Source organism: Archocentrus centrarchus, chromosome 16 (assembly GCF_007364275.1).
Source record: "Archocentrus centrarchus isolate MPI-CPG fArcCen1 chromosome 16, fArcCen1, whole genome shotgun sequence".
Classification (NCBI taxonomy): Eukaryota; Metazoa; Chordata; class Actinopteri; order Cichliformes; family Cichlidae; genus Archocentrus; species Archocentrus centrarchus.
Genome location: NC_044361.1, coordinates 7,228,507 through 7,372,685, shown reverse-complemented (window position 1 = coordinate 7,372,685; position 144,179 = coordinate 7,228,507). Strand labels below are relative to the sequence as shown.

The window sequence follows — 144,179 nt, the reverse complement described above, 5'->3', positions numbered from 1 at the left end:
AAAAAAGAAGACTGAGTCTTAAAAAGTATCCAGTGTGTCTACAGAGCCTTTAAAACATAAAGTGTAGGTTTAATAACTCACCAAAGGAATGCAAAGTAGATTATAAAGATCACATTCACAAGGATCGATACAACAGCAATGGGTAAGAGAACTGCTCCGTTTACACTAAAATTACCTGCAAATCAAAATTACTGATGTTTAGGAAGAAAGAAGAGGAAAATTTCATGTACTATAATATAGTTATTAAATATTATATTACCGTAATAGAGTATTCTATCGACTGTTCCATTGACTAATCAAGTAATTGGCTGAGAAATACTTTATTGTGTTTACATGCCATATTAACATATTTTGAAGAAAACAGTTTCTTAAATGCAAAAATAAATAATTGCAAATAAAGTAATGTAAAATAAAATACGGTGTACAAAGAACCTAAACTAAGGCATATAATAAAATAACTTTTACTCTGTTTTTATAAAAGGCTTTTTTGAATGTTTTTTTAATTTTTGAATGATGAATGTGCATGTTGCTTTTATTATATACAGTATTGCAAAACTGAACTACTATCTAATTACAGAAGTTGCATTAAAAAATGCAGTAGTCAAAAATGAAAAGCAGTGATGAAAACTGTTTAGTTGGAGAACACATACCAGACAGGTTTTTCTGGATCAGGTTTTCTCTTTCTTCTCCATTTCCATTGTTGCTGACACATTCAACAGTGCTGTTGCCATGGTTTTTTACACTCAGACTGACAGTGCTGCTGACTGTGTGGTTTGTCACAGTGGTAATGACAGAGTACTCAGTGTGGTTCTTCAGGAGCGGCCAGTTAATGGTAGGTAAAGGAAACCCTTCGCTGATACACACACAGGTCAAAACCTCTGACTGACGCACACATCCAGAGCCATCGAGGATCTTTGAAAACCCTGTAAACACAGATTCATATGTAATCATGCATATTTGTAGTGTAAATATGAATTTCAGTTTCAAGATCAGTGCTGTCTACTTACAAGTCACAATCACTTCAACATATGAAGTCACAGTTGTGTCCAGATGTTTTGCTGTACAGACGTACAGTCCAGAGTGCTCTGCTGTCACATTACTGATGACAAGTGTAGATGATCCAGTGTCACTGTGGTCTGTGTTGGAACTATGATGTTTCCACATAATCAGAGATGGAGGGAAACTTTCAACACTGCAGGTCAGATTCAGAGCCTCGCCCTCCCTCACACGTGTAACACCAGTGATTTTAACTTCCTTCACATCTATGAGACAAAAATATATAAATTACACAACAGTGTAGTTTTCTTGACTTTCTAACTTTCTTGCAAGACTAAAGTTGATGCTTTAAAATTAAATAGATTTCTGAAACAAAATTTAAGACTTTACTCACAGTTCACTCTCAAATCTGAAGTCTCTTCTGTAGTTGTTTCACCTGTGAAGCCGATTTTACAGGTGATTTCAGAGTTGTGATGTTCAGCTGACGCATTAAAGGTCAAAGTTGAGGTGTGTCTCTGTGTGAAAGCTGTCACACTCTCAGTCTTGAAAGCAGTGATGTTCTCTGTAATGTGAGTCCCTCCTGCTCCTCTCCATGTCCAGGTGATTTCAGGAACAGATCCAGAGCAGAGACCAGGAGCAGTGCAGGTCAGTGTGGCCTGCTGTCCCTCTGTCAGTGTGGGAATCATTACTGTGGGCTTCTGTTTAAGACCTAATGGAAATGCTGGGCATTAGTGGAATTAAATCCAAGCTCAAATAATAGGATATTTTCTGGGCTGTTAGTAAGAACTGCTGCAGTTCCTACCAGCTGACCACAGAGGTCAACAAATTCCCCAAGTTTATTAATACTTCATTAAGATCATTGTACATCCTGTATAATGACAATAAAAGGCATTCTATAAATAAAGTATGTTGTTGTACAAGAGTGAATATCTATTTTTCTACATATTTGTTCTTTAAAAAGCTTTCCATACCTGTAACAGAGACAGCTGCTTTTGTAATGAATGTGAATCCATCTTCTTTCCCGTTCCATTCACCAATAACTCTGAGCTGATATGATCCAGAATCAGACTGTTTGAGATCATTAATGATGATGCTGCAGTTGTTCTGACTCACATCAGGCTCCAAAAGTGACACTCGTCCTTCAAATCCAGCCTGAGGCTTTTTCTTTGTGTTTTTGTTGCTGTGAAATATTATGTCAGCATCACCACATCTTTCAGTAGATGCTTCACATTTGAACCAAACTATATGTTTGGGGGTAAAAGCAGCAGCAGTCCTGAAAGAGCACGAGATCACAACACAGAGTCCAGCCTCTGCTCTTAGTTCTTGCTCACTGAGAGTAACACAGTATTCTCTGTCACAGTGTTCTGAGGCTGAGGAACCTGTTAGTGCAAAAGAAGATAAAGACAGTAACAAAGAATATTTAGTATACAGCAGTAAACATGATATCTAATTAAAGATACAGGACTAATGGTGTTTTACATAAACTGCTTTTAAATGCTGTAGTCGACACAACAAGCAGAATTTCACACATTTCTTAGTCTAACATATGTGTGGTTAACAAAAGATCTTTTTAAAATGACACACAAATCAACAGATGACAGTAAGAAGACTAAATTAGGATAAATTCTGGGTGAGAATAAATGTTTATCATGTTTCATATATTAATGTATAAAAGAAAAAAAATCATATTGGCAGAATTACTGAATTACAAAGGAGGAGATCCAAACCTGTGCCAGCATTACTGCCTCTCACAGAGAAAAGCAGAGCTGCCCAGATGAGAACAAACATCCTCGATGTTCGGTGCTCAACACTTTCAGGCTCTTACTCCACAGAATAACTAATCCAGGAGACACAGTAAACATGCAGAAATTAAAACTAAAATGAAAACAAAGAAATCACACAAGTTAAAGATGTCGCATGTTCACTTTTTTAGTCATTGTGATGTGACAACAACTGTGAGTACACGACTACCCCGAAGCTTTTTGTGGTAAAAATCTTTGTTCCTGAAACAATAATTAATGAACAAAAATAATCCTTACAGTGTAACCATAGCACAACAAATAAAGAGGACAGCATTAAGTCATCTATAATATCTGATGAATTCAATTCAATTCAATTTTATTTATATAGCGCCAAATCAGAACAAACTGTCGCCTCAAGGCGCTTTGTATTTCGGGTAAAGACCCTACAATAATACAGAGAAAACCCAACAGTCAAAAACGACCCCCTATGAGCAAGCACTTGGCGACAGTGGGAATGAAAAACTCCCTTTTAACAGGAAGAAACCTCCAGCAGAACCAGGCTCAGGGAGGGGCAGTCATCTGCCGCGACCGGTTGGGCCAGAGATTAATAAGAATTAATGATTAAATGCAGAGTGGAGTATAAACAAAGTAAATAAGGTGAATGAAAAGAAACAGTCTATTGTGGGAACCCCCCAGCAGCCTAGGCCTATAGCAGCATAACTAAGGGAGGGTTCAGTGTCACCTGATCCAGCCCTAACTATAAGTTTGATCAAAAAGGAAAGTTTTAAGCCTAATCTTAAAAATAGAGAGGGTGTCTGTCTCCCGAATCCAAGCTGGAAGCTGGTTCCACAGAAGAGGCACCTGAAAGCTGAAGGCTCTGCCTCCCATTCTACTCTTAAGTATCCTGGGAACCACAAGTAAGCCAGAAGTCTGAGAGCAAAATGCTCTGTTGGGGTGATATGGTACTATGAGGTCTTTGAGATAAGATGGTGCCTGATTATTCAAGACCTTGTATGTGAGGAGAAGGATTTTAAATTCTATTCTAGATTTAACAGGGAGCCAATGAAGAGAAGCCAATATGGGAGAAATATGCTCTCTCTTTCTAGTCCCTGTCAGTACTCTAGCTGCAGCATTTTGGATCAGCTGAAGACTTTTCAGGGAGCTTTTAGGACAGCCTGATAATAACGAATTACAATAGTCCACCCTAGAAGTAATAAATGCATGAATTAGCTTTTCAGCATCACTCTGAGAAAGGATGTTTCTAATTTTAAAAACATTGTGCAAATGCAAAAAAGCGGTCCTACATATTTGTTTATTTTGTGCATTGAAGGACAAATCCTGGTCAAAAATGACTCCAAGATTTCTCACAGTGTTACTGGAGGCCAAAGTAATGCCATCCAGAGTAAGTATCTGGTTAGACACCATGTTTCTAAGATTTGTGGGGCCGAGAACAAGAATTTCAGTTTTATCTGAATTTAGAAGCAGGAAATTAGAGGTCATCCAGGCCTTAATGTCTTTAAGACATTCCTGCAGTTTAACTAATTGATGTGCATCATCTGGCTTCATTGATAGGTAAAGCTGAGTATCATCTGCATAACAATGAAAACTGATGCAATGCTTTCTAATAATACTGCCTAAGGGAAGCATGTATAATGTAAATAAAATTGGTCCTAGCACAGAACCTGTGGAACTCCATAATTAACCTTAGTGTGTGAAGAAGACTCCCCATTTACATGAACAAATTTGAGTCTATGAGATAAATATGATTCAAACCACTGCAGTGCAGTACCTTTAATACCTATAGCAAGCTCTAATCTCTGTAATAAAATGTTATGGTCAACAGTATCAAAGCTGCACTGAGGTCCAACAGGACAAGAACAGAGATGAGTCCACTGTCAGAGGCTGTAAGAAGATCATTTGTAACCTTCACTAATGCTGTTTCTGTACTGTGATGAATTCTGAAACCTGACTGAAACTCTTCAAATAAACCGTTCCTCTGCAGATGATCAGTTAGCTGTTTTACAACTACTCTTTCAAGAATCTTTGAGAGAAAAGGAAGGTTGGAGATTGGCCTATAATTGGCTAAGACAGCTGGGTCAGTGATGGCTTTTTAAGCAGAGGTTTAATTACAGCCACCTTGAAGGCCTGTGGTACATAGCCAACTAATAAAGACAGATTGATAATTTTTAAGATAGAAGCATCAATAATTGGAAAGACTTCTTTGAACAGTCTAGTAGGAATGGGATCTAATAAACATGTTGCTGGTTTGGAGGAAGTAACTATTGAAGTTAACTCTGAAAGATCAACTGGAGCCAAAGAGTCTAAACAAATACCAGCAGTGCTGAAAGCAGCCGAACATGAAGATAAATCTTTGAGATGGTTATGAATAATTTTTTTCTCTAATGTCTAAAATTTTATTTGTAAAGAAATCCATGAAGTCACTACTAGTTAACGTGAAAGGAATACTCGGCTCTACAGAGCTCTGACTCTTTGTCAGCCTGGCTACAATGCTGAAAAGAAACCTGGGGTTGTTCTTATTTTCTTCAATTAATGATGAATAGTAAGATGTCCTAGCTTTACGAGGGCATTTTTATAGAGCAACACACTCTTTTTCCAGGCTAAATGAGCATCTTCTAATTTAGTGAGATGCCATTCCCTCTCCAGCCTTCGGGTTATCTGCTTTAAGCTGTGCATTTGTGAATTATACCACGGAGTCAGGCACTTCTGATTTGAGGCTTTACTTTTCAGAGGAGCCACAGTATCCAAAGTCGTACGCAGTGAGGACGTAAAACTATTGACAAGATAATCGACCTCACTGGGAGCAGAGTTTAGGTAGCTGCTCTGCACTGTGTTGGCACATGGCACTGAAGAGCATAACAATGAAGGAATTAGATCCTTAAACTTAGTTACAGCACTTTCAGAAAGACTTCTACTGTAATGAAACGTATTCCCTACTGCTGTGTAATTCATTAAAGTAAATGTAAATGTTACTAAGAAAGGATCAGACAGGAGGGGGCTTTCAGAGAATACTGTTAAGTCTTCAGTTTCTATGCCATATGTCAGGACAAGATCCAGAGTATGATTAAAGTGGTGGGTGGGCTCCTTTACATTTTGAGAGAAGCCAATTGAATCTAACAATAGATTAAATGCAGTGTTCAGGCTGTCATTTTCAGCATCTACATGGATGTTAAAAATCACCCACTATAATGATTTTATCTGAACTGAGCACTAAATTAGATAAAAAGTCTTAGAAATCAGACAGAAACTCTGAGTAAGGACCAGGTGGACGATAGATAATAACAAATAAAACAGGTTTTTGAGTTTCCCAATTAGGATGGACAAGACTAAGAGTCAGGCTTTCAAAAGAATGAAAACTTTGTCTGGGTCTTTGATTAATTAATAAGCTGGAATTGAAGATTGCAGCTAATCCTCCTCCTCGACCGGTGCTTCGAGCATTCTGACAGTTACTGTGACTCGGGGGTGTTGATTCATTTAAACTAACATATTCATCCTGCTGTAACCAAGTTTCTGTAAGGCAGAATAAATCAATATGTTGATCAATTATTAAGTCATTTACTAATAGGGACTTGGAAGAGAGAGACCTAATGTTTAATAATCCACATTTAATTGTTTTCTTTGGTGCAGTTGATGAAGCTGTATTATTTATTGTTTTTGAATTTTTATGCTTAAATAGTTTTTTGCTGATTTCAGCTTTGTTTTTTGGTGGTCTGGGAGCAGGCACCGACTCTGTGAGGATGGGGTTTTGGGGGGATGGCAGGAGGAGAGAAGCTGCAGAGAGGCGTGTAAGACTGCAACTCTGCTTCCTGGTCTCAACCCTGGGTAGTCAGGTTTTAGGGTTAATAAATTTGGCCAGATTTCTAGAAATGAGAGCTGCTCCATCCAAAGTGGGATGGATGCCATCTCTCCTAACAAGACCAGGTTTTCCCCAGAAACTTTGCCAATTATCTATGAAGCCCACGTCGTTTTTTTGGACACTACTCAGACAGCCAGCGATTCAAGGAGAACATGCGGCTAAACATGTCGCTCCTGGTCTGATTGGAGAGGGGCCCAGAGAAAACTACAGAGTCCGACATTGTTTTTGCAAAGTTACACACCGAGTCAATATTAATTTTAATGACCTCCGATTGGCGTAACCGGGTGTCATTACTGCCGACGTGAATAACGATCTTTCCAAATCTACGATTAGCCTTAGCCAGCAGTTTCAAATTTCCATGAATGTCGCCTGCTCTGGCCCCTGGAAGACATTTGACTATGGTCGCTGGTGTCTCTAGCTTCACGTTTCTCAAAACAGAGTCGCCAATAACCAGAGTTTGTTCCTCGGCGGGTGTGTCGCCGAGTGGAGAAAAATGGTTAGAGACATGAACAGGTTGGTGGTGTACCCGGGGCTTCTGCTTAGGACTACCAGGGTTTATACAGGAATCCTAGAGTTAAATTTACTACCTATTTTTACTACCTCTAAAATATTTTTACTACGAGCACGAAATCGAGCAGCAGCCTTTTTTGGGGTAGTGGTGGATTCACAGCACTAAGCCATGTATGATGATCGCCCATCTCTCACCAAAGGCAAAACTGTATCCCACTTACTTGAAGGTGTAACTGTGACTTTGTCTTGACAAAGACCTCATACACATTAATATTCCAAACACATTTCAAAAAGTGGCGCAGTAGGTAGGCGCCTGTCTTGCAGCCAGTGGGTTGCCGGTTTGAGTCCCTGTCCTTGTGCTGCGTTGTGTCCTTGGGCAAGACACTTAAACCACATTGCCTAACAGTAGTGCCGGTCTCTGGCTGCATGACCACAGATGCTCGTCTCTGGATGAGTGATCTGGAACGATCATTTCGTTGTGTCCCTTGTGCGCACAATGACAATGAGTTGAATCTATCCATGTAAATTTGTTTTTTTTTAAGAATATAAACAAAGTACAATGAAATTCAAGTTTCACAAGCCAATTATTTTTTTTCCAATAAAATCTTGGAATACTGGTTTGCTGCTGAGGTGTGACGGCAATACTTGTGCTCGTAGCTGACCTTGAGGTTGTAGTTGCAGTGCTTTGTGTAGCACCAAAAAACAAAATAGGGATCTGCTCCTCGTGCACATGAATCCACTGCTGGTGAACGGTGGATGCTCGGTGTGATTTGATCGCCGTCACACCGTTTCAGGTCAAATTTATATTTTTTCTGCACACTTTACAAAACGCCTCTCAATCATTCCCCATGACCGGCTTAACCCTCTGGCGTCCGGGGTATATTTGGCCATTTTTGACTACTTTTGTTTTTAGCTTCATAGTTGACCTTAGAAACTGTTTACCTTGCCTTGTTTGGTATAATTTTTTTTTCAGCACGACCTCGTGTGTGTGACTGTATAGTTACTCTTTCATTTTGACATACTGTATTAAGACATTGGACTTACAATCATATAAAAACATAAAATTAGAGTAGAAAAAATGATTTTTTTTACTGTAAAAATCAGAAACATGCTTAATGAATTCTTTTTACAATTAAAATGCAAATATAAGTTGTAAATTTGCAAAACTTGTGTAAAAATATAGTAAATAATAAAGTTAAATACAACTATTCACATTAAAATGCAGGAAAGGCCTCAGGTGTTTTTGTGTACAACTATTGGCAATCAGGACTCACATTAAGATGCTAGACAAATTATTTATGCCACCTCAAAAAACAGTTTCTGTCCTCCACAAGACTGAGGGGCCCATCACAGGTAAAACTTGCCAGTAATGTCTCTTTTACCACTTTTTCACCTGCTCCGCAGCAGTCAAATGCACCCAAATGCATCGTGTTACCGCATATTTTTCTGATTGGTTGATTTTTCCACCAATAGGAAAGGGGTTGTCAGGAATTATTTTGTTTTGTTTTGTTTTTATTAGTAAGCACTTCCTGTTAGCGAAACTCACATTTTCACCGTTTATTTCTGCGCAAAACGCGCATCGAAGTTGAGGACAATATACAGGAAAAAGCATGGCGTAAATTATTGGGCATAACTCTGGTTTCACTTGGCCTATCAACGTCATTTAAAAACTGGTACATAGTTTGAAGTCTGCACTTTCGATTCATGGCAGCAGCGTCCAGATGCTACGTCATCTAAAATCGGCAATGTCATTTTGATGCGCCAAAGTTGTGAAAACTACATTTTCCCATGACGAGGCGCAAAATGACTCCGCGCATGCGCACAGCAGATCCGCTCGTGGAACCGCTCGCCAACAACGTCAGCTCAGGTCCTGCTGAGTAGTTATATTTCTATACAGATCTTATAGTTAAACGAACTTAAAACAAAAAGTCTGCATCAATGGAAAAGTCAAAATATATTTAAGGGGTGATGAAAAATTTACTACCAAGTCAAATTCTGTTTACTACCTTTTACTAGCCTTAATTTGACCTCATTTAATTTACTACCTTTTACTACCCCGTGGCAACCCTGACTACGCTTCCTCCTCACAGTCACCCAGCCAGCCCGTTTTCCCTGCTGCTCGGGATCTGCTGGGGGGGGGGAGCTAACGGTTGCTAAGCTACCATGGTCCGCACCCGCTACAGGGACCTGGCTAGATACAGGATTTTCCAGGGTGCGGAGCCGAGTCTCCAATTCAGAAAGCCTGGCCTCCAGAGCTACAAACAGACTACATTTATTACAAGTACCGTTACTGCTAAAGGAGGCCGAGGAGTAACTACACATGTGACACTCAGAGCAGGAAAGTGCAGGAGGGACAGGAGAAGAAGCCATGCTGGTAGTGAGTTGGCTAAGAGCTAAGATACTAGCTGCGCTAAGCTAGCGAATTTCTAAAAACAAATAAAGTCAATAATGTGAATACAGGTGATTCAGCAAAGAGTATGCTATTTAAAGTAGGTGAAGATTACACTAAAATATGTTGTTATCCAGATAGATCGAGCTATACAGATTTAACAGCTAACAGACAGCAGAACAGGACGTGACACAATACCGCAGTGAGAGCCAACACCAAGTGACAGCGCCACCAATAATCTGACAATTCCCCACGTGAGCATGATGACTGTATCCACGGGTTTCTGGAAGAGCACACGTAGGCTGCCATGACAGACTGCTACTTCCGCTGTTTGGTTTTATACTTCCGGTTACCCAAAGTTAGAGCCACAGTTAATGACAAAATTTGGTTACTTTGTGCTGTAACAGGCGGCTTTATTAGTTGGAACATGAGCTCGGATTCAACTTGTGCTGTTGTCGGTTGTCGCTACATCAGTCTGTACATTTTTTCAAATTATTTTATTCTGTAAATTTGTTCTTTTCCCCCAAATTATACTACCCAGTTGCACATCCTATTACTGTATTTTTTCCTTATGTTTTAAGTTTTCCTTTAATGTACAGCCTCTTATTTTTTTACGTTATTTTATTTATAGTGTGACACTACAGCATACAGCAGGGCTATTCAGTTAGCAGCCCGGGGGCCACATCCGGCCCGCGGACCCCCTTTGACTGACCCACCCCCCGACTGACCCAACGTAAGCTGCAAAAACGCAATTAAATCATATTTGCTGTGAGAATTTTAAAAATTCCCGCCCTTCCTCTTGTACTTGAAGGGTTACTGCTTCCGGTATCGTAGCAACGCCAGCCCAGAATACTCTCTCCAAGTACGACAACCTCAAAAATATGTCACTGACAGGTCAAAAACGTAAAATTGACAATGAAAATCGCCATTTTAACTCTGCTTGGACTGATAAATGTGTTTATTTTACCCCAAAGACTGAACTCTAAGACTGAACGCATTAAGTCAACATTACTTTGAATATGCAGAAGAAGCTTTAATTTTACAGTTATTAAATGTTCACTTGGTGCAGTTTCTTTTCAAGAATCAAGAATGCCTTTATTAGTCCCACAAATGGGGAAATTGCAGTTAACAGAACATCCATCCAAAAGAAGAAGAAGAAGAAGAAACAGCCTTTATTGTCCCACAGAGGGGAAATTTGGGTGTAACAGCAGCCGCAGTTATTATAAATATAAATAAAGATATAATAATTCACACTATTAAGAAAAGAATATATATAAAATCAACAAACAATATTAACCTTAATACTACTACTAATAATAATAACACTATATACAATGTACATGATGTGCCTGTGTGTTGAGCCGGACTATTTACAGTATATTATATATTATCCTACATTGTGTAGGCTATTGTGGTTTTTGTTGGGAGCAGTGATGGTTATAAAGTCTTACAGCTGCTGGGAGGAAGGATCTGCGGTAACGCTCCTTTGTGCATTTAGGATGCAGCAGTCTGTCACTGAAGGAGCTCTCCAGCTCAGCAACAGTTTCATGCATGGGATGGGAGACCTTGTCCATCAGTGATGTTATTTTGGTCAGAGTCCTTCTGTCTCCCACCACTTGCACTGAGTCGAGAGGACATCCTAGGACAGAGCTGGCTTTCCTGATGAGCTTGTCTATCCTCTTCCTCTCAGCTGTAGACAAGCTGCTGCTCCAACATACTGCTGCATAGAAGATGGCTGATGCCACCACAGAGTCATAGAAGGTCTTCAGGAGTGTCCCCTGCACTCCAAAAGACCTCAGCCTTCTCAGCAGGTAGAGTCTGCTCTGACCCTTCCTGTAGAGCGCATCAGTGTTATGAGTCCAGTCCAGTTTATTGTTTAGGTGAACACCCAGGTACTTATAAGAGTCCACTATCTCAATGTCCACTCCCTGGATGTTCACCGGTGTCCGTGTGGTGGGTCTGCGCCTGCGGAAATCCACCACCAGCTCCTTGGTTTTAGCGGCGTTGATCAGGAGGTGGTTCCGCTGGCACCAGTCCACAAAGTCCTGAGTCCACTGTCTGTACTCTGAGTCATCCTCACCTGTGATGAGGCCAACTATGGCAGAGTCGTCAGAGAACTTCTGCAGATGGCAGCGTGGGGAGTTGATGGAGAAGTCTGCAGTGTAGAGGGTGAAGAGGAACGGTGCCAGCACAGTTCCCTGTGGGGCCCCCGTACTGCAGACCAGCCTGTCAGAGACACAGCCCTGTGTCCTCACGTACTGTGGGCGGTCAGTGAGGTAGTCCAGTATCCACTCGGAGATGTGGTGGTCCACTCCTGACAGTTCCAGCTTGTCTCTCAGAAGTCCTGGCTGGATGGTGTTAAAAGCACTGGAGAAATCAAAGAACATGATCCTCACAGTGCTTCCAGGCTTCTCCAGGTGGGTCAGAGCTCGGTGCAGGAGGTAGATGATGGCGTCATCCACCCCGATGCCAGGCCGGTAGGCGAACTGCAGCGGGTCCAACGAAGACGACACCATGAGGCGTAGATGGTTGAGGACCAGCCTCTCGAGGGTCTTCATTAGATGCGATGTCAGGGCTACCGGCCTGTAGCTGCTAAGATCCTTTGGATGTTTGGTCTTTGGTACCGGTACCACACAGGAGGTCTTCCACAGTTGTGGTACTTTCCCCAGCTTCAAGCTCAGGTTGAACATGTATCCCATGATGCCACACAGCTGATCTGCGCAGCACCTCAGGAGCCTGGAGCTGATGCCGTCTGGACCAGCAGCCTTTCGCACCTTGATCTTACGTAGCTCCTTCCTCACATGATGAGTTGAGAGGGACAAGATGGAGGTGGGGGATGGGGGTTGTGAGATGGAGTCCTCAGAAGTGAAGGGGGTGGGTGATGGCTGAGAGCTGAGAGGTGTGAGGTCCCAAGAAGAAGAAAGGTTGGCAGTCATTAAAGATGGTGGGGCTGACAGCAGGGGGGACTGGGCTGGGGGAGGGGTGGGTGGCTGGTCAAACCTGTTAAAGAACTGGTTCAGGTTGTTAACCCACTCTAAGTCTCCCACAACCCTAGGGCTTGGTTTGTGGCCTGAAATTGAGTTCAAACTCCTCCAAACCCCACTGATGTTGCTCTGCTGTAGCTGGTCCTCCATCTTCTTCCTGTAGATGTTTTTTCCATCCCTGATTTTCCTTCTCAGATCCTTCTGCACGGCTCTCAGCTCCTCCTTATTTCCTGATCTAAAGGCTCTCTTCTTCTCCTTCAGGAGAGCCTTTATTTCAGAGTTGATCCAGGGTTTGTTGTTTGAAAAACACCGTACCCTCCTGGTGGGCACAGTGTTTTCCACGCAGAAATTGATGTAATCAGTGATGCAGTCCGTGATGCTGTCGATGTCCTCCCCATGAGGGGCACAAAGCTCTTCCCACACAGTGGAGCTAAAGCAGTCTCTCAGAGCTTCTTCAGTCTCCTCAGACCATTTCTTCACTGTGTGTGTCACAACTGGTTCTCTGTGTACCAAGGGTTTGTACACAGGCTGGAGATGAACCAGGTTGTGATCTGAGCCCCCCAGGGGAGGCAGAGGTGATGAGCTGTATGCCTCCTTGATGTTGGCATACAGTAGATCCAGTGTGTTGGTATTCCTGGTGTGGCAGGTGACATACTGGGTGAAGGTGGGGAGAGTGGAGGACAGGGAGACGTGGTTAAAGTCCCCTGAGATCAGAAAGAGGGCCTGTGGGTGCTGTGTTTGGAGTCTGCTGGTAGTAGCATGGAGGACATCGCAGGCTGCAGCAGCGTTAGCAGAGGGCGGCACATACACAGTTATCACAATAACATGTGAAAACTCCCGAGGAAGATAGTGCGGTCTCATACCAACAGCGAGCAGTTCAATGTCCTTACTGCAGAGCGTCTCTTTGATGGTTAGATGTCTGGAGTTGCACCATCTATCGTTTACAAACACAGCCAGACCCCCGCCCCTCTTCTTACCACTCTCCTTGGTTCTGTCGGCACGGATCAAATGAAAGCCGTCCATGTTTATGTGTGAGTCTGGGGTTAGCTCGGTTAGCCACGTCTCCGTCAGGCACATGAGGCTGCTCTCCCGGTAGCTCCTTTGATGTCGCGTTAGCGCCGCCAGCTCGTCCACTTTGTTGGGAAGAGATCTCACGTTTCCCATGATGATGGACGGGATGACGGGCCTGTACCTTCTCCCCTGGCAACGACGACCTATGCCCGCACGTCTCCCGCGTCTCTTCCTTCTCAGTTCGCGGGGAATATCGAGTCGTTCAGCAGGAGTAGGCACAGCGGAGCGCCCGATGGAGATCAGCTGGTCCCGAGAGTAAACAATAGGAGCGTGGCCACTCTCGCAGTCTCCAAACATAAACACCATAAAAAGGGTAAATAAAAACAAAGTTTTCCAGAAAAAAGTCTGCTCCATCATGAGGAAAAAGAGCAGAAGATACAGAAACACAAAAACACATCTAATACTAAACAAAATGAGAAAAAACACGGAATTAGTGCGGAGCTGCTGAAACTGGCTGCCTGCTCGCGCGGCGCCGGAAGTAAAAAAAAAAAAAAAAAAAAAAAAAACAAAAAAAAAAAAACAAAAAACAAAGCATAAACATAACACAGACAGGGGGGGACAGATGTCTGAGGTCATGCAACTGTTTCTCAACGGCGCTACCTTTAGCAGAAAGACAGAAAGAGATACACTGGGATGGTTAGGTTCAAAAAATCATCTCATACTGTGTTCATAAAGAACACCTTACGAGGTTCCAAAAAACACCTCAGCAAAAGCATATTGCACATATAAAGCCGGGATAGCAGTATGGTGGGTAGGGTCAGGGTCAGGAGGGGATGCAGACGGAGACGAGAGGGTGGGGGGGGGGGGCATTGTGGAGCCCAGATGCCAGCTCCTAGCCAAAACAATTCGCTGATAGTGATGGAAGTTCATCAGCGGCCGTGGTACACCAGATCCAGCTTCACAAATCACAGAGAGGGCTGAGGGGGAGAGCAGCCGTCACGCATAGCTCTGGAGAGATATGATTGCCAGCCAAGGCCGAATTCTGATAATACAGATGTTGTTTTGGAACAGGCTGCTTGTTTTTTCCAACAGCCTTCAGTCTCACTGGGAAACCATTTAATAAATCCAATAATCCAAATTCATTAGTTACCGTCCTCACTGTGCAGAACCGTACCTTATCTCCAGATCGAACCCCTCTCACCTGCTACTCCCCAAGTCTACAGCTCAGGTTCATCAGGCTTTGAGTCTGAGTCTGTACGGTTCTGGTCAGCCCGTCCACCTGGGTCGGCAACCTCTGCAGATGTCGAACTGCCGTCCAGGTTTTCTTGATTTCTCGGTAAATCAGGTATCCTCCGAGCCCAAACAGAAAAGATACTGCTACCAGATAGCCAAATATGTAAGCGTCTTCCACGTCTTCCACCTCGAGGGCCGAGAAGCACACAGGTCTCCACGAGCTCCAAGAATCGATGACGTATCCAACCGGGTCTGTTCCACTCGGACACGCAGGCTCCCCTTTCCCAGATCTCATAGTGGAAAAAATTCGATCAATGGTCGTGAAGGCCCAGTTTGCCAAATCCATATTGCTCTCAATCTTATTCTTATTCGAACAGTGTGCAAGAGACGCTCTCACAGCAAGCAGCAAGCAGGAAAGATAGGGAGGGCAGGGAGAGAGATAGAATGCGACCGTCCCCGTCAGAGGCTGGAGCAAGACTTTTGTTGAAATATTTAATGCACTGCCTCAATTGGCCGTTCTAGTTCAACAAATGCACTTTTGCAAATACATATAAAATGTTATACAAGACTTTACTGTTGCAAGAGGTTGTTATTATTACATTGTTTTGTTTTTTTAATTAAACATATGTGTGGTGAAATTTGCCTTGTTAAAAATATTCTAGTCAAGGTTTGGGCCAAATGTTAAAATTTGCAATGCACTTGAATTATTTTGCTCATCAATAAATGATGCAGTATTGTTGTGTATTATTGTGAATTCTTTTATTTATTTTTATGATTTAGTTAAATTGGTAGCATATTTAGAGTTAAGTCTCAAGAAATAATGTAAGTAGGGGTCTTCGGCCCTGTGGCATCTCAAAATTTTCAAATCTGGCCCAGAAGAAAAAGTAATTGAATAGGCCTGGCATACAGCCTACACAAAGCTTAAACAATGCCTGCCTTCATGTAAACACGTAGCAGTTTGCAAGATGACAGCTGCGTGTCTCCCCGATCACAGCTTTCGGCCAGTCCAGTGTTTCTGTTTCAGTGATCTGGACACACTGATATCCAGATAATTGATATACCTTCCACAGAATAGCTGCAGCATCACTACATGATTTCCCTAATCAGCGATACAGGAACAGCTGACTGTCTCCACCACTCCACTTTCCCTTAGCATGACCCATGCTAAGCGCTTAGCTTGGCCAATGCGCTGGCGCAAGGCAACGTTGTTTTCCTTAATTAAGGAAAACAACGTTGCCTTGTTTGTTCAGCATTACTTTATTGATTTTATGCTTTGAAGGTAATCTGATGTTCTTAAAATTACGTGATTCCCCGCCATCAACACCTTCGGAAAAAACAAGGTAACTGATAATGTCGATGTAGCTGACTTCAGGCCATAATTTCATGTAATTTACACAAGTGATGGGTGAGGCACTGTTACCTCGCTGCTTTTTAAAACATCCTTGCAATGTATCCACCTCCGAGGTGGTACCATTTAGGCCAGTAAAAGAAACTGCAGTGTCAAAATGTTTAAATGAACGGCAAGTGTTTAAGCCCACAACCGTAAACAACAGCGCAAACGGAAGTAAACTACCGGTTTCCGCTATGAATTATGAGTAATGGCGCGAAGTCAGGAATACTGTGGATAATGGTCTCTTAATTTCCTCAGCACTTCTATAACAGTGAAAAAGCCTTTAAATTTAGATTTTTGTTTTTAAAAAGATACTTTGAGACATAATAAACGTTTGCTGCACCTGTTTTGTCTTGCTTGTCTTCACTCTTCTCTCCGTACTGATCTCTGCTGACTTTTTAAACTGAAGTTTCTCTTCCTCGTCTCTCTCTCTTCTGGTTTTCCTTCTTGCTGCAAAATTTCAGGAAGTTTCTCGTTACACCACTGAACATCGCAGATTTGCTTTCATACAGTTCTTATATCACAGTATTTATATATTTTATCACAAAATGTTTATCGTTGGATGAGTTTGTTTTTTGTTCCCCTGAAATATTGTATCTTGGGAAATTGAGATTCCAGTAAAGGCACCTCATAAAGTTTCATACACTCAGTTCACTTTTTTTATACTGTTCTTTATACATAAGTTAAAGATTCTACAATATTAGAGAGAAAACATGAGACATACATGACATTTAGCTTTTTTTTTACATCACTTCAACATCATAAAAGCTGTACAGCATCTTTAATTGCTATTAAAAGGCTATCCTCTGGTCTCATGTCTGCACGTATTAAGATAATAAACAGTAATGTATTAAAAAGTTCCTTGAGAACGATTACATGCATTAAAGAATTCAAAAGAAACTCTTTCTCTCACCATTTCCCCATTTCAGCTGTACACAGCCTCTCTGCAAACACTTCTGCATATTTAAGCTTTTTTTTAAAGTCCTATTTATATTGCATCCGTAACAGTATCTGTACTGTCATTAACATTTGTTGTGAAATCTTATTTTAATACTGTACAAGGCACTGCTGTGCTCTCTGCATTTGTGCATGCATCTTGTTTGAACTGAAGGGGCAAGACTTTAATCAAAGAACCATGCAGTTTGGTGTGTGTGTGTGAGACACAGTAAACATAACATATATAGCTTTCAGTAAAGAGACATATTTAAAGATACTGGACCTGTCTGGGTCTGAGTTTCAAATTTCAGATAATATTTATTTAGGGATCATTCACAATTATCAACATTTTCCAGAGCATACAAACCGTATGACAGCGGGGGGGGGGGGGTTAACAGCCAGCTTACGCTTTTCAGATAGTTCAAATAGTCGGTCATAACTATGTAATTCAAGCACTGCTGCCTGACCGCCAATACTCCAGGCATCCACTCTCGTTCACTTTTACACAACTGCACCATTGCGTGGTCAGCAGCGATATGGCCTCTGGTCTGGTGGATCAGTTAAAGGGGGGGGGGGGGGGGGGCATGGGTGTCCACCTCAGTGCTGAAGTGAGGGCGATGGGCGATGCCACAGCGTACAAAGGGACGCAGTACGAGCGCTGTTTCTACACAAAACACAGCAGCAGCAGCAGAGTTTTCAGGTTTCTGGTGTTGTGCCAAAAAGTGATTTCTGACTTTTAAAAAATGTATTATCTTTTCTTATATCAGTAAACAGACTGTGGTGCACAGGATTTATATATAAAAAGAAAAATTTCTCGTTTTGCAAATATATTTATGACTCTGCATTATTGTATCTATGTGGTGGGGTGTGATGCCAACAAGCAGTGATAAGATGGTGGCGAGGTGTTTGGAAATGTTGTAGGTGACCGAGTTTATACTGCTGATAATGGGTCGAAGTGGGACTCCTTCTTTGTGGATCTTTGGGAGTCCATAAATGCATGGAGTGGCTTCTCCAGGGTACAGGCGGTAGTAAGTGGGGCGGTCAATGGCTTTTTCCTTTTCAAGTTGTTGCAGGCAGCAAACAACTTTTTTCTTGTAGTTGCTTGTGGGATCACGTCTCAAGACCTCATAAGTATTGTTGTCACTGAGGAGTGTAGTAATTTTGTTGTGGTAATCCGATGAATTCAGCACAACAAAGAAGGAAAGAAGGAGTCCCACTTCGACCCATTATCAGCAGTATAAACTCGGTCACCTACAACATTTCCAAACACCTCGCCACCATCTTATCACCGCTTGTTGGCATCACACCCCACCACATTGAAAACTCTACAGATTTTACTAACAAGGTCCAGAGTCTTGTACTGGATCCAGATGAAACCATGGTGTCCTTTGATGTGGTTTCACTTTTCACTTGCATACCCACAGTTGAGGCAGTGGAGACCGTCAGAAGACGACTACAGGAAGACGATTCCTTACTGAACAGAACCAGCTTCACCCCAGATCAGATTTGTGCACTTTTAGATCTCTGCCTTACCACAACATATTTTAAATACAATGATGGATTCTACAGACAGAAGCATGGATGTGCCATGGGCTCCCCAGTGTCTCCCATTGTAGCCAACCTTTACATGGAGGAAGTGGAAAGTAAAGCTCTTGGTTCTTTCAAAGGGATGGCACCTAGCCACTGGTACAGATATGTAGATGACACCTGGGTCAAAATCAAAACCCAAGAAGTAGAAGCCTTCACTCGTCACATTAACTCAGTGGATAAATACATACGTTTTACCAGGGAGGACACCAGAGATAACAAGTTACCATTCCTGGACTGTACGGTGCTTATCGAGGAAGATGGAAGCCTCAACATTGAAGTTTACCGGAAGCCCACACACACAGACCAGTATCTCCTCTTTGACTCCCACCACCCTCTGGAACACAAACTTGGGGTGATCAGGACCCTACAACACTGTGCGGAAAGTGTTCCCTCTAAGGCAGAAGGGAAGCATAAGGAACACACACACATTGAGAAAGCCCTCAAAACATGCGGTTACCCCAACTGGGCCTTCATCAAATCAGCTAAGATGCACAGGAATGAAGGCCAAACACAAACTACAGAGAATAGGAAGGACAAGAGGAACAACATTGTCATCCCATATGTGTCAGGCTTGTCAGAGAAACTCAGAAGAATTTTCTCCAAGCATGACATCTCAGTATACTTCAAACCAAGTCACACCCTAAGACAAAAACTGGTTCATCCCAAGGACAAACCCACCAAACACAAGATCAGCGATGTAGTGTATGCTGTTCAGTGCAGTGAAGAGTGCTCGGACCTCTACATTGGTGAAACCAAACAGCCTCTTCACAAACGAATGGCACAACATAGAAGAGCCACCTCGACAGGACAAGATTCAGCAGTACATCTGCATCTGAAGGAAAAAGGGCACTCTTTTGAGGATGCCAATGTTCACATTTTGGACAGGGAAAACAGATGGTTTGAAAGAGGAGTGAAAGAAGCCATCTATGTCCACTGTGAACAACCATCATTGAACAGAGGAGGTGGATTACGTCACCAACTTTCCCCCGCTTACAGTGCTGTCCTGAGCTCCCTTCCCAGACGTCTCAAGCCCCATTCACACCTTTGTTCCAGTGACCTCAATAGGCCACAGGAAACAATGGAGCGGAGTCCTAAATTGGTTTCAACTGAAACCACTGATTAAATATGACCCACGCCCCCTTCACACCTGGGCACATGTGTTCACGCACATGATCAATAGAGGGTCATAACCACCTCCAGGGGACTACGCCCACAGGGGTTTAAATACCTGGGTCTCTCCACCATTTGGTTGAGAACTGAAGAAGCCTTTCGGATGAGAGGTGAAACGTCTTCAAGAAACAAAAAGAAGTCCAGTCGCTTTTTTCAAGCTCCAGAGACTACTATGACCTGGATGACTGAGAATCTACACAGATGTAAAAAGAGTACTTCAAAAGGCATACGTCTGCTGAATGGCCTCTACAACCCAATGGTTGTAGAGGCCTTTCAGCCTGGGCTTTGGGAATGGGCTGCTGGAGACCCCAGGGTTAAAGCAGACAAAAAGCTGGTTTGTCTTCCCTAAAGTCTGAGTGTGCTTGATTTACTCTGTCAGGACCCAGTCAGGGCACAAAAAAGCCTGGCGCTAAGCTACCTCTTGGTCTAAGCCACCAGTCTGTCAACCTAGCTCGACAGACAGTTTGAGCTCTGATAGCACCTTCGGCAGAAATGCAGACTGAAAGATAACCTGCGAACATTCCAGAAAAAAACCTGCAGCAATCCCTGTGAACTGACAAGATCATGGAGCATGATTTCTTAAAAAGCTCAAAAGATGTGATGTGATTACTGCTACAGAGGACAAAGGTCAATGGACCGGGTCTCAGAACAGTGGCGGCTCCAGAAATATTTTTCTGCAGGTGCTGGGGGGAGTGTTAGATTTTTTTAAATCTAAAAAGAAGGAAATTTTTAAGCAAAAATAAAGCTAGTGTCTGTTACAGTACTATACTATTGAAGTGTTATTGTTAAAGATAATTTAGCATGACACTGAATCAAAGATTGTCTTTAACCAGCTGTTATCAGAGAACTTTCCATGTGGAGCGAGTCAATTTTAAATCCTACATGTGGCAGCTTTTACAAGCTTAACATTTTTCTACATTTGTTGCATTCATCTCACAAACAGTGAACTTTGTATCTTATTAGTTTAACTCTAAATTCAGCCCTCCACAGAAAAGAGGGAAACAGTGAAAGCAGGTTGGTGTTTTTGCTTTAGCATGGATTTCAATACTAATCTGTGACACTGCTCAACATGTTCAGCACAGAAATGCACTCATCACACTTCTTTTTATGTTGTTGCTCACGTGGTGCTTTCAGCTGAAAATGGATACATGTTTGGGAAACTGAAACCCATGTCAGTGGCACTCCTGGCTGTCACTGACAGCCAACTTCTAAACAATCCAACGCTGAAGATGTATTAAGTACTTTGTGCTCCTGCAAACACACACCTTTAATGGAAACTGTGGCCTGCAGGAATTTATGATTAGCAGACCGTTGAAGTTAAAAAGCAAAAAAAGCCCAAAACACAAAACGCTGGGCTAAAAAGGATCATGACAGTCAGTACATAACATATTGCAGTACTTTTAGGAAAAGTAATGAGTAATGTGTAATACATTACTTTTTTTTAAAGAACAACCCCAAAACTGATTAAAATAGTAAACAGTCACATTAAAAAATCCTCGAGACAGATTAAATACATTAATTCTCAGCATCTCCCCATTTCAGTTGCAAACGCTTCTACATATTTGGACTTCTCTTTTTTGAATCTATTTATATTCTGCAGTACCAACACTGTTGTTGTGTGATCTTATTTTAACACCCTACAACTCAACGCTTTACTCTCTGTATATGTGGAAACATATTTGTAGGCTACTTGAGGTGCAAAATGATAGTTTCATATATGTATGTTTGTGAGAGAGAAAGCAAATGAAAGGAAAGGATATTGTATAGCTAATGGTTCCATACAGGAACACACAAATGCACACACAGAACAGCAAAGTGCTGTAATGGATATAATATTCAATTTTGATTCTATTCAATTAACCTTTTGTTTTTCTGTTTTTGCATGAATGCCACTATTTCGATACTTTGCTGATTCAAGCATCATGCTGCAGACTGAAAACATGAAATCTGAATATCCAGTAAATTACAACACTACCAACAGTTAGCAAATTATGCTAAAGATGAGCTGTATTTTTATACAGGCCCCTTTTAAAAAGCCAAACTGAGAGTTTGCTTGCAGTCTTCACATATGCACAAAAATACTGACTAATCCCCGACTATAACTGCTCTCTGCTGAAAGGCACAAAGTGTGAAAACACTGAAAACATTATGCAAACATTTCCTGTGTTTTACTGTTTGTTTGACTTACCAGTGTATGAAGAAAAACTGCCTCTCACAATGGCAGCACGATTATCAGCATGACTGTCAGCTGCCATCATGAAGGACTGTCATTGTCATGGTCCTGGGCCGGTGGCCCAGTGTTTTGTGTTGTCTTGGTTCTTTTTCAGTTATGTCTAAAACAAACAACTTTGACTTTGACACAATGTTTAGTCAGTAGGTCACCATTTATTATTATATCAGTGTTTTATGAAGATATTAAGAGACAGATATTAAGCATTTATTTGACTTCAATCACATAAATAAGGTTAATGCAAATGTAGCAAAAAAAAAAAACAACTTCTTGTATGATGCAAAATATAAATCAGTAGAAAAAACATTTTAAAGCAATTCCAGAGATGTCACTAGGAATAAATTATTCACACGCTAAACAATAAAAAGGGCAAGACCACAAACACTTTGTGGAATGAGGAAAGGGAATTTCTCAAGAGTCAAACATCATACTTCAAAAAAAATAGTGAAAAACATCAGTGAATGAAAAAGCTGATTTAATTTTATTTGATTCAACTCTTTTTCAATTCTCCAAGCTGGCATAAAAATCTGTTCCAGCTCCAACAACTGATGATTATGATTATACTGCAAAATCTGTCAGGTGTGAAGGTGGAGGAGGAGATGGTGCAGATGGGGTTTACAGTGTTGTATGTAAAGCAAAATAATATCATTTAAATGTCGTACACATGCATACGTTGTCTTTTTATGGATGAGATAATGGGATCTGAGGTGTTGTGGAGTATCCTTTACTGACATTTTCTTTATCAATAAGGGTGGAAGAAAATTAAGCTTTAAACCATATTGTATAATAGAGAAATATAACATTTAAATTCAAAATAAAAATAAAATCTTATACATATTGAAATAAGATGAAGCAGATCACTGTGTCCTCAAAAAACAGCATGTTTAAGTATTATCTTCACTCTGTTACACTTGCTAGTTCAGTGGCGGCAAATAACATATTCTGGCAATCTGTGGGTTTTCTGCAGGGACATGTATGTACTGTCTTTGTCCTCTGGTTGAAGCTTTTTTCTTGAGTTCCTGTGTGAGGAAGAAAGAAGACTGAGTCTTGAAAAGTATCCAGTGTGTCTACAGAGCCTTTAAAACATAAAGTGTAGGTTTAATAACTCACCAAAGGAATGCAAAGTAGATTATAAAGATCACATTCACAAGGATCGATACAACAGCAATGGGTAAGAGAACTGCTCCTTTTACACTAAAATTACCTGCAATTCAAATTGACAGTGTAAATATTCTCGTCATGCTCTGCTGTTCTGATTACTGACGTTTAGGAAGAAAGAAGAGGAAAGTTTCATGTACTATAACATAGTTATTGATTATTTTAGCAATCAAATATTTTATCAACTGTTCCATCGACTAGTCGAGTCATTGGATGAGAAATATTTTGTTTATTGTGTTTACATATTTATTACATGTTTATTGTGTTCCCTCTGTTATGGTAGTGACTGGGTCAGTACAGATTTGTTGTAGCACCCTCTTGTGGATGAGGGGGGGTAACTGTTGGAACATTGAATAAAGAGAAGTCACCACATTTAACAGAGTCGGTTCTGAATACGTGCAGTAGAGAATAAGAACTAACAAAACACCCTCTACAAAAGAACTAATCCAGGAACTGCAGTAAACATGCAATAATTAAAGCAAAAATTAAAAGAAAACGCGAACAGTTCACATCACACCAGCTAAGGATGTTGCATGCTCAGTTTTTTAGTCATTGCGGTGCATAAATATACTTTACCTGCTATTCTGAATGCACTCCTAAAGTTTTCTATGGTCAGCACATTTGTGACTTCTGTTCCTGAAACACTGAGTAATGAACAACTTACACTGCAATAACAGCACTCATGCAGTAAATATGTGTACATTACCTGTGATATAACAGGACAGCATTAGGTCATCCATAATATTTAATGAATTCATAATGATCTCTTAATTTCCCCATTACTTCTATAAAAGTGAGCCTTTACATTGCAATTTTAATTTTTAAAAAAGATATTTTGAAAGATATTATTAAACTTTTTTTTTTTTAACCAGTCATGGCTTGTTTTTCTTCACTCTTCTCTCCTTGCTGATCTCTGATGACTTCCTCTTCCTCGCCTCTTTTCTGTTTCTTCTTTCTTCTTACAGCAAGATTTCAGGAAGTTTCTGATCACTGAACGTTACAGGCCGACTCTCATAAAGTTCTTCTATCCCACTACATATGTCATATATTTTATCACAAAATGTTCATCATTGATTAAATAATATCTACATGTATTAGTAAACAGTGTTTGTTTTATGAACAATATTACAGCAAAACTGCCAGTCTGATTCATGCTAAATTCACACAAAAGATGGTCACATTTTTGCTGTAATTGGGTCAAGGTCAGGGTAAATTAAAAAAAAAAAAACCTAAAAAAAACTACTGGATTAATCTGATATTCAGTGCATAGTTGTGGGGGGCCAAGAACTAGTGCCAAACCGAATGCCATCTGGATCCAATCTGGATTCTTGATTTGCAGGCTACATGAATTTAGCATAAGAAAGTCCAATTAATGCATACATGGACATATCTCAGCTAAAAAAAGACACATCCTCATTTGTTGCAGTAAGCATATCAATATCTGCAAATATTTGACACATCCTTTAATTATCAGTCCGAACACTCAATTCCTCTATTACAGCACATCCGACAAATTGCATATTTTCTCATTATAAGCGATAAAGCTTTTAAAAAAAATAAAATCAGCATAAATTGAAAATTATTTTCTTTCAGCTTTTTAAATCTTGGAAAAATATGGGCATGGACAACAGGACCTATGTGTTATCTTGGTGATTCAGTGTTTGTAGAGCCACATGTTTGTGACCTGAACAATGTTCAAATCAGCTAAAATGTCTGCAGGGGGCGGGGTTTGTTGTGCCTGACGTCACTTTGTTCCTTTTTATATGGTGCAGTATCTGTACTGTTCTTAGCACCTGCTGGGCTCTCTGTATTTGTCAAAACTTCTTGTTTGCACTTGAGTTGTAAAACTGTAACCATTTAAACTAAGAACCATGCAGCAGTTTGTTGATGTTACTGCTGACACAGTTCCTGTGTAAAATTAATGATGTACAATAATTTACATGTTGCTGACTTTTATTCATCCTCCACCCCAAATATTACCAAATGAGTTCATGAATTTGCTCAATAATTCTGACACTTAATGAGATCTTCTGATAGAACACGATATGATGATAGGACATCCTAACCATGTTAGATTATTGTCTGGTTGAAATGTAATAAAACAGTCTCCTTCAGTTGAACACCGGAGATATGACTGAATATGCCAACAGACATATTCATGACATGAAATATGTCCATATAAACCTGTTTGTGTTACACCATTCACACAAACAGCATCAGATGTGTATAAAATGTTCACTTTTATTATTTCATCATATGAGACCAGACAAAATACAAAAAGCTGCAGTGAGGCGGCGGTGATAGCCCACACCATCTATATGACTTTTGGCACAAGTGGCTCACTCTGCCCCCCCTCAGGTGAACACAATGATTGGCCAGAAGAAGCCAAAGAAGAACATAAAAGTAAAATAAACAAAGAATGATATAAATAAAACTGAGAACAGCATTAAAAATGACCATAAATCATCAAGAGCTAGCTTAGATTTGTTTCCCATAACCATACTTTAGAGAATAAGCTTAAATATAATGTCTTTGTCTCGCTACTTTATTGTCATTAGCCTAAATGTCAAGATTTATGAATGTAAAATAGACACCTAAACTTATATTTAATCCAGACCTCTATCCCAGCCGTCATAATGTGCGATGAGGAAATTCTGTCTTCATTCCTCACTTTGAATGGATTAATGAATTTGCAGTCTCTGAACAATTTCCAGCACGCTGTGAACTTCATGCCTTCACATGCTTCACCAAAGCTTTATCATTCATACAAGCAATGACATAAATTGTCACTTCATCACATCAATCCATCACAACTGATGAGATCAAAGAATCATCACTAACAACTCCACAATCAAACGTTCCTCAAATTTCATCAGTTATATCATTCACAGTGGCGTACACTGCCTCATCTCCTCCTTCCTTGTTTTCAGGTTCACATTGTTTCATCTCCAACTCCACCATCAGCTTCTCCTCTTTAGCACAGGAAATTTCTTCTTCCTCCACAGCATCATTTTCCTGTTCTTCTTTAAGTGCTTTCTTAATTTCAGCATACTCTGTCTTCGTGCTCTCTTGCCTCCTTGTTGCCTCCCTGCCAGGGTTTCTTTTCAACAGGGATAAATTAATGTTGGCATACACCACTGCTGTTGGCCCACTGTTTGAGTTCAGGGTCAGATGGTCGCGTAATGCTTGACCATAATACACCTGTTGGGTACAATGGAAATGACTGAGTCATTCATGTCTTTCAGTGAGATTGTGCTAAACTACCTCTCTGAATGTCATTAAACTCAGTAAAATAATGATGTGCTCATAAAAGGAACCAATTAATTGTGGTACAAATCTGACCCAATTTCATAACAATGCAGAACCTTGGAGCAGGATGTGCTCCTTTATGTGTGAACATAAAACACCAAATAGTTAAATATGAACACTTCAGTATTCTAAAAAATTGTGCAAAAAATCACATTTTAATAAATATATCAAAAAAGCCAAATGAGCATAAATACCAGTTGATCATCTCGACGTGTCTCCATCTCAGAAGTCTGATCTGAATTTTGAGAGCTCGTCCGTTTATTTCTGCTGAAAGAATATTTTTACAGAAAAAAATATGCTTAATTTTATCTACACAGACCAACTATTAATAACAACAAAAGCAAATGGTTTACCTGCAGTAATTTTTGGCCAAACAAATGATTGCTGAAAGAAGTACCCCAGTCAAAAATGCAATGATGATTTTCAGGTATCCCAGACTAAAACCAGACGACTGCTCTGCACTCAAAGGACAAAAAGTTAATGTGCATGTTGCTTTTATTATATACAGTATGTGCAAAACTGAACTACTATCTAATCACAAAGGTTGCATTAAAAATGTAGTAGTGAAAAACGAAAATCAGTGATAAAAACTGTTTAGTTGGAGAACACATACCAGACAGGTTTTTCTGGATCAGGTTTTCTCTTTCTTCTCCATTTCCATTGTTGCTGACACATTCAACAGTGCTGTTGCCATGGTTTTTTAAACTCAGACTGACAGTGCTGCTGACTGTGTGGTTTGTCACAGTGGTAATGACAGAGTACTCAGTGTGGTTCTTCAGGAGCGGCCAGTTAATGGTAGGTAAAGGAAACCCTTCACTGATACACACACAGGACAAAACCTCTGACTGACGCACACATCCGGAGCCATCGAGGATCTTTGAAAACCCTGTAAACACAGAATCATATGTAATCATGCATATTTGTAGTGTAAATATGAATTTCAGTTTCAAGATCAGTGCTGTCTACTTACAAGTCACAATCACTTCAACATATGACGTCACAGTTGTGTCCAGATGTTTTGCTGTACAGATGTACTGTCCAGAGTGTTCTGCTGTCACATTACGGATTACAAGTATAGATGATCCAGTGTCATTGTGGTCTGTGTTGGAACTATGATTTTTCCACACAATCAGAGCTGGAGGGAAACTTTCAACACTGCAGGTCAGATTCAGAACATCTCCCTCCTTAACAGTTGTATTTCCAATAATCTGAGGTTTCCTTTTATCTGCAGAGCATATTTAAGGAGGGAGAAGTTAACACTGGCATGAATCCCACTGACCAGAAAAATGTTAAGTCACATACTTTACAGTCATGAAGACACTGGCCTGCAGGAAAAGGCTGCTGATGTTAGCACTGCTATTGTTAACCACAAAGTAATCTAATGTGTTCTCATATATTCATTGTGCAAAGTGACACAAATTTCTGCTGCATTTGTAGAATGAGAAAAGAAGTTTCACATGCCTTTTAGATACACTCCCAACATCTGTAATGCTTCATTTCAATAAATATTCTGTCTAAAGGCACAAAGTTGTGTACTTACATATCACTGTTATGTTGACGTCATCCTTGAGGGTGTTGTTCATATATTTAGCTGTGCAGACGTACAGTCCAGAATGTTCTGCTGTCACATTCTGGATGAGAAGTGAGGCTGATCCAGTGTCACTGTGCAGGTCTGTGTTGAAGCTCAGTTGTTTCCACACAATCAGAGCTGGAGGGAAACTTTCAACACTGCAGGTCAGATTCAGAACATCTCCCTCCTTAATGGTTGTATCCCCAATAATCTGAGGTTTCCTTGAATCTGTTGATCACATTTCAGTAGTTTATTTAAAGATAAGCAGGGAGAAAACAATTCAAAGAACTCTTAAATATTCAACAAACTTTTTTCTTTTTTTAAATACAGGCTGATGATGAATTAAAGGAAACCTAAACCTAATCCACTGACCGATGCAGTACAGAACTATGCTGTGGGGACATTTTGCTGATTATGCTCCACGTAAATTGTCAAAACACCACAAAAGGGAAACTCATTTGGAAGAATTGTTTTATCCCACCAATAGATGTCCAGAAACTATAAGAATCAATATTAAACTTGATTATAGCTGTTATGGCATCATGTGGTGACCCAGTGTTGTAATAAGAAACTTCATGTTGAAGTTTCCTTTAATTAAAGTATCTGTATCTACATATTTTTATTTAATGAACATTGAAAGCCAAGATCGTAAACTTTGTGACAGATCACAAAACTCTTAGGTAAGAAGATGACCTATCAAATACGTGCAACTTTGAATATAAATTTAAGATTCATGAAGATTAATACTGTCTACTTACAAGTTACAGTCACATTAGTACATAAAGTCACAGTTGTGTCCAGATGTTTTGCTGTACAGATGTACAGTCCAGAATGTTCTGCTGTCACATTCTGGATGAAAAGTGTAGATGATCCAGTGTTACTGTGCAGGTCAGGATCAGTTTCATTGTGAAGATTTGTGTTGGAAATTATTTTTTTCCAAACAATCAGAGATGGAGGGAAACTTTCAACACTGCATGTCAGATTCAGAACATCTCCCTCCTTAACAGTTTTATTCCCGATGATCTGAGGTTTCCTTTTATCTGTGGAGCACATTTCAGTAGTTTATTTAAAATAACGGAGAAAACAACTCAAAGAATTATTAAGAACAACCATCGATGACAGTTAGTACTATCTACTTACAGTTTACAGTCACATTAGTATATGAAGTCACAGTTGTGTCCAGATGTTTTGCTGTACAGATGTACTGTCCAGAGTGCTCTGCTGTCACATTACGGATTACAAGTGTAGATGATCCAGTGTCACTGTGGTCTGTGTTGGAACTATGATTTTTCCACACAATCAGAGCTGGAGGGAAACTTTTAACACTGCAGGTCAGATTCAGAACATCTCCCTCCTTAACAGTTGTATTTCCAATAATCTGAGGTTTCCTTTTATCTGCAGAGCATATTTAAGGAGGGAGAAGTTAACACTGGCATGAATCCCACTGATCAGAAAAATGTTAAGTCATATACTTTACAATCATAAAGACATTGACTTGCAGGAAAAGGCTGCTGATGTTAGCACTGCTATTGTTAACCACAAAGTAATCTAATGTGTTCTCATATATTCATTGTGCAAAGTGACACAAATTTCTGCTGCATTTGTAGAATGAGAAAAGAAGTTTCACATGCCTTTTAGATACTCTCCCAACATCTGTAATGCTTCATTTCAATAAATATTCTGTCTAAAAGCACAAAGTTGTGTACTTACATATCACTGTTATGTTGACTTCATCCTTGAGGGTGTTGTTCATATATTTAGCTGTGCAGACGTACAGTCCAGAATGTTCTGCTGTCACATTGTGGATGAGAAGTGAGGCTGATCCAGTGTCACTGTGCAGGTTTGTGTTGAAGCTCAGTTGTTTCCAAACAATCAGAGATGGAGGGAAACTTTCAACACTGCAGGTCAGATTCAGAACATCTCCCTCCTTAACAGTTTTATTCCCGATGATCTGAGGTTTCCTTAAATCTGTGGAGCACATTTCAGTAGTTTATTTAAAATAACAAGGAGAAAACAACTCAAAGAATTATTAAGAACAACCACAGATAACAGTTAGTACTATCTACTTACAGTTTACAGTCACATTAGTATATAAAGTCACAGTTGTGTCCAGATGTTTTGCTGTACAGATGTACTGTCCAGAGTGCTCTGCTGTCACATTACTGATGACAAGTGTAGATGATCCAGTGTCACTGTGGTCTGTGTTGGAACTATGATTTTTCCACATAATCAGAGATGGAGGGAAACTTTCAACACTGCAGGTCAGATTCAGAGCCTCGCCCTCCCTCACACGTGTAACACCAGTGATTTTAACTTCCTTCATATCTATGAGACAAAAATATATAAATTACACAACAGTGTAGTTTTCTTGACTTTCTGACTTTCTTGCAAGACTAAAGTTGATGCTTTAAAATTAAATAGATTTCTGAAACAAAAGACAATTTGAGATCGTACTCACAGTTCACACTCAGAGCTGAAGTCTGTTCTGTAGCCAGTTTGTTTGGAAAGTTGATTTTGCAGGTGACATTGGTGTTGTGATATTCAGCTGAAGGGTCAAAGGTCAAAGTTGAGGTGTGTCTCTGTGTGAAAGCTGTCAGATTCTCAGTCTTGAAAGCAGTGATGTTCTCTGTAATGTGAGATTCAGTCCCTCCTGCTCCTCTCCATGTCCAGGTGATTTCAGGAACAGATCCAGAGCAGAGACCAGGAGCAGTGCAGGTCAGTGTGGCCTGCTGTCCCTCTGTCAGTGTGGGAATCATTACTGTGGGCTTCTGAATGAGACCTAATGGAAATGCTGGGCATTAGTGGAATTAAATCCAAGCTCAAATAAGAGGATATTTTCTGGGCTGTTAGTAAGAACTGCTGCAGTTCCTACCAGCTGACCACAGAGGTCAACAAATTCACAAAATTAATTAATACTTAATTAAGATCATAAATAAAGTATGTTGTTGTACAAGACTGAATATCTATTTTTCTACATATTTGTTCTTGAAGAAGTTTTTCATACCTTTAACAGAGACATTTACTCTTGTAATGAATGTGAATCCACTTTCTTTCCCGTTCAGGTCACCATTAACTCTGAGCTGATATGATCCAGAATCTTTCTGTTTGAGATCATTAATGATGATGCTGCAGTTGTTCTGACTCACATCAGGCTCCAAAAGTGACACTCGTCCTTTAAATCCAATCTGAGGCTTTTTGTCTGTGTTTTTGTCGCTGTGAAATATTATGTCAGCATCACCACATCTTTCAGTAGATGCTTCACATTTGAACCAAACTATATGTTTGGGTGTAAAGTCAGCAGCAGTCCTGAAAGAGCACGAGATCACAACACAGAGTCCAGCCTCTGCTCTTAGTTCTTGCTCACTGAGAGTAACACAGTATTCTCTGTCACAGTGTTCTGAGGCTGAGACACCTGTTAGTGCAAAAGAAGATAAAGACAGTAACAAAGAATATTTAGTATACAGCAGTAAACATGATATCTAATTAAAGATACTGGATTAATGTTGTTTTACATAAGCTGCTTTTAAATGCTGTAGTCGACACAACAACCAGAATTTCACACATTTCTTAGCCTAACATATAGTTGGGGGCGCGGTTATGTTCTGCTGCTGACCCCATGTTCACCACAGTGTGATTGTGATTAGGTTTTTATGTAATTTTAAATTCTGCTACGTGTATATGTGCTGGTTTACAGTTTGATCATTGGAAGATTATTCAGTAGGTTTTTTTTTGGCGACATGATGAATCCTGGTATCCTTGGAGTTTTTGTGATCCTCTTCGTATGGACACTGGGAGGAAACGCCAAGGAATGTGTTACACACGGTGACCAGGTTAATTGGTCTCAGAGGCAAATTATCACTTACTCTCGAGAGACACTGCTTGCCCTTAGGGTTAATGCTGCAAGCCTAGAAGCGAATATTGTTTTGCCTATGGAAGATGTTATACGGCGGAAGAAGATGATTAAAGTAAAAAGGCGAGGATCCCGGGGAGGTATCAGAAACCGGTTAAGGAGACGATGAAGGAGGCACCCTCTTCCAGTGATCACTCTATCAAATGTGAGATCTCTTAACAATAAAATGGATGAGGTGATACTACGTATGAAATTCGAAGAGGATTTTCGTCACAGCAGCGTGATCTGCTTCACTGAAACCTGGCTGAATTGTAATCACACTGTGGAGCTGTATGGATACACCGTGATCCGAGCTGACAGAGACAAGGTAAAATCTGGAAAATCAGTCGGCGGTGGGCTGTGTATGTTTATTGATAAGAACTGGGCTACGCAGTTTACTATAATTGAACAGTCCTGCACTAAGAACTATGAGACCTTGACTGTCTCCTTTAGGCCTTTTTACATGCCCCATGAATTTGGACAACTAGTGATGCTGGTGTACGTTCCAGGTCCGGACAATAAGGAGGCCGCAAATCATATACTGAACACCTACAATTCTATGCAGGAACAATCGGCTGAGCAGCCAGTATTTATTCTGGGAGGTTTTAATACGCTGTCTCTCACAGCGCATCTCCCAAATCTACAGCAATACATTGACTGTCCGACTCGTTCCCAGCCATTCTTGACTTATGTTATGGCAATATTAATGGGGCCTATAAGGTGGTGTGTAGGCCTCCTATCAGGAAATCAGACCATAATGTTATCCATTTGCTTCCTAAATATAGACAGTTAGTAAAGGTAAAACCTGCAGTGAAAACTATAAATGTTTGGAATGAGGAAAGTGAACAGACTGGAGTGTTTTCTTTGATACAATTAATGATCCACACGAGTTGACTGATTGTATTACATCATACATACAGTTTTGTGAGCAATCTGTGATTTGCACTAGGAAATTTACTGTGCTCTCAAATAACAAGCCGTGGCTGTCAAAAGAGCTTAAGGGATGTCTTAATGAGAAGAAAATTGCATTTCTTAGTGGGGACACTGCAGCCTTTTATGGTAAAAGGAGAGAACTTAGGTCTAAGATTAAAAGAGCAAAAATTGAATTTAAAAACAAGGTTGAAAGTCAGTTCTGCACAGGGAACCCTCGACAGGCATGGGAGGGTCTTAATAAGATGATGGGAAGGGCTCCTAAGAGCCGGGTTCAAAGTTGTTCAGTGGACAGCCTCTCCTTTGCAAACAATTTAAATCAATTTTATGCTCGTTTGGATACTGAAGACCTTAAGGAAAGTACCGGTACCATAATGGCTGATGTAGCTCAAAGCCCGACAATTCAGCTATCTAAGAAGTGGTGGGTAATTGTTTGGAAAGGATTAAGCCATATAAAGCATCCGGGCCGGATTCTTTGCAGGGACGCATTTTAAAGGTGTGCTCAGTACAGCTGAAGGGTGTCCTGACTAGACTGTTTCAATTTTTATTGAATACATGTACAGTTCCAAATATATGGAAGACATCTATAAGTAAACCACTTCCCAAAAAGCCCGGTTCCAAAGCTCTTAATGATTTTCGCCCAGTGGCTTTGACCTCTGTACTGGCTAAATGTATGGAGCGAGTGGTTAGTAGATATCTTACCTTAGATATTGTGGATCATTTGGATCCTATGCAGTTTGCATATAAGCCGCAAAGGGGCACAGAAGATGCAACATTGTGTTTGGTTAACGTCGTTGCACGTCATTTACAGCAAACAGATGCTCAGGCAAGAATTTTATTTGTTGATTTGACTTCGGCTACAATGAGGATACATATTCTATCGCTACAACTAATCAACATGGGGGTAACTCCAGGACTGATTCACTGGATTAGAGATTTTTTAACTGATCGTCCACAGAGGGTCTGCATTAATCATGTTTTATCTGATGAAATTATTGTTAATGTGGGGGCTCCACAAGGGTGTGTTTTATCATCATTGCTTTTTTCTGTTTATATAAATGACATGCAGCTCCAGGATGGGAATGTGAAGATGTTTAAATATGCTGATGATATGGCTGTTGTTGGTCTCTTTTTTAAGAATTTAAATCCTGATTATTTTGCTCAGGTGCACAGGTTGGAGGAGTGGTGTAAGTCTCGCTATGTGTTGATTAATGTTGACAAGACAAAAGAGCTTGTCTTGAATTACACAGCCCCTGTTACAGGGCTTTCACTTTCTGGTCAGTCTGTGGAAGTTGTTAACTGTTTTAGGTACCTGGGAACATACATTGATGATAAGATGAGCTTTATGGAGAATGTTGATTACATCTGTAAGAAAGCCAGTCAGAGATTATTTCTTATTAGGATGTTAAATGGCTTTGGTGTTAGCCAAAACATTCTGGAAAGAGTGTACATAGACTTGATTGAAAGCATCCTGACATTCAATATCTCAGTTTGGTATGGTAACCTGACTGTGGCAAATAGGAAGAAGTTAGACAGGATTGTTAGTACTGGAGGAAAAATTGGCTAACAACAAAGGTCTTTGGATATGCTGTATCTGTGTGCTGTTTTAAGGAAAGCCCAGTCTATTGTTGCTAACAGAGAGCACCCTCTTCATTCTGACTTTGAATTGATGCCCTCTGGACGACGTTATAGGATGCCCCTAGCCAGTAAAAAGGTGGATAAAAGATCATTTGTGCCAAATGCAATTACAGTAGTATAGTGAATAATAATATGATGTAATCTCTTTTAATCATTTTATTGGAGTTTTTATGTATTTATATGATTGTATTATGTATGAATGTGTGTTGATGATTATCATCAGTTGGTAAACTGAAGACAATTTTCCACTAATGTGGACAATAAAGCTATTCTTGATCTTGATCTTGAATATTTATTTACAATGACACCGGTCAACAGATGACAGTAAGAAGACTAAATTATGATCAATTCTGGGTGAGAATAAATGTTTATCATGTTTTACATATTAATATATAAAAGTAAAAAAACCATATCGGCAGAATTACTGAATTACAAAGGAGGAGATCCAAACCTGTGCCAGCACTACTGCCTCTCACAGAGAAAAGCAGAGCTGCCCAGATGAGAACAAACATCCTCGATGTTCGGTGCTCAACACTTTCAGGCTCTTACTCCACAGAATAACTAATCCAGGAGACACAGTAAACATGCAGAAATTAAAACTAAAATGAAAACAAAGAAATCACACAAGTTAAAGTTGTCGCATGTTCACTTTTTTAGTCATTGTGATGTGACAACAACTGTGAGTACACCACTACCCCAAAGCTTTGTGTGGTAAAAATATTTGTTCTTTAAACAATAATTAATGAACAAAAATAATCCTTATAGTGTAACCATAGCACTCATACAATAAAGAGGACAGCATTAAGTCATCTATAATATCTGATGACTGTATAATGGTCTCTTAATTTCCTCAGCACTTCTATAACAGTGAAAAAGCCTTTAAATTTAGATTTTTGTTTTTAAAAAGATACTTTGAGACATAATAAACGTTTGCTGCACCTGTTTTGTCTTGCTTGTCTTCACTCTTCTCTCCGTACTGATCTCTGCTGACTTTTTAAACTGAAGTTTCTCTTCCTCGTCTCTCTCTCTTCTGGTTTTCCTTCTTGCAGCAAAATTTCAGGAAGTTTCTTGTTACTGAACATCGCAGACTTGCTTTCATACAGTTCTTATATCACAGTATTTATATATTTTACCACAAAATGTTTATCGCTGGCTAAATTTGGTTGTTTTTTGTTCCCCTGAAAAATCGAATCTTGGGAAATTGACATTCCAGTAAAGGTACCTCAGAAAGTTTCATAGATTCAGTTCAGTTTTTTTAGATACTGTTCTTTAAATTATAAGTTAAAAATTCTACAATATTAGAGAGAAAACATGAGACATACAAGACATTTAGCTTGTTTTTTTACATCAATTCAGCATCATAAAAGACCTACAGCATCTTTAATTGCTATTAAAAGGCTTTCCTCTGCGCTCATGTCTGCATGTATTAAGATAATAAACAGTAATGTTAAGAAAAGTTCCTTGAGAACGATTACATGTATTATAGAATTCAAAAGAAACTCTTTCTCTCACCATTTCCCCATTTCAGCTGTACACGGCCTCTCTGCAAACACTTCTGCATATTTAAGCTTTTTTTTTTAAAGTCCTATTTATATTGTATCTGTAACAGTATCTGTACTGTCATTAATATTTGCTGTGAAATCTTATTTTAACACTGTATAAGGCACTGCTGTGCTCTCTGCATTTGTGCATGCATCTTTAACCCAAGAACAAAAGAACCATGCAGTTTGGTGCGTGTGTGTGTGTATGTATATGTGTTTGTGTGTGAGTGTGTGTGTGTGTATGTGTGTTTGTGTGTGTGTGAGACAGAGAGAGAGAGAGAGAGAGAGTACAGTTAGAAAATGTTGGTCATGTAATTCGAGCACTGCTGCCTGACCGCCAACGCCAGAGGCATCCACTCTCGTTCACTGCACCCTTCCGTGATCAGCAGCAATGTGCCCTCCGGTCTGACGGATCAGTTCAAAGGCCTCTTTGAATTCTCTAAAATAGGCCATCACCGAGTCACAAACTGACTTTACTGATGATATTAGACAGGAACAAGCTGTGAGTGCAGCACAGCAGGTGTGGAAAGCAGCCAAAGCTGCTGGAAATAAATTCAACAAGAAGTGGAATCATTGTTCCAGAAATGGAAACTGTACTCAGTAAACTGCAGAAAACAATGATGGATTTTATTCATGAGGTATCTACATTAATTCTACATATTTCTGGCATATTTTCGTCTATGCTGGCCCGAATATTTGTGTGTAATCTGGTGATTGTCGTCCAGGACTGTTGCCAACTTTTGTGTAAAAAAAACTTGGTGTCGGCTGTCTCAAAAATCACTCTAATTCGCTAAAGGTCTGGGGAGCGGGGGGTGATATGGTTCTATCAGGTCTTTAAGGTAAGATGGGGCCTGATTATTCAAGACCTTGTATCAGAGAAGAAGAATTTTAAATTAAACAAGACAATATTCATACAAAACAAGCAGCTGAACTGAATGATTTAACTAATTATGGCCATTAACCAATGATACAAAATGAAATCAAAATAGGGCAACACAATGTGTGATATTTTATTCTGGATGGATTTTGGATCCCTTAATTGTCAGGACATGTGGATACTTCTTTAAGACACTCTGGCTTGCACAGCCAAGCCCCACAGCTCATCTGTAATACAGCTGTGCTGGTGTGAAGACACTCATAGTTTGATCATGACTTGTACTCTGGATGGGAGGAGAGTACCTGAAAATGCAACCGCCTGCTGAATGACCTCTCCAAGCCAACGGTTGTAGAGGCCATTTGACAAGGGGCTGCTGGAGACCCCAGGGTTAAAGCAGACAAAAAGCTGGTTTGTCTTCCTAAAAGTCTGAGTGTGCTTGATCTACTCTGTCAAGACCCAGTCAGTTCACAGAGAAGCCTGGTGCTGAGCTACCTTATGGTCTAAGCCACTAGTGGCAAGTGACCGTAGCTCTACAGACTGGGAAGCAGAAAGGCTGAACGATAACCTGCAAATATTCTGGGAAAAACCTGAAGCAATCCCTGTGAACTGACAAGATCATGGAGCATGATTTCTTGAGAAGCTCAAAATGTGCATGAAAATGTGTTGTCTGCTACACAGGACAAAGGTCAATGGGCCGGGTCTCAGAAGTTTGATCTACTCTGTCAAGACCCAGTCAGTTCACAGAGAAGCCTGGTGCTGAGCTACCTCTTGGTCTACATTTGTTGCATTCATCTCACAAAACTTTGAACTTTGTATCTTGTTAGTTTAACTCTAAATTCAGCCCTCCACAGAAAAGAGGGAAACAGTGAAAGCAGGTTGGTGTTTTTGCTTTAGCATGGATTTCAATACTAATCTGTGACACTGCTCAACATGTTCAGCACAGAAATGCACTCATCACACTTCTTTCTATGTTGTTGCTCTCGTGGTGCTTTCAGTTGAAAATGGTTACATGTCTGGGAAACAGCCACCCATGTCAGTGGCACTCCTGGCTGTCACTGACAACCAACTTCTAAACAATCTAACACTGAAGATGTATTAAGTACTTTGTGCTCCTGCAAACACACACCTTTAATGGAAACTGTGGCCTGCAGGAGGCCTGGGGCAGCACGTGTTAGCAGTGGTTAGCACTGCTGCCTCACAGTTAGAATACCATCTGGAAGGCCTGGGTTCGATTCCACCTTGGCCCAGGCCTCTCCCTCTCTCTGTGTGGAGTTTGCATGTTCTCCCCGTGCTTGCGTGGGTTTCCTCCGGGTACTCCGGTTTCCTCCCACATTCCAAAGACATGCACTTACTGGGGTTAGGTTAATTGGCTACACTAAATTGCCCATAGGTGTGACTGAGTGCGTGAATGTGAGTGTGAAAGGTTGTCTGTCACTCTGTGTTGGCCCTGCAACAGGCTGGCAACCTGTTCAGGGTGTACCCTTCCTGTCGCCCTATGACAGCTGGGATAGGCTCCAGCCCCCCCGCGACCCTTAACAGGATGTGCGGAAGCGAATGGATGGATGGATGGATGGAAGTTGAAAGAGTTCAAAAGCCCAAAACACAAAATGCAGGGCCAAACAGGATCATGACAGTCAGTACGTAACATATTGCAGTACTTTTAGGAAAAGTAATGAGTAATGTGTAATACATTACTTTTTTTGAGAAACAACCCCAAAACTGATTAAAATAGTAAACAGTTACGTATTAAAAACTTCTTGAGACAGATTAAATACATTAATTCTCAGCATCTCCCCAAGACAATCCTTTATTCTCTGTATATGTGGAAACATGTTGTTTGTAGGCTACTTGATGTGCAAAATTATAGCTTCATATATGTATTTGTGAGAGAGAGAGAAGGAGAGAGAGGGCAAATAAAAGCTAATGGTTCCATGCAGGAACACACAAATGCGCACAGAGAACAGCAAAGTGGTGTAATGGATATAATATTCAGTTTTGATTCTTTTCAATCAACCTTTTTTTTTGTTTTTTTTTTTTTTGCATGAATGCCACTATTTTGATACTTTGCTGATTCAAGCATCATATTGCAGATTGAAAACATTACTGTAACACAAAGTTCACATTAGATACACAAAAAATATATATTTTTAGGTAGGCTATAGTTAGTTCTCTAGTCAATAGATAGTTCTCTGTTCAAGTGTCACTTGAATAGAGAACTGAACATGTTCACAGTAGTGTTTTATTTAAGAATCTGAATATCCAATAAACTACAAAACTATCAACAGAGAGAAAATCAGCAAATTATGCTAAAGATGAGCTGTATTTTTATACAGTACAACCCCTTTCTAAAAAGCCAAACAGAGTTTGCTTGCAGTCTTCACATATGCACAAAAATGCTGACTAATCCCCAACTGTTCTTCTCATTTGACTAAAACTAAAAACTGACTTTGACACAATATTTAGTCAGCAAGTCACCATTTATTATTATATCACTGCTTTATGAAGATATTAAGAGACAGATATTAAGCATTTATTTGACTTTTGATCACTGTGTGTCATTAAAAGACAATGTAAGTAATTTCTTCACTCTGTGACACTTGCTAGTTCAGCGGCTGCAAATAACATCATATTCTGATGATCTGTCGGTTTTCTGCAGGGAAATGTATGTACTGTCTTTGTCCTCTGGTTGAAGCTTTTTTCTTGAGTTCCTGTGTGAGAAAGAAGAAAGACTGGGTCTTAAAAAGTATCCAGTGTGTCTACAGAGCCTTTAAAACAAAGTGTAGGTTTAATAACTCACCAAAGGAATGCAAAGTAGATTATAAAGATCACATTCACAAGGATCGATACAACAGCAATGGGTAAGAGAACTGCTCCGTTTACACTAAAATTACCTGCAATTCAAAATTACTGATGTTTAGGAAGGAAGAAGAGGAAAATTTCATGTACTATACTAGTTACTGAATATTTTAGTAATCAAGTATTCTATCGACTGTTCCACTGACTAATCGAGCAATTGGCTGAGAAATACTTTATTGTGTGTACATACCATATTAACATATTTTGAAGAAAACAGTTTCTTAAATGCAAAAATAAATGACTGCAAATAAAGTAATGTTAAATAAAATAAGGTGTATAAAGAAAGTAAGCTAAGGTATGTAATAGAACAACCTTTACTCTGTCTTTGTGAAAGGCTTTTTTACATTAAGGGGAGTCAAAAAGAGTTCTGATAGTATTTTATTCGCTTTGGTGTGTGTTTATGTGTGTGTCTGTATGCTTCAGTGCGCTAATAAATAAACGAGGATGTGTGGCTGTAAGCCTTTAAAGGAGCATGTGGTGGCTGCAATGAAGAAACATGAGCATATCAACAGTCTCAGAACTGAGGCGGCCCTGTGTGTGGATGCAACGTTTCCTGCTGCAGAAAAAGGACATTCTATTGGTGTGGATGTTAATAAGTAATGTTAGGTCAGTGACTCCGAGTTATACTGGCCACAATGATCCCAACCAGAAACGCCGTTAATGCTGCAATGGAGACTTTATTATTCATTAACAATTGACTTGTACAGAGTGATCGTCTAAAACATCTATGAACAGGTGAAATGTTAAATCTTTGATTGCTCTGGTATAACAGAAATATTTTAGTTCTAATACTTACCTGTTGTATTGCTGAGATTTGCTGCTCCATTACTGTTATCGCTGACACACTTAGTGGTGTTGTGAAAGGGTTTCAGAGACACAGTGATGGTGCTGGTGACTGTGCAGGAGGACACATTGGTTGTTACAGAGTACTCAGTGTGGTTCTCCACGTGTGGCCATTTGATGGTGGGTAAACAACACCCCTCACTGATACATGTACAGGTCAGGTTCTCTGACTGATGCTCACATTTAAAGGTATTCAAGATTCTTGGAACAACTCCAGATGCTGAAGAAGAATCTTAGCATCAGGTCAAAAGCACAGAAACCTCATATGAGCATATAGATCTTATTCAGGCACCGCATGTAAGAGACTCTAGAGATTTCAAACGGATCTCTTTAGATTAAATTTCAGTGAGAACTGCACAAAATAACCAGAGACAGAACTCCCATCCTAAACTAGTTCATGCTTCTGACCTCCATCCATAAACAGTTACAATTAAATTTGCTTTGCATGTTTTAGTACAAACTGTTCACCTTGTGTTAAGTTAAAATATTTTAATTGTAGATAATTGTTACAAAGAAGATGCAAAAGCATGTCAGTGTTATGAAATAAAGTTGAGCTTTACATAGTTATTATTATTATTATTATAACTACTTTAGCCAAGAGTAATACTCACAGGTTTTTGTCTTCTGTGTAGTTGCGCTAACATTGGTGCTGGTAGCGTTGGTGGCCACAGTTGAGCTTTTTTTCTGTGTCTCTGAGAATATGAAGAAAAAACATGAGCATCAGCATAGAGACATTACTTACTTTGATGTAGACATACTATCACTGTTAAATATTTTAAATTGAAAAAAGTACAACTTGAGGCTGAAAAAAGAAATCAATGTGCAGCCATTTGCCGTCTTCTCAACGGTGACAACAACTTGAGGTTATTGATGATGATGCTGCAGTTCCTCTTTTTCAGGTCAGACTCCCGCAGCGACACCCGCCCTTTACTCTCAGAGTCAGAAGTTTTGTGTTTGCTGGAGTCAAATATTGTTTTATTAGACTTTCATTGTGCTTGTACCAAATTACACTTTGGACATCAAACCATCTTCTGTAGTAAAGTAACGGTGCAAAACACATACTCCAGCCTCTGAGGTTACATTGTTTTCACTTAGCGTGATATTGTATTTTTCCTTTGCACAGCTTGACTCACCTGTTCTAGAACCTGCAACTGTAAAATGAAAAGAGACAAAAAAGAAGAGAGGATGCTGAGATTGTGGAAAATCAAAAGTGATGTCAACAAAGACTATTTATGTTAAATGATGCCTCTTTTGTTTCCGTGCTGTTGCTTTTTGATATATTTGGCCTGATGTATGCCTGACATTAATTATAGTGATGCAGTACACAGATGTGTTTTCTAAATTCATTTTTCTTTACATTCAAATGTTGATGATTTAAATGGTTTCTTTCTCTACCTCTGTCAGCAAACAGCAGAATCACCCAGATGAGAGCAAACATTCTGATTTAACAATTTAGGCAGCAAGTCTTCTCTCCACAGGATAAACTCTTCCTTTTAAACGCACAAACACAAAAAAGGTGCCATAAGAATACAGAACATTCGGTGGATGATGGAATCAAATACAGGAAGTTATAGTTACATCTCATTAATACTGCAGTGTAACCAATAAACTTGGGTAGGATCTCATTTAAAGCAGGCAAAGAAACGATGAATGAAAATCTCCCGTCTCCAGACTTCTTCATTTAAGTACACACAGCTCATTTTAAAAAGCATTTTATAACTTACTGAAGAGCGAGCACTGCGGTGAAAGTTATTCAAAAATGGATAAAGGAGTTTTACCTTTTTTCTGTCTGAATCTCCTGCTCTGGTTTCCACACACTGATCTCTGCTCTGAACGGACTCTTCTTCTCTTCCTCTTCCTCCTCGGTTACTTCTCTTTGCACTTCAACAAGTTTCCAGGAAGTATGCTGGCCATTATTTCCTCTTAGACTGCCACCACACTTAGATCTAAAAACCTCCTGTCACATTATGATGTTTATGTGAAGCTTTAACGCCAGTGAAATCAAAGATCATCTTGTGTGTGAATTGTGACACTTTGAGATATTTTGGGGGATTCAGGTATTACTGCAGTTGCATTTAAAAACAAATTTCAAGCAATCTATCATACATTATTAACATTAACGTTGCCCAATATAGAATCACTTTATTCTCTGTTATTCTTTTTATCTTCCTGTTCATACTTTGGTATGATATAGTCACAATCATTTCTAGCTTAATACAGTAACATTTTTTAAATCTTACCCTCTTAAAATAATGGCATAAGACATTTTTTTTAATGAAAGTTTTATTTTGGTTAAATCATCATATTTTTGATGTTTCAGTTTTTTGTCTGAAAAAAAAGACTTAGGCCATTAATTTAAGAGGGTGATGATACATAAAAGGAAATACAGTGACTTTGAAAAAATACAGTTTGAAAACTAATTCAATGAGAATGTTTTTTATTGTGAAATTTGCGCATCATCTCATCTCTTTACTGTGATAAAGAAAAAAGAGTCCCACAGAAATGGAAATATAATATAATAGAGAAACTATAATTTTGAAAGATATTGCCTCAACTTCTCAATTTGCTCAAGTATTTCCTTTGGCTGGTTTGTACAAGACTGGCCTGCACCAAAAAAATAAATAAATAAATGAAAAATAACCCCATGGATGTTTTGTGCAAACAGCTTCCTTTCATTTACACTGTGGTTGTCATGGTCCTGGGCCATGTGCCCAGCATGTTAGTTCTGTTTTCACTGAGTTATATGTCCTCCTTTGTTTTGGTTTTCATTATTTATCTTTGTTTCTGGCTTTATTAGTTATGGTTTACATTTTGATTTCCTAGTTCCCTTTGGTCCTGTCTCCCCTGCGTCTGTGTTCTTGTGTCTGTTTTGTCCTCTTGTCATGTCTCCGGCCTCCTGTGTTTTTGTATTGATTTTTGTTCCCAGTGTTTTATCTAGTCTGATTCTGGGTCCCGTGTCTGTGTTTCCTGTTTTATTTTGGCAGTCTCGTGTTCCCTGTGCTTTGTGTTTAGTTTTGCTTCCCTTGTGTCATTAGTTTAATTTGTTCCACCTGTTGTGCCCTGCTGTTTCCTCTTGCCCTAATTACCTGATGTATATTTAAGCCCTCAGTTTTCTTCTGTTCACTGTTGTGTTGTTGTCAGTATTTGCCACGCTGTGTTTCACCAGCCTACTTAGTTTCTTTTAGTCTTGGCACCCATCTGGTCCCAGTTAGCATATGTTTGTCTCGAGCCTTAAATAAACTATGTTCACTCAATGCCTGTTGAGTCCTGCATTATGAGTCCAATCCCACCTGCCACACAGCACCTCATGACAGCGGTAAAGTTTTAAAATTAGGCAACTTCTAGCGACTGTGTGAAAAACTTCATGTAAAATATGGGCTGATGTTATCACATTTAATTGGCTGAAATTTGTCACCCTTTTGACCTTGAAAATTGAGATAATATATTATCAAAGTTAAACCCTGTACTTTAACACAAACTACTACAGACTGTAACTAAACAACTCAAGTCTACTAATTAAAACTCATACATGTGTCTACTTCTTGCTTTTGTAGTACTTAAATACATTGGTGTTTGTTGTGTGGCTGATTTAATGCACATTCGATTGTTATTATAATATAAGTAGTAGTTGTAGTCTAGCATTGTAGCATATTTCCTTCTAATTAAAACAACAAACTTTAGTTTTATTATTATTAAAATGGAAATGCTTACTGGCTACTTTAGGACTGTACTTCCAGATTTGTGTTTAATTCTTGTCTTTTGGTGTGTGAAAGTTAAAATAAAATAACATTGTGTAACCAGTTAATCTTATATTGTGAACTGGATCGAGTTTTCCACCCCTGGTTTTTAGTATGTTGCATTAAAGACACCAAGAAGAGTTCTTTTCTTTTACCACTTTTACACAAAAAACTTGCATCACTGGCACCACCTTTTGGCAGAAGCTGTGCAGTCCACATCGACCTGTAGCTTAGGTCCTCAGCCCTGGCTGTTAAGTTTTTAAGGTTTAAAAGAAAATTTGATTTTTGGGACCAAAACAGCAAAGGTGTTCTCGCCCCTCCTCCACTGTGGCACAGTCTGTAAGGCTACTGAATGAAATAATTTGAAATAATTATCAGATTCACTCTGAGTTTAGTTAAATATAATTTTAGCTGTATTTCCCCTGTGATTCAATTTCATTAAAATGATTAAAAAAAAAGAAGAAAAAGACCTTGATGGTTACATGAAGCCACTAATTCTCTGTGATACACTATACAGAGGTGTGTGATATGCACAGAATAATGTTAGCATACAAAAAATTCATAAAGATTGAGACTGATATGAGAGATTTAAGTTTCATCTTGGCTATGCTTTTGTCTTCTGAAGCTGGAGTTATTATGTAGATTCATTACATTATGTACGTAGTATATTTGACACCTGAGAGTTTCCTTGTATGAAATAAGTGGAGCAGTATAGTCACCAACATGACATCTTTAGTTAAGCTCAGGGTAGGTGGCACTAGGCTGTAGTATATCATATTAAAAGAATAAACACTAATAATTTCAAACCAAAATGAGAAATTTGTAATATGTACATGAGAATTCTTATGAATACAGTAAAGGCAGTGGCTGTGATAAGAAATATGAATCTGTAACATACAGTATAAGCAGTTCAAATTATTGCACCTCTGAGTTACTGCACTAATAAATTGCCCAGATGAACCATATTGCCACTCATTTATGGAGGAGTTACAGACAATATATGTGATAATATATCAATGAAGTGTATAGACAGTGTGTGGTGTGTGTTTTGTTGATAAACAGTTACAGGAAATGCTTGGGTGGGCAGTGCTTCAATTTTTAGCCTAAGCAGAGAAGCCAGACCTCCCTCTCCCCAGCCATCTACTCCAGCTCGTCCGACATCAGAATATTTAGTATCCAGCAGTAAACATGATATCTAATTAAAGATACTGGATTAATGTTGTTTTACATAAGCTGCTTTTATATGCTGTAGTGCTACACAACCCACAACAAGGGACATATTTTAGATCTTGTTTTTACTCTGGGCCTGAATATTGACTCTCTTTACTCTCAGGACATTTTTATTTCTGATCACATGTGTATTCTTTTTATTTATTTTCTGGTACTAGTCATCACAGAATTTCTTCTCATATTTTCAGTCATCTCTCTGCAGATAAATTTTCTGCTCTTTTCAACATTGATGATGCTCTTTTTCCTAACAAAGATGTGAATTTTATGGTGCATTATTTTAATGATAGCTGTGTTTCTGTTTTAGACAAAGTGGCTCCTTTTAAAACCAGAAATGCTTCCTCTGCTAAATCCTTCCCTTGATGAATGACAGTATTCACTGTTTCAAGCCTAGCTTTCAGAAAATGGAACATTTGTGGAAATCCACAAAGCTCCAGGTTCATCTTTGTTTTTTAAGCTAGCTCTTGCAGTCTTTTAATAATATGGTGAAAGATGCTACATAGTTTTCAAATTTAATAACAGCCAAGGGAATCCTAAAGTTTTATTTGACACAATCAGAAATATTGTCACACCTGTTTCTTCCTCTTCAACTGTTCAATCAAACGAAGAGTGTGAAAACATTCTTTCTTTCTTTGTTAATAAGATCCGTCATATCAGAGCAAACATCATCCCACTCCTTTCACCCCCAATCTCATCTCTAATCCAGCCGTCAGTCTTAGAGAGCTTTGAACTGATATCTCTTAACGCTCTCATCAGTTTGGTTGTTAAAATGAAACTATCCTCCTGCCCATTTGACATTTACCAGCCTTAATGTCCAAAGAGGTGTTTCGTACCATTGGACCATGTGTTCTTAAGATGATTAATAATTTTTTAAATTCTGGCTGTGTCCCGTCATATTTTAAACAGGCTGTTCACCCCCTGTTAAAAAAGCCCGATGCCGACCCTTCCCTCCTTCATAATTTTAGGCCAATTTCAAAACTGCCTTTTATCTCCAAGATTTTAGAAAAAGTGGTGGCCAACCAGCTAACAGAAGTTTTAACTGCTCATAACATCTTAGATACATTTCAGTCTGGGTTTCGCCAGATGCACTCTACTGACTTCTCTCCTTAAAGTATCAAATGATATTTTCATGCGTAGAGATGCAGGTAAATATTCAGTTTTTGTACTTCTGGATATCTCAGCTGCCTTTGATACTATTGATCATGGTATCCTGATTGAGAGACTTAGAACTTGTGTGGGTATCTCTGGGTTAGCGCTTGATTGGTTTTCTTCTTACCTCTCTCAGATGAGCTTTTTAGTTGCTTCTACTAATTTTATCTCCTCCACTGCTACCCTATCTTGTCGTGTGCCCCACAATCCTGTTTGCTCTATATATGCTCCCACTTGGGCACATCCTGAATAACTTTGAAGGCATCTCATACATTGCTATGCAGATGATATTCAGTTGTACATGTCTTTTAAACCACAGAATGTAGCCAAATTATCTGTTCTTCAAGACTGCATTCATGTAATAAAGAACTGGATGGCAGCAAATTATCTATCTCTTAATACACAAAAAACTGAAGTCCTGATCTGTGCCCCTGACAAACTTGTTCCTACAGTACTCCAAAATCTTGGATCCCTTTCATCTTCTGTTTGCCCCACTGCGAGAAATCTAGGTGTTTTGATCAGGCATTCACCTTGGAGAAGCATGTTAGCTGTCTTGTACAAACTTGTTTTTATTATCTGCGCAGCATTGCTCGTCTTAAATATATTGTGTCTCAATGTGAAATGGAAATGGTTATACATGCATTTATTTCATCTCACCTTGACTGTTGTAACTCATTTTTCCTCTGTTCAAACAAATCATCTCAGGATTGCTTACAAATAGTCCAGAATGCTGCTGCGAGGCTTCTCACCAGGTCCCCTACAAGGTCCCATGTGACACTAATTCTGGCTACTTTACACTGGCTCCCCATAAAATTTAGGATTCATTTTAAAGTTTTGGTGATCACTTTCAGAGCCTTCCACGGTCAGATGCCTCCATATATCAGTGAGCTGCTACAACCTTATCAACCATCTAGATCTCTGAGGTCTGGTGATCAGTGCTTGTTGGCTGTACCTAGATCCAGGTTAAAGACAAAAGGTGACTGTGCTTTTGAGGTTGTGGCCCCCAAGTTGTGGAACTCACTTCCACTGGATTTAAGATGATGCCTTTAAAAAGAAACTGAAGACCTACATGTGCAGGCTAGCTTTTATTTAATTTTAACTCTTTATACCATTTTTAATGTTACATTTTATTCTGTATTATAAAGCACTTTGTGAACTTTGTTCTTGTAAAGCGCTACATAAATAAACTTACTTACTTACAACAAGCAGAATTTCACACATTTCTTAGTCTAACATATGTGTGGTTAACAGAAGATCTTTTTAAAATGACACACAAATCAACAGATGATAGTAAAACGACAAAATTATGATAAATTCTGGGTGAGAAGAAATGTTTATCATGTTTCACATATTCATATATAAAATAAAAAAATCATATCGGCAGAATTAAAGAATTACAAAGGAGGAGATCCAAACCTGTGCCAGCATTACTGCCTCTCACAACGAAAAGCAGAGCTGCCCAGATGAGAACAAACATCCTCAATGTTCAGTGCTCAGCACTTTCAGGCTCTTACTTCACAGAATAACTAATCTAGGAGACACAGTAAACATGCAGAAATTAAAATAAAAAATAAAAACTAAAACAAAGAAATCACACAAGTTAAAGATGTCACATATTCACTTTTTTTTTTTTAAGCCTGTCACGTCTGGCAGTTTTTGCGATCAGAACGATGATCCGAATGCTCTGGTGTACCAAACATGTTTGCTTTTACAAGAACAGCTCTGTAAGTTTTCTATAGGCTACTCTAGTTAATGTTTGTATTTTAATTTTTATTTTATTTATTTATGCCAGGCCTGACAGGTAGAAAGGAAGGGGTAAGAAAAAGAGTGAGAACGAGAAAACAAACCAAATACAAAATAACAAAAAAAAAGGCGAGTGTAACAGTATTTACATTTAATTTCCTTGAGCTGTTTGTTAGAACTTGCTCTTTTGCACCGCCTGGTGGTGGCCTATGGAAAGTACAATTGTTTGTAGTTTGTGCTTCCACCCGAGCCCATTGTACCAATGCGCATTAGTGATGGGAATTCCGGCTCTTTTCAGGGAGCTGACTCTTTAGGCTCGGCTCCCAAATGGCTCCTCAGATTTTAATTTTTAAAAAAAGTGTAAAATGAATTGCGAATGTAAAAACATATATCAAATGTTTCTTTATATACTCAACATATAATAGAGTGCTCCAAATACAAATTATAAAGCAAAAGATTGGAACTCAGAAAAACTAAGGGCCTTTGAGGGGTTGATCCTGTTTCTCCAGCCTGATATGACCTGCCCTGTTTTGTTCTTCTAATTGCACTGAGGGATGAACAATTTGTATATGCCTGTCCAGGTGATATGTGGAGCCTGCTTGATATAAAATTTAAAATTTGCAGTCTACACTATGTCTTTGTATCTTATTAATCCATTGACGCCAGGCGATCACCGCTGAAGTGCCGGTTTCCACAGAGTCGGCTGATCAAAGGAACTTTTTAAAGGAGCTTTTTACCATAACTCCCTGACTGTTTGTCCTATCGAAAAAATTCAAACGGTTCCTGAAAGCTCAGAATTTGCACTTCACAGCCATGTAGGGGAATTGCAATATTTGTTGCCAGAAGTCCAGAAACGGCAGCACTTTTGAAGTACGATGTGTCTCGTTAGACATGTTTGGCGATATAAGGTTAAAATGTGTCCAATCTTTACTACGTTTTCCGTCACTGATTTTCCTCACCATTCCTGCGTGTAGCCTCTATGTAAAACCCAAGAAAAATAAGTGTCATCAAATGTATTTTTCTTTCTAATTTCCTACATCCTTTGAGTGTCAAAGAAAATTCTCACAATCTAGACTTTTTAAAATGTATTGTTAATTAAATTTTTCAGCATGTCCACTGTAGTGGACAACGGGACAATATTCGTATAAAACAAGGAGCTGAACTGAATGATTTAACTAATTATGTCTCCAAACACAAACTGTGGCCTGCAGGAATTTACGAATAGCAGACCATTGAAGTTAAAAAGCAAAAGAAATGGGTTGAAAGTTGAAAGAGTTCAAAAGCCCAAAACTCAAAACGCTGGGTCAAAAAGGATCAAGACAGTCAGTACGTAACATACTACTTTTTTGAGAAACAACCCCAAAACTGATTAAAATAGTAAAGTCACATTTTTTTAAAAAATCATTGAGACAGATTAAATACATTAATTCTCAGCATCTCCCCATTTCAGCTACAAACATTTATACATATTTGGACTTCTCTTTTTTTAATCTATTTACATTCTGCAGTAGCAACACTGTCGTTGTGTGATCTTATTTTAACACCCTATACGGCAACGCTTTACTCTCTGTATATGTGGAAACATGTTTGTAGGCAAAATTATAGCTACATATATGTATGTGTGAGAGGGAGAGAAGGCGAGAGAGAGCAAATAAACTGTAGTGAAAAAGCCGGGCTCCAAAACAGCTAATGGTTCCATGCAGGAACACACACAATTGCACACACAGAACAGCAAAGTGGTGTAATGGATAAAATATTCAATTGATTGATCCTATTCAATCAACTTTTTGTTTTGCTTTTTTGTTTGTTTGTTTTGTAATAACGCCACTATTTTGATACTTTGCTGATTCAAGCATCATATTGCAGATTGAAAACATGATTGTAACACAAAGTTCACATTAGATACACACACAAAACAATTAGGTAGGATATAGTTAGTTCTCTATTCAATAGATAGTTCTCTGTTCAAGTGTCACTTGAATAGGGAACTGAACATGTTCACAGTGGTGTTTATTTAAGAATCTGAATATTTAATAAACTACAAAACTATCAACAATTACGTAGCAAATCAGCAAATTATGCTAAAGATAAACTGTGTTTTTATACAGCCCCCTTATAAAAGCCAAACTGAGAGTTTGCTTGCAGTTTTCACATATAAACAAAAATTCTGACTAATGCCCGACTATAACTGCTCTCTGCCGAAAGGCACAAAGTGTGAAAACACTGAAAACATTATGCAAACATTTACTGTTTGTTTGACTTACCAGTGTATGAAGAAAAACTGTCTCTTACAATGGCAGCACGATTATCAGCACGATTATCAGCTGCCATCATGAAGGACTGTTATATGATCAAATTTGGTCAATATTGTGACTCCATTATAATATTATTTAACCTGCTTAATCAACTAACTCCATGTATTGCATTTTTTTTTTTTTTTAAGTATAGTGTTTTTATCCATCCATCCATCCATTCGCTTCCGCTCATCCTGTTCAGGGTCGCGGAGGGGCTGGACCCTATCCCAGCTGTCAGGACAAGAGGCAGGGTACACCCAGGTCACCAGCCTGTCGCAGGGCCAACACAGAGAGACAAACAACCTTTCACATTCACACCTATGGACAATTTAGTGTAGCCAGTTAACCTAACCCTAGTAAGTGCATGTCTTTGGAATGTGGGAGGAAACCGGAGTACCCGAAGGAAACCCACGCAAGCACGGGGAGAACATGCAAACTGAACACAGAGAGAGGGAGCGGCCTGGGCCAAGGTGGAATCGAACCCAGACATTCCAGATGTTACTCTAACTGTGCTAACCACTGCGCCACTGTGCTGCTGTAGTGTTTTTATTTCCGTCAAAATAAAACTCAATATATCTGGAGCTGATTCTGAGGGGTAAGATCTTGGAGATGTGTGTATCTGTTTCTGCACGGCGAAGGAACGAACCAAGAAGATTTGGATGAATTGGATTTTTTCTCCACAGAGAAGTGCCAGAAAGACTGAAGGCTGTCAACAAATTAATCAGTACAGTCTGAACCAAAACAAGTCGTAGAATCAGGAATTTGGCTCCGTGGCGTTCTTGGATTGCTGCTTATCAAATTGTCTCTGGGATGGTTGTAAACAGATGCTCTACACCTCCACCGTCCTGTCATCTTCTGACCTGTGTTGAACTGATCTCCCTGAACTAGCCGCTGATGAACTCTACATCTTATCAGAACTGTTAGCTGAGGAGGGAGTTTGAGTCAGCCCGTCAGAAGCACCCCCCCCCCCCCCCCCCCCGCTCTGTCGCAGAGGTTTTTGTAACCTTATACTGTGTATGTGTATACAAAGTATGAGATGATTTTTTTTTATATGTTTTCACTATTGTTTCTGTCTTTTTAATGGCAGCGCCTCCAGAAGGGGGGCAGCATGGCCACAGTTCACCTATCTCCCCATGTTTGTTTGTTTGTTTTCTTGGATGGGTGTTCTGTTAACTGTAATTTCCCCATTGTGGGATCAATAAAGTATCATCATCATCAAGAGGAAAATTTCACATACTATAATATAGTTATTGATTATTTTAGCAATCGAATATTTTATCAACTGTTCCATCGACTAATCAAGTAATTGAATGAGAAATACTTTGTTTATTGTGTTTACATATTTATTACGGTAGTGAATGGGTCAGTACAGACTTGTTGTAGCGCCCTCTTTTGGACAAGGGGGGTAACTGTTTGAACATAAAATAAAGAGAAGTCATATACAGTATGGCAGGTAAAGTATATATATATACACTGCAATAACAGCACTCATACAGTAAATATGTATACATTTCCTGTAACATAACGGGACAGCATTAGGTCATCCATAATATTTAATGAATAGAGTATTTCTTTTGGGATGTTTGTCTGTTTGTTTTATTGACAATATTACAGCAAAACTACCAGTCTGATTCATGCTAATTTTACACAAAAGATGGTCACATTTTTGCCATAATTGGGTCAAGGTCAAGGTAAAATTAAAAAAAAATTAAAAAATCCAGAAAAATTGAAAAATCCTTACCTTTAACATTGTTCAAAATAACATTAACAAAAAATCAAATCTCACTCAAAACCAATTGGATTAATCTGATATTCAGTGCATAGTTGTGGGGGGCCAAGAACTAGTGCCAAACCGAATGCCATCTGGATCCAATCTGGATTCTTGATTTGCAGGCTACATGAATTTAACATAAGAAAGTCCAAATAATGCATAAATGGACATATCTCAGCTGAAAAAAGACACATCCTCATTTGTTGCAGTAAGAAGCATATCACTATCTGCAAATATTTGACACATCTTTTAACTATCAGTCCGATCACTCAATTCCTCTATTATCACCCACCCGACAAATCGCATATTTTCTCATTATAGGCGATAAAGCTTTTACAAAAAATGAAAATCACCATAAATTGAAAATTATTTTCTTTCACCGTTTTAAATCTTGGAAAAATATGGACATGGACAACAGGACCTATGTGTTATCTTGGTGATTCAGTGTTTGGAGAGCCACATGTTTGTGAGCTGAACAATGTTTAAATTAGCTAAAATGTCTGCAGGGGGCGGGGTTTGTTGTGCCTGACGCCACTTTGTTTGTTCCTCTTTATATGGTGCAGTATCTGTACTGTTCTTAGCACCTGCTGGGCTCTCTGTATTTGTGAAAACTTCTTGTTTGCACTTGAGTTGTAAAACTGTAGCCATTGCTGTATCTTTGATGGGTGTGTTCTTGAAGAAAAAATCTCACTGACAAAGTCTTGATCCATATACAGAGTTTACTGCAGAACAGACAGTATCAAACAGACACTACTGGAGTCGTCTGGGAGAGACAAAAGTCAGTCATCCTAACTCGTTTCAAAAGAGGGTTAACAAAGGTTATATACTGTTCCTTTCTGGCCAACTCCCACATTCCTGACTTTTACCATATAAAGGTATGGAAAGCAACTCCAACCGACCATAAAGTTGTTTACCATATGGATGTATGGTCAGTTCCTTATATTTAAAGACATAACCTAAATGGGGTCCCATGTGCATACCTTTGTGGTGGCGTCAATTGGAGACCTAAACTCAAGGCTTTCATCCTAAAGGAAGAAACCAAACATACATGCAGTTTAACATAGCAGTTTAAGTCATAGTAGATCAGACACCACACCATTTAACCTAAGAATTTACATGTCATGAATATGCCAACAGACATATTCATGACATGAAATATGTCCATATAAACCTGTTTGTGTTACACCATTCACACAAACAGCATCATAGGTGTATAAAATGCTCACTTTTATTATTTCATCATATGAGATCAGACAAAATACAAAAAGCTGCAGTGAGGCGGCGGTGATAGCCCACACCATCTATATGACTTTTGGCACAAGTGGCTCACTCTGCGCCCCCTCACGTGAACACAATGATTAGCCATAAGAAGCCAAAGAAGAACATATAAGTAAAATAAACAAAGAATGATATAAATAAAACTGAGAACAGCATTAAAAATGACCATAAATCATCAAGAGCTAGCTTAGATTTGTTTCCCATAACCATACTTTAGATAATAAGCTTAAATATAATGTCTTTGTCTCGCTACTTTATTGTCATTAGCCTAAATGTCAAGATTTATGAATGTAAAATGGACACCTAAACTTATATTTAATCCAGACCTCTATCCCAGCCGTCATAATGTGCGATGAGGAAATTCATTCCTCACTTTGAATGGATTAATAATTTTGCAGTCTCTGAACAATTTCCAGCACGCTGTGAACTTCATGCCTTCACATGCTTCACCAAAGCTTTATCATTCATACAAGCAATGACATAAATTGTCACTTCATCACATCAATCCATCACAACTGATGAGATCAAAGAATCTTCATCACAAACAACTCCACAATCAAACGTTCCTCAAATTTCATCAGTTATATCATTCACAGTGGCGTACACTGCCTCATCTCCTCCTTCCTTGTTTTCAGGTTCACATTGTTTCATCTCCAACTCCACCATCAGCTTCTCCTCTTTAGCACAGGAAATTTCTTCTTCCTCCACAGCATCATTTTCCTGTTCTTCTTTAAGTGCTTTCTTAATTTCAGCATACTCTGTCTTTGTGCTCTCTTGCCTCCTTGTTGCCTCCCTGCCAGGGTTTCTTTTCAACAGGGATAAATTAATGTTGGCATACACCACTCCTGTTGGCCCACTGTTTGAGTTCAGGGTCAGATGGTCGCGTAATGCTTGACCATAATACACCTGTTGGGTACAATGGAAATGACTGAGTCATTCATGTCTTTCAGTGAGATTGTGCTAAACTACCTCTCTGAATGTCATTAAACTCAGTAAAATAATGATGTGCTCATAAAAGGAACCAATTAACTGTGGTTAATTCATAACAATGCAGAACCTTGGAGCAGGATGTGCTCCTTTATGTGTGAACATAAAACACCAAATAGTTAAATATGAACACTTCAGTATTCTAAAAAATTGTGCAAAAAATCACATTTTAATAAATATATCAAAAAAGCCAAATGAGCATAAATACCAGTTGATCATCTCGACGTGTCTCCATCTCAGAAGTCTGATCTGAATTTTGAGAGCTCGTCCGTTTTTTTCTGCTGAAAGAATATTTTTACAGAAAAAAATATGCTTAATTTTATCTACACAGACCAACTATTAATAACAACAAAAGCAAATGGTTTACCTGCAGTAATTTTTGGCCAAACAAATGATTGCTGAAAGAAGTACCCCAGTCAAAAATGCAATGATGATTTTCAGGTATCCCAGACTAAAACCAGACGACTGCTCTGCACTCAAAGGACAAAAAGTTAATGTGCATGTTGCTTTTATTATATACAGTATGTGCAAAACTGAACTACTATCTAATCACAAAGGTTGCATTAAAAATGTAGTAGTGAAAAACGAAAATCAGTGATGAAAACTGTTTAGTTGGAGAACACATACCAGACAGGTTTTTCTGGATCAGGTTTTCTCTTTCTTCTCCATTTCCATTGTTGCTGACACATTCAACAGTGCTGTTGCCATGGTTTCTTACACTCAGACTGACAGTGCTGTTGACTGTGTGGTTTGTCACAGTGGTAATGACAGAGTACTCAGTGTGGTTCTTCAGGAGCGGCCAGTTAATGGTAGGTAAAGGAAACCCTTCACTGATACACACACAGGTCAAAACCTCTGACTGACGCACACATCCAGAGCCATCGAGGATCTTTGAAAACCCTGTAAACACAGAATCATATGTAATCATGTATATTTGTAGTGTAAATATGAATTTCAGTTTCAAGATCAGTGCTGTCTACTTACAAGTCACAATCACTTCAACATATGACGTCACAGTTGTGTCCAGATGTTTTGCTGTACAGACGTACAGTCCAGAGTGCTCTGCTGTCACATTATGGATTACAAGTGTAGATGATCCAGTGTCACTGTGGTCTGTGTTGGAACTATGATTTTTCCACACAATCAGAGCTGGAGGGAAACTTTTAACACTGCAGGTCAGATTCAGAACATCTCCCTCCTTAACAGTTGTATTTCCAATAATCTGAGGTTTCCTTTTATCTGCAGAGCATATTTAAGGAGGGAGAAGTTAACACTGGCATGAATCCCACTGACCAGAAAAATGTTAAGTCACATACTTTACAGTCATGAAGACACTGGCCTGCAGGAAAAGGCTGCTGATGTTAGCACTGCTATTGTTAACCACAAAGTAATCTAATGTGTTCTCATATATTCATTGTGCAAAGTGACACAAATTTCTGCTGCATTTGTAGAATGAGAAAAGAAGTTTCACATGCCTTTTAGATACACTACCAACATCTGTAATGCTTCATTTCAATAAATATTCTGTTTAAAAGCACAAAGTTGTGTACTTACATATCACTGTTATGTTGACTTCATCCTTGAGGGTGTTGTTCATATATTTAGCTGTGCAGACGTACAGTCCAGAATGTTCTGCTGTCACATTGTGGATGAGAAGTGAGGCTGATCCAGTGTTACTGTGCAGGTCAGTATCAGTTTCATTGTGAAGATTTGTGTTGGAAATTATTTTTTTCCACACAATCAGAGATGGAGGGAAACTTTCAACACTGCAGGTCAGATTCAGAACATCTCCCTCCTTAACAGTTTTATTCCCGATGATCTGAGGTTTCCTTAAATCTGTGGAGCACATTTCAGTAGTTTATTTAAAATAAGCAACAAGAAAACAACTCAAAGAATTATTAAGAACAACCACAGATGACAGTTAGTACTATCTACTTACAGTTTACAGTCACATTAGTATATGATGTCACAGTTGTGTGCAGATGTTTTACTGTACAGATGTACTGTCCAGAGTGTTCTGCTGTCACATTACTGATGACAAGTGTAGATGATCCAGTGTCACTGTGGTCTGTGTTGGAACTATGATTTTTCCACATAATCAGAGATGGAGGGAAACTTTCAACACTGCAGGTCAGATTCAGAGCCTCGCCCTCCCTCACACGTGTAACACCAGTGATTTTAACTTCCTTCACATCTATGAGACAAAAACATATAAATTACACAACAGTGTAGTTTTCTTGACTTTCTAACTTTCTTGCAAGACTAAAGTTGATGCTTTAAAATTAAATAGATTTCTGAAACAAAATTTAAGACTTTACTCACAGTTCACTCTCAAAGCTGAAGTCTCTTCTGTAGTTGTTTCACCTGTGAAGCCGATTTTACAGGTGATTTCAGAGTTGTGATGTTCAGCTGACGCATTAAAGGTCAAAGTTGAGGTGTGTCTCTGTGTGAAAGCTGTCAGATTCTCAGTCTTGAAAGCAGTGATGTTCTCTGTAATGTGAGATTCAGTCCCTCCTGCTCCTCTCCATGTCCAGGTGATTTCAGGAACAGATCCAGAGCAGAGACCAGGAGCAGTGCAGGTCAGTGTGGCCTGCTGTCCCTCTGTCAGTGTGGGAATCGTTACTGTGGGCTTCTGAATGAGACCTAATGGAAATGCTGGGCATTAGTGGAATTAAATCCAAGCTCAAATAAGAGGATATTTTCTGGGCTGTTAGTAAGAACTGCTGCAGTTCCTACCAGCTGACCACAGAGGTCAACAAATTCCCCAAGTTTATTAATACTTCATTAAGATCATAAATAAAGTATGTTGTTGTACACGACTGAATATCTATTTTTCTACATATTTGTTCTTGAAGTAGCTTTCCATACCTGTAACAGAGACAGCTGCTTTTGTAAGGAATGTAAATCTATCTTGTTGCCCATTCCATTCACCATTAACTCTGAGCTGATATGATCCAGAATCAGACTGTTTGAGATCATTAATGATGATGCTGCAGTTGTTCTGACTCACATCAGGCTCCAAAAGTGACACTCGTCCTTCAAATCCAGCCTGAGGCTTTTTCTTTGTGTTTTTGTTGCTGTGAAATATTATGTCAGCATCACCACATCTTTCAGTAGATGCTTCACATTTGAACCAAACTATATGTTTGGGGGTAAAGTCAGCAGCAGTCCTGAAAAAGCACGGGATCACAACACAGAGTCCAGCCTCTGCTCTTAGTTCTTGCTCACTGAGAGTAACACAGTATTCTCTGTCACAGTGTTCTGAGGCTGAGGAACCTGTTAGTGCAACAGAAGATAAAGACAGTAACAAAGAATATTTAGTATACAGCAGTAAACATGATATCTAATTAAAGATACTGGACTAATGTTGTTTTACATAAGCTGCTTTTAAATGCTGTAGTCGACACAACAAGCAGAATTTCACACATTTCTTGGTCTAACATATGTGTGGTTAACAGAAGATCTTTTTAAAAAGACACACAAACCAACAGATGACAGTAAGAAGACTAAATCATGTTAAATTCTGGGTGAGAATAAATGTTTATCATGTTTCACATATTAATATATAAAAGAAAAAAATTTGTATTGGCAGAATTACTGAATTACAAAGTAGGAGATCCAAACCTGTGCCAGCATTACTGCCTCTCACAGAGAAAAGCAGAGCTGCCCAGATGAGAACAAACATCCTCGATGTTCGGTGCTCAACACTTTCAGGCTCTTACTCCACAGAATAACTAATCCAGGAGACACAGTAAACATGCAGAAATTAAAACTAAAATGAAAACAAAGAAATCACACAAGTTAAAGATGTCGCATGTTCACTTTTTTTAGTCATTGTGATGTGACAACAACTGTGAGTACACGACTACCCCAAAGCTTTTTGTGGTAAAAATCTTTGTTCCTGAAACAATAATTAATGAACAAAAATAATCCTTACAGTGTAACCATAGCACAACAAATAAAGAGGACAGCATTAAGTCATCTATAATATCTGATGTCTGTATAATGGTCTCTTAATTTCCTCAGCACTTCTATAACATTGAAAAAGCCTTTAAATTTAGATTTTTGTTTTTAAAAAGATACTTTGAGACATAATAAACGTTTGCTGCACCTGTTTTGTCTTGCTTGTCTTCACTCTTCTCTCCGTACTGATCTCTGCTGACTTTTTAAACTGAAGTTTCTCTTCCTCGTCTCTCTCTCTTCTGGTTTTCCTTCTTGCTGCAAAATTTCAGGAAGTTTCTTGTTACACCACTGAACATCGCAGATTTGCTTTCATACGGTTGTTAAATCACAGTATTTATATATTTTATCACAAAATGTTTGTCGTTGGCTAAGTTTGGTTGTTTTTTGTTCCCCTGAAAAATCGAATCTTGGGAAATTGACATTCCAGTAAAGGTACCTCAGAAAGTTTCATACACAGTTCAGTTTTTTAGATACTGTTCTTTAAATTATAAGTTAACGATTCTACAATATTAGTGAGAAAACATGAGACATACATGACATTTAGCTTTTTTATTTTTTTTTTTTACATCACTTCAGCATCATAAAAGACCTACAGCATCTTTAATTGCTATTAAAAGGCTTTCCGCTGCGCTCATGTCTGCATGTATTAAGATAATAAACAGTAATGTTAAAAAAAGTTCCTTGACAACAATTATATGTATTATAGAATTCAAAAGAAACTCTTTCTCTCACCATTTCCCCATTTCAGCTGTACACGGCCTCTCTGCAAACACTTCTGCATATTTAAGCTTTTTTTAAGTCCTATTTATATTGCATCTATAACAGTATCTGTACTGTCATTAACATTTGTTGAGCAATCTTATTTTAACACTGTATAAGGCACTGCTGTGCTCTCTGTATTTGTGCATGCCTCTTGTTTGAACTGATACAGTTCCTAGCTGCTTTTTGAATTGTGATGGTCACAGAGTCTCACAGAGACAGAGATTTAACAAACTAAATTATTGGTTACAGGAGGTTCAAGCTTGGAGTCTGTGAAACCTTTTATATACTGTTCAGAGAAACTTCCACATTACAATGGTTAAAATCTCAAGTATAAAAACTTTGAGACATATTTATAACCTGAAGCTGGTTATAAATGTGTGAATTTACTATTTGACTGAACGTGATGCAGAACCTGAGGACATGATGCATAAGCTGTGCTGAACAATGTCTGCACTGATGCCTTTAACTAAAAAGCATTTAGTCATCATTAGGCAATAAGCTGATTTTTTAGTCATTATTATTATTATTTCTGCCCTGACACCTGTAGGGCTCCAATTTTTGAAATGCTCTCAACAGACAGCTTATTAAAGAATCACTTTTATACCATTTCTTTTTGCATTTTGTTAGTAGGAGCCTGTCACAAAATTACAGTAGAGCTCCTACACATTGAACAGAGCCAGTTGAGCCCTTACGAAAATGCACTGTGGTTTCCTATGGTTTTTATGCAGTAATCATGGTATTAACATGGTAAAACCATGGTTACTGCATAAAACCATAGAAAACCACAGTGCATTTTCGTAAGGGAGGTGGTTCGAACATGTCTAGGATGCTTCCTGGACACCTCCTAGATGAGGTGTTTTGGGTCCATCCTAACAGGAGGAGGCCCCAGGGCGGATCCAGGAAACACTGGAGTGATTATATCTCTAGGTGGCTTGGGTGCCCCCCAGTAAGCTCCAAGGGGGTGGCCAAGGAGAGGGAAGTCTGTGTGTCTGTGCTCTACTGCTGCCCTGTGACCCAAATCGGGATACGCAGAAGAAAATTGATGATGTTAATTTTGTGTTGTAAGGCAATCTTGAGTGCTTTGACAGGTGCCAACAAATATAAAAATGGATTATTGTTATTATTATTATTATCAGAGAAAACAAAAGCACAGACAACTTTTTCAAGATCAAAATTTGGAACGCCTTGGTGTGGCAATAAATTTTATTAAGAGTGTATGCTTTTCTCAAGTCTGTATTTTGTGCCTCCATTTCTCTCTCTCTACATCTTCCTGCCTGTGATCTGGAAATTTACCTCAGGGTGCCATGATGAGGGATGTCTCACTTCCTAAAATTCAAATGTAGGAGATGAAATGAGAACCTTTGCAGAAGGAGCTCTTAACCAGAATTAAGCAACAACTTCAGAACTGAAACCAACATGAAAGAGCCAAAAACTTCAGTTCCTTAATGGGCAACTTGAGGCTGGTTCCAAAAGTGAATCAATCCGAACAGACCAACCACATGTCCAGCTACAGCTATGAAACTAGCATGTTAACGTTCCAGTATTATTTAAAAAAACAAAAAAACTTCACATTCACTGAGTAATAATCTAGTAAATTTTAAAGCATTTTAAACGGATTATCTAACAGATAATAAGGCTTGCTGTTTGGTACATCCTACCAAACAGGTTTGTGCTCCAGTTTATACCCAGTGTAAAGCCAAATAGTGATAAGTGCAAATATAATGAGATAAATAAGGTTAAAAGAATATGGTTTAAAGTCATATATTATTGTTAATGTAAAGTTCATATGCTGAGAATATTGAGACGCACATGTGTATTTGTGATGATTTGCTGTACAGGTGTCAGCAGTACCTTCTGGAAATTTCCATCACCTGTTAGATTTGCTGACATTTAATTGGCTGAGGTATGGACACGCACAGAGGAGGAGGGAGAACGAGGCAGATCAGAGTTAAGTGAAAGTTTACTTTCCTGGTCTTACTTAGCCTCTGTGTCACATTATCGCCAAGATAACCAGTAGGAAGACAAGTCTTCAGGAGTAGCAGTGCTACTTCACGAAATTGACTGAACGTAATTGTCACGGTCTGCTCGCTGATTAAAGGAGCAGTAATTAGCATTGCTAACGGACTGTAAGCTAATAGTTTATCCAGCTCATGAGTGGCTTTGTCGGAGTCCTTCAGACCTGGAAACGAGAGCCAGATAGCGCTTTGAGCTACCAGGAGTGCTCAGAGTTCCTCTGGGTAAGCTGGAAAACGACGCAGCTCGACGGGTGTGGCCTCATGCTAAACTCCGGCTCTTGGTGGACACGTGACCGAATGGCCATACCTGGGAAAAGGTACTTCCTATTTTGTTTTTTGTTCCAAGTGAGTGAAATGACCTTTAAGTTATTTGTCTCAACAAACCTAAGCCCTGAATTTATTACATTTTATTTTTATATTATATTATATTAAATATTTTATAAAGCGCCAAATCACAACAAACAGTCGCCTCAAAGTGAATCAGACCTGCAATGTGTTTTTCTTATTTTGCCGGCATACTATGGACTTTTAAAATGTGATTGGTTAAAGGATAAGCACACTTTTTACAGGCATTTGGCTTTTTAGATTATGTATCATTTCTATATAGACGATCTACATTCATTTCAGTCATCTTTGTATAATTTTAATTTTTTTACAAGCAGTTTTGTTCGTCTTAATTGAGTCATCTGCTACAAAAAACAAAACGCTCATGTTCATGACGTATTGCCATGTATTCGACAGTGGATCGTGGTATATACCATCATCAAGTTTCTTGTGGTTTTGCGACATCAGTTCGATTTCACCTATTCAAAAATGGCTTGCAATCAAGGAAAGACAGGGGCACAAGTTGTGCTGCTTGGAACTGCAACAAATCAAAGCTAAAGGACAATATTGGAGAATTTTGAGTTCCCAAATTCTGCAAGGTCACAAGAGCAGCATCGATTTTGGTGCACTGGACATTAAGGGTATTTTGAACTTAGCATCTCAAGCCTAACATTAGCTGGCATAGTGTTAACTTACAACCAGCTGTTGTTGTTGTTGTTGTTGTTTAGCTGTTTCTTATCAGCTCTCCAGAGAAGTAATGGTCATATATCCAGTTACACCAGACCAAAAGTCATTTTTCAGGAAAGTACATGTCTGATTAATTCTTTGGGTAGGGCTCATTCCAAGGATGAAAAGGCTCTTTGAAGTTTTGAAATGTGGTGAAAAATACAGATTTTTATCACATTATTTTGGTCTGGAGATTTGCATCACTGGTTTCATCAGGATTTTGCATGCCAAACAGTGAATGATCCTACTAGAAAACTGTAGCCACCGGTTTGTTCATTCAACCTACGGCTCCTGACGGAAGGTCTCTTCTGAGTGGTTTGCCAAGTTTCATGGAATTGTGACAAAGTATGCTGGAACTGCACTAAATTTAGTTAGGGGTTCACCTAAACATATTTTCGCTAGCACAGCATAATGTATCGCTGTTAGTGCACCAGTGCGTTGTGTGGTATAGATAGAATATCTAATCTGCTGATAATAGATAACTGCGACAATATCAGGAATAAACATGTTTATGCACATTTTTGTGTGTTAGAGCTCTGACTTCAGTTCAGGAGATGAAGCTTAAGGTGAGCAGGAAGAGAATGAGGTGGAGATGAGGGAGGAGAGGGCAGTGGTGGAGGAGGCAGATAAAGCCCCAGGTGTAACTTCACGATTTTTCCAGTTCATCATTGACTAAATGAAGGGACTCATGAGCCGCTTTCACTTTGACTCTGAGAATTTTCCTGAGAAAGGTCCAACACATCGCTGATCTGCACACTGTCCATGCTGTTTTGTTTCATCGTATCCACAGTAATACGTCATCAATGGGAAATGGTGCTTACGAGAACTTTTTAGCAAAGGGCATAAAAAACAGCTTCTGCTCATCAAAAATATTGATGTTCCAAGGGGTGACTTACAATACCTCTATGCAAAGTAGTACATTGGTGCTTATCCTTTAACATACCTGAAAGGACAAAATACAGATATTCACTGCACTTTTGTTAACATTTAAGAGTGAATAAGAAAGGATGTTTACATTTGTTCTTTTTCAATCAAAGTGGGGACATATTTAGCCATTACAGATTGAGTGTATTTGTGAATATTGACTTTAACACTAATAGTATGTTTGTGTACTGTGTGAAACAGCATGGTTTCAGTTACTCAAGTGTAAGTAATCTGCTTACTGAGTTATAGTACAGTTCATAGAAGGACTCAGTGCCCATTTTTACACATAGGTAGTATATGGGCTACAAATACTTCTTACTGCAGGATGCATCAGTGCATTGGACTTCTTCATTTTTCAGTGTATGAAGCTGGGTTATCAACTGACACCAGCTTTCTAGTGTTAGTTGTTAAAGAATAGAATAGAATAGAATGCCTTTATTGTCATTATACAGGATGTACAATGAGATTGAGGGCCACTCCTGTTCAGTGCCATGTAACAGAAAATCAAACTCTCTCAAATAAAAATATTATAAAAATATTATAATCTAGTATAAAGTGGCACATAATCATCCAGTATGAAAAGTCACCATGGTCACTTATGGCCTCACAAAACCAAAATGATGGCAGTCAGTGGCTAATTTTGAAGTTTCCAAACACAGTATCCAAGACCAATGGAAACGTGATCACTCTGTCACACACGATCACCATTTATTACCTTTTATGGTTAGATCTATATTTCCGTATCATCATGCCACATACGTGATTGTATGTGGCATTACTGTAAAGTCTCTCTGATAACTTCCCGTTCTCACTTAAAGGTGTTAAGAACTGGCTGAAATTCTCTCACAGTCATTTACTAAAAGAACTTTATGTTCACTGTTACTGGAAACATGACAGAGAGCAAAACTGTGCTGTAACTGATAACTGAGTGCTCATCTAATTTACAACCATTTTGTTTCCTATCAGACACAGCCATCCTGTCAGGGTGCTGGGTCTTTGTCCCAGTGTTTTGAGTTTATACTTTGTCCTTAGTTAAGAGGTTTTCTTACTTATGGTTTCCTGTGTTCTTGTAATTATGTTTTGGGTTATGTGCAAGAGTTTCTAGGTTCTTGGTTATGTAATATTTGGTTATCTTTTGTGATCTCTTTCTGTTTTCCCATGTGTGTGAGGGTTCTTTATGTCCTGTCTGTTTTGTAGATTTGTTTCATTTCAAGAACAGACATGTTTTTAAACTTACATCTAAAAAACACGGTAAACAGAGTAAGATTTTTTTTTTTCCAACAGTATGAAGACTATCATAACTGTGCTGAAAACCTGACTTTCTGAGTATGTTGTATAAATGGGGAAATCCCCAAGCTAAAGATTAGTATAATAGTAATGACTTTATTTGTATAGTACTTTTCACAACACAGTTATAAAGTGCTTCACAGTTTGAATAAAAGCCACACATTAAATATAAGTGTGCATGTGTGAACATACGGACAATAAGACAGACAGTCATGTAATTGACCATACAGTCAGACATTGGTTTTCAACATACACATTTCCATACATGCATATACTTGCAACCTATGGGACAAAATAAAAGGGAAAGCTAACACATATAAATGTTGGGGCATCATAATCTCAAAAGCACACTCGCATCTGGTTTTAAAATTAGAGTGTGGGACAGTTATGAAACCCTGGTTTAGAGTATTGGAGAGGCCGGCTACAGTGATTAGGTCTTAGAAGCTCTGCTATATAAGCAGGTAGTTGTCCATGTACAGCTTTATATGTCGTTAACAGGATTTTAAAGTAGATTCTGAATTTCTCTGGAAGCCAATGAAGGGATGCAAGAATAGGTGTGATATGTGAACGCTGGCCAGTTTTTGTTAGCAGCCTCACTGCTGTGTTCTACACTAATTGCGATAGGCCATGGAGGACTAAGATATGCACAGGAAAAGTGAGTTACAATAATCAAGAAAGGAGAAAAAAGTGTGTACTAAAAGTTTCAGGTCCTGATGATTTAATGACAATAAAGGTTTGATTTTTTTTCTGAGGTGAAGGAAACCAGACTGGATGAGCTTTGAGATGTGAGATTCAAAATTCAGATGTTGGTCAAAGATGATACCAAGGTTCCTAGCAGATGACTTGATGTTACTGGCGAGGGGGCTGATGTACTGAATAACCTCCTTCGAGAAACTGTTAGGGCTGAACACGAGATCTTCAGTTTCACTGGAATTGAGATGGAGGAAATTTTAATATATCAAATTTGTAATGCCAGAGAAGCATTCATTGAGGCAGGAAAGGTTGTTGAGGTTGTTGGGCTTAACAGAAAAGTACAGCCATGAACCATAAGCATAGCACTGATACCATTAAGTTGATGGCCCAGGGGTAACCTATATAATGAAAACACAATTGGTCTAAGGATCGAGCCCTGGGGAACTCAACATACGAAGGGTGTGGATGAGGACATACAGTAGTTAATATGAATTCTGAAGTATGGTTTGGATAAGTATGATGAAAACCATTTGTGAGCAGTACCAGTGATGCCAGCCCAGTTTTTATCTGTTGATAAGAGTAGCATGATCAGCTGTATCAGAGGCTGCAGAAAAGTCTAGAAGGACTAAAACGGACCTCTGTCCGGGGTGCTTAGTAATTTGTAATAAAGCTATTTCAGTGTTGTGGTTTCAACAGTAACCAGATTGAGCATAATTAGTACCACCAAGTAGTGAACATAGAGATTTGTATTTTTCTACCAGCATTCACTTTTTCTGCGTTCTCTTCTGTGATGATGGATGTGATTGCTGATCCAAGGGGAAGACTTGATAACTGAGGATAGCTACGCTATTCAGAATTGATGAACATACACTATTAAAGCAATTAACTAAGTCTCTGATATCAGAAAAATCAGTTGTTGATACAGTCACATTAGAAAGGAGAGCTGAAAAACTAGCTGCTGAGTGCTCATTAAAGATGCAAGTCTGAACAGAGTTCTTCTGGGAAGACAACACTGGCTGTAAAACTGTGTAAAAAATAAATAAATTAAAAAATTATACATTTGTGACCAGACAGTAGGTCAGATACATGCAAGTAGTTTAGAGATAAAAGGAGAGTAAAAACTAGATCCAGTGTGTGGTCACCGTTATGTGTGATAGTAATATGTTGCACTAAATTAAATGACTTTGCAATGTTAAGAAATTCTGTGGCAGTGCAGTTAAAGGGATCATCACCACCTAGCACCCACCTACCAAAATGATGCTGTCATTTGTTGTTTAATAATAGCAGATGAGATAAGATTAGAGAATTTGAGAAATCATTGCAGAATTTGGGAGATTGCAATACAGCAGACTGGATAGTCAAAGTTCCACCAAGGGGCAACAGTAAAGACAAAGTGGGCAACCTTCAGACTGGTAAACCAGGTGTAGTAGTGATATAACAGTGGTTGTGCAGTTTGGATGCTGAAATTCTGTCTAGTAGTGATCATAAGAAAACAGCTATACCTATAATAGAGCAGGAGTTAACAAGATTTTACAGGTGTCATGCTGTTGAAGCCAAACCACACTGTGATGCAGCTAGTCAGGACACTCTCGATGGCACCTCTGTAGAAGGTGCGCATGATGGGGGTTGGAGCTCCAGCTCTGCTCAGCTTACGGAGAAAGTAGAGGCGCTGGTGAGCCTTTTTGGCCAGTGATGATGTGTTCTTGCTCCAGGACAGGTCCTCTGAGACGTGCACTCCCAGGAATTTGGTGCTGCTCACTCTCTCCACAGTATTAATGGTCAGAGGAGCATGCTGGGTGTGCATCTTCCTGAAGTCCACAACAATCTCTTTTGTCTTCTCGACATTCAGAGAGAGACTGTTGAATCCACACCACAGGGCCAGGCGGCTTACCTCATTCCTGTATTCTGTCTCATTGTTGTTGTTAATGAGGCCCAGCACAGTCGTATCGTCAGCAAACTTGAAGAAGTAGTTGGAGCTGTATGATGGTGTGCAGTCATGTGTCAGCAGGGTGAATAGAAGGGGGCTCAGCACGTATCCTTGGGGGGCCCCCGTATTCAGTGTGATGGTGTTGGATATATTACTGCCGACCCGTACTGCCTGTGGCCTCCCGGTCAGGAAGTCTAACAGCCAGTTACACAGTGAGGTGTTCAGCCCTAGACTGTCCAGTTTAAGAGTTAGCTGTTGGGGGATGATGGTGTTGAATGCCGAGCTGAAGTCAATGAACAGCATTCTGACATAAGAGTCCTTGGTGTCTAGATGAGTGAGGGCTGTGTGGAGGGCGGCGGAGATCGCATCGTCGGTCGAACGATTAGGCCGATATGCAAACTGGAAAGGGTCCAGGGAGGCAGGGAGGATGGATTTGATGTGTTTCATGGCTAGCCGTTCAAAGCACTTCATCGGGATGGGGGTGAGTGCCACCGGACGGTAGTCATTTAGGCAGGAGGGTGATACCTTCTTTGGGACAGGGATGATGGTAGTACTTTTGAAGCAGGTGGGGACGATGGCCTGACTCAGCGAGATGTTAAAGATATCCATGAAGACAGCTGCAAGTTCCCTTGCACACTCTCTCAGCACACGGCCAGGTATGTTATCGGGACCAGTGGCTTTCCGGGCGTTGATCTTGCTGAATAATCGCCTTACACTGTCTGGAGTCAGTGTCAGCACATGTTCACTGGGAGAGGTGGAGGATTTCTGTGCAGGTGTGCTATTGTATGCCTCGAACCGAGCAAAGAAGTTGTTCAGCTCGTTCAGTATAGAGGTTGTGCTGTCACAGGTTTTTGGAGCTGGCTTGTAGTCTGTGATGGTCTGTATTCCCTGCCACAGACTCTGTGCATCCTTGCTGTCACTAAAGTGATGAGCTATTTTCCTGGAATACTGCTTCCTGGCCTTCCTAATGCCCCAGGATAGGTTGTTTCTGGCTATCCTCAGGCCCGCCTGATCTCCTGCTGCGAAGGCAAAGTTTCTGGCTCTCAGGAGTCTGTTATTTTAAAGGTTATTTTATTTTAAATTAAGGGAACTGAAGCAGAACTCAAACTAATCGTGATATGTGTAGTCAGTACAATCAGTAGTGTCAGTGAGTGCATGAGTGGACAAATGGTGTATGCAACGTTGTCAAGTGCAAGAAACCAGTGATGTGTCCTTCTGTGTCAAGGCTTCGAAGCTTGTATCGAGTAATTGAGGGAGACTTTTATGAATCGCGTATCAAGGCTTGTGTCGGTGACATTCGAAGCCTCGCAAGCCGGCCGTACCACGTGACTGATGCAGGAAACGATTCAGGGATTCGGCATGCGATTCGAAATATAAGGGGCAGCGAAACGCAATGGATTCCCCCCTCACATTTTGTGGTATTGGGGACTATTGCGTGTTGGTTCGCAATATATTTGAGCTGCTTCTTTTTTGGTGATGGAACCAACAAAGAGGAGAATTTCCCTGTCTGGGAACATTTTGAGCTGATCTCTCCTAATAAGGTGTACGCATAGTAATAAATTATTATCCCAGCGTCATCTGTGCCCTGTGAAAGGGTATTTTCTAAAGTAGGTAAAATCATTTCAAACAAAAGAAACCGCCTGAAGCGCCGCACTGTGGCAAAGCTGTGATTTCTCAATAAAAACGAATAAATAACATGTCCCTAGTGAGCACAGTTACAAACCTAGTAACACAATCACATTCGCATCACAACTCTCTCCCCAATTTATTTCCTCTTTCCCTCTTGACCCCAACATTGTATCATAAAGACAGACACCATATTGAATAGTTCAGGATTTATTTATTACCATCACAAAAATCATTTATTCCGTTCAAAGTTTCACACACCAAAATATAATCAGTCTGCCTGTTTTACATTGACTGTCCACTTGATGGCGCAGTAGAGCAAATGAAGCACTGTGAAGCTGAAGAAAAAAACAGAAAACCCCACTAGATTTAGACTAACTAGACAGGGCAGTTTATGAAGTTTAAACAATAATGGTATTCTTTGTAATGAAAAACACAAATGTGCAGTTTAAAGAAAAAAAATATTTCTATAGAAATGCATTCTCAAAATATTACATGTTGAGGTTTTTGATTGAAAAGATCAGTTCAATGTGCACTCAGATGTGCTCTAATGAACACTCAAAAAGTGTCAAACTTCCATTACAATAACACAGCTTTCTGAAAGATGTCCATGAAGCCTGTAAAGATTTCCGCAAAAATGATGTGCAGTAATTTAAAGACAGGATGAATCTTTTGATCAGTCTGGCTGTAATAAAGAGGGAATGGGCAACCAGGAAGTCATGCAACAGTGTCTAGCTATACAGATATATTCTCTATAAAGTTCTGTTGTAGCATAAAGGATGACAAAACAGTGAAAAAATAAAACCAGTCTGGTGTTCTATATTGTGCAGATTTGTGTTAGAGCTAAGTTTAGACCACACAATCAGAGAGAGGGGGAAACTTGTTATGGTTGGATGACCTTTAGTTTTGAGTCTTTTTGCCCTAGTGCTGAGTTTCAGTTTTACAGTCCAGTGTTTGGGTTCATGCCTTGAGTTTTATTCTCTGTAGTTATTTTACTTCACTCTGTTCCTCGCTCTCTCTCGTCTTCTTGTGCCTGTTCCCCGTTTGTTACTGATGTCAAGTCTGAGTCTTGTCTTTGTGTTTAATGTTTTCTCATTTTGTTACTTCTTGTTTTACTTTGAAGGCTGGTTAGTTCTCCTCCTAGATTTACTTTACAGGCTAACAGCTGACCCACACAAGCCGGCAGTTCCAACAGTCCTCCCGACTAACACCCGCTCACTGGAATGCAAAATGGATTATATCAGGCTGTCGAGAGGCTCCCAACACAGTATGAGGCATTGCTGTGTCTTCATGTATTCTGAGACCTGGCTCAGCTGGAACATCACAGACACTGCAGTGAAGCTACAGGGGCTAATGCTGCACAGAGCTGACGAGTGGCAGCACTAACCACCAAGCGCAGAGGCCTGGCAGTTTACACCAACAGTTCATGGACGCCCAGGTGGTTTCAGAGATCTGCATACCAAACATAGAGCTGCTGCATCCCTTGTACCTGCCATAAGAGTTTATAGCATTCATCATCGTGGCTGTGTATGTACCACTGAGGGCCAACATGAAGGAGGCTATGGAGGAGCTGTACAAACAACATCAGCACACAGCAGATGGCTCATCCAGACGCCGCCTTCATAGTAGTGGGAGACTTTATTCAGGCAGCCTCAAATCTGTCCCACCAAAATTCTGTCAACATGTGGACTTTGCAACAAGGGGGAGCAGTGCATTAGCCCGGGTGTACACAAATATTAGGGACTCATACAAAGCTGCCCTCTCCCTCATGATGGCAACTCGGACCATCTAGCAGTCCTCGCGCCCATGTACAGACCCAAGGTGAAACAACAGAGACCTGACATTAGCACATCCTGTGACATCCTGGTCACAGGATGCTATTCCCACCCTGCAGGACTGTTTTGAGGATTCCTGTTGAAGTTCTGCTGGAGTTGGGAGTTGAAGATCTCGCAGACTGGGGCCTCTACCAGGCATTCCCAGCACACCCTCACTATACGTTTAGGTGAGCCGAATCTGTCCAGCATCCTCCCCCCGGCACCTAATCCAACTCACCACCAGGTGGTGATCAGTTGACAGCTCAGCTCCTCTCTTCACCCGAGTGTCCAGAACATACAGTCACAGATTTGATGATACAATTACAAAATCAATCATCGATCTGTGACCTAGGGTTTCCTGGTGACATGTGCACTCATGGACATGGACATCCTTATGTTTTTATGGACAAACTGCAGTTTGCACAGAACTCCAATAACAAAACACCACTTGGGTTCAGATTAGGCAGGCCGTTCCTCCCAGTCAAGCCCCTCCAGGTCTCACTGTCACTGCACACATGAGCGTTGAAGTCTCCCTCTGGGAGACAATGGAGTCTCCGGATGGAGCACCCTCGAGCACTCCGCACAGTGACTCCAAAAAGAGTGGGTACTCTGAACTGTCATTTGGCACATGAGTACAAACAGCACTCAGAACCTGTTTCCCAGCCCAGAGACACTGGGACATTACAAACTGGCACTGGCATTATGTATGGGACAGATAACAGGCATTCAGCAGATGAGTCTTCATTTATTGATAGATATTAATAACAGCTTCCACATGCTGGTGCATTTTCTGAGGGGAGGATAGTCTTACTGGGTTTAGGGATAATAACTTTAATTTTAAGAAAGCATTTGGCCTAAACACAAGACTTTAACTGCCAATGTTACAACAAAATATTATGGTTACACATACATGACAACTATTGTTTTGAAATAGTCTTCCTTTCATGTACTTCACTTACTCCTTTGCTTCTTCATAATTAATATAACCACTGGATGGCACTACTCCTTTTCCTATATTTTACTAAAATGTAGAAAGCACGTGGCATGCAGTTTCATGGCACTGCATCTGCATTTCAAAACACACAAAAAAGAATAATAAATGACTAACATTTTTTTTTTCTATCAATAAACAACTGTTTCCATATGGTGTTGTTTTTATTTTATTTATATTTGCAGGAAACTGAAGACAAATGAATTTGCTCAAGGCATCAATGCCTTGTATAAAATAAAAGAGCAAGCAAACTACATCATTGCTGAAAAACCTACAGTCATTAAAACAGTGCTTATTTGCAGAGACTGCAGACCCTGATATGAATTATTTTGTCAATCATCAATGTAGAAACAAAGACTGTAATAATTATTATGATCATCACAAAGTATTGGACATACACATTTTCTTTACAACACACTGTGGCAAAGATTAGGTAAGACACATTTGATACTTCTACTTAAAAATAAATAACAATATGAGGAGTTCAGAGACGGGAAATGTTACTGACTCTGCAGGCAGGCAATTTAAGAATGCTAGGCAAGATATTTGGAACTCTTCATCTATAATTTAATAGAACAATGTCTTAATAAAAGGCCAGCATTGATTATAAGTCTTATTCAGCCAAATTTAACATAAAATTTCAGATCTTTCAGCTACAAGGAAAAAAAAATTATATCTGCACGTTATTACCAGAACCGAGGTGATGTCAGTTCTTTCACTTGAAGTTACATCATCACGGTTTATTCATTTTGACAGAGAGATTCGTTTGAGTGTATTTCAGTTTAACAGCTAAAAACCGAAGTGTTCCTCATAATGTATCGTTCTTGGTTTCACATTGCCTTTCCTTTCTAGAAATGTCTGTACGTATACAAAGTTACTGTAGTTTGAGGCTTTTACCGAATTTTCCTCTGCTGATTGTGAAACCATTTTTTTAAAACAGCCCACAGAGATGCGCTGCTGCCTCTGTGAACTTAATCCATGATTTTAAATAACACAGCCAAACAAAATTTCATATGATTTTATAAAGCCTTAGCCATAACATGTATATCCAAAGGAATTTCAGTCTTCATGAAGAGATTATTTCTCCATTTCTCTTTTGTTTTCCACTTGACTCTTCCATAAACATCTTTACATACATTTTAACAATATACATTAAAAATTGCATAATTGCTATTCTTTGCTTTTAGAGACCAATTTTTCCATGTTTTTTAAGACAACAAACACATTTATCAAGAGTTACGTTGTGAAAACAATCTAATGTAAAATTAATACCAATTCAAATCAAAATTACAATCAACACCTACTCTTTCTTATGCAAAATTGTAATATGTACTGGGTTATGGCTTCAGTGTGTGGGTGTTTATGGCATATGCTCTGCAAGACATGGTGGAAGTTGACAGTAAGGTAGTAGGTTCCTTGGTTTATTTAGATCAAGTATGAGGCGTGGGCAGTACTAAAACACTCCATAATACAAAGTTCTGAACTAGCTTAAAAAAAAAATGAAGCTTGGACACAACAAATTGATCGCAGACGGTAAAATTAAAGAGCAGAGATGACCTTCATGTCTATCAGGCACGGTGCTTCTAACAAAAAGATTGTGTTAAGCCTTTGCTTGCATTAAATGGAACATAGGAATCAGTAATTGGAGCTCAACCAGCGCTACCAACTCAGGACTTCCTGGGTGCTGTGATTTTGATTCTTTAAAAAAGAAAAAGAAAAATCTGCTTCTTGTGAGTTAACAAATTCAATGGATAAGCAATACTAAAATACTGAGTACTCCAGTATTTACAGAGAACACAGCCTTTGATTTAACTTTGACACATTTATCTAGTTAAAGGTTCGGTGCTATTTTCTAACCTTCTATTAAGACAGTGTTTAATCAGAGTGGTTGAGTGTGACAAAGGTGGGTTTTTGTTGGTTTTTTTCATTTGTCAGTCTAGCTTTTCCCTCCAGTTTAATACTTGAATATGTGCCTTGCAGCAAAAGACTCATGCAGGATGTTTACTGTACATACTGGGATTCCTTTCACCATCAATATACATCAAATTAATATATTATTGACACCATCATTATCAAGTTAGACTATTAGTGAGCTTTAATAATAATAATAATAATAATAATACACCACAGTCCATCAAATGTCATTGAGTAGCACAAACAGGTGGCTAGTCAGCAACACTTTTTGTCATTCAAACATTTGATGCAATCCTGTGAGAACAAAGCACCGACCTCAAGTGAGGCAATGCTTGAACTTCCCAAAGACCCCCAGAAATCAGTGTCTGGTGATCCTTCAGCACAATTTGAATACACACACCCATACATACACACACACACATTGTCTATAGGAGATAACACTTTGGCTGCTCACAAGCAAGTATGTTGTGCTTCAGGTCTGTATTTTCTAGTTGTGAAGAAACACGTGCGTTGTGGGAGAAGAAGTAGAAAATGAGACACTTTGCATTGGCCACAGTGTAAGAAACCCCCCTCAAATCTCAAAACATTCTTACACGTACGTGGAAAATGCCAGAATCAAGGTTTTTCAGAATTGGAAAGTGTGTCGCTTAAATGTACAAAACCTCTTTAAATACTATCAGAAATGATGGTGACTTTTTTTTTCCAATTTATTATGAGAGGCTACTGAGTCACAGAGCACACATTAAATACAATTATGTGGAATGTAGTGGCATTTCCTTTTCTCACCTCTGACAGTTACCTTCTTAGGATATAGAGAGGGAGAGAAGAGAGGTTCGCTCTCAATACATAAACACAAATAAAGATAAGAGGACAAAAGCATTGTTACTCCTTGCCCTGATGCTTCGACTGGCAGCAGACACAGTGACAGTTAAAAGACAGATGGAGAGCAAATAGTGAGATAGATGCAACAACAGTCACATGGAGAAAAGACTAAAAACATGGTCATTGATTAACACTGTAGAGACAATGTACTGCAACTTGAACTAGGCTTAAAATTAACATAATATGTTTTACATTGTCCAGTAGGTGTTGCTCAAAACCACCAAAAATACCAGTTTTTCCCAATGGTGGTATAAGAGGGGGCATCCCATGGAGGAGGGGCAGCACACTGGGAGGAAAACTGCCACAGAGCAGAACATTACATGTGATAAATTTGAAGAAATGAAGAGGGGGGGGGTCATCATATGCAGAGTGAAATCCAGTAGAAGAGGAGGAGTTATCACACAGTTTATGGGGCAGATGTGTGTACTATGGGGCTGCCACTGCGTCTCGCATAGCCGAGGGATCAGGGAAGGATCGCGATTCATTTGGCTTTGATTTCTGTGTAGTTGCTGCCATCATCCCCCCTCCCTGAGGCCCCCTCCCTGGGCCTGGCCCCGATAAACTCCAGGGCAGCGTAATTCAGCTCTTGCCTCTCCAGTCCTGCCATAGAGCCCACAGGTTGATAATCCCCGTCTTCTCCCTGCAGACAGAAGCACGGTTTAGCGGCACAAATCAGCGGCAAGGTGCCAGTGACACCTTGGATTGCAGAAGAGCGCGACAGACACTAAAGAAAAGATGTTAGTGATTACTGGTCGACATACTGACAGGGAGTCTGAGATGTTTCCTGTTAGATTGGCAGTTTGTGTTAGCAATGAGGCAGCCATGCAGAAGGCAGTATTGGAAACAAACGGCAGTGTACAGAACACAGAAGCTGATATGCGAGGAGATGCATCTGTCACTGAGGCTTGTGGTTTTTTTTTTTGTTTTAATGGGGATTTGTATGGGAACCTTACCGTAGTCTCCTCTAGAATGGAGTTAAACTTTGAGCCCAACAGCTCTGTCTTAAGCTGTGCAAGAGTTAGGGGAGAGAAAAACACACAGAAAAACGCAGAGAAGCGATGAAAGCAAGAGAAAAACAGTGTTCGGAAAGGTCATGTTTGGAGCTACTAGACTGCTAGCGGGACAGATTCCTTCTGGTACCTCATTTCAGAGGTTAACATGGGGTCTTATCATGACTATATGACTTTTTCATACACAAAACTATAACCCCAAACAATCTGAGAATGGTAATCCAACCCATCCTCCAATATAATCATAATCATTGACATCAACATGTCTCACCACTTTCTTCCTCAGATTTTGTTTGTCCTTCTTGACTGCGCTGTAGTACAAAGCTGGGTTCTCCAGGACCACGTCCTGCCTAGGGTTGCCATTCTCTCTGGGGGACGGAGTCACATAATCAGACTCGGTCTCGACTGCCACTAACGCAGGGTGACACGCCAAGCCTGGGCATCCATTTTAAAACAACAAGCTCTGTAAGGTTAAGCTGGAGGCCAACTGTGGCTGTGAGTGACGTGGTTATTTTATGGGTTTAGTCGCTGAGATCACACCCACTTCAGGGCCAGAGAAAGCTTGCAAATTTGGTGGTCCAAATATGCCTTGAGGCTAAAATAAAGCACTTTGGTTAAGAGGGCTGCCCGAGTTGTATTTAGCATAGCAGGTCAAGGATACAGAAGCAGTGTCAGAGCAGGGAATCGTGCCTACAAAATATAAGGTTAGTCCAGCTTGCTAACCCACTCCACAAGGCAGCCAATGTGGATCTCCAAGGATTTCAACAAGGACTCGTCACTGCAAATGAACTGAAATTGCTCTGGAGAAATGATTCTCACGTCCACATCAATCCCACATTCACTCTTATACAATGTGCATCAGTGTGTTTTAGAATGGATGACTAGGCTCAAGTGTTTCCTTGGATTTCAGAAAATGCTTAGGAAGTAAAAAGACTACTCCTCCCTCGCTCTGGCTTCTCCATTAGTTTGTCATTTATACTCACTTCTTGTTGTTGTGACCAACGTATCTCACTGCTGCAATGATGAAGGCTATGACTGCCACTCCTCCAATGGTGCCAACTATAACTGCCATCATGTACTTTTCTGGAAAACAAAGGTGGTGAAAATGAAGGTGAATGGCTTAATCTTTGTTGAACAACACACGAAGAAACTGCCCACAAGCCAATATAAACTTTAAACACTCACTGGCCACTTTATTAGGTATATCTGTTCAACCGCTCATTAACACAAATGTCTAATCAGTTAATCACATGGCAGAGACTCGGTGCATTTTAAGACCATGTAGATATGGTCAAAACAGCCTGCTAAAGTTCAAACCAAGCGGGGCGGGGCGGGGCGGGGGGGGGGGGGGGGGTTAAGTGACTTTGAAAGTGATGTGGTTGTTGGTGCCAGAAAGGCCTAGACTGAGAAAGTGCTGATCTACTGGGATTTTCCCACACAACCATCTGTAGGGTTTGGTCTGAAAAGAGAAAATATTCAGGGAGTGTCCGTTTTCTGGGCAAAAATGCTTTAATGTCACATCAGAGAAAAATGGGCAGACTGAACTGACAGGAAGGCAACAGTAACTCAAGCACTCGTTACACCCAAGAGCAGCTCTGAACACTCAGCACATTGAGCCTTGAAGTACATGGACTACAGCAGCAGAATACACTGGGTACCACACACTACAAACAGGAAACTAAGGCTACAGTTCACATAGGCTCACCAAAACTGGACAACATTGGAAAAATGTTGCCTGGTCTGATTAGTCACAAATTCTGCTGCAGCATTCAGGTGGTAGGACCTTGTATCAGCAGTTCAGGCTGCTGCAGGTGGTGTAATGATGCAGAGGATATTTTCTTGGCATACTTTGAGCCCCTGAGTACCAGCTGAACATCATTTAAATGCCATAGCCTACCAGAGTATTGGTACCTTGTTCAAATACTTCGTGACCACAGTATGCTCATCTTCTCATGGCTGCTTCCAACAGGACAATGCATCATGTCACAAAGCTCAGATCATCTAAAACTGGTTTCTTGAACATAACAATGAGGTCACTGCACTCAAATGCTGCCAAAAATGGAGAAAACGCTGTACATGAAGAAACACTAGTTTTGTGTAAATAAGGATGCTTCAAGTACATGGCTGATAATTTAAATTTGTATCCCATGAATCTCAAAAAAAAACACCTAAAATAATACAATGGACGCAAACTTAAATAAAAAATGCTACTAATTTACAAACCTGTTCTCTCTAAAGCAGAATTTTATTTTATTTTTTTATGTGAAATTTCATTACCATAAGTTTTGTCTCGTTTTAGGGCCAGAATCCAGATAGACACCCACTGTGGTGGTCAGCATGTTTGTGATAGATTTAAATGTAAATTTGGGAAGCCAGAAGAGAAACCAGGAGAGTGTGTGCTGCTATACTTGTTTGTTTTCACTTTAACTAGTAGTGACTTCATGGATTTCTTTACAAATAAAATTTTAGACATTAGAGAAAAAATTATTCATAACCATCTCAAAGATTTATCTTCATGTTCGGCTGCTTTCAGCACTGCTGGTATTTGTTTAGACTCTTTCACTCCAGTTGATCTTTCAGAGTTAACTTCAATAGTTACTTCATCCAAACCAGCAACATGTTTATTAGATCCCATTCCTACTAGACTGTTCAAAGAAGTATTTCCAATTATTGATGCTTCAATCTTAAAAATGATCAATCAGTCTTTATTAGTTGGCTATGTACCACAGACCTTCAAGGTGGCTGTAATTAAACCTCTACTTAAAAAGCCATCACTTGACCCAGCTGTCTTAGCTAATTATAGGCCAATCTCCAACCTTCCTTTTCTCTCAAAGATTCTTGAAAGAGTAGTTGTAAAACAGCTAACTGATCATCTGCAGAGGAACGGTTTATTTGAAGAGTTTCAGTCAGGTTTCAGAATTCATCACAGTACAGAAACAGCATTAGTGAAGGTTACAAATGATCTCCTTAGAGCCTCTGACAGTGGACTCATCTCTGTTCTTGTCCTGTTGGACCTCTGCAGCTTTTGATACTGTTGACCATAACATTTTATTACAGAGATTAGAGCATACTATAGGTCAGCCATCACCAATAGGCGGACCTCGGTCCGGATCCGGACCGAAATGATGTCTCAAGGGGACTCGAACCTAATACCAAAACAGAAATAACCACTTTCTGGTTTACCGGCACAGCTTTTACAGTCCTTACGGTAGTAGTGAAGCGTCCAAGGAAACCCACTGACCAATTGCATGCGAGTTTAGCTATACCACATGATACCACCAAGCTGGTTCCTGCCGGCTGGTAAACTTTGTAACAAACAGGGTTATTATAGTTAACGAAAACAAACTAAATAATGAAAACTGAAACTGAAATAAATAAAATCTATAATTAAAAGCGAAAAACAGTATTGTGAGTTTACAAAACTAACTAAAACTAAGAGAAATTATAGATAAAATGACCTTTGTTTTTGTAATTTTATTAAAAAACCCTTGTGGATTCATATGAAATCCTTTTTTTTCGCTCTAACAGTTTAAGCTGGGAGCGCCATCGGGCAACTGTGTGCGCGCGTGTGCATGCTCACCGCATCGGTCCGTAAAGTAACAGCAGCGGTCTGCCGAGAAACCGCACTGATCCTTCAGTGTAACCTGACGTGTGCCTCCGGAGAAATCGAACTACAGCCAACAAGGTTGTGATTAACCTGTTCAGTCCTTGTGCGTTTCTGGCTACTTTTTGCTGCAGTGTTTGAATTTATCAGTGAGAGAATAACAATCAGGAATAATAATCAAAGCATCAATATAAGGACTCACAAATGTCAGCAAATTCCTGGAGGGAGACTGCTGGAATTATCGGAATGGATGTGAGGAAATGAAGAAAGTAGACAAACAGGGACAAATATGTTTGCAGCCAAAAAACTGAGCACAAAGAGCGAGGACCAAAAAAGTCCCAGCCGGCATCGCATATAAAACACCAACACGCGACCGCAAGGTAATTAACACACACAATCCAGCTACACAAGCATAAATGGTTGGCCACTTAGGTTGTGTACAGAGGCTGCAAAGCTAGCTCTCCGAGCAGCTCCAAAACAGAAGCAGCTTCATGTGATGAGAACATCAGGATGCAGCTGGATTCAGGGCTGGTAATCGGGCGTACCGGGCCCGGTGGGCTGACCGTCCTCAGGGGCCGATGCTGTTGGATTTATTTTTTTTCTTCCCTTTTTTTCTTTTTTTTTCAGAGACCGGCCCACAATTCAGAGGGGGCGGCCCATTGGCCCATCTTCAATATGAACAGTGGATGGAACCAATCAGTATATAGGGTGAAAGCGGCCCCACCCTTTCTCTGGGTTGTCCCTGTAACTCCCGCTAGTAGTTTCAGTGTTGAGCACCTGTGTTAAAGGAGAGGAAACATGGAGAAACCGAAGCGGCAGAAAGGAGGTGCAGAGAAGTTACGTGCAAAGAAATTGAAGAGTGTCACTGTAGATGCTACAAAAAGTGGAAAGATCACAGACATGTTCAGTGCTGCAGCCTCCAGGTCCTTTGCAATGCTCCAGCAACAGCAGCTGTAGGCAGAGCCGGCCAGAGGCATAGGCAACATATGTGGCTGACCACCAGGGGGCCCCCCAAGCTCATCCACATTTGTCATGAAACTTTTTTGGTTTGTTTTAATTTTTTACAAAGGCCAATGTCCTAAAAAAAAGAAGAGACTATTCTAACTGTCCAGATTTTTACACTTGTAACAACACTAATTTAATGAGTAGGCTACACTCTAATATTTCTGTCTCAGGCTGATGCTGAAAAGCTAATTCATGCATTTATTGCTTCTAGGCTGGACTATTGTAATTCATTATCAGGCGGTCCTAAAAGGTCTCTGAAAAACCTTCAGCTTATCCAAAATGCTGCAGCTAGAGTACTGACAGGGACTAGAAAGAGAGAGCAGATTTCTCCCATATTGGCTTCTCTTCATTGGCTCATAGTACCATATCACCCCAACAGAGCACTTCGCTCTCAGACTGCTGGCTTACTTGTGGTTCCTAGGATACTTAAGAGTAGAATGGGAGGCAGAGCCTTCAGCTTTCAGGCCCCTCTTCTGTGGAACCAGCTCCCAGCTTGGATTCAGGAGACTGACACCCTCTCTATTTTTATAATTAGGATGACTGTTGGGTTTTCTCTGTAATTATTGTAGGGTCTTTACCTTACAATATAAAGTGCCTTGAGGCACCTGTTTGTTGTGAGTTGGCGCTGTATAAATAAAATTTAATTGAAAAGGCTGAAACAGTAATGCATCCTAAAAAAAATTAATGATCAACTTTAACCCTCCAGCATTAATAGCAGTTAAGTTCAGGGGTATTAAGGGGGCCCCAAATTAAATCTTGCTTAGCAGGCAGGGAGAGGAGCAGCCAGAGATGCAGGCTTTGGAAACCGAGGGACAGAGTGAGCGGAAAAGTGTAGTGCGTAAGCAGGTAGTACCGTTAGGATAATACAGGGACATTGAGGTGATGGAGGTAACTTTAGCTCTATTACATGAGAATGATGAGCAATGGTGATTGATTAGTATCAATATTATTGGTATTTGCATACTTCCCAAAATCTGGCAGCCATGGCAGCCATAGCAAGCGGTCAAGGCCAAGAAGTGTTGGATGAGCAGCAAGTGTCCATTTTAGGCATCATAACATTTTAGATATTTCGGTTAAAGGTGTGTTGAAAGGCTGCAACACTCAAACAGGTGAAATAACAGATTTTTAAAAAGCTAAATGATAAGTAAAAGCTTTGTAATTTAAGCATTACTATAGTAAGTGTAAAAAAAAGTATAAAAGTATTATTAGCAAAAGGTGTGCCCATATTGAATAAGAGTAAGACAGTGTCAAATGCTTTTAAGACATAGTTGTGGACCGATCTGAGCCAAAATGGCCAGGGCCGATTTTTTGTCCCAGTCCAGCCCTGGCTGGATTTGAGCTTTGGTTCCTTCAAAGAGTTCAGTTTGTTTTTGTCCAACATTCGCTGTGTTCTGATGTTTTACACCACGTCTTCTGCACTGACGATGAAGTTTGTTGAAGAGTTTATTGAGTTTTGGAGTTCATGTTTTTCTTGTTAATGTTCATGTGTTTCCTTAATATTACACACATTAAACACGTAATGCTGCTATTTTGTGAACAGTTGGTTGTTGAATGCAATTTTTTTAAACGGTATCTTTTGTCGAGTTATTATTACTCAATAGTCACTCTTGCACCTGACAAAGTATGAAAAACTAAAACTGACAAAAACGAAACTAAAACTAAGCATAACAAGATATAAAAACTAATGCTCTGAAAACTAACAAAACCTTATATATATAAAATATATAATCACATTAAATAGTTGGACTTCCGGACCTTGGCCTCATGAAATTTTGTCTGACTGGACCTCTTTAAATTTTTTTTGAATACCCCTGCTATAGGTATTAAAGGTACTGCACTGCAGTGGTTTGAATCATATTTATCTTATAGACTCCAATTTGTTCATGTAAATGGGGAGTCTTAATTATGGAGTTCCACAGGGTTCTGTGCTAGGACCAATTCTATTTACATTATACATGCTTCCCTTAGGCAGTATTATTAGAAAGCATTGCATCAATTTTCATTGTTATGCAGATGATACTCAGCTTTACCTATCAATGAAGCCAGATGACGCACATCAATTAGTTAAACTGCAGGAATGTCTTAAAGACATTAAGGCCTGGATGACCTCTAATTTCCTGCTTCTAAATTCAGATAAAACTGAAGTTCTTGTACTCGGCCCCACAAATCTTAGAAACATGGTGTCAAACCAGATACTTACTCTCGATGGCATTACTTTGGCCTCCAGTAACACTGTGAGAAATCTTGGAGTCATTTTTGATCAGGATATGTCCTTCAATGCACATATTAAACAAATATGTAGGACTGCTTTTTTGCATTTGCGCAATATTTCTAAAATTAGAAACATCCTTTCTCAGACTGATGCTGAAAAGCTAATCCATGCATTTATTACTTCTAGGCTGGACTATTGTAATTCATTATTATCAGGCTGTCCTAAAAGCTCCCTGAAAAGTCTTCAGCTGATCCAAAATGCTGCAGCTAGAGTACTGACAGGGACTAGAAAGAGAGAGTAGATTTCTCCCATATTGGCTTCTCTTCATTGGCTCCCTGTTAAATCTAGAATAGAATTAAAAATCCTTCTCCTCACATAAAAGGTCTTGAGTAATCAGGCCCCATCTTATCTCAAAGACCTCATAGTACCATATCACCCCAACAGAGCACTTCGCTTTCAGACTGCTGGCTTACTTGTGGTTCCTAGGATACTTAAGAGTAGAATGGGAGGCATAGCCTTCAGCTTTCAGGCCCTTCTTCTGTGGAACCAGCTTCCAGCTTGGATTCGGGAGACAGACACCCTCTCTATTTTTAAGATTAGGCTTAAAACTTTCCTTTATGATCAAGCTTATAGTTAGGGCTGGATCAGGTGACCCTGAACCATCCCTTAGTTATGCTGCTATAGGCCTAGGCTGCCGGGGGGATTCCCACAATAGACTTTCTTTTCATTCACCTTATTTACTTTGTTTATGCTCCACTCTACATTTAATCATTAATTGTTATTAATCTCTGGCTCTCTTCCACAGCGTGTCTTTTCTCTCCCCTCAGCCCAACCAGTCGCGGCAGATGACTGCCCCTCCCTGAGCCTGGTTCTGCTGGAGGTTTCTTCCTGTTAAAAGGGAGTTTTTCCTTCCCACTGTCGCCAAGTGCTGCTCATAGGGGGTCGTTTTTGACTGTTGGGTTTTCTCTGTATTATTGTAGGGTCTTTACCCACAATACAAAGCGCCTTGAGGTCACTGTTTGTTGTGATTTGGCGCTATATAAATAAAATTGAATTGAATTGAATTGAATTGAATTTTGGGTATGACAGACAAGTTCAGACAAGACAGGTCTACTCAAGATATAAACTGCCAATAAGCAATTTACATAATTTTGTGTAGTTGTTGATAGTGTCGAGATTTAATTTCTTAACAGCCAGGCATTGTGCTATTTAACAAATGTTAATCCCAGTGAGGTTTATTATCTCGTCAATAGTTTTACATCCTCACTGCGTATAACTTTGGATACTGTGGCTCCTCTGAAAAGGAAAGCTTCAAATCAGAAGTGCCTGACTCCGTGGTATAATTCACAAACGCACAGCTTAAAGCAGATAACCCGAAAGCTGGAGAGGGAATGGCGTCTCACTAAATTAGAAGATGCTCATTTAGCCTGGAAAAAGAGTTTGTTGCTCTATAAAAAAGCCCTCCGTAAAGCTAGGACATCTTACTATTCATCATTAATTGAAGAAAATAAGAACAACCCCAGGTTTCTTTTCAGCACTGTAGCCAGGCTGACAAAGAGTCAGAGCTCTGTAGAGCCGAGTATTCCTTTCACGTTAACTAGTAGTGACTTCAAGGATTTCTTTACAAATAAAATTTTAGACATTCGAGAAAAAATTATTCATAACCATCTCAAAGATTATTCTTCATGTTCGGCTGCTTTCAGCACTGCTGGTATTTGTTTTGACTCTTTTGCTCCAGTTGATCTTTCAGAGTTAACTTCAATAGTTAATTCCTCCAAACCAGCAACATGTTTGTTAGATCCCATTCCTACTAGACTGTTCAAAGAAGTCTTTCCAATTATTGATGCTTCAATTTTAAAAATGATCAATCAGTCTTTATTAGTTGGCTGTGTACCACAGACCTTCAAGGTGGCTGTAATTAAACCTCTACTTAAAAAGCCATCATTTGACCCAGCTGTCTTAGCTAATTATAGGCCAATCTCCAACCTTCCTTTTCTCTCAAAGATTCTTGAAAGAGTAGTTGTAAAACAGCTAATTGATCATCTGCAGAGGAACGGTTTATTTGAAGAGTTTCAGTCAAGTTTCAGAATTCATCACAGTACAGAAACAGCATTAGTGAAGGTTACAAATGATCTTCTTAGAGCCTCTGACAGTGGACTCATCTCTGTTCTTGTCCTGTTGGACCTCAGTGCAGCTTTTGATACTGTTGACCATAACATTTTATTACAGAGATTAGAGCTTGCTATAGGTATTAAAGGTACTGCACTGCAGTGGTTTGAATCATATTTATCTCATAGACTCCAATTTGTTCATGTAAATGGGGAGTCTTCTTCACACACTAAGGTTAATTATGGAGTTCCACAGGGTTCTGTGCTAGGACCAAGTTTATTTACATTATACATGCTTCCCTTAGGCAGTATTATTAGAAAGCACTGCATCAATTTTCATTGTTATGCAGATGATACTCAGCTTTACCTATCAATGAAGCCAGATGACACACATCAATTAATTAAACTGCAGGAATGTCTTAAAGACATTAAGGCCTGGATGACCTCTAATTTCCTGCTTCTAAATTCAGATAAAACTGAAATTCTTGTTCTCGGCCCCACAAATCTTAGAAACATGGTGTCAAACCAGATACTTACTCTCGATGGCATTACTTTGGCCTCCAGTAACACTGTGAGAAATCTTGGAGTCATTTTTGACCAGGATTTGTCCTTCAATGCACATATTAAACAAATATGTAGGACCGCTTTTTTGCATTTGCGCAATATTTCTAAAATTAGAAACATCCTTTCTCAGAGTGATGCTGAAAAGCTAATTCATGCATTTATTACTTCTAGGCTGGATTATTGTAATTCATTATTATCAGGCTGTCCTAAAAGCTCCCTGAAAAGCCTTCAGCTGATCCAAAATGCTGCAGCTAGAGTACTGACAGGGACTAGAAAGAGAGAGCATATTTCTCCCATATTGGCTTCTCTTCATTGGCTCCCTGTTAAATCTAGAATAGAATTTAAAATTCTTCTCCTCACATACAAGGTCTTGAATAATCAGGCCCCATCTTATCTCAAAGACCTCATAGTACCATATCACCCCAACAGAGCACTTTGCTCTCAGACTGCTGGCTTACTTGTGGTTTCTAGGATACTTAAGAGTAGAATGGGAGGCATAGCCTTCAGCTTTCAGGCACCTCTTCTGTGGAACCAGCTTCCAGCTTGGATTCGGGAGACAGACACCCTCTCTATATTTAAGATTAGGCTTAAAACTTTCCTTTATGATCAAGCTTATAGTTAGGGCTGGATCAGGTGACCCTGAACCATCCCTTAGTTATGCTGCTATAGGCCTAGTCTGCTGGGGGGTTCACATAATGCACTGTTTCTCATTCACCTTATTTACTTTGTTTATACTCCACTCTGCATTTAATCATTAATTGATATTAATCTCTGGCTCTCTTCCACAGCATGTCTTTCTCTCCCCTCAGCCCAACCGGTCGCGGCAGATGACTGCCCCTCCCTGAGCCTGGTTCTGCTGGAGGTTTCTTCCTGTTAAAAGGGAGTTTTTCCTTTCCACTGTCGCCAAGTGCTGCTCATAGGGGGTCGTTTTGACTGTTGGGTTTTCTCTGTATTATTGTAGGGTCTTTACCCACAACACAAAGCGCCTTGAGGCGACAGTTTGTTGTGATTTGGCGCTATATAAATAAAATTGAATTGAAATTGAATTGAATTGAATTAATCAAATAGGAGAAAAAAGTGCTTTTTGTTGGGATACATTTTGTGTAGCAGATCAATAAACATTTAATTTATGCAAGTGGAACAATGTAAGTGGAACAGGAAATTAACTAGAGTGCTTAGATTTATTGTAATTAGAGAAAAAGCACAACAATTTTTAATAGCTTTTTGGCAAAAATGGATCTTTATGGTACAGAGAAATAACCTGCACCTGGGGTTGATTATGTGCACAGCACAGAACAATGTCATAAAATATAAACTAACTTATATTAAAAGTTTTTCTATGGTGTCATATCAGTTTAAATAGGATATAAAAATGGTGAAAAGACATGAGAAAATTCTCAAAACTATCAAAACTAAATAATCTGCTGTGTTGTACAGTTGTCTACTCACTCTCCTGTTGCAGCTCCAGAAGTATGCTCTCTCTTCCGTATGCATTGGAGATGCTGCAGTGGACGTTGACAGCAGGGCCTCCATTTTCGACCCGTTCGCCTTTCTCGCGTAGCTTGATCATGCCGGTGGAGGTGTGCCCGTCTGTGTGCGTGTAGAAGTTGTACCGGCCATCAGTTTCATTGATGGTGATGTTCAGGTCAGGCAGGTAGAACTCGATGGTGGGTTCAGGGTTTCCTGTGGCCATGCAGACACACTGCACACCTTCCCTCACCACTGTGCACTTTGACTCTTCCAGGAGCACAGGGGCATCTAATGAAGGAGCGCAAGAGGTGTTGTACATCAGATGGCTATTAACTAATAAAATGAACAATTATACTCCTTTGATCAACATTTCATTAAAAGTACTTGTTTACTCAATGGAAATAAGAAGTTTTGTGGAATTTTACAAACTGCAATTCACCATACAGTCAGCAGATTACTGCACAATGAAGGATCACACAGATGTTTCTCCTGCTGCCATCATGCTTTTATTCTTTGACCTGTTTTACTCTACCTTTTGGATATTTTACAGGACAGTGAAGCACTCACACTCTACAGTGATGTTCAGGGAGCTGCTGGCTCGCCCATGCTCATTCTCTGCCAGGCAGCGGTACTGTCCATCTCCCTGTGGTGTGATTGCCACAATATCCAGCACTGACAGCTCATCTGCAGTGATGGTGCCCACCAGTTGCCCATCCTTCAGCCAGGTGATGGTGGGCGCTGGGCTTCCCTGTGTGCTGCAGTGCAGGGCCAGAGTGGTACCCTCTACTACTGTAAGAGAGTCATTTACCACAGGCTCACGGGGAGGGTCTGCAACAAAGAAGAGAAAATGAGTTTGCTATGATTTGTATTTAGATTTGGAAAACAATATCCTTTCATTCTTACACAAGATCTTCCCTAATGCAAAGGCACACAATTAGATAAAACCTGCAATATCTAATTTTTCTTTCTTTCTTTCTGGCCACTTAGAGGCAGCATAAACACATCATCCATCCATCCATCCGTCCGTCCGTCCTCTTCTGTATATCTGATTCAGTGAGGTTATTTACTCACTTTGCTCACTTTGTTTTTGTTCCCTAGCAACCACACAGGGAAATATCAGTCTAGCTACTAAATGCTCCTCCTCACTGTTCATTAAAGATAATGTTTGTTGTTGGCGTTGAGCAGCTGTAATACAGAAGGATTTTAAAACCATTGTTAACTGAAAACAGCTGAAAAATGACAGAGCTGTGGGCTGAATAAATTAAAATGACCTGTAGCTCACTGTAAAGCTGAGGGAAGCTGCAGCTTCTGGGTTATTATTCATCACTACAGGATTACCGCTATGAGCAATCCCTCTGTTACTAGGATATACATAAAAATATCCATTACACCTCTTCCACATTGTTATTGTGAAATTAATAAAGATGAAATATTATGAAACTCTTAGAATTTTGGACAGGGATGTTTTCTCAGCTTACACTATAAAATATTTTTGCCTCAGTATAAAAATATATTGGCATTTGTATTAAATGCAAATGCTTTTGGACAGCAATTCCACAACTCTTCCAGCCCACTCACATTTTAACTGTTAAAGAGAAATGCCAAAACACTCATGAGCTGTGTATTCATTCCATACTATAGAACACAATCACTCTGAGCGGGTTTTTGTAGTACGTTCATGCAGGAAAAAATAGTAGAAGTCATTATGACTGAATGACTACTTGACTTTTAAATACACATCAGTGGGCACTATTGCCTACTGAAAATGCAATGCACAATGTAAGTTTTATGGGCAGAAATATTCTGATGTCACAGTTTGTGTCTTGTGTCACCCAATGTCTGCACTAAATTGAAACTAGAGTGAAATTTTATTGGTAAGGTGGGAATGGTTTGGAAATCATTAAGCATCTGTAACAGAAATAAAAGCATCAGAAAGGGTCTAAGAAGCTTGTGTTAAGGTTTCAGGATTTTAGTTTGCTGTGAGTCAGTCACTGTTAAAATCCACTGTATTATGAACCCACAGAGGGGGTTAAGAATGTGACATTCAAAAAGATTTTCACTCATGCGGTTATTGTTCCTGACTGGAGAATTTAAAATCTGCTTATAAATGCAGAGGTTGGGAATCATTTGCTGTCTCAAAAACTTACACTTTACAGCCAGGTAGAGTGAGGTGTTCATAGCGCCATAACCATTGTCCCCAATACAGGTGTAAATTCCCTCTTTTTCAGGTGTCACATCATCTAAGGTGAGGGAGATGTTGGATGCTGTGTCCCACAGCAGTTCTTCGTCTCCGAACATCCAGGCGATCCTGGAAGGAGGGTTACTGTCTACTTCACAGTGCAGCAGCACAGAGCTGCCCTCCATCACCTCTGAAGAAGCATTCACCCACACAGAGCGTGGAGGATCTGCCAGGAAAAATATAACAGAGGACTTATTTTCCAAGCACTCAGATATCTGAATGTCACAGAAAAAAAAAAGATTAAATCTTTTCAGTAAACAGACCACAAAGTGACAAATTTATACCCTCAAATGAAGGTTGAAACTCTTTAACTTGAGCAGACTTTAAGGCAAATCATGTCTAAGTAAAATGAAACATGCAGATTGCGCTAAATATACTAGTGACAGTTTTAGTCAGCAGGTAGCTGGTCAACTACTGAAATGGTTCAACAACGTTTGGCTCAGTTTTCGTGAAATGAAAGCGAAATGAACCAGCTTTTATGATCCAGTAAGAGGGCACACTACGGTGAACTGGGATTTTTTGTTCTATTTTATATTAGAGGGATGACTGCTAACACCAGATTTGTCAGTGTTAAGACGGTTTATTGTTCTGTCATGGCTGGAACAGAACCTAAATTGAAAAGAAATAGTCTCTTTATCTCATCATCAACAGCTCATACTGTATATGAGCTAGCAGACTCTATTGTGTTCTTGTCATGCTTGGGGCTACATAAATGGTGGCTCTAGTGCCATTCAAATCAGCCTAAAGCCACTTTATGGCCTTTGGTTATTTTTCTTTCCAAAAAACTATAAAGACATGCTTGAGTTTGGACCATCAAGGAAAAACATAAAAGATCCACTCAGATATTCACTTTAAAATGTCAGCCACAACACCCCCTTTGAAGTCATACTGACTGTGATGCTTTTATTTTGTACTTACACTTGATGTCTAGAGAGATGAGCCTCTCATAGACTAGTGTGGTGTTGGGGTAGTAGACCCTGCAGCCCAGAAGCTGCCCATTGTGCATGGGCCTTGGTATGAAAGTGAGGGTGTTGGAGAGGACTGCTGTGTTGCTCTCCTCCACAAGGTCAGTGCTGAATTCTGGGTCAGGCAGGTAGTCTGTGTACATCCACTGGATCTCAGGAGTCATGTCAGGGCAGTTATCAGGAGCGTAGCATGTAAGCTCCAAGCTCTCGTCACTGACAATCTCCTCTGGCACGTCGATGTTGGGTTGATCTGGAGAAAGAAAGAAAAAGGAAAAATATAAATTGCTATGGTATGAAATGACTCTTTAAATATCAGCTATAGAACTAGCTCCTATCATCGTGTCATCATTCACTTACCCAGCACCTTGAGCTCAGTGAAGTCTGGATATGTATAGATGTTGGCTCCACCGAGATCTGCACGAAAGTAGTATCTCCCTGAGTGCTCTGTGCCAACATTGTTGATGAGCAAAGTGCAGTTCCTCTGGTGCAGATCACCCAGGAGCTTGGTTCGGCCCTTGTAGCTCTCATGCACAACGTCTGTACGTGATTTGAAGACTACAGGAGGGAAGAGTTGAGGGTAGGGCTGCCCGAAGTACCAGATACCATGAATTCCACGGCTCGGCCTGATCCCAGACGGATACATGAAGGTGCAGGGGATGACCACACAGGAGTTTGTCATGGCCGAGATATCCCGAGGTAACCAAACATTCCACTGACAACTGGCATCTGGGGGGAAGAGACAGAGGCTCAATGAACCCTTCAAAATGCATACACTCAAGATACACAGAGGAATACTGTGTGTCTATCATTATAAAAAATAAAGATGTAAAGGAATTTATTACCATTGATGATCAACAGCAGTGGTAAGAGCAGCTCTAAACACCACATGGTCTCTGCTCAAAGCTGGACCATAGACCTCTGAAACACACATCATGCTGTCAGTCACAGCACACGCATCATCATCATCATCAACAGACAAACACACACGTTCACAAATATCATGTTTACAGCACTGATGTTGCTGCATGACTCAGATGCCACACAGACGTCTGAGAAACATTCAAATTCAAGATGTTCTTAATATCTCACAGTTTCTTGGTTTTATAGCCTCCCTCAAAAACCCTCAGTAAAACAAAGAGAAAAGAAAGCATTTTAAACAGTTTAAAATTGCACCAAAGTCACGCAGGCTTTACTTTTTCTCTTTTTTCAGCCATAAAAAGAAAATGTGTGTGTGTGTGTGTGTGTGTGTGTGTGTGTGTGTGTGTGTGTGTGTGTGTGTGTGTGTGTGTGTATACACACTATCTATCTATCTATCTATCTATCTATCTATCTATAGATAGATAGATAGATAGATAGATAATGCAGTGAATGTTGCTTGCAAAGGCTCAGTCACATTTTGAAACCTGCTCACATGGATGTTTTTTTGTTTTGTTTTTTCTTTCTTCAGTTTGAGATATGGTGTGAACTGAGGACACTATTCTTGGAAGAAAAAAAAACTTTTTTACAAGAACTAGAAATGCTTTATGTTCTTTTGAAATGTTGTGGTTTTACCTTGAAATGCGGTTAGAAACAGATGGAACGTCTTCAACAGCTCCACTAGAGGGTGTTCACTCACACCCAGACAGCTTGACAGCCTTATTCTCTGCAGAAAGAAAGAAAGAAAGAAAGAAAGACTAGTGACATCAGCATTGCCAGGCGATTACAGCACTCACAGCCCTCTCACTTGCACAGACCCATAGTAAGTCACAAACGCAGCGTCAGCCAGCACCTGTTTGCTCCCCCTCAGTAGAGTCACTGATTATGGTCGTCATACGTAAGCCCATTCAATGAATGCCTCTCACTGTTGGCTGAGCCTGGACACAAAGCCAAACTCCAGTCACCACACATCATGTCATTAGTAGATTACTGGTACGATCTGTGCTGTACTACAAATCGATCAGAGTGGACTAATAACAATAATCACACAAGCTGTTTGTGTTATTTCCCTTTCTCCCTTTATTGTCTGCAATTTCAGCCCTCAGGTTGAAATAAATGCCTATTTAAATTTTCAGTGCATCTATTATGAGCTCAAATGAACATATCCAATTACATTCAAACAGTAAGTATAATAATAAACTGTAATATATCTATATTCAACCTGTCATTTTATTGAGAGGCACCACCTGCTCTGCAGATGTAAACATAACTGAGGATAAATGTCCTATTAAAACCACGGCCAGACCGTAAAACTGTCATGTGTTCTGACTCCCCCAAAATGAGGCTTTTACATTAAATTATGTTCTGTGATGTCTACATATTGCTCCTGTCCAAACTGTTTTTCAAATCCCTGCAGTGTATTCAGAAATTATCATAATTCACTCATTTACAATCAGAAGTACAATATAATGACATTATATTTGTATTATTTACTTTGAGTTCCCAGCTGTTTTCTTGTTATCTTATTTTTAAGAAATCTGTATCTGCCTAAATGTGGCATACAAATGAGATGTACACCAGTATGATGACTGTTACTTAGGACATACAATAAATGCCTGTAGAAGGAGAAGCAGAGGATTTCAGCCTCATGATGCAGCAGCCGGTGTGTGCAGATGGCAGGTCTGAGAGTGGATTGTGCTTGAGAGCTTCATGATTAACACATCCCAACATCCCCCCCGAGAATCCATGACCAATATTAGCCTTGTTGTTAGAGAGATGGGAAAATTCAGTGGATCTGACACTAAAAGACGCTGTGGACGTGCCATGCCACTCATCACAAAGTCTCATAACCAGTCACAGATTCCTAGGAGCGCGAGCATGTGAAGGGGTTTACTTGGCTGATAGCTGCATTTTATTTTTACATTTGCCTGTTGTCTTTAAACCCACCATAACTGGTTATTTAGGCCACCTGAGGCCAGTGAAGTCAAGTTGTGAATAAAACAAAGTTGTTACCAAATATTTAATCAATTTCTGGTAGATATGGAGCAGCATAATCATTTGAAGTTGATTTTCTGGCCACCTGGTGAGCGTAGGACCAACACTGGCTCTTATTTAGCTTTTGTTTTTATTTTTTAAACCTACTCCTGAGGGAAATTACTCTTCAGTTTCTAAACACCCCTCTGCCCACTATGCTAGCCATTCGGGTGAAAACTGTGTGTGCAGTTAGTGCACTGAGGGTTTTTGTAGGCCTTTTTCGCTAAAAGCAGCTTCCTGCTGCAACTGAAAACAGCTACTGAGAGTGATTAAAGCATATCTGAACCGTTTCAAAGCTGCAGATGCAGGTGATAATTATTTTGAGTAAGTGAGTCAACCCTTTCATTTACTGCAGCTGCCTTAAAATAAACATTGATGTTTGGACGGCGGTAGGACTTTGATAATTCTTGGCCCAAAATGCCACACTGTTGGCTGAGACAATTCAAACTTTTCTCCAAAGTTGCGTCAAGCTCAGACATCTGTCCTGCAACAAAAAAGCAAAGACTCAAGCAAGTGTGTCCAGGGCGAGAGGTCATGCGTCAGCAACATAGGAGAGAACAGAGCAGAGCAGCTGGGCAGGGCCACTGACACCACCACCAACCTTAAAAACAAAGGCCTTATTGATAAGACAGACAAACGGCTGGCACAGAGGACAGCATACGTGTGCACGCTTTTATATACACAACACACGTGACACACACAGAAAACACTTGCCTCATACCAGCCTCAGCACCAGGCTCCTGCTGCCTCCCAGTCTTGACTTTCTCTTCGTCTTGCCTTTGTTTGTGCTCTCCCTGAGCTGGTTTTCTTGGTTCCCAGATGCCAGTGTCTGTGGGAAAGGATAGAAAATGGAGATAAAAAGAGATGTTAGAAGCAGACAAGGGGAAGGGGAAGAGAGGAGTCTGTGTGAGCTCTGGTTTACATGTGTTGTGGGCAGATCTGAATATGTGGAGAGCAGGCCCACTCAGCATTCCTTTACTTTCCACCATATCCCTGCACTGCCCCATGTGTCTTGATGCCCTGAACTTTGAGCCTACATTATGCTTCAGCCTCTAAGACTTCTTGGCATTACTTGAACTTTGTTCACATGATGACCAAGAAACAAGGACAAAAACTGCTGCGGTGAAGGATGGATGACTCATTATTGGTTTCATTAAAACATCATTTGAACTCCAGGGGAAACATGAAACTCATGAGATGGTACAGATTGCGATGCTTGGATTCGTTTGTGAGCTTGCATAATTGCATACAATTTTACTGTGTGTGTGTGTGTGTATATATCATGAAAAAAAATGTCTTTTTTAAAGCAACATTCTGATCCATAGATTCATCACAGCATAAAAGAGTCCAAATTACTCAACTGGATTTGTGAAGCCATGTTTAAATGAATTTAAATTTCAGATATGAAAAAGTGCTCGAGGCATGATCATTGATCTTTCCAGCCTCATGCAAATCTACAGTAATATTTTCCCTGCTGAGGAATGTTTGTAGGCAGTAGCACAAGCATGGATCCACTCAGCGGTCCACTTAGTTGACGTATAAATATAACAAAGGCAACTTGTCTCTCCAGTAAGGATGTTTTTCTTTCAATCCTTCTTGTTGCATGTAGAGTGAGTCACTGTGTCCAAGAGCCATTAGGCCACAGGCCAAGTCATGGCATTGAAGGAACCATGAATAACCTCAAGGGAATCCCTCCATAAACAGACTGGAGAGGAGCTGAAGAAGAGAGTGTTGCATTGATGCTATGGAGCTGTGCACAAATGAATGCGCAGCATGCCACAACCCCCACACACACATGCTGCATAAGGCATACCAGCACAGTCTACAGTGTGGGGTGTGGAGCTATGCGACCTTCATCTGCATGCCTCGGTGCTGGTTGTAAGCTAAGCATGCTCCATTGTCCTGCTGACGCCACCAGTCATTGTCTATACATGTGTGTCTATACATTAAAGACTCAGAGGGGAACTTGTTAAAATTATATCATGCTTGGTTCTCTGGTCTTCTATGTCAAAGAATGAGGCAACTTTACAGAGAAGCAATTAAAAATGGTTTAAAAGTAAAACAAGTACAGGACAGCCCTCTGTAATCAAACATGTTTAGCTTCATATAATCTTTGCAATGCCTCATGCAAAAGGTCCCTTTCTAATATCTGAGGCAATTAAACTTCAACACAATCATTTATTCCACATCACACTTTGGGGATGCAGATGCTATCTGAACAATCAGTTCTGCTAAATCAGGCCACGGCACCTTTCATGAGTCATTTTGCATTATTGAAATTGCTCACACAAACCAAAACGCTCACATAAACAGCCCGCTGTGCCAAGGAGAACATTTTCTTTGTGAATATCATCTGCGGCACATCTATAGGAGCATCACCAGAGCTCTTGGACGGGGAGAAAAAGAATGGGAACCTTGTGTGCAGAACACTGCTCATTGTGCAAGTGAGAAACTGAAGGAATTTTTCCGGAACAGGCCCGCTCACAGCTTGTGCTTTGCTGCTTGCCTGTGACGCGAGCTGATCTACCACAAGCTAAGGCTCCCACTAAAATACTCAGAAGAGCAGATGGTCTTAAAACATGGTTGCTCCCCCTCCCACACATGGCGCGCTGAGCTGTGATGAGCCCAGCGCACCACACACACACACACACACACACACACTCATGTGCACAAGATACAAACATAAACACTGAGATATGCCAACATCCAGTCACACAGTCTGTCCAAGGTACTGCAGAGTGTTGGCATAAATAAAAGACTGGACTTGCCCATAATGTATGTACTCATGTTAGTGCTTAGGTACATTTTAGCTATACTTTACTCTTATCTGAAATCTTTTTGCTTCAAACTTCTGCTGGCAGTATCATATACCAGAAAGCGAGAAACCACAGAAAGATGGCCTCAGTGTTTTTCTTGGTATTTGCATGATTCTGTGGGTGTGTACCATGACTGTCATCTCAAGCAACACAGCGACAGAGAACATTTTTAAGCACAGCGACAAATGGAGGATTTTACAAAGAGCAAACAGCATACACAAGTCAATAAAGCAAGTTTTAGCTGGGAGATCACCAACATACCAAGTGATCAGGAGCACCAGCAGCTCATCTTTCTTTGCTACCTGGCAAAACCAACTACTGGCAATCCCCATCCCAGTGGGCAGATGGTGAGCCACAGGCCTTCTCTGTCATTACAGCGCTCTCCCTTCCGCTCTCAACAAAAGGGGGCGACAAACAGTGTCATCACCTGTTCAGGCACACAGACAGTGAGTATGTGACACCATCTTAATGCTGCCTAAAACACTTCCACTTGACTTAATGTCCTAAACAGGAGAAATTGTGAGTATAAAATCTGGAACAGTAGCAAATCCTAACACCAATAGGAGGTACTGAGATTGTCAAAATGTGATGCTAGTTAAGATTCATCTAATGGAAGAAAAAAAAAGGCGACAAAAACCCCTGCAATTTTCTAAACCACAACAAAAGTTTTAACTGGAAGGATGAAACTTGCTTCATGTCTATCACATCTGTGGAGATGTCACAAAGCTCGAGGTGAATGTGACTGCTGATATGATTTAGCATGAATCATTATACCTTTGTGGCTCTGTGATCTTGATTAAAATTCACTAATTGGTCTATAATTAATTAAATTATGTTCTTCTCAACTCCTCCAGCACCACTCTGAATTATATGAAAAGTGCACTGTGTTAAACATGATTTAAAAAAAAAAAAAAAAAAAAGAAACATCCTCTTTGAAATTCAAGGAATCACTGGGGCTCCTTGCAGCACCATCCATGCACACTACTGTTAAATTACTTGTAAAAATGTTTTGCTTGGTGTGTAATTGAAGACTCTTCTACCTGGCATCACATGTCTGATTAGACACGGCAACATGTTTTGGCAATTGCAGGAACAGCTCAGTGCTAATGGCACAGGCAGTAAAATCTGTCCAGTAATAATTGGCTGGGCTTTTAGCAGCCCCCGCTAATGTTCAAAAACACACACACTCACTCATCCATGCACGCTTACACACATCACAAACACATTCACTCTTGCAAGCGTTCACAGAGGTGCACACATGCATGCACACACTTGCTCATTACCTAACTTGGTCTAACTTGTGACTCATACAGTTCATCTCAGTCTTTTCACACCCTCGGTCACTCATCACATCATCTATGAAAGCTCACGCAAGCAAGTACTCACTCACCGTGTCCGTAGGTGTTTGACCTTAAAAAACAAAAATATTAAATTTAGACTGATGGATGGAGTCAATAAAATTTAATATTTGCCTTTCCCCATGTGGAGAAATCTGCATCCTGTTGCTTTTTCTTGAAGAAAAAGGTGCAACCTCAAAATCAGAACTGCTCCTCACCTGTGTAGGTGACCACAGCCGACCTCCAAACAGTCAATAGCTCCTGTATGAGCAGCACCAGCAGCCGCACTTACATGCAAAGCGTCACACCACCAAGACCTCTCGCCACGCTCTGTACCATGCCCCAACAGTGGGGAATAAAGCGCTCTCCCCACCACCACCACCATCACAACCATCATCACCACCCCGCCCATCTGAAAACCAGTCCTTCAGTGTAGCAGCATTGTTCCCAAACTTTGCACCAAGGCTCAGCCATTCATAAATACACATGGGGCCACAAAGGGCCACTCTGTTCCACCTCACCCCGACAAATATGGGTGAGGCTTTGAGTTCCAAGGTCTTTCTGTCCAACATGATGAGTTGGATTAGGCTGGATGGAACTGAGCATATTTGATCATTTTGGATTGATGGAGAGGACATCCACTTGTTTTTTGGTTGTGGGTATAACAGAAGGCAGGAAATGAGTTTGGGAGGGAGGGTGAGTAAGAAGGGTAGGAGTGAAAAGACAAAGGGATCCTATGAGGGTCATTCACTTAAGTCTGTCATTGATGGAGATTAAAAACCTAAAATAAGCCTGGCATTCAGAGACCAGAAAAACTAAAGAATGTTTTACCGCCAGTAACCACAAATCTGCTGAACATGAATAAATAAATATACTATTAGAATAATGTATGCTCCTGTTTAACATAGCCAAAGTTTCAAGCACTGAAATATGTACAAGAAAACCTCCAAGCTCAGGATTCAGACAGTTTTTTTTCCTACTGTTGCCTTTATATGATGTCAACAAGAGCCAATACCCCAATGTAGTCTTCACACACAGCTGGCTATGAGCACAGAAGCCCCACCCACCTGATGTCCAAATCTCTTGCTTGAGTGGCTGAAGGGTGGCCAATCAGAAAAAGAGCTAAAAAGGAGCTAAGGCTCTGACAAGGGCCGGTATAAGATACACAAAGGTTATTTTGAACTATGAATCAAGTAAAGCTACTCTATTCCAGGAAACATGAAGGTGGAAATAAGCATAATTTAGATGTTAAAGGGTCTGTATTGTTTGGTTAAGCAGTAATTATGGTATCATACTTGGAATAATCGTATAATCAACAACCTACAGATGTAAAATGCTGTATTTCATGGTAAAACAGAATTTTCTTAAGTTTAGTGACAGGTGTCATGTACCAGCTTTCATTATGCCTGGGTGTTGTGTTTTTGAATAAAAGTTCAGGTTGACTTTTCCTAGAATTATTTGACTTTTTTCCCCTACATGTTATCATAATGCTGGTGCTGGCACTATGACAAACATCTCCACTGCCTTTCTGAGTAAAGACATGGCAGACTCCTCCTCCATATCCTTTAAAAGGGCCACACAGTGATCTGAGGTCACTCTGAAGGGGGTTTTTTTGAACACATGAATTTTCTTTTCTTCCTGTACAGTCTGTGCAATAGTTTTGCAACTTTTCAGCTATCCTCACACTTAACAAGCAACGGCAATATAAAGACAATCTGGGCAACTAAGTTGTGAAATTAGGATTTTATTACTGTTTAGCTCATTTACCATATTTCTGTCAGCTTGCTTTAATGCACTTATATTTCAAGTTAGAAAACACGCATGCATGCATGTGCTAGCTAACTTATAAAACTGCCAATTGCTCTTTTCCTGCTACTACTATTAAAAAAAGACAGAAAAAGCATTGAGCCTATCTGGAATTATGGGTGTTCGGACAGTTGCATGGTGCTGTAACCGTGTCACGAAACCCCAAGACTTGCAAACAAACCTCCTCCCTCCTCGTGACACAGTAGCCATTGTTTCCCGAGGCCTTCTGGGACAGAACAGCTCAGCTCGAGCCTGACACCGCACAACACTGGGAAGTCGATGTGCACAGATAATTGTCTTTTAATCACAACAATCCCCTTTTCTCTCCCCTCGCTCATTTGTCTCTGTCTCTTGTTCGACCTTTCTCTCTTGGTTGTAACTCTTGTGGCTTTCAGCAAGTTTGACTAACCATACGCAGGGCTGAGACTAGAAATAAAGTAATGATTAAAAAAGAAAGTGTGTCCAAAGCTTAAGCCTAATCTAAATATAATTTTATTCATTACTTACCAAGCTCCAAAATGTAAATGAAGACTTTTAGGTTTTCTGGACGAGCAATATTATGAGGCAGCGAAAATAATAGTTGTCCCCCACAGAAGCAAAGGCTTTGTTGTTGAGGTGTCAGTACTTCAAATGAGGTCAAAAAATCATACATTGACACACAGTGCATGCAGCACTTGGCCACATGTGTAGAGGCAGGATTTGAACTTATCTGCAGCCTTTTTACAAAACCAACCCTTTGCAGAAGGGCTGTCTGAAGGCTTGAAAGCTCATCTCCATTTGAAAGATTACTGTCTCTTGTCTCAAGGATGTCTGCCATTTCACCTCTCATTCAGCTGTGGCTGCTCAGCTATGAGCACTTTTACATTTCAGACATGGCGAGACTGCACGCCATGGGAACTAGTTTATTTCAAACAAACTCTGGCTTTTTCACAAAAGCGGCCACATACATTTAGAAAACAAATGGCACTGCATCCTGATTTTTTTTTTTTTTTTTCACAAATTAACTTGCAAATGGTTGTAATGGTTGGTATTATAGTCTCCCATCAACAACCAGTTTGGATTTCCTGTGTTGTTTAACAAGCTAATAAAAAAGCCAATAGGCCCTGGACACCTACGGTAAAACCACACAGGTGATTTTAATTGGTTTAGCTAATTGAACCTCTTATCTGGGCCATTTAAGTGTGCACAGATACACTTTATTCACTCTCCTGTTAGATTTCTTGGAGTGTGGACATATCAAACATCTACTATTCTTATTAGCATTCAAAGACCTGGCCACCGTCAACCTGAGCCACAGTAACTAAACACCTGTGTGTTAAAGGTTTATAAAATACCACTATCATCTAAAGCTTTTATAGATAAGCAGCTCAACATCAGGATGGTTTGTTTAGTTTAGGATTAAATCTAGTCACTTTTTGTGGGCGGTATTACTGCCAAAACCTCCAATCCACACACGCTCCATCTCTTTATCAATATTAAGAGTAAAACACACCAGAATCCACATAATATCAACACACAGACAGACATGCTTTTACAGCATTCTGGTGCTGCCATTGAGGGTGGCATGGGGAGAAAAAGGGTGTGTGGGTTGGGATTGTACTGGACAGAGACGAGTAACAGAATAACACAGTGAGAATGGATCCATTGTGTCTCTGTTCACTTCACTGGACAGAAGCATCACATAGCTACCATTTGCAAATAGATGACAAGTTGATGAAACCATGATTTTATGTTTTTGTTATTACACTTAGCAGATGTTTGCCTAAGTTGTTTTATATTATACACATTTATCTGGTATTAATGCATTTAACTTTAAAACCTGCATTGCTTAAAAAACAAAATAAACAGAAAGAAAACAATGTTCCAGGTGCTTAAGTATTTAAGATCTGAGTTTCTCCTAATTTGTCTAAACAGAAAATAATTTGAATCTCTAAGTTAACATCCCGAGAGAGAAAAGCCTTCATCAGAAGGATGCTGAAACTCAAACATTTAACTTGTCATTTGATTCCTGTCTGAAGGAAACAGTTTGGTATTAATGCCAATTTTGCCAAAAATCAGTGAACAAAATGAAAAATTCTCAGAGACTATTGACCCCATTTAGGAGGTTAGACACAGAGCTGTAACATGCTGTGTTTTGTGTTGCATGGGATTTTTATTCCCAAAGGTGCACCAAATCTCAAATTTGTCCTACTTGGCCTAAGTTCCCATATTGTGCTCCAACTGTCACGGTGGGGCTTTGGATTTGTAATGTGTTTGATGTTCGTTTTGTGTCTATGCAGACCTCGTTAGGGGACCAGGCCATTTGAAAACACTTTGTTTTTAGTTTTTTTTCATACTGGAGATATTATTGACAGCCATTTTGATTTGACCTGTCACCGTTTGAAGGTTGTTTTTGTGTCTGTGTTCTGTTTAAGTCACTTCAGCGGCATTTGTCCACTGACAACACTACAGATTGCTAAAACAATGTGAGCAATGACTAAAATACATATTTGAGCAAAATGACAGACAGCATAGCTGTGATGGAAAAATAATGGTGAACAGAAAATGCTAATTAAATGATAATTTGTTAAGAACTTAAGGAAGTGCAGTGTTTTTCTTTGATCCTTTGGTCAAACTATTCAAAATACACAATGCACAGTTATCAAACAGAACTGATCATCTATTACTTTTCCCCCCGTTTATCATTGTTATATGTAACCTGCTAAAATGGTCGCATTCAAATTATAATGCAATAATTATAACATGCAATCATATACACATACACAACACTGCTGTAATATATATGTATCCCTTTGGTGTTGCCACAGTAGTTCACTGTCTGATATTCCATTGTAAAGCCCATGCCATATAAGGCAAAAAGTAAAATCCCACAGTGGAGAAACCTAGTCAGATTTCTCACAAGGAAATCAAAAAGGAATGAATAGTAATAGTAGCTCAGAGAACAGCAGAGCTCTTACCTTATCAGCTGATCAGACGCCACTGAGCAGAGTCGTCTCTCTCCAACATTTGCTTTCTCCACTGCTCTCCCTCCTCCCTCCTCTCTTTTGCGCTCTCTGTCAGCAGATTGGGTCTCTGGCATAGAAAACCTGTGATTGGGATGGCCGCTGAGGATTATTTAATTTAATGTAAGAGTGTTTCTGTTTTTTTTTCTTTTCAGTGTTACTTTTTACAATTTGGGCCACCATTTCTATCATTATGACAACACTGTAGTTACTTAAAAAAAAAATCTCCTAAGGTTTGGTAATACGGCAAAATCACCAACATTAAGGTCACCAGAGCATAAAATAGGATTAGTCAGACAATCAGACAGGTTGCAAACAAGCCAACCGCTGAGGCAAGTTGTCTAAGCCACTGTAATAGGAGGCAAAATTAAAAGGAAGCACACCCAAAGTGTCAGTGATAATCCTTCAAAGCAGAAAACTATGTGAGCATAACCATGGCAGATTTAGTAATGAACAGAAAGTTTAGTTGTCCTATACTGCCATCAACTATTGACCCCTACTGACCTTCCACTTATGACACGACCTTGGCAAATTAATTATTACCACAGAAACAACAACAATTTATAAAATAAGACTTAATTTATGATAAGTGTAGCAATTATCCATACATATTCACAAACCAGCCAGCTGAGCCTTACAATTTATATGCAGGAGTCGTGTCCTGTGTGAAGCACGGAGGATTGCCACTGTCCTTGCCCTTACTCATCTATTAGGACCCACAAATAGCAGATATTTATTGGGTTTCTTCCTGGCACAGGCCTTCAATTAACATGTAAAATATTAAAAGAAAATATAATAACAACACAATAATCATAAAACAAATTTCCACTAAATGCAATCTGGAATTCTGCAGGATGATTTAACAATGTCATCCTTGTCTGAGGTACCAGTGCAACAAACATTACTAACTTAGTGAAGTGAAGTGGTATAACAGGAATTCAAAATGCTGAGTTTTTCTCCACCCCAGCATTTAGCATGTATAACAAATGATGCACATTAGCATCATTTGTTACTGCCATGTCAAGTGTGCCTAATGTGGGTGTAATATGAATATTCTGCTTACTAGGTTTTGACAAACAGCAGCCAAATGCCTCTGGAAAACCTCTGGAGGTACACAATGCAGGCAATGTGGGAAAATATGAGAAACAGGCTATAAAACAGGTTTTTGATAGAAAAGAGAAAGAATATTGATAGAATTTAAATCATTTCTTAAATAAATTAACAAACATTTATATTGTGTGCTTTTGCTAATTTGAGATGGGCCCCTCAGATGAACTCAAACTGTTTATTTTGAGATTATTGTGTGTGAGACTCTTTTTCTCACAGCTGGATCTCAGTAGTGAAAAGAAACTGTAACACCACAAGTTGTGATACAGTTTGCAGTTTTAGTCTTGTTTTGTACATCCTAATTAAAGCTAAGGTGACAGATGTTAGAATATGGTTTATGCAGATAATTATAAAGTCTGAAAAGTAAGGATGTTTATTACATTGAATGAAAAACTTTACAAAAAAAACAAAACAGGAATTATTTAGTATCACTCACTTAGCCCCACTCTGCAAATCACCACTTTATCATGCTGGAGGAGTTTGTGTCCTAGTGATCCTGGGGCTATGTTGTCTGTGGGCTTTTGCCCCCTGGCTGGTCGTAGGTGAGGGGCCAGACAAAGAAGAATTAAGACTACCTTTATGAGGGAAAAATGAAGGGAACAGTTTACCTTACCCAGGATAGGGTTACTGGGGTCCCACCCCGGAGACTGGCCTGGGGAGGGTGCTCAAGAGACGGTGCTTGGTGGCCGGACTTTAGCCTTTGGGGGCCGGCCGGGTGCAGCCTAAAGAGGAGACATAGGTCCTCCCTCCTGTAGGCCCACCACCCAGGCGACTTAGGGGTCAGGCGTGTGTCAGGTGGAGGCCCTGGAAGACTGAGCTCCGGCTATCGAGACATGAAATGTCACCTCTCCTGTAGTGAAGAAGCCTGAGCTAGTTCATGAGGTTGAGAGGTATGAGCTAAATATAGTTGGGCTCACGTCAATGCATGACCTGGGCTCTAGAACCAGTCTCCTGAAGAGGGGCTGGACTCTGTTCCAGACTGGAGTTGCCCTCAGTGAGAAGTGGTGGGCTGGGTGGGTATCCGGCTTGCTACCTGTACGTTTTCACTGGTGGACGAGAGGGTCACTGCAATGTACCTTTGGGCCAGGGAATGGGTTCTGACTGTTGTTTGCACTTATGCGCCGAATGACAGTTCAGAGTACCCAGCCTTCTTGGGGTCAGTTGGTGGGGTGCTCAAGGGTGCTCCATCTGGTGACTCCATCATCCTACTGGGAGACTTCAGAACTTATGTCAGCAACGATGGTGAGACCTGGAGGGGTGTGATTCAACTCCCACCTTTGGCTGAACTTCAACAGCATTGTGAGGGAGGTTGAGGACACTGAGTCCAAATCGGCCATGTTCTGCACATCCACTGTTGAGGCTGCTGCATGGAGCTGCGGCTTCAAGGTGGTTGGTGCCTGTTGTGGTGGTAATCCCCAAACCAGATGGTGGACACCAGAGGTGAAAAAGCCATTAAGATGAAGAAGTCGTCCCATTGGTTTTGTTTAACCTGTGGGACTTGGGAGGCAGCTGATGGGTACCAGCAGGTATCTCAGGGTCTTGTTCACGAGTGAGGGAAGAAGGGAGCGGGAGATTGACAGACAGATTGGGGCTGTGGCTGCAGTGATGTGGATGCTGCACTGGTCTGTCATGGTCAATATAGAGCTGAGTGTAAACGTGAAGCTATCAATTTATCGGTCGATCTATGTACATACCTATGGTCACAAGCTTTGGGTTGTGAACAAAACACCAAGATTGTGAGTACAAGCAGTGGAAACCTCTGAAGGGTGGCTGGCCTCTAGAATCTCTATTCCTCCACAATCAAAGTAGCCAGTTGAGGTGGTTTGGGCTGGCTGGCTAGCTGGATGGATGGAGAGGATTTAGGCATGAAGTCTGACCTGTTGGCCACTGAACTATTGCTATAGATATCATAACTTAAGTCTTCTTTTAGCTGTGTATTGGTCCCTTCAGCATATTATCAGTCTTCATCTCATCCTATCCCTTGCATCTTCCTGTGTTACACAACCCTCTGTCCTCCTTCGTGACATTCATAAACTTTTTCTCTGCACATCTATATCCACTATCTCTTCTGTACATGTCCAAACCATTTCATCCTAAGCACTTTGTCTCCAACCAGCTTAACTGTCTGAGCTGTCCTTCTGATGTTCTCATTTCCAATCCTGTCCATCCTGGTTGCTCCCAATGAAAATCTTAGCATCCTTAACTCGGCCACCTCCATCTCAGCCTCCTGTCTTTTTGTTATGACCATGGTCTCCAACATCGTACATGCATACATCATAGCAGGTCTCACTACCACCTTGCAAACCTTCACTTTCACTCACTAATCATCTCTGACACTCGTCTCCATCCACTTCACCCTGTCTACACTCACTTCTTCACCTCTCAAAAGGAACTGTCTTTTGCTTTTGATGGCTGGACCTAGGTCAGCCACTCACCACACTCATTCACTAACAACATTTGCCCTGGCACACATATTATTCTCATCATTTTAAAAATACTTTGAAAGTGTACAAACCACCAAATCTCTAGAAAATGTGTAAAAAAGGCTGTAGCTGTAGCATGGAGCCACTGATAATGTCAACGCAGAGAACAAATAATTAGGTGAGAAAAACAAGTTTGAATGTTCTTCGACTTTTGCACTAATTTTTGAGGCTTAGCAAAACACATCAAAATGCCACTTAAAACACTTTGAAAATTCAGTGATGTTTACCTGTCAGAACAAGATTTTCTCATTAAGTGATGAAAGACCAAATATAGCAACAAAGATTTCAACATGACTTGTTGCCGCAAGCATGTAACCACTGTGACATCTGACACTTTGCGATCAAAGGAGGATCATCAGCACAAACCTTGGCCACTGTAAACACCCCTGAGTAATCTCACTATGTTGCTGAAAGGCTGGGAGGATGTAGGGTGTGAGGAGGAGACATCACTCATAAAGTGGGGACAAAGTGACAGAAATCAGGAAACCTGCAGAACAGGGAGATCCAGGGAAACCATTTTATAGAACCTATTCATGCCATTTGACTCAAAAACTGGGTTTGCCTTCTTACCTGGTAGTGAAATCTTTTATGGGTGACCGAGACAACGACACAGAAGAGTATTTTTCCGGCTTGAATCACAAAGAGATGACCACTGAAATTTGACCTTTTTCTTGTTCACCCTTTGGTATGCCACAGTCTGAGGATCCACCGGCAACTGAAATACCAGTTCTGAAATATGATGCAACACCTCTGAAATAAACCTAATCTTTATTAAGTCTACATTTCAAATTATGTTTAGAGTCAGAACGGTAGTGACTAAACTCTGGATTATTATTCAACACTGTGAATTGTGATGCTGGAATATAATAGTCCACCACACTGGCATAATCTTAAATCAACATCATGTTTATATCTCAGATATTTTTTTTAATGGTTTGGGTTACACTGAACCTTTGTTCCTGTTTGTATCAACATGAAATGACAAATATGATGGCAAACAAGATATTTTTTCAATATTCCTTTCTTTAAGAGAGAAACAAAAATACTTATCATAGTACTAACTTCACAATGGTATCCCCCCCCCCAAAAAAAACAAAAAAACAAAAAAAAACTTCAGAACTTCACAACATCTTATTGAACACAAATCAAGGTTCATCAAATTCTTAACATTTCTAAATCCAACAGCAATTAACAACTGCTGGATAGAGAAAATGCTGAATTAGAACACCACCACTGCTACAACATACTGCCATACTATCACACACTAACAAGACAGTGGCCTCTAGTGGTGAAACACTCAAATGTGGTCTGGCAAGAAGATCTTTATTGTAAAATTAAGATTTCATCACATCAAAAGGAAAATTTGCTTTTTCAGTGTATTGCTGGTTGGCTATATACAACATATCAAAGGTTAAAATTGCAATTCAGTGTTAAAAAGTCTCTGCAGAGTATTTTGTTCAACAGGATTCTAAAACGTGAGCATAATAAAAGAAAAAAAAGCTAGATAAATTTAAATGTACATAGTTTCATATAAAAACAATTTACCTTTCACAAATGCAAAAAGAGACACCCATAAAACTGCATCAGTACCTGCATCAGCTAAATTAAACTATATAAAACTTAAAAACTAATTCTGAACAGGTTTAACTCGAGATGTTTTATGACTTGACTTTCACATCTAAAAAGTAAAATTCTGTACACTCTAAGGCACTTGTGGCAGCCACAATATTTTGTACATGAAAAGGCACGTAACATTTCATTCGTGCACTTCTTCCCTTAGCAACAATTATGAAATACATAAAATGAACACAGCAAATTAGCAGTGTGATGAATATTTACAGTCTTTAAAACCACCTGTATGTTTTTTAGCTCAGTGCTGCATCCTTATTCTACTTGGTTGCTCTTCTCAGGTTTTGATTTCACACAACCAGGCTCTCCCGACTCACAGCTCCATTCTGCAAGACAAGAAAACTCATTTAGTCAACCAATAAACTAAAGCAGACTTCCCTGATCTATGTGTAGCCTATAGCTACACAACAGTAGCTGAATGTTTCACTCTCAAACTTTTTTCTGGCAGCTTAAGGGTTCCTTTAGACTGTTTGTATTTCCACTACAGTGAAAACCCACAAATATGAGGCACATTCTGCTGATGCATCAGCAGCTATTTTTTTCCCACACATGGCTTGATAAGAATGTAGCAACCACATTTAATCTTGGCTGTCTCCATCTCTCTTTTTTGTCAGAACTGCAAGTCTGTGTGATGGCTGGTTGCACACACACACAAAGCAGCCACAAGTTCTGAGTTTAAGAAATCAGCATCAAGCCCCAGTTAGGTGTTCTTTAAGGCCTGCCTGAGTTAGTGCACGAGGTTTAAATGAAATAAACTACAGTGAAAGTGCAAAAACCACAAAGACCTTTCATGTGATTTCTTGACAAGAAATAATATAATTTACAGCCAACGCTAAACTGATGCACTGAGCTTATTCAGTATCTGTGACTCACCTTGCGTAGGTTGCTTTTCTTTTCATCTTCACTGTAAGGTGGTGGTGGAGGTGGGTAGTCATCACGGCGACCGGGGTTTCCAGAGGGTGGGTTCAAAGGGAGGGGAGGTGGCCCACGTGGCCCCCTCCCCCGAGCTGAGCGGTCACTCTCACTGTCCAGTCGCTCTTGGCTCCGTGCCCTCTGCTGCTCACCCATCTTCTTCCTCTCCATGGCTTCTCGCAGGAAACTGTCATCGTAATCATCACGCCTGCCCCTCGCACCACCACCACCACCACCACCACACTGGCGATCCCTCTCCAGAGCCGTCAGATCATCACGACTGTAGCTGCGCCGTCCTGGGAGGCCGCTATAAGCCCCTCCCTCTCCTCGCCGATGATCAGGGGAATAGTCACGACGTCTGCGATCATCATAGTCACGATCATAGCCACTGCGGGCGCTGCTGCTCCACCCATCATCGGAGCTAAACACACACAAAGCAGCACTTTAGATATGTTGAGTTCTTTTCTGCTACCGCTATGTTGCCAGTCTCACTTTAAACTTTAATTCCACAAAATGGCTATATTTGCAAATTAAAATAATTTCAAATTGTTCCGTAAGTTTAATGACAAACTCGCATTTATAGAAAATACTGTCTGCCACAGTGCTACCCCTCAGCCTCCTGGCAGTATAATCTTTGGCTGGCACAAATCCCCAAGAAATCCCCGAGTACTAGAACACACGATTAGCAGGTCTCAGCAGATCTTAATGAGGTGCATATGAGCCTTAGTGTCTTTATTGGCCATAACAATTCAAAAGCAAATGGGTAAGAATTTAATCATTAGTTATAATTAATCTCTGGCTCTCTTCCATAGTATGACTGTTGTCCTGTCTCCAATATTGTAGGGTCTTTACCTTACAATATAAACCACCTTGAGGCAACTGTTGTTGTAATTTGCTGCTATATAAATAAAACTGAACTGACTTGAAGGAAGAACCAGGAATAAGAAATGCTAGAAAATCCTACACCACTGAGAATACTGTCACTTTCTGAGATTGGCATTTTTTTGAGAAGATTTTTAGAAGATGCATCTATGGTATCAATTTAAAAAACCTAGGTCACATTGTTGAAAGTTGAAATGTTGGCTGCCTGCTCGCCCGTCCGTCAGGGTGACAACATTACACCACCAGCCCAACAAGTTCAGCTAATCAAGGGAACACAATGTTGTTAATAATAATTTTACATGAAATAAATTATTCTATATGAAAACAAGTAACAATGTAGATACATATCTATCTGAAGCCATTTGTATATCATTTAAAAAAGTTTTTTTATTTCATTCATTCATTTATTTTACACATTTAGAGTGAAATTCAGTGAAAATCTCTGAAGCAACTGACAAAGTTAGGGACCAATAACATTTTCTCAAAAATCAGCTGCTACTTAAATACATGCCTTTTGTCTTCCAAAACGGTGTTTTACAAAAAATATGCATATATGAAGAAATATTACATTTTAGCCAGTAATAAATGAGAAAGCCATTTCACAGTAACTACAAATAAACTGACTGAGGGCTGCAACAAGTAACTTGAATAATTTGGTTATTTTATTTATAAAAAAAAAAAAAAATAAAATAAAATAAAAATCGATGCTTCGTTTAAACTCTGCAGCGCTCAGGTGTCTCCCCGTAAGTGGAGCGTTTCACCCACATTAGCAGCATTAAAGATCTCGGCACTTCCTTCATTTGGAAAAACGACCGTTTAACACCAAGTGGCTCACTGCTGACATGTTTTTCCATGCCTCCACTCCTCTCTACACCCGTGTGTGTGTGTGTGTGTGTGTGTGTGTGTGTGTGTGTGTGTGTGTGTGTGTGTGTGTGTGTGTGTGTGTGTGTGTGTGTGTGTTGTGTTCGCTGGGCTGAACAGATCGCTATCACCACAGTTTGCTTGTGGGAGCTGCCACTAGAAACCATTCATTAGTGTCCAAAGCAGCAGCGCTTTTTCCTGTAACCACCATTAAAACCTTTACTGCAAAACTGCTCATTACTTGAGGAATAATCAAAAGAATACACGATTACTAAAATAATCGTAGTGCTGAGGTCACCAACTTTGTGCAGAGTCAATCACTACAGACCTCCAAACTTCACGTGGCCTTGAGATTAGCTCAAGAACAGTGCGTAGAGAGCATCATGGTCTGGATTTCCATGGCCGAACAGCTGCATTAAAGCCTTACATGCAGTGGTGTAAAGCGTATGTCACTGGACTCTAGAGAGGTGGAGACATGTTCTCTGGAGTGACAAATCACTCTTCTCCATCTGGCAATCTGATGGATGAGTCGGGGTTTGGTGGTTGTCAGGAGAATGGTACTTGTGTGACTGCACTGCACCAAATGTAAAGTTTGGTGGAGGGGGGATTATGGTGTGGGGGTGTTTTTCAGGAGTTGGGTTCGGCATCTTCAGCATACCAAGACATTTTAGACAATTTCCCACTCCCAACTTTGTGGGAACAGTTTGCGGGTGGCTCCTTCCTGTTCCAACATGACTGCACACCAGTACACAAAGCAGGTCCTTAAAGACATGGATGAGTGAGTTTGGTGTGGAAGAACTTGACTGCCCCGCACAGAGTCCTGACATCAACCCAACAGGACACCTTTGGGATGAATTAGAGCGGAAACTGTGAGCCAGGCCTTCTCATCCAACATCAGTGTCTGACCTCACAAACACTTCTGTAAGTATGGCCAAATATTCCCATAAACACACTCCTAAACCTTGTGGAAAGCCTTCCCAGAAAAGATGAAGCTGTTACAGCTGCAAAGGGTGGGCCAACATGTCATGGATTAAGAATGGTATGTCACTGAAGTTCATCCCACGTGATGAACTTCAGTGACATCCCATAATGTATTTACCTAAAGCTCACGTGAAAGCACGTGAGCTTTAGGTAAATACATTATATTTTGCAATATAGTGTCTTTACTAAATTAAAAACACATGGATACCTTATTCACTAATTATATATTACAACATAACAACTGGAGATAATTTATTGTTCTTTTTCTTGCCCAATAAAGCACTCTAACCACTGTGCTTTCTTTTCCACTTTTAATAATAGGTGAAAATGAAGGGGGGAAAAAGCATAAAGGGACACAATAAAGCAACAGATGTTGAGCTCGTGCAGTGATCTCTGACATCACTGTGGAACTTGACTAAATGACTTGCTTGTCACATCTTCAGACATCAAGTGGATGACATAAGGCAAATGTGTGTTATGCTAATAAGGATATAAATTCTTCTTCTGAACTTGTGTGGAAAGTACATGCATCACCGAAGATGGAAACCACAAAAGTAGGTCAAATATCTCTATTGCACCTTATGATCAGGCTGCATTAGTCTACAATTCCCTTCAACTCTGAACAAACACATCTGGAAATTACCTCTGACGCCTGACTGGACTAGTCAAGTCAGGGGAGATCAGAACAGAAAACAAGAAATAAAGTTGTCACTATTACCCCTTTCAACTTTTGAAAGAGCTTTTTTTTGTGTCATCTAAAAAAGAAAAAAATATTCCCATCTTGAGATCAAGACTTCACTAGGATGACATGATTGGTTGTTTGAAAGAAAATGATACAAGGCCTAGCTAAGACTTCTGTGTCAAGGTATTTGATATGCCTTGCAATGTAAATGTACTCTGCCACATTTCAAATTTGGTAAAATGATAATCCGATGCTGAAAGGTTGTGGTTGAACCAATACTTATAATAACTTTGTGTGGGTGATGGCACTCGACATTTCAGTTAACGCAAACAATATGAACATATTGGTGCTTTGAAACAGGAAATAAATGAGTGTGATGAGAGTAGGATGTATACAGGCTTCTAAATTAACACCCGCCAACCCGCCAAATGCGGGTAAAAAATCATTTTGGCGGGTGTTAATAAAAACTTACTAGCCAATTTTGCCAGTGATGCAAGAAGCATTACATGCATGATACATAAGGCTCCGTTCTGGTCATTTATCCCCTGGCAGTACTTCCTACATTTCCCATGAACACTATATGCCTTAACGCTACGTCATGACATTATACGCCCATTGGCTGTGCGCAGTTTGTAGTGAAAAACGAGAAACCATGGAAATGAACGCTAACACCACTGAACAGACGTCAGAGAGCAACTCAAGGTAGAAGCGAAGTAAACGGGGCCAGAACTAAACAGAGAGCACACTGAAAGAGGAGGGATTTAACCTTAGCTTAGTAAAAACTTTTAGCCTAAATGCGGCAGTGGTTGGGACTTGGACAGACTGGGGCAGCTGGGGGGGAGAAGAGGAGCAAGAAGAGGAACGAGGCAGGTGATGATGAGGACAGAGAAAAGAAAAAAGAAAATTTAATGCCAAATGGCTGATGGGCCGTGAATGGCTAGTGTGCGCTCACGCAGGCCTAACTTTGTGCGCAAACGTGCAGCAAAAAATGAGAGTAGCTCAGATTCTGATGCCGCTTCTGAAGAAGAAGAGCTCTGAAGACGTGGTTCAAATAATATATATACATAGAAAGATAGATAGATAGATTGATCCCAAACCTGTTTGCACTTTCTGTTCATATTTTATGGTATGTGTTGTGTTTTTCATGCTAACAATGTTAATAAAATTATCAAATGCATTCAGTGGCACTCATTTCTCTTATTTTTACCGCATAAAATTTGGCTAGTGGAAATTCTGATTGGCCGGTAAGCCACATTGGCTGGTGATCAAAAAAGTTAATTTGGAACCCTGGATGTATACGGCTCTTCTTTATACCCAAATGCATAATTTTCACGTTACTGTGAAACTTTAATGAGCTACCTGCTGCAAAATATCCAGATTATGCTTAAAAAAAAAAAAAAACCTAAATGATGTGATGATGGTGAAAAGAAGGTTACTCGAGAAACGGACTGACACTCACCCTCTTTGGCCTCTGGGATCATCTGGGCGCCGGTGTGGTGGGTAGTCGTCTCGTTGGCGTCGCCGTCCAATATCATCAAGGTTGTCCATTGAACGGGCACGTACGCGGTCCCCCATGTTACCTACCCTGTGCTGCGGGTAGTCATCACGGTAGCGGCCTTGCTGGGAAACGCTGCTGATGGTGCTCATTGCTTCATCCTGGTCATAGACTGTGGCCAGAGGCGGCAGCTGGGAACGACCTCCACGACCTCGAGAATCCCGACTCTCATGCAGGGAACTGACTTCAGTCATATTGTCCACTGAGAGAGGAAAAACAGAAAAAAAAAAACGCAGGTCAGAGGAAATAAAAATAGGGTTTAGTAGAGGGATAAGAAAAGTAACAACATGGAAGTTCTGCAGACATCAAGGAGCCCATAATCAGTGACAACTGATGTAATTTATCTAATTTTATTCGCTATTATTAAATATATTCCCTTTTCATGAACATATTGGGGATGAATGTGCACTTAAAAATTTGTTCCTGCAACAGATTTTTTTCCCTCAGTGTGGTAACATTTACAAAATCCTTAACAGCTACAAAACCACAAGTGTGGAATGTGGTAATGAGAAATGAAGAGTGAAACACACAACATTATGTATCGGTTTTCCCCATCACAGTCAGTTGCAGAGAAAGACAATCAAGATGCCAGTTTTAGGAAAGTCAAAATCTTTGTTTAGAAAAAAAATAAATAAATAATTTTATAGTTCCCATATTCACACTCCTTTACTTTTTAACACAACAAAAGAAATTTATATGACCTTCAGTGCACAAAAAAACACCGTTAAATCTCTTGATTCATTATTCAGTGGAAGCTGTGTCAGTTTACAGCACACTATATTAATTTTAAAAAGTACACAGAATATTTACCATTTTGCTCAAGTGTATCAGGCTTGTGTCAGACAGCAGATCTTGGAAATAATTTGGTATTTACATTAATCTGACTTTCATAGGATGATAATTACCTGGTTTCATTTATCATAATCAATTCTATTATTAAACAATATTGTGAGGACCAAAACCAATTTTAAGCATTTTATCTGTGGTTATATTTATTTTAATTTGATTAATATTTGATGCTTTCTGTATTAATTTGCCCATTGCGCTGCATACAGTTATTAAGGTATTCAGGAAAACTGATTTCAGACATTATCACCAAACTGTGACTGTCAAATTTACCTTTGTTTTTTTTAAAAATGCTGACACAGCAATGTTATTAACAAGATTGCTTAACAGTGAATGTCCTGAATTTGAATCTGATAGATATGAATCAATATATGCACATTTTAAAGTTCATAACAACTTAGAGGAAATGCAAAGCAGACACAAGTTAAATATAATTTACCACCCATTACCATAAGTTAATTTTTTTCTACACACATTAGTCTACCACACAGCTGTTGTGTAGTGGTTATCTGAATAACAGGAAGTGATCACTCACAGCGCTGATAGTTGGCAGGTCTGGATGGGTCCAAATTGGCCAGCTCCCTCTCCATATAGTAAATGGCACGTGTTGCATTCCCATCGGGGTCCACCTGGATTCTATAACCACTGCGAGCTGAAGTGAAGAGAGTAAGTGCAAATATAGTGAATAATTTCAGCTTCTTCCAAGATTTATGTATTCTTATCCAAACCATGCCTTCTCTTATTAGTCGTGTGAAGTTGAACGTCCCTTTACTGCACAAACTTCCAGTACATTGCTTTTTTTTAAGCTCCAGCATGTTGATTACACTCATAATCAAAAATGAAAACTCACTGATTTACACCTCATTATAAACAATAAGCAAAGTAAACAAATATTTTACTAAAAAAGTGAAAATAGTTTGCTTTGATTTTGGAAATCAGCATGAAGAAATACCAGTGTCAGCACTGTGGTATTAGAGGAACAAAAACAACTATAAAGTCTTTATAATGCTGATGTAGATCAGTGTGCAAATATTATTATCCAGTTTGGAGTGAAACAACTCCATTAAACTTTTTATGAGAAATTAGATGTCAAGTGAGAAAATTCCTTTGATCTGACAGATAATACTAAGAGCAAGAATACCCCACCCACATAAACAGAAAAAATGTAGTACTACATCACAGTGCACTGTACACCTATCCTATTAGAGTTTGTGTGTGTGGGTGGGTTAATTCCCCCCAGAGATATCGCCCCCCACGCCCTGTACTCACTGTTGTCCCCTCGGTCTTGGTCATGCAGCAAAGGTACCTGGGAGCCCTGTCCCACTGCACAGAGAACAACAAAGCAAATTTCAACAAACACCCCACGACTCTGAACAAAGTAAAAATCTCTGTTATTATGAAACTCATATTCAACAGTTAACTGACTTTGCTGCTGATGTTTCCTGAAGTACAACACGCTATGAGAACTGCTACAGAAATTAGTCACTGTTAGCATTCAGGTTTGACGTTGGCATTTCTTACCTGAGCTGGCGTCATATTCACGACCGTAACCACTTGGAGGTGGATGGGCTCCAACCCCATTAGGTACGGGAAGTAGAGGCATACCAGGCTGACCGTAGGGTGGCTGAGCATACATACTTGGAGCATAGACGGTGGTAGCATACTGATTCGCCATACCTTTCTTTACTGCTTTTCCTGCCTCATACACTGCAAAATAATGGAATAATGGTGCTTGTAAAGATGACTGTGAACGATGGTGTACATGTATTCACATCAACTGCTGAAAACAATAAAATTCTTGCATAAACTTAAAATTTGAAGTGTAAACCTAAAAGGAATAGTTTAAAATTTGTGATTTTGTGCCAACAGTTGTGCCAAACACAAAGATTAAATTCTGTCTGTCCATTAAATAAAGCGCACACGCGCACACACACACACACACACACACACACACACACACACACACACACACACACACACACACACACACACACACACCCAGCATGCCAGTGTGTCTTTACTTTCCCTGCACAATTTTCCTTACACAAAGTTGTCTAATGATGTACAGGTTTTCCGTCTTAGTGTGTCCTATCATAAAAAGGAAGTAACATACAGTGATTATATTTGAATAACTGTGTAATTAATGTGTTTGGGGGTTTCCTTACTGTCACCACGGAAATAATACTTTCTAAAACTTTGGGTTTTAGCAAGATTCTCACAAAAAAAAAAATATATAATTAGATCCAAAAAAGGGGATTAGAAAAACAGATCATAATGTGTTAAGTAACTTGTGATGTTTTCTGTTAACCTTTTTAGGAAATACCCCCAACTTCCCATCGAGTCAGGGTACTCAGTGCTATAAAAAACATGCTCAGTGGAGGGGAAAATTGTCTGTCCTACAACATGCAAATGAGGGTTGAAATGCTAACGTATTGTCTAGAGCTGGTTAAAACCCTTAGATACTTCATATTATCGGATTATTTTAGTACCCTATGTCCAGTTAGCTGCTACAGTAGAAAGCTCCTCCTTGTTCAGGGCTTGTCTCCATGGCAAGCCAAGCTAAAGTTAATTAACTGATGGCTGACAGCAAAGTAAAACTTTAAGAGTCATCTTTTGTCTAGCCTTAAGTTTCATTTTTTTTTTTAAACATAATTTTTATTTTACAACAAAAGACAAAGTAGTGCAAGCTTACAGACAAGAACTCTCCCTACAGTACAGTACACTGTACAGTTAAAATTATGATTTCAAAATGTACTAAATGAACAGACACATTTCAGTCTAAAATGGCAATAACAAAGTAATGCCTGGTCACTGATTAAATGTGGCTAAAGAAAACCTTGCGCAATTTTATTGGCCTTTCTATTTGATACTCACATGCTCGTGGACAGCAACAGCGTTCTGGGCAGCAGGGGCATCTGACATAACAGCAGCAGGTGTGTGGACAACACTGGCACCAGCAGATCCCGATCAAAAGGAGCAGCAAAAAGAAGCCGAAGACCACCAAAACAACCAAGAGCCAGTCTGCAAAAATCAACAGGTGGTGCATTGGATGCATTTATTTTAAAGATTTACATACCTACACATGAAGTTCGTGTGAGCCCTGAGCTGTAGATACAGCAGTCCATACATGGGTATTTGCTTTTTGTATTAAATCCCTGAAGAAAAAGACTCATATTCTGTATATGCAAATGCATCTTTGGATAACAGTCCAAAAGAAAGCAGGTCATGTGCATGTATTTATGTGACAGCTCCACAGGATAAGCCTCACATGCTGTTTTTGCCATTCACATAAACAAACCTTTGCTATGATGGTGACTTTTTAAAGGTTTAAACCAGTAAAGCTGGTTTACAAGTCTGTTCACGCAGCTCATGGGAGGGAAAAAAAAAAAAAGAACAGGGGAGAGAGGGAGACTCTGCATGTGCAACTTAATCAACTAAAATGAAGCTGTGTTAGCAGTACAAAAACCATTATGTGGCTGTGTATACAGAAAAGGCAGTGAGTGCTGAGTGTCCTTTGTTACGAGGCTGGCTGCACTCACACTGAAAGTCAGATATGGAGACATGTGAACAGAGTAAAGAAAGGAACAAAGGCAGATAACATAATGGAATATTAAGAATGCAAACAAAGAGAAAGTAAGCAGAGCAGTACATAAATTTACATGTCCATCCACAACATGACGTAGTTAAAATATAGTGGCTTTTTCTCAAAATGAGTCACAGTTGCTGCCGATATGCAAGGGTAATCTTGAAAGGAATCTACCTTGTGTCTTTTTATTCTGTTTTCTAACAAAATGAGTCAGGAGTGGTTAACTCCTGCGAGATAATTGTCCTCTGGCAATGAATTCTTAGTCATCAATCCAACGACACAGCTACTCTCATGTCCTTTAAGGCTAAACCAGATACCCACTCATACGCCTCTACTGTGGAACTGAAACAAACATGATTGAGCTATATCAAGAGGCTTGTACTACCTTCCATAACCAGTAAGTCAATGCCAGGCAGGAGGTCAGTAGTATTTGACTTTCTATCTGTGAAAGAAAGATAAAGCCACAGTTACTTTTACGTGGTCTACTTTTGCTGCCTGCAACTTGTGACTCTTAAGAACTCAGCTTGTAACAAATGTCCTCCTGACCTTTCAGCCACTGGAGAAATCTGCCAGGCCAATTATTTTTTTGTGCATCTGTTCTCAAATATTTCAGTGTGCAAGCACATTTTTTGTGGATGGGGAAAGAAAGAAAACGAAAGCAGACAGATAAAAGGAAGAAGAAAACTGCCTGCATGACGCATCCCTGTGCCTCCACTTACCGAGCACCAGTAGCTCTGTGTAGTCTTCACCGTTTCCCGAAAGATCTTGGGAAGACACGACAGAACAGACGTAGACGCCACTGTCTCCCCACGCAGTCTGCGCGAAGTTTAGGTCTGCATCTATAAGTAATAATTTAACAGTTTTTAATCATTATTACAAGAACGTAAAAGTGGGATCATATTATGACAACTCTAATCAAATTATATTTTTACTCACTATGAGTTTGTGTATACTTCTACACTGGATCTCAATGACATATAACTTTATTTTCCTCATAGTATTAAGAGACTAACTTTTTTTTTAACCACACAGTGTTATTGAATAAAGGTGATTTTTTTTATGTAGTAGGCTTTTGTTAATTGATAAAGCTGAATGTTTTACACATTGTCATTTATAAAGTAGTTTCAGGTCCTAAAAGTAAAATTAGAATGTGATCAAAATGATTCCATTACAGTTTTAATGTTCCAGGTTTTGTAACCTGTATTTAACCAGGCACAAATGTATCTCTGCTGAAGGACTGTATTAGGCCAAGATAGACAGCACTGTGTGAGACTGCAGTCCTAAGTGCTTAACTACCATGCTACCACTTAATACAAATACACTTAATACAAAGCACTTTAAAAAAAAGAAGGAAAAAAAAGTCCCAAAGTGATGATATTTTTTTTTTACATTTTAAAGTGATAAGCCCTGTGAAAGAAACACCACAAAAATGGCAAATGTGCAGATTAAAAAAAAAAAAAACAACTATATTTACGTATTTTTAATGTATAGCTAATTGTCTTTTTTATTTCCCCTTTCCCTTCAGCCCCAACTGGTCGTTGCAGATGGTTGCCCCTCCCTGAGCCTGGTTCTGCTTGGGGTTTTTCCTGTTAAAAGGGAATTTTTCCTTCCCACCATTGCCAAGTGCTTGCTCACAGGGGACTGTCTGATTGTTGGGGTTTTCTTCCAAATACTGTAGGGTCTTTACTTTGTAGTATACAGCATCTTGAGGTCCCTTATAGTGATTTGGTGCTGTATAAATAAACCTGAACTGAACTGCATTCAGTTGTGTAATCACCTTACTGATTTGTAGGAACTTTATTCTTAATTTCTGGAACATTTAGACTTATTTTCCTCTTTGCATTAATCTTAATTTCTTTGTTCATGCAAATTCAGGATGAAACGCACAACTAAGCACAACCTATAATAGAAACAAGTTATATTTAGCTCTGATGTAATGTGGAACAAGTACAGAGGAGGGTACTTAACTTCCCCAAGGGGCTACATGAGAAATTGGGACTGTTGTGGAGGGCCCCACCAATAAGCTGAACTAATTTCTGTTCAATATTAATTTTATCTTTTCATAAACTCATTGGTGTAGTCCTCCATAACAGTCCCAGCTTCTCCTGTGGCCCCTTGGTAAAATGATTACCTCCCCCTTAAGTGTTTATGCATGTTACTAAATACAATAGAAGATGCTATTACTGACAGACTAAAATATCGTGCCACATCTGTTACATATCTGAATAGGATTTTAATGTGTGTGTGTGTTTTTTTTTTTTTTTTTTTTTTAGTCAACTCACTGTTTATTATGCTGACTTTGCGCCCCTGGTATTCCTTGCCAAGAGTAACAGCACCGCTTTGCATGGAGGCGACAATACGCACTGTCCTCTGGGAGTCTGAACACTCAATGTTGGGGTTATAGTTGGGGTTGTTTTGGGCCAGGATGTTCTCTGCACTGCTGGGATTGAGCGCAGCCTGAACTGGGTCCCGACAGTAGGACTTATACTTCCATGTGACAACAGGGGGCTGACTAGCTGTTGTCTGAAACTGACAAGTGAGGGTGACGGGCTGGAAGAGGATGACGATGTACCTCTTGGTAGGACATTGAACTGATACAGCCATGGCGGACTCTAGAAAGAAAATAGAAGAAATAAGTTAAGAATTACACAGATTACTCCATTATTATTGTGATCATTATCATTACGTTCCTCACATTTAGAAATATTTGCAAAGCATTTCTTATTCCTCCAGTATTCCCTTAGGGTGTGGTACACACCAAACACTATTTCTTCACTTCTAGTATCACTGAGAGTGGATGTAATGAGTCACCTCATCTGTAATGAGTCTGGCTGCATGAGGCCCAGCCATTGCAGCTATTCACATTATGATGGCTGTGTTCTGAGAACAGATGCCTATAATAAAAGGAAGTTTAGGGTACATAAATTGAGGTTTTGGACTCTTTTTTCTTTACAGTTAGGTAAAAAACAAATACCTTTTTTTTTTTTTTAATCCAAACATATGAGACTGGAGATGCTAACTAGTTAGCAGTAGTGAAGTTATAATTTAACACATTCTTACTATGTCCAGCCCTCAGAAGGCCTCAAATGTAGCCCTAAACAATTCTTAAATCACCACATATTATTTTGGACTCTTATAACCATGCAACTAGATAACACATGTAGTTGCATGTAGATGCATGTTCTGCTTGCATACACTGAAGTAACCATTCTTTCCTGCCATACCAAAACTGAAATACTGTCAGATAACAAAAAGAGATTGTTAAGGACCACAACCAGAAGAAACTAGCGCTATACTGGCTGCATATTCCAACTCTTCTGCATCTCTACTGCACTAAACTGTGACAGTTATCATTGTTCTGTAGTTTGTGGTGGCCACAGCATACAGTATCTGAAAAACCTTTTAACTTTTAATCCCTTTGGTGTGTATCTGTTTCAGCTTCATCTCAGTTAGTTTCAGTTCCCCAACAGTTAAATAAGTAAAGAAAGAAAGGAGAAAAAAAAAAAGGAAATCAATGCCGCTTCCAGGGGGCACATTTCCTGCCAGCATTTTCTCAACTCAACGTTTGCTTCAAAGTTTGTTTTGTGGAAAATGTCGAATAACGTTGGGAGAAAAAAACATCATAATTGAGCCGTGCATGATAATCATTTTTGTTTTATTGATACCAAACTTTTTATTTTATTTTGTGTGTAGGCATTATATCAACTATCAAGAATAAAGATCCACTTTAATTCTCTGTCCTAACAGACTGTGCCTCAAAATTCTTGTTTTAAATTTAAAAACTGAATTTTGCCCTTACAAACACACGGACACGGTAACAGACCTCAAACTACACGAAAAAAAAAAATGAAAAACAAAAAACGCCCCCCAAAAAGCGGCAACTTTAGAAAAGCTCGAGTATTTACAGAAGCAGTTTGTGTATCAAAGTTTTCCCGTCCCCACCCTGTTTGACAAAAACAGGCCAACTTACCTGTCGCCATTAGCGCGACGACGATTAACCTCCAAAACATTTTTAATCCTCTTTCCTCGCGGTCCCAGTGGACTTTAGTATTATTAATTCGTTAATTACACAAACAAAAACTTGATCAGATGCGTGTAATTTCCCTCAGGCAGATAGTATCGCCTCCATTTTGTGTCTTTGTATGTTTTAGGCTTGAGAGGACCTGAACGCCCTACAGCCAACAGGTGAGCGCTCAGAGACAGGTTGCGAAAGACAGGGGTGTGTGTAAGTTGTTACTTCACAGGTGTTGTGTTGTTGTTTCTTCAAGTCGATTTCTTCCAGGATTAGCTTGACTAAAAAGTGCTGGTGGTGACAGAAGGCCACGTTTGAATTTCTGAAAAACAGTTTTAAAATGTCTTTGTCCATGTTGTGCTCGCGAAAGTGGCATTTAAACCAGGAAGTAGATTAGTTGTTCACCTACCTGCCAGTTGGTACAGTCTAGAAACTGATAAGCAATATCAAAGCACCATTTGTTAATTTTCAACCCGGTGGTGGGAAAGTATGATCACTTCCTGTCGAGGGGACATACTCACAGAATAATCACAGTGGTGTGAAGAGAAAAAAAGTGTAGTCACTCCACTACCGTTGTACAGTACTTTATTACTTGACAATAACCTATAAAATGTTAGAAGTGACTAGCTGAAAGCAACTTCACTTTGAAGGCTAATTCTTTGCAGCCACATTACTCTTATCTTGACCTCACTGTTCCTGTTTTTCACACTTCACTTTCAGGCTGAAGGTTTTGCTCTCAAATAATAGCTTCCATTAGTATAATAAGTGTAAAACCTTATCAAGTTTATCTCCAGTGGGACCACAGGAGAAGGATTTCAACATTTGGTTTACTGCAAGCCAAGACAGCTGGGGAATTTCCTATGATCTAATCAGAGGTTCTCTTCCCACCCATTGCCCATTGTCCACTTGATTAGAAACATATGTGAAATATAATGCATTCCATTGTTTTCCTGCTTTTACAAAGCTTCTCCATTTACTCAGTAGTTTGTTAAACAAAATAAAATACAGGATTTTAACTTGCTGGTGTTGCTTTTTTTTTTTTAGCGCAAAAACCAGTTTACTTATATGCCCTTCATCTTAGTAACTGAACACATTATGTCCTGTTCCAGTGTCTGTTATGAATAAGGACACAAACCACAGGCAGCTAGAAGCATTATTTTTACTTAAGACCAGATGTACACAGATTTCAATTATGATTATGTGCTGAAAAATAACCGATTATAAAATTTATGCAGTAAAATATCCTATTTAGCTATTCTACAATGCATCTATCATCTATCACAGCTTTCATGACAGAAACAAGCAAACAAAGCAAAAATGGGAAGTTTCATCAAACAGTTGGTCTGTGATGATGGTCATGCTGAGTTCTTAAAGTTGAATATGAAGTCCTGTTTCCAAAGAAAGAGAGAAGTGTGTTAAGTGAAAAATGCATTTATCTAAAGAATTTTACAGTGAACTAATATTTTACTCTGATTCAGGATAGACTGGGAATACAATTGTTTACATATGCACCTGTTTTTCCAACAATGAAACAATAAAAATGTGTATTTTAAGCATGAGGAACTATATTAAAACATAATTGATTAAATGTTATTATTAAATAAGTTTTATTTAGATTTAGTCATTCATGACAAGATTAAAGGCACCTGATAAAAGGTAGTTATCAGTTCTAAGATGAAAGTTATCTCAAAGTCACACTTACTCAGCAGATCATCAATACGCCAACCACAATCACAATGAGAACTGTGAAATGAGAAAAAGACTGCTGTTGTTGAGGCAAGATAAATCTGACAGCTGGCAATTTAACTTCATTGATAAGACAAAAACAATAATCTGAGAATCTCTGAACTTCGGCACTAATTTATGTTTTACATGGTGGTAGAAACTGGTACAATAATATATTTGTATTTTCAACCCAGCTACAGTGAGGTTAGAAAAACTGGCAGGTTAAGGACCTGCAGAAAAGACACCGAGACCGACTTGGGCCATCGGATGTGACGTCACTTTGGGCGTGCGGCGCTGTTTGCGAAGCTAAGGTGAGAATGGGTAGTATAATTGCCTCTTTATACCCGGAGCCCAGGATCTAGCCAGAGAAGAGCTCAGTTCTTACAAACTATTTCACCATATAAAATTTAAATATGTTTGTATTAGCCGACCTGTGTTTTCATTTTGAAAACACGGGTCCTTACTGGGGTTAGGTTAATTGGAAACTCTAAATTGCCCATAAGTGCGAATGTTGTCTGTCTCTCTGTGTTGGCCCTGCGACAGGGTGGCGACCTGCACAGAGTGTAACCCTGCCTTTCGCCCTGTGTCAGCTGGGATAGGCTCCAGCCCCCCCACTGAACAGGATAAGCGGAAGTGAATGGATGGATGGATAGATAGCCGACCTGTATGTTCTATAAAATAAACCAAAACATTATCATCATATCACGAACCGTCCCTGTCATAACGAAGTTATTTTTGCTGTGCCACGTGGGTAAATGTGCGCGTCGGTCTATTTTTGCCCCCTCCAGTGATCATTTGTTGTAACCGTCCGATATTAATCTAACACACTGGCGCAGTTTAATGAATAGTTGTATTTGTGGCAGACGTATCACTTCGGTTTGTGACGATTCTCAGTGTGTGCGCACTCCCGAGGAAACACAGACGGCTTAGCTGTATTTTAGTTTCAGGTCTCTGTGTCATCAAAATATCAGTATTACTAGGGAGCGGAAGAAGTGAAGATGGGTTCTAAACACTGGTTTAAAGTTTTGACTGCGCTCACGGCTTTGACCTACCCACCTGTTTCTGTTACGCACTCGCTCCATCTCCCGCTCATTTCAAATAAATAAATACTACTCAAATATCGCAAAATTGGGAAATCCCCTAATTATTTTCCTTAGATAGGAGAATTCCTACCAATACATACGTCACACATAAATACATTTTTGTAGTATTCGAGCATGCCCTTCGAAAACAAGTTGTTTATTTGCTTCCGCTTTTTACTTCTTCTAGTCTTAGTCCAGTGCTGATAGAAACTCATCAGCGCCCTCAACACCAGTGTTGTGACATAAATAGATTTCCTGTATTTAAATTATAAAATTATTTCCGGGCATATAATCTGTCAAACATATCTCTCATGAATGATATAAAATATCATTCCTGCCACAAGGTAAGAGCTGCAATCAGCTTTTGACAAAGTGACTTTTATTTATCGTTTATTTATCCTGGAAAAAAGTCTGTAAAATTTTTTTTTTTTTCCAAGCTGGATCTGGCCAGAGGGACGGCAGAAATCACAACAAATATAACAGTTCTATAACGATATTTTAAGAGGCCCAAAATGACTAGATTGATTGGGATAAGGGGAAGAGAATGGATGCATGGATTATAATGTAGAACATAGTAGGTGCAATAATGCCGATACATAAAGATACTTGCAAAACAGGTAATTTCTTTTATATGTAACCCCTTCGTAAATGGCATTGACTACAGCCTATTTACCAACATTAGCAAATTTCCATCTATCCGCTTTCTTCCGCTTCATAAGCAAAGATATTAGACATTAAAAAGAAAAAAATCATCAACACAGTTGCACTGATTTAGTTATTTGGACTAATTTTGGTTTCCTGAACTTACTCCGTAGTGATCCTTCTTAGTAATAGAGGATCTTCGAATTCAAACGCAGATGGCGTCATTTACCTCGGAAATCGGAGCTCGGAGCGACGTTATTCTCGAGCTGAGCGCCTTTTCAGTACTAAAAGTCGGAAAAACAACGAAAAACAGATTTTTGTTTTACTCCTTAGCAAAGCACACCCATTCATGTATCACCAGTAAAGCAGCGAAATGTTTTATTATTTTGCACTTAACTCAGTACAACTTGTGCATACTGCTCTGTGTATGGCTTTTGAAGCGTGTTACAAACACCGGCAGTACAGATTACAAGTCACACGACTTTTTATGCGCACTGTTTATCTCCACTGCTGCCTTCTTGGACTGTAAACTGTGTGGGTCGGTAGGGCTTCCCCGACTTTTCCAGGTCGAACTCTGAATTGAGGGGGCGTGTGAGCATCCGTCCCAGGCAGTAGAAGCGTTTCTGTGTTTGGCTCAGTGTTTGGTGGGAAAATAGAAAATAGAAACTTAATAAAAGACGGATTTATTCATTGCGCCGACACGCTAGGAGTGTGTGCGTTGGGGAGGTCTGGTAGCTTCCTAACGCGAGCTGCATCGGTGAGTCCGCGCTATAATCCTGTAATCGCAAACTTCAATATATTGAAGTTTGCTATTACCGGATTGGGAGACTCGGGGTTATAATATAAAAAAAATACATTATCATTATTATTATTTTATTATTATTATTATTAAAAATCGGATCGGATTGCGTTACAACATGCTGCAAAAGTAACTGTACATGGTGCTTCTGCTTACACGCGAAACATTCCTGTGTTGAGACCAGGAGGAGACACAAGCCCAGCCACAAGCTGGTGCGGCGCAGATAAATGGGAGGGGTTGGCCGGGAGCAATGTAAAATCTAGGTGCCATATCAAATACAAGGATTTATCGATCTGCTTTGGCGATCTCTTGGGAAATTAGCAGAAGTACCTTTTGTGAAGTATTTTTGATGCACAATATAACGTGCCAAATCGTTAGAAATTATTAGGCTGTACCACTCGGAATGTACCGAGTCTGCTAATTGGTGGAGTTCTTAGATACTCATTTAACATGCTTTTAACTGTCGCCTCGCTGAGAGAAGTCACTGTGCCTCAGCTTCATATTTGTTCATGCTTTTACATCCCAGCCTGTTGTGCCTGCCCCCTACTAGCTTCAGAAAGTTTCATCAGGGTATGGCGGTTAGTAATCATTATTCTCTTATCCAGCTCCCCTTGTAAATGATTATCAGAAAAATTCTATAGCATTACCTGACCAGATGTGAAAATAAAGCACTTACTGTAATGGGAAGTCCCTCCACTGGGTGTCGAGTTTGAAGTCTTATACTGCAGACCTAAACAGGAAGAAAGAAACGGACTCTACATGAATACCCAATTACCGTTATCTAAAATAATTAAAATATTTTATTAAAAAAATAAACTGACAATTTACTATGGGTTCATGATGGCAAAGCTGTTTACACATAGAGTATATTAAAGTACACTTACAGAATATGTGCTTTAAATCCAGTTTGATACACAGCACAATAGAAAGACCATCACCCATAATTTAATATCATTCAAAAGCAATACAAACTACAGCCTCCAAAATAAAACTTCGTATATTTAGGATGTATCCAGACTGCACTAATTTAAACCGTTGTGTAGGGGCTGTCCCATGTTCACAGAGCGCCCTAGCGCGTAACAATGAGACAAGCCTGGGCATGTCAGCGTCAGAGCCGCCTCCTCCTCCGATGATGGTTTAGTACTTAAAAATACTTCAAAAAAAAAACAAAACAGCTGTGCTCCATTCAGTTATGCTCACTGAACAGGTGTGGTCCTCCAATCTCATTGTACAGTCCGTATAATGACAAATAAAGGCATTCTATTTAACAGGAATGGTGAATGGAAAATACTGATGTGGTAACATAGAGGACACCCCCCCCCCCCCCCCCCCAAAAAAAAAAAAACGGGGCTTCGAGCAACTGTTAAGAAACTTGGACCTAAGATCGAACATCCCAGGGGAAATATATATTTTTCAGCTTTATTGTGTGAAAATATTGTGCAGCTCCTGCAGAGTTAAATGTTGATTGTCATTTGCTAATGGGGTATGGTCATAACTTTCAACTTTATGAACGCGATTGCACCGGCGGCTGACGGTGTATATTACAGTTCTCTTGGGAGATCCCTTAAAACTGTCCCAGTGATTTTGCAGTTGTGTAAAATATTGTTAAAATATTTTTAAACGCCTGTCTGACGAAAGAACTGTAGTTTGAATTAAATTTGCCTCATTTTTAACCGTGATGTCCAGGTATATTTTAACCAGCATTTTATTAAAACCAACACAAATTAATGTTACATTAATGTCCTACATACATGTTTTAGCGATGTCCTGGATGAGTGATGCATTTCCTTCTGGCTGGATTTTTTCAGTGTCGTTTGAGCAGCTAATGATGATGCTCACTTGGTCTTGGCACACAGTGCAGGTCTCAGGAGAGTCTGGCACAGGTGGAGGCATTTCAGGGCATCCTGGAAAAGCCCCATTGTTGTCTCTCTTGTACAGGATTCTGTCGTCTTTGTTGTATATAATTCTCAGGCTGCGGCATTTGTCCTTATCCTTGCAGACGAAGCAGTTTGGCCCACCTGCATTTAGAAAAACAAGAAAATATGCATATAAACAGTTAAAATATGTTGAGTATTTACTGTATGATCAAAAACATAAGTAGCATTAAAAAAAATACTGCACATAAATGATCAAAAGGGCTCAATATAGTATTATAATATAAAGTAATCCAACTATAGCTCCTGTTTAAGATAATAAAACCTGTAAAGGGCATGTAGTACAACATACCATCAGATCCCTTACAGGCAGGGAAGTTTGTGAGCAGAACTGCCACCACACACAGAAGGTACACTGGAAACACAGAACGGGAAAAAAGCTTTGTCATGGAAAAAAGTTTGTTTTTCATTTCTCTATTACAGTAGCTACTACATGTGAAAATTTCCAGAAAATTCTAAACTTATTTTTAGCACACCTGTATATTACCAGCATTTGGCATTTACAGTGTTTTAATATTTTAGCTTTTTTTCCCCCAACTTTACAGTCCTGAAGATGTTAATATAGCCGATGACTCAAGTGTGTTATATAAGTGTTTCTAATATTCTGTCCAGTCATGAATGTAACATAAAACGTGACATAAAAGAAACATCAATAGAATAGCAGTGCAGTAAAAGTCTTAACTATGTCCTCAGTATTAAATATGCCAGCACATGTGTATGTTATGTGTGTATATAAATATAACTAATATAAATATTATATTTGAGTATTTATGACAGTTTTCAACAGATGCAAAATGGAAACTTAATTACCTTTCCATGTCTTCCCACCAGCTCTTTTCATGTGCCTCTTTCTGTTTGTCACCTCATCCACTGGCGCAGCGTTTCCTGCTTTTTTTCTGGTGTCCATGCTGGCATACTTGATGCTACCATTACTTCCTTCATCATCCATGAGTCCCTGCGTAATGGCTGCTGTTCCGGGTAAAGCTTTGACTGCTTCCTCTCCCGTGCTAATGTCAGCCAGATCTAAGTCTACAACAGGATGTGGGAGATTGTTATCCAGCCCAGATTGCATCCTGGCCAAACTGGAGTGGAATCCCTCTATTGTAGATCCCGGTGAGTATTCAGGGGGCTGCTTTGTGTCTGTCTCTGCTTTAGGAATGGGCCTCACACAATTCCCCGTTCCCGTGTCAGTTGTAGGCAGGATACTTTCTTCATAGTGATAGCAGAACTTGTGCTCCATGTTGGAGGAGAGACCTGCATCACTGTAACATGGGAAAATATATTGCTTTTGTTTCCCCCTTTTTTGTAGTAATTGTAAAATATATATATATATATATATATATATATATATGTGTGTGTGTGTGTGTGTGTGTGTGTGTGTGTGTGTGTGTGTGTGTGTGTGTGTGAAAACACAATTAAAATATTAGTTAAAACATAACATTTTGTTGGATAAGCAAACATAATGCATAGCTAAGATTAACATGACTTTATGAATCATTGGGTCAAAAGCAAAAAATAACCACAACCAAACGTACCCACTCTCCTGAGTGTGTAGACTCACCCCACCTTTAAGTGTAAAACAAAGCATAGTCAAGCCACTGAAAATTGTTTTCATCAACAAAACAGTCAATTTTATAGTTTTAAATGTTTAATGGCTTGTTTAAAGCTGCGTATTTTTCTTAATGAGTCACTGCAGTGTGCAGCAGTTAGATAATACGCCTTAACAGGAACACTGTACATTATTTCTCTGGATTAATATTGCAACATATTAGCGACACGTGTTGATCTTCCTTAGTAATTTGTTACCAAAGCAAAACGTTACTAAAACTGTTTTTCTTGTTGCAAAACTGAATAAATCGTGATCTGATTTACATTTTCGGTTGCAGCCTGTAAAGTTTCAGCCTCGGTAGACAGAATGAAATGCTGCTACAGCCATTTTACTGGTCTAGAATGAATAAAGAGCCTCAAAGATGAGCACAGGAAAAGGAAAAAAATCTTTCCTGCTGCCATCTTAAAACTGTTAAACAACAGAATTTAATAAACAAACTTACTTCGTGGTCGAGTGTGGGGTAAATAATCCGACGGGTAGACCATCGTTTCACAGTGAGCTCTTCAGACAGCCAACAGAGGATCTCTCACCAGAGAAAGCAATTCAGGAAATGAAATGCACTTATTATTTCTACAATAGAGCTGGCATTATTTAACCACTGGGTGGCAGTATTTTACTAGAAATGCTTCTGAACAAAAGGGACAGTTTCTCAAGATTGCATAGTGAACCTTTACTGAACCATGTAGTAATAATGATCAGAATACTTAGCACTGTTAAAAATTTAGTTACAAAGTGCTTTACAGAACACAATAAAATAGTTAACGGTGAAGAGATCAATAGATTATAGTTTTAAATAAATCTGTAATTCTTTGAAATCCATTAAAATGTTTAGGTTACAGCAAGCAGACAGGTGTAAATACACAATACAACTTTAAATATTTATTTGTTTATATATTTTTTTCTGGTTTTATAATTAAATCTATCTTTAAGTGTCTCAAGGAAGCACCCAGTGACTTACACTGTGACATTTTCAAACCCCAAACTTCCTCTTTTAACTGTAATAATTAGTGTAAGTCACTGACAGCAGTGGCACAGCATGTCTCACAGCCACAGCATGCCACCGCTGTTCTTTACTTACACTGATGAAGGTAATTAAATAAAAGCTTGAAAGTGTTGTAGTTTTCAATTTAATAATGCAACCAAGAGGTCATCTGAGGACTTCCTCATAGAGCAGCCATCAACATGTGGTTTCCGGGCTGCATTGTTGGAGAGCTGTTGTATCCTAGCACATATGAATAGACGCTCCCTGATGCCCCCTGCCCTAGTTTGGTAATTGTGTTCATTTTTTTAGTTAGTTGTTTTCCTTTTGCTCTTTTATTATCATATGCTAATACTTAAAAGTTAGTTTGTATGTAGACAGTAGCTCAAAGAAACAGTTGAACAGTTGGGACACTATGATTTTGCTTTCATGACATTAGATGCACCTCCTGCTAATTGTGAAACTTGAGCCAGCAGGCATTTGGTGTGTCATAAGTATATTAAATGTTGTATTTACACCTTTTTGCTTGCTATATCCCACACATTTTTATGGACTTCAAATATTTATTTAAAAAATATGTATTGTTAGGTATTTTATTGTGTTCAGTAAAACACTTTGTGACTTTGGTTATTACTTCCATCTTTTGGTTAGTTGCTTTTCTTTTGTTCCTTTTTTTCTCTGCTGGAATACTTGCACTGAGACCAAACCAAAAGTGAAAGTGGAGGGAGATAATAATCTATTAGTGTAAGTACACAACAGCAGTGGCAAGGCAGGTGTCACCGACGCAATGTGCCGCTGCTGTTATTATTTGCTTACACTAATATAGATAAGTAAATAACAGCATGAAAGAGTTTTGGGGTTCAGTTTGAAAGTGCAACCAAGAACAAGCTGGTATTTTTTTCCTTGTCTGCCTTAAAGGTCTCCAGAGGTCATCCCGGGATTTCAGCTCAGCAGCCGTCAGCATGCCGTCTCTGGGATGCATTGTTGCGGAATTTTTTGCACCACGGCGTCTATGAGTATGCAATGGTCAGTATTAGATTTAAAATTTTAATGGTTTACAAAAAGCTTCTCTCTTATTCCCAAGGTTTCACAGCAGCAGATGGACCCACTTTTTTTTTTCCTGATGCAGCCCACTCCCTCTCCTTCCGTCTAAGGCAGGGGATGTTATGTGAATGTGTTAGTCATTACACTACACTATACTAAACACTAGTTTAAAATTTACAACCCAACCAAAAGTTGATCAGATGTATTATAAGGTGCTTATACTTTAAAGTCATTTTGTATGTAGACAGTAGCTTAAAGAAATAGTTTAACAGTACTTTTTTAACATTGCAGGCATTCCTGCTTAGAAAAAAGGAGCAAATGGAAAACAGCTAATCAAAAATGAAAGGGATTCCCTGAACGAGGGCAGGGCAGAGGGATAAGAAAGGGAAAGAGCGAATTTGTGGTTTGTCCTGTCACAGTTTTGGTATCCGTTTCATTTTTGGTTAGTTGTTTTTGTTACAAATTAAACCAAAAAGGAAAGTGGAAGGAAAAACTTGGTGAAACGTGATCCCTTGATTTATTTGAGATCATCCTGAATAAAAGGTAACACTGACAAGAAACACTGTAAACTCTGATTTTAGTTTGATTACTGAAATTGCATAGAAAAGTAAATAATTATTCAATAAAAAAGTCACACTGGTGCAGTGGTTAGCAATACAGCCGTGCACCAAGAAGGTTCCTGGTCTGAATTTGCTGGCTGACTGGGGCCTGTCTCTGTGTGGTTTGCATGTTTTCCCCATGCTTGGACTTTCTCAGGGTACTCTGACATCCTCCGACTATTCAAAGACATGCATAATAGGTTAGCTGGTAATTCTAAATTGGCTGCAGGTGTGAGTGTGACCATCTGTCTCTGTGTTATATAAATGATAGACTGAGGTCAACACACAGAGACCCTGAATGGGACAAGTGGCTAACCCTCAGTAGGCTTATAACAAACTGCAGCTGGTTCATTCTACTGGGAAAAAAAATAAAATAGTATTTGAGACTAAGATTTGCAGCTCTATTGATATGAACCATTTTAAGCTAAATTCACAGCAATGCTACTTGTCTATTTGGGCACAGAAGGAGAAGGAGAAGCCACTTTTATCTTGATTCATTTTATATAATCAGTTCATAATGTTTTTTTTCCTTTTCTACTCTAAACAGTTCTTATATTTTTTGGTTAGCATAAAAGTATTTATATATTAACAGACTGAAGAATAAAAATTCTTTTCTTCTTCTTTTTTGGATCTAATTATATATTTTTTTTTTTGTGAGAATCTTGCTAAAACCCAAAGTTTTAGAAAGTATTATTTCCGTGGTGACAGTAAGGAAACCCCCAAACACATTAATTACACAGTTATTCAAATATAATCACTGTATGTTACTTCCTTTTTATGATAGGACACACTAAGACGGAAAACCTGTACATCATTAGACAACTTTGTGTAAGGAAAATTGTGCAGGGAAAGTAAAGACACACTGGCATGCTGGGTGTGTGTGTGTGTGTGTGTGTGTGTGTGTGTGTGTGTGTGTGTGTGTGTGTGTGCGTGTGTGTGTGTGTGTGTGTGTGTGTGTATGGGGGGGCATGTTTTTTATTTTTTGACTCAACGGGAATGTTGTGTGTAGTGAGTCACCGCATGAAACCACAACTTGTGCATTTGATAATATGCGACCTAATCTAAGTTAGCTCTCTAACTGTGATATAAATAAGAAAAAAAGGACAACTTTAAAAACAAGAAGATTCAATTCTTGAGTCACTTTACTTTTAATATGCTACAGTATTTTTACAAGACTGTCTGAACTGCCCCTCATTAAATATAACATCAAACAAAAAATAGGAGGCAGTTTTAAGCCAGCAATATTGCTGGATAATAATAGACTGCATGTAGAGTACAGTCATATATACATTAGGTGCGTCCCACATGTGCAAACCACTACAGTTGGGGAGAAGAAAAGTCTGATTTTTAGCACCTAGAGTATCAGAAGCTCAAAACAAGAGTCAATACCAGAATAAGCTGTTTTTCACAGGCAGGGAAGTTTTAGCAAGTTTTTCATGGGCACAACCAACATATCTAAATCTGCTGCTCACCCCTCAAATGTAGCTCCATTTAAGGGTATTTAAACAGACTGCCCAACAGTATAAGGTTTATTACAAAGTATTGTTATAAAAAAAAAAAAAAAATTGACCAAACACACATTTTTGTGCTAAGGTGGAACTTTTAGCGAGATGCTAACACCAGCATGCTAGTGTGCTCACAGTGGCCCTGCTTGTATTTAGCAGTTGCAGTGTTATCTGATTTAACATTTTATCATGTTAGCATCACCTGAAAGTGTAAAACACAAGACAGCGAAAGCTGATGGGAATTCAGCAGTCTGGTAGGTAATTTTACACAGTATTATTTTTAAGGACATTTTTTCAGCCTTCAATTCATCTTTTTATCTGTATATTAAAAACATGAACTGGCTAGGGCTATTTATATGTACACATTTGCATTTTTCTAAACCAAAAATAAATGGAATTAATGTTTTTACTGAAAACCACAAATGCCAACTTTTTGGTGCCCCTGAAAGAAATGTCAGCAGATCATGAGTGAGGTCTAATATTGGGGAATATGTTTCAGCATAAATGGCATATTGTTTCATGACTAATTCATAGCTTAGGCATAGTCTCACCAGCCATTAGGGCTGCTGTAATTGATTAGATTATGGGTGTTGCTGGTATTTAGCATCTTTCACATCTAAATTTTAATATCCTTCCTTGTGGCTACATCCTCATTCCCAGTGTCACCTCTCACTTGTCCTGTGGTTTACCGGTCATTTTCTCAGACCTGTGTATTTCCTCTTCTTGACCTGCGATGAGTCTATTGCAACAGGACTGGCTTTGCTCAGTGTCAAATTCAAGAAGGTGTGGAACCTGATTAAAAAGACAGAACTATGTAAACTCAAGTTCAGACCTGACGCGGCTGCATTCCTTCAACAGCGTAAAGGTAAGAGGAGCATTTTTGTAGGTTAACATGAGACACATTAGATTTAGCTAGGTTTAGACAAAGATGTAGAGTAAAGTAGAAATAAAAGGGATTACTGATTATAGAGTTTATCTTTGAGTGGTTTCAAGTTATAGCAGAATTCAGTAATTGAACCAAATTCATTTCCTGATTAGCGTCTCATTTATTCGCAGTATGTTTGTAAAGCCTTTAGTCTGTCCTGGAGGAAAATGATTTCCTACACTCTAACTGACTTTAGTCTTTCGGATACTGTGACAATTAATTTTCATGTTAACAAACACAAAGTTAAACAAAGTTAAACATGACAAAGACAATGTTGTTCATTAATCATTGTGTCATCAATTTGTAAAAAAAAAAAAAAATTTTGCTTAAAAAACTAAAATCAGTATACAAAGTAAGAGCAAACTCATTTTTTTTGTTTTGGTTCTCCTGTAAAGTTTGCAAAATGTCACTTACACCCCTATGGCTCCAAGACCTTGATTTCTATTTCATAATTCTCATAAGTAAAACAAAATGGTAGCTCAGTCAGATTATCAGGCTGTGCCACATTTTATCATTCTGAAGTGTAACATGGAATCTCCAGCGTTACTCAGAAAAAGGTGACACACCCTTCCAGGAAATATTTGGCTTATTCATGAGTACCTGTTCTGTACTTGCACTGACAGTTTGTTGAAACCACTGAATGTTTGGGAGAAAGCTTTAAACAGAATTACAGTATCAGTGTGTCCAAACATTGTTTTGTCAGCCTCATTTTGTTTCTGATTACATTTACGTTCTCAGTGAAATATGAAAAAGAAAATAAATTTAAGTTGGTGTGAGTTAAAATGACAATACCCTAAAGGTAAATATGCTCAGTGACATTTAAAAGCCTTGTGTTTATTTGCTTTTACTTTCACCTCTCGGTGGTTACTGAGGAGGATTTATATCTGTCTCTAAATGCCCTTGCATAGTTTATTCTATAACAACATTTATTATATTAGCTACTCATAATTTGCATTTAGTCTTGATCTTTAAAGATACATCACCATGGTATGAAAGGGATAATATTAACCTCTGAAATCCACAGTATGGAACAAAAAGTCAAGTGAAGAGAAAGTAGCTTTGAGCTGTTCCTGAGTGAGATGTGAGCATATTTTACAGCCCTTACAATGACCTTGTTGTCCTGAATTGTTGTGCTGAATTTCTCTTCTTTCAATGTGGAAAGTACCCAAAGTCTCAGCAGCTTGTGTCAATAGCAGGACAGAAAGAGTGATCTCAAGATCATCAAAACACTGAAAGACCCAGATATTACTCATGATCACTCATCACAACAGGAATATTCACAAGCTTGTATTAAGCTTGCTGAAAGTCATAAACATATATTGTAGTTGTCACCAAAGTGGCACATACTGCAGAAACCATGTTTATTTTCTGTCCTTGTAATTACACTATTTATTCTGACTGTAAAATGACTGTACCCTCACTCTCAGGCTCTCACAGCGTCTCCTAGATGGCGTACTCCACCGGCACCATCGCACAGGGCTGTTTTGGGAAGGTGTACAAGGAGAAGTACAATGATACCTGGGCTGCTGTTAAGAAAGTCCCCCAACACCTCATCAGCAGGAAAGACCTGGAGAGAGAGTGTGATGTGTACAAGTAAGCACAAGAAGCTTGGTTAAAGTTTGCTAAGAACAAAACAGGAAAGTGTATACAAATGTAATGAAGCCACAAAAAAAACTGTTGTACCACCACAGAAAAAAAAAAATGTATGAATATATTTACAGTTAAAGCTGGAATTTAAGGGTCAGAAAGAACAAACAGGTGTGTGTACAATCACACACCCAGGACTGAATGAGGATTTTAACATTAAAATAACTACATTGTATTTTTAGCAGACAAGGACCACTATTAAATGCTATGAAATGTCTTATTTCTATTGCGGCCAGTAAATATGGGTTACAGTAAAACACCAATCAGGAAAACGTATAGAACTAAGTCTGTTAATTGTTTATGCCTAGGAAGACAAATGAAAATCATGTATTGATTTCTCACTGAAAATAGTTATGGTATAATGGTATAATTTTAAAACTATAGGTAATAAATTAAATCTAAGTACAGCTATTTAGCATTTTAATAGCTTATAATGCACTACACATAGTTATAAACACATATAAATGTTCCTCCCTGTGCCGGAGGGATCTGATTGATTAAAAACCGGTTATTCTAGGTTCCCTCCCACAGTCCCCTTACTTATTCCATTGTATCTTCAACAGTCCACAGTCACACAGCTCCTACTGTAACAGTCAGAAAAGATGAGGAGGGAAAAAGCAACAGTGGCCTCCAACTGTAAAACCTAAAAAAGACATTAAGGCCTGGATGACCTCTAATTTCCTGCTTCTAAATTCAGATAAAACTGAAGTTCTTGTACTCGGCCCCACAAATCTTAGAAACATGGTGTCTAACCAGATACTTACTCTGGATGGCATTACTTTGGCCTCCAGTAACACTGTGAGAAATCTTGGAGTCATTTTTGATCAGGATTTGTCCTTCAGTGCACATATTAAACAAATATGAAGGACTGCTTTTTTGCACTTGTGCTATATTTCTAAAATTAGAAACATCCTTTCTCAAAGTGATGCTGAAAAGCTAATTCATGCATTTATTGCTTCTAGGCTGGACTATTGTAATTCATTATTATCAGGCTGTCCTAAAACCTCCCTGAAAAGCCTTCAGCTGATCCAAAATGCTGCAGCTAGAGTACTGACAGGGACTAGAAAGAGAGAGCAGATATGTTAAATCTAGAATAGAATTTAAAATCCTTCTCCTCACATACAAGGTCTTGAATAATCAGGCCCCATCTTATCTTAAAGACCTCATAGTCCCATATCACCCCAGTAGAGCACTTCGCTCTCAGACTGCTGGCTTACTTGTGGTTCCTAGGATAATTAAAAGTAGAATGGGAGGCAGAGCCTTCAGCTTTCAGGCCCCTCTTCTGTGGAACCAGCTCCCAGCTTGGATTCGGGAGACAGATGCCCTCTCTGTTTTTAAGATTAGGCTTAAAACTTTCCTTTTTGATCAAGCTTATAGTTAGGGCTGGATCAGGTGACCTTGAACCATCCCTTAGTTATGCTGCTATAGGCATAGTCTGCTGGGGGGGGGTTCCCATAATGAATTGAGTGTTTTTCATTCACCTTTTCATTCCCCAGAGTAAACTCTGATTATACCCCACTCTGCCTTTGATCATTAGTTATTATTAATCTCTGGCTCTCTTCCACAATGTGTCTTTTGTCTTGTCTCTCGCCCCACCCCAACTGGTCTTGGCAGATGACTGTCCCTCCGTGGGTCTGCCGGAGGTTTCTTCCGGTTAAAAGGGAGTTTTTCCTTCCCACTCTCACCAAACGCTTGCTCATAGGGGGTCATTTTGACTGTTGGGTTTTCTCTGTAATTATTGTAGGGTCTTTACCTTACAATAGAAAGTGCCTTGAGGTGACTGTTTGTTGTGATTTGGTGCTATATAAATAAAATTGAATTGATTGTTTTAGCCAGCATTTAGCCAAAGAAAATAAGTTTGTTTTTTTGATTTTGTCAATTTCTTCTTTTCTCCGTGACTTATCACTGATCTGCAGTAAAGCAAATCATCCCAACATAGTGAAGCTTCTGGGCAACATAACTCTTAGAGATGGAAAATGGATCATTCCACTAGAGTTTATCTTTGGAGAGGACTTAGAGACCACCATCTTCAAGGCATCAAAGTCTAAAATACAGGTAAGTTTACTAGAAAAAGGACAAAAGTAATTCAACTTGAAATTAAAGAAATTATACAATTAGAATACATAAAATAGTACAACCAGATCCACTGGTTATAAATCTATAGCTATATATCAGATCTCAAAGGGGGAAAATCATCATGCTGGATATCTATACTGATACTGGACTGGGTAATCTATTAGCAACAAAAGGATGCCACATCATTTGATGGAAATGAAACTCATCAGCCTACAGAGGGCTGAATTTAAAGATTCCTTTTTGCCAAACATTTCATTACAGCAACACAAAATAGTGCTAAGTAGTTTTTTTTTTTTTTTTGGTTGCCACATGCTTGTATGCATATCTGACAACCAGGGTTATTATAGTTAACGAAAACGAACGAAATAACGAAAACTGAAATTGAAAAAACATTGTCGTTAACTGAAATAAATAAAAACTAAAATTAAAAGGAAGAAACGACAACTAACTAAAACTGAATTGTGAGTTTACAAAACTAACTAAAACTAACTGAAATTATAGATATTGTTATTTTTTCAAAAGTCTTGTGGATTGATATGAAATCATTTTTTTCCTCTCTCCGAGTTTAAGCTCGGAACGCCGTCGGGCAAATGGGTGCGCATGTGCGTGTGTGCGCACACCGCGTTCCCCCTTAGAGAGTCCCATGTGGAGTGTTTTTTTTTGTTTTTTTTTACTATGATAGCACAGATAGCAGCGAGTGTCTTGTTGTGGATGATGTTGTGGATGATGTACGGAACACTTCTTAGTCAGGAAAAAAAACACCAACATCAAAGTAGACCTGAGAAGCGCACACAAGGCAGCTACGGAAACCGCTCTCATCCTACAAGGCAACCTGGCCTGCACCTCCAGAGAAACGTGACTACTCGTCGGGTCAACGCAGCCACAACGTTGTGTTTAGTCCTTGTGCGTTTCCGGCTACTTTATCAGTCAGATAATAACAATCAGGACTAATAATCAAAGCATCAATATAAGGACTCACAAATGTCAGCAAATTCCTGGAGGGAGCTGCTGAAACTATGGGAATGGACGTGAAGAAATGAAGAAAGTGAAAAAACAGGGACAAATATGTTTGCACCCTAAAAACTGAGCACAAAGAGCAAGGACCAAAAAACCCCCAGCACACAACCACAAGGTAATTAACACACGCAATCCAGCTATACATGCATAAATGCGGACATGAGTTCGGACACTTCCGTAGGCTACATAGGCCGCAAAGACCCTGCAAGTCTAATCAGCGAGCATCTAACCAAGCTAGCTCCAAAACAGAAGCAGCATCAGGTGGAGAGAACATCAGGATGCAGCTGGATTTGAGCTTTGACTCCTTCAAGGAGTTTGTTTTTGTCAAACACCACATGTAGCTGTTATTAATCTGCTGCCCTGAGGCTGAACTTTATTGGGAGTTTATTGTAGAATTTATCGAGTTTTGGAGTTCATATTGTTCTTTGTTTCTCCCTGTTGATGTTCATGTGTGTCCTTAATATTACACACATTTAGCATGTAGTTCTGCTGTCTGTGAACAGTTGGTTGCTGAATATATTTCTTTAAAGGGTATCTTTAAAGCGTACCTGATTAAGTATGAAAATACTAAAACTAATACTGAAACTAACTAAAACTAAGCATAAAACCAAAAATAAAAACTAATAAAAACGAGCAAAACCACTCTGAAAACTAATTAAAACTAACTGAATTAGAGAAAAAAAAGTAAAAACTAACTAAAACTAAACTATAATGTAAAATCCAAAACTATTATAACCCTGCTGACAACACTGGGGCATGCTCCTAATAAGATGACGCATGGTCTTCAGGAGGATCTCCCTCCACATCTGAACAAGGGCACCACTAAGCTCCTGGACAGTCTGAGGCGCAACCTGGTGGCGTTGGATGGACTAAAACATAATGTTCCAGAGGTGTTCTATTGGATTTAGGTCAGGCGAGCATGGGGGGCCAGTCGATGATATCAATTCCTTCATCCTCCAGGAATTGCTTACATGCTCTCACCACACGAGGCTGGGCATTGTCATGCACCAGGAGGAACCCAGAACCCACTGCATCCCGATGCCTAATGGCAGTCAGGGTGCCATTGCCTAGCCTGTGCGCCCCTCCAAGGATATGCCTACATAGACCATCACTGACCCAAACTGGTCATGCTGAATGATGTTACAGACAGCATAACGTTCTCCACGGCTTCTCCAGATCCTTTCTCATCTGTCACATGTGCTCAGGGTGAACTTGTGCCACCACTGATGGTCCTGGCATTTCTGGTATTCTATGGCAAATGCCAGATGGGCTTCACAGTGCCAGGCAGTGAGCACAGAGACCACTAAAGGATGCTGGGCCCTCAGGCGACCCTCATGAAATCTGTTTCTGATTGTTTGGTCAGAGACATTCACATACTGGCCTTCTGGAAGCACTAGTAAAACTAGTGAAAAAAAGAAAAGATGAGGAGATAAAAATGTCAGTGGCCTCCACCTGTAAAACATTTCTGTTTGGGGGGGGTTGTCTCATCGTTGCCCCGCTAGTGCACCTGCTGTTAATTTCATTAAGAAGCTGAAACTGAATAACAACCCCATTTGCTACTTAACTGACCAGATCAATATCCCAGAAGTTTAATTGACTTGATGCTACACTCTGATTAAAAAGTGTTCCTTTAATTTTTTTTACTAGTGTGTTTAGTAATGGAAACATGAGAATATAATATACTGCAGTTTAAAGTTAACGATCAACAATTTCATTTTCAGTCATCTGTTGTGTAACGTTTAACATGTTTTAGCATGCACGTGCCTGATTTATTTTGCACTTTCACAAGCAGTTTAATTCAAGGCTAACAGAAAAGGATTTCTAACTAAGTACAGCATGACTGTTGCTGTGATCCTGGCCCTGCTAAACTTGGTGTCAAATTTTTATGACTACAGTTGACTCCAGCTAATAAAGGCACCATCATCGTCGGCATGTGTGAAGGGCTGCTTCTTCTCCACTCCAAAGATATCGTCCATCAAGACCTCAAGCCTGAAAACATCATGGTGAGTGGAAGATGGGATTGTTAATGTGATGTTCCTTTTTAACATCTGGGCTAGATACGAGGATACGGGTGAATGAAAATGAAAGCTAATTATTGACTCTGGGGAGAAAGAACAGGGTTTTTTTTTTATTTTTGTTTTTCTTTCAGTTTCCATGAAAGAAAATCAACTTAGACGGGTATATGGTTGTCTCAAAAATTAAAGCATGCAGGATAAAGTGCATGCAGCTGGTGCAGTGAAACTGTGAATGATTGCAAATGCCACATACATACAAACACACGCACAGACACTGTTTAAAATTACAAGATTATAAAGTGCTCTAACACTAGTCAAATTTAAATCTGAAAAGACAGTCGACTAAAAATCAACAAACAGACAAATGATAAAAAAAAGAATCGTGAAGCTGGCAGTTCTCTCACTGGCAGACTCTTCAAAGAAGTCATTTATCTCTGGGCAAAAGCTGGTTGTACATTATCCACCTTATAAAGCTGTATGAGATGTAATTTTATCAGATCATATTTCATGTTTGGTGAACAGTGTTTGTCTTTTAGGTGGAGCATAACACAAACAGAGCAGTAATTATTGACCTGGGACTGGCAAAGTTCTTCAGACGTGGTCTAAACTCTGCAGTGGACATGGGGAATGAGGCTTACTCGGCTCCCGAGGTGCTGCAGAGGTGCAGCCAGCGAGATCAGCGTTCAGACGTCTGGGCCATGGGCAAAATCATTGCTGAGCTCTGTGCCCGGATTCGTCTGTACACACCCAGTGTCTGTCCTGAAAAGATCGAGGAAGTCCTAAAGGACCAGCCATACTGCCGCGCAGTGTGCAGAATGGTAGAGCAAGACCCGTCTCTGAGGGCCTCCATGGGTGGGGTCATGAGTGATATCCGAAGAGCTGCAAGTGCAGGCATTGTCACGGACATACCCGTTCAAAAAGAGCACCTTAAGCCACCTCTACCACACACGAATGTCAGAAGGCAGTCTCCATCACCACTAAACAGAGACGCAGCTCCACTAATCAGGGACATATCACCAATGAATCGAGGTCCATCTCCAGTAATCAGGGACCCGTCGCCAATAAACCATGCTTTTCCACCGAACAAGGATCCATTTCCATTAAACAAGTTTGGCAAAAATCAGTTACCTATAAATAGGCCTCCAGGGGGGCTATTTGAGCGTTCCCCCAGGCCAGAGATAAAAGCTTTGCCTCGAACTGCACTGCTCCTTCCTCCTTCCCCTCAGAGGCCTGATGACAAGAACAAATATCAGGATCTGGCGCCAAAAGGTGGAGCAGACGTTGCAGAGGACTTAATGAAAATGAAGTTGTTACGTGAAGCTGCAAAGGATCTTCCTTGCAACCTGCCAACGACAGGCAGGGTGGTGGTGCGGCGTTTTGAGGAGAAAAATGGAGAGATGGGAACATGGGAGCAGACGGAGGTGGTGACTCGCGATGGAAAAATAGTCAAGTTTGATGACGTCAAGTTTAACAGCAAATAAAATCATCTAGGAGATAATTGTTGCATGTTCTGCAGAAAGGTTCTGTCACTAACTTAACTTTTGGTATCTTTTTTTTTTCTTTTTTTACTTTTTTTTTCTTTTTCCCACTGATCTCTAAGAATAAACTGAGTTTACTGAGACTTGATGTGCACGAGCTGCTTATTGTGAACAGCAAAGAGAAAGATCATGGAAACATGACTTTTGCATTTAATGTATAATTATGTGTATAAATCAATTCTGAACTGTTAGTTTCAATTGTAAACATCAATTTTGGGGGGTTTTGGTATGTGTTTTGCTCACTGTTTATATAAATCTATTTTTTAAAATAGAAAAGTTAAGCAAGTAATTAAACTAACACTAAAGTCAATGGCAAAAAACAAAAGTAGTTACTTTTTAAGCTAACAATGTGAGAATACATGCAGACTATGACGCAATAAAGTATTTACTGAATTAACTCCACTGTGGGAGGGTTTACAGTAAGACCTGTGAGTTATTTGCTCTGGGCTGTGATTATCTCTGATTAAAAAAACAAACATTTAGAAACATTTTTTGTTGGCTAAACGTTGAAAATATGCGAAGGTGACTTTTGTTATGTATTAGTTGTAGACGTGAAATGTGTTTGAATTTTTTTAATAAATAAGTGACTGTTCGAATGATGAGCAGGAAATATAGGTGTGGCATATGAATGTGTCAGTGACAGTGGTGTGTTGAAGCTGTGAGGTTTATTCACTATCAGTATTTCTGCTACATATTTTTTTTTTTTTACCAGTTAATGACTTTAAACATCAGAAAACAGAAAACATGCAACTGTGCTGTGTGTCAGAGCCTGCTGGGTCTGATAATCAGTCCAAAGAAATTCAAATTCGCTGTTGAGTAAGACGAGTAACCAACAAATGATTAATTTATGAAATTTGATGATAATTATGCCTCAGGATTTCTCGTTACACTGTTCATTACAGGTCTAATTGAACAAAGGTCATATGTTGTTGCTCCACATGCGTTATATAAAAACCGGAAGAACCTGTTGTATTGTTTTTTCTTTCATTACTGCTGCAGTAACAAATTTTCCACTCATGTAGCTGTACATTCATCGCCATTAAAGTTGCTTTTTATTGTTTACATCTGTGCTTTTAGCAGTCTGCTTGGATTTATTTTAATTTTCTGTCTCTTCACATTCAGCTTGCTCCCTGAAACCGTAGCGCAGTTAAGATGACCACCTGTAAAGGATGGACAGTTTTGCGGTTTCTACATTAGTTGTCTGAACATCTGTTAATGCTTCAGTCCACCTTAGCCTCACTGATCAAAGAAGCGGGTTGCGTGGTTTCCTTGTAGATCTGAGCAACTGACAAGTGTACTTTTTGTAAAACTTAATCATGCTTCCCACAGCGTTACGTAACTTGTATCAGGTTCATGTTCTGTGGTTGGCTCTCTTTTCATTTAGAAGTAATTACATTAAGTACAAATTTGTAGTGTTGCCTCATTGAGATGATGTTGTGGTGCAGAATGTGTCTGAGTTAAACAAAGTTCATTTTAGTATTATACATTTTTTTTAAGCTTTTCTATTTTCTTGCTGAAAATTTTAATTTATCCTCAAGCACATGCAGGTCTGGATTAGTGTGGGCATGTTCTCAGTATGAGTGACTGCACTGGCAGCCACATGAGGTAACAGCATGCCCTCTTTTGGACATTTGGACAACTGCATTCGGCAGGTTGGGGACATTAACGGTTACTGATTCTGAACCTACACGGAGTCTTATTTGTTTTTTTTATTATTATT

The 144,179-nt window shown here is 39.5% G+C and overlaps 6 protein-coding genes and 1 long non-coding RNA gene across 9 annotated transcripts in view; 1 reads left to right on the top strand and 6 right to left on the bottom strand.

The window, feature by feature from the left end:
- LOC115795024 (sialic acid-binding Ig-like lectin 14) overlaps positions 1 to 2,784 on the bottom strand; it is a 2,916-nt gene extending 132 nt beyond the window's left edge. The window contains exons 1-6 of the mRNA XM_030750778.1: positions 2,724 to 2,784; positions 1,968 to 2,375; positions 1,391 to 1,705; positions 1,008 to 1,262; positions 651 to 923; positions 82 to 175 (exon numbers count right to left, since the gene is read on the bottom strand). Of these exons, the coding sequence (XP_030606638.1) occupies positions 82 to 175; positions 651 to 923; positions 1,008 to 1,262; positions 1,391 to 1,705; positions 1,968 to 2,375; positions 2,724 to 2,784 (1,406 nt within the window). The remainder of the gene's footprint in view (positions 1 to 81; positions 176 to 650; positions 924 to 1,007; positions 1,263 to 1,390; positions 1,706 to 1,967; positions 2,376 to 2,723) is intronic.
- Positions 2,785 to 25,503: 22,719 nt separating this feature from the next.
- LOC115794993 (sialic acid-binding Ig-like lectin 10) lies at positions 25,504 to 35,564 on the bottom strand. The gene is made up of 13 exons (XM_030750728.1): positions 35,489 to 35,564; positions 35,001 to 35,110; positions 31,097 to 31,504; positions 30,551 to 30,871; positions 30,310 to 30,417; positions 29,803 to 29,952; positions 28,851 to 29,132; positions 28,063 to 28,320; positions 27,493 to 27,747; positions 27,132 to 27,408; positions 26,876 to 26,983; positions 26,717 to 26,789; positions 25,504 to 26,414 (listed from the first exon to the last, which is right to left on the bottom strand). Exons 2-13 carry the CDS (start codon positions 35,059 to 35,061, stop codon positions 26,076 to 26,078), a joined length of 2,640 nt encoding a protein of 879 aa, XP_030606588.1. The 5' UTR covers positions 35,062 to 35,110; positions 35,489 to 35,564; the 3' UTR covers positions 25,504 to 26,075.
- A 6,029-nt stretch (positions 35,565 to 41,593) lies between these two features.
- Positions 41,594 to 42,501, bottom strand: LOC115794966 (uncharacterized). The gene is made up of 3 exons (XR_004021218.1): positions 42,445 to 42,501; positions 42,062 to 42,156; positions 41,594 to 41,817 (listed from the first exon to the last, which is right to left on the bottom strand). It is a non-coding gene; the product is annotated as an uncharacterized LOC115794966 (long non-coding RNA).
- An 11,919-nt stretch (positions 42,502 to 54,420) lies between these two features.
- Positions 54,421 to 59,039, bottom strand: LOC115794965 (sialic acid-binding Ig-like lectin 10). The gene is made up of 11 exons (XM_030750687.1): positions 58,964 to 59,039; positions 58,477 to 58,586; positions 57,721 to 58,128; positions 57,175 to 57,495; positions 56,853 to 57,046; positions 56,407 to 56,467; positions 55,837 to 56,091; positions 55,476 to 55,752; positions 55,220 to 55,327; positions 55,061 to 55,133; positions 54,421 to 54,771 (listed from the first exon to the last, which is right to left on the bottom strand). The coding sequence occupies exons 2-11, from the start codon at positions 58,535 to 58,537 to the stop codon at positions 54,433 to 54,435; spliced, it is 2,097 nt and encodes a 698-aa protein (XP_030606547.1). The 5' UTR covers positions 58,538 to 58,586; positions 58,964 to 59,039; the 3' UTR covers positions 54,421 to 54,432.
- A 13,018-nt stretch (positions 59,040 to 72,057) lies between these two features.
- On the bottom strand, positions 72,058 to 97,320 carry mag (myelin associated glycoprotein). Of its 3 annotated transcripts, XM_030749627.1 has the most exons (13): positions 97,198 to 97,320; positions 93,541 to 93,655; positions 91,429 to 91,519; positions 90,720 to 90,795; positions 90,235 to 90,603; positions 89,831 to 90,127; positions 88,821 to 89,078; positions 87,241 to 87,501; positions 86,653 to 86,961; positions 76,694 to 76,793; positions 75,982 to 76,078; positions 75,654 to 75,707; positions 72,058 to 75,340 (listed from the first exon to the last, which is right to left on the bottom strand). In XM_030749627.1, the coding sequence occupies exons 4-13, from the start codon at positions 90,763 to 90,765 to the stop codon at positions 75,182 to 75,184; spliced, it is 1,950 nt and encodes a 649-aa protein (XP_030605487.1). In that variant the 5' UTR covers positions 90,766 to 90,795; positions 91,429 to 91,519; positions 93,541 to 93,655; positions 97,198 to 97,320; the 3' UTR covers positions 72,058 to 75,181. The 3 variants fall into 3 exon arrangements, with proteins under 3 accessions (XP_030605487.1, XP_030605488.1, XP_030605489.1); XM_030749628.1 differs by lacking the exon at positions 75,654 to 75,707; XM_030749629.1 differs by lacking the exons at positions 75,654 to 75,707; positions 75,982 to 76,078.
- Positions 97,321 to 106,345: 9,025 nt separating this feature from the next.
- lsr (lipolysis stimulated lipoprotein receptor) lies at positions 106,346 to 121,616 on the bottom strand. The gene is made up of 10 exons (XM_030750138.1): positions 121,282 to 121,616; positions 119,594 to 119,923; positions 118,031 to 118,150; positions 116,600 to 116,746; positions 115,247 to 115,432; positions 114,995 to 115,048; positions 114,261 to 114,377; positions 112,784 to 113,081; positions 107,880 to 108,339; positions 106,346 to 107,332 (listed from the first exon to the last, which is right to left on the bottom strand). The coding sequence occupies exons 1-10, from the start codon at positions 121,319 to 121,321 to the stop codon at positions 107,297 to 107,299; spliced, it is 1,788 nt and encodes a 595-aa protein (XP_030605998.1). The 5' UTR covers positions 121,322 to 121,616; the 3' UTR covers positions 106,346 to 107,296.
- A 12,287-nt stretch (positions 121,617 to 133,903) lies between these two features.
- Positions 133,904 to 143,486, top strand: LOC115794778 (serine/threonine-protein kinase Nek6). The gene is made up of 5 exons (XM_030750426.1): positions 133,904 to 134,106; positions 135,594 to 135,759; positions 137,730 to 137,868; positions 140,802 to 140,909; positions 141,458 to 143,486. Exons 2-5 carry the CDS (start codon positions 135,614 to 135,616, stop codon positions 142,400 to 142,402), a joined length of 1,338 nt encoding a protein of 445 aa, XP_030606286.1. The 5' UTR covers positions 133,904 to 134,106; positions 135,594 to 135,613; the 3' UTR covers positions 142,403 to 143,486.
- The last annotated feature ends 693 nt before the right edge of the window (positions 143,487 to 144,179 follow it).

Excerpts from the sequence above, each read along its gene's own strand:
- lsr (XM_030750138.1), bottom strand. The coding sequence starts at position 121,321 with ATGTTTTGGAGGTTAATCGTCGTCGCGCTAATGGCGACAG. Across the intron at positions 119,924-121,281 it reads CGTCGCGCTAATGGCGACAG|AGTCCGCCATGGCTGTATCA; the intron begins GTAAGTTGGCCT and ends TTTTCTTTCTAG. Across the intron at positions 114,378-114,994 it reads CCAAGACCGAGGGGACAACA|CTCGCAGTGGTTATAGAATC; the intron begins GTGAGTACAGGG and ends TCTTCACTTCAG.
- LOC115794965 (XM_030750687.1), bottom strand. The coding sequence starts at position 58,537 with ATGTTTGTTCTCATCTGGGCAGCTCTGCTTTTCTCTGTGAGAGGCAGT. Across the intron at positions 56,468-56,852 it reads CAGAACACTCTGGACAGTAC|GTCTGCACAGCTAAATATAT; the intron begins ATCTGTACAGTA and ends TCTGGACTGTAC. Across the intron at positions 55,328-55,475 it reads CAGAAAAACCTGTCTGGTAT|TGCAGAGCAGTCGTCTGGTT; the intron begins GTGTTCTCCAAC and ends TTGTCCTTTGAG.
- LOC115794778 (XM_030750426.1), top strand. The coding sequence starts at position 135,614 with ATGGCGTACTCCACCGGCACCATCGCACAGGGCTGTTTTGGGAAGGTG. Across the intron at positions 135,760-137,729 it reads AGAGAGTGTGATGTGTACAA|TAAAGCAAATCATCCCAACA; the intron begins GTAAGCACAAGA and ends ACTGATCTGCAG. Across the intron at positions 137,869-140,801 it reads CATCAAAGTCTAAAATACAG|TTGACTCCAGCTAATAAAGG; the intron begins GTAAGTTTACTA and ends TTATGACTACAG.
- LOC115794993 (XM_030750728.1), bottom strand. The coding sequence starts at position 35,061 with ATGTTTGTTCTCATCTGGGCAGCTCTGCTTTTCTCTGTGAGAGGCAGT. Across the intron at positions 27,748-28,062 it reads CGTCAACATAACAGTGATAT|ATAAAAGGAAACCTCAGATT; the intron begins GTAAGTACACAA and ends TATGCTCTGCAG. Across the intron at positions 26,790-26,875 it reads TTGGCCAAAAATTACTGCAG|CAGAAATAAACGGACGAGCT; the intron begins GTAAACCATTTG and ends ATATTCTTTCAG.
- mag (XM_030749627.1), bottom strand. The coding sequence starts at position 90,765 with ATGTGGTGTTTAGAGCTGCTCTTACCACTGCTGTTGATCATCAATG. Across the intron at positions 90,128-90,234 it reads CACTGAGCTCAAGGTGCTGG|ATCAACCCAACATCGACGTG; the intron begins GTAAGTGAATGA and ends TTCTTTCTCCAG. Across the intron at positions 75,708-75,981 it reads AAAATCTGAGGAAGAAAGTG|CTTAAGACAGAGCTGTTGGG; the intron begins GTGAGACATGTT and ends ACTCTTGCACAG.